Source organism: Hyaena hyaena, unplaced genomic scaffold, assembly GCF_003009895.1.
Source record: "Hyaena hyaena isolate Hyena2069 unplaced genomic scaffold, ASM300989v1 scaffold_547, whole genome shotgun sequence".
In the NCBI taxonomy this organism is placed as follows: domain Eukaryota; kingdom Metazoa; phylum Chordata; class Mammalia; order Carnivora; family Hyaenidae; genus Hyaena; species Hyaena hyaena.
The window spans coordinates 157,419-301,597 of record NW_024081177.1 but is presented as its reverse complement, the minus strand read 5'-3'; the positions used below and the strand labels follow the sequence as shown (position 1 = coordinate 301,597).

Genomic DNA, 144,179 nt, shown 5'->3' with positions numbered 1-144,179 from the left:
ATCATCCTGCACCTGATTTAAAGGCCTCTGCCTGAAGACAATCCAAAAAATATCCTCAGGCAGGTTGTCTTCACCACAAAGCTGAACTTGTCCACACTCCATTCAGAGTGTCAGGCGGAGAAGCTCAAAGAGAGTTGTTTGGGAAAGCATCGGACAGGAAGGTTGTCCTGGTCCTCACTGTCTCCTGAAGATAAGATCCCTACCTCCTTCTCTGCTTTCAGATGGCAATAAGCAGTAAACTTGTCTCTTTCTTATAGGATTTACTAAAGACCACAAAAAATAGCCGACATACCAATCAATATTCTGAATTTTCTCTGACACTATGCCCTCACGGGGCACGTACTTACTATTCCAACATTCTACTGAAAAGACTTAGTGTCAGTTAATGCATAGCACATACGGAGTCCAGCTTCCCAGCCTGGAAGGACAAGAATATTGATTCTGGCTGTCTGTAGCCACGCCTCCTCAACTCAACCATTCCTCCGTTGAGGGTGCCTCCATTTCCTCATACCAAATTCTGTTGCTCTGCCTTTTCTAACTCAATGCTTATCTCTCACAATAAGGGTGGTCTTGCACTTACCCCATGAGACATCAGCCTTGTCTGCATGCTGTCCCTTGGCTGTGCCATCTGACATGTGTCAGCCTCATCCTCAGGCTGGTAGAAAAACAGGTGTAGCATTTCCTAACGCCACATGCAGACATGATTACATCTTTCCTCTGTTTTTCTTTGGGGCCTGCCAACAAGCTCTCCTAATGCCTCATTGGTCATTCTGGGCTCTGTCACTGGTAAGGGCAATTGGGATCATCATGACAGCTTTCAAAGTGTGGTTGGGGTTTCCTAGGGTACCTCAGATCCTTTCAGGGGGCCATGAGGCCAAAACTGCTTTCATAACAGCATTGCCTTTCTCTGTCTTCGTCTCTCACAGTGGAGTTTTATGGAGACTCCATGCTATAGGATAATATGATGGACTGAGTGCAGAAGCAGATATGAGAATCCAGCGAGACAGTAAAAAGTGAATTGCAAAATGTGACACAATGCCACTCTATTTGTAAAACTATTTTGGTTTTGGAAAATAAAGTTCTTTTCATTAAAATATACTAATGAGGTTAACATATAATGGGCTCATTATTTTTATCTTTAATTCAAAATGTTTTCCAGAGTGCCTGGGTGGCTCAGTCAGTTGAGAGTCCAACTCTTGATTTCACAAAGCACACATCATGACCCCAGGGTTGTGGGATGGAGCCCCATGTCAGGCTCTGTGCTTAGCATGGAGCCTACTTAACATTGTCTCTCTCTCCCTGCTCATACTTTCTCTTCCTCTCTAAAATAAAATTTTTAAAAAAATTTTAGGGGTGCCTGAGTGGCTCAGTCAGTTAAATGTCTGACTTCAGCTCAGGTCATGATCTTGCAGTTTGTGAGTTCAAGCTCTGCATCAGGTTCTGTGTTAACAGCTCAGAGCCTGGAGCCAGCTTCAGATTCTGTCTCCCTCTCTCTCTGCCCCGCTCCTGCTCACACTCTATCTCTCTCTGTCTCTCAAAAAATGAATAAAATGTTTAAAAAATTGGGGCGCCTGGGTGGCTTAGTCGGTTAAGCGTCCGACTTTTGCTTAGGTCATGATCTCGCGGTTTGTGGGTTCGAGCCCCGCGTCGGGCTCTGTGCTGACTGCCAGCTCAGAGCCTGGAGCCTGTTTCAGAGTCTGTATCTTCCTCTCTCTCTGACCCTCCCCTGTTCACACTGTCTCTCTCTATCCTAGAAATAAATAAAAATATTAAAAAAAAGTTTAAAAAATTTGTTTAAGTTTAATGCTTGTTAAATCCCTCAGTATTGTGTCAGAAACAATAAATATTAATAGATGGTAGCTTCTTTGACATTGTAGATTATATATATAGTAAATATAAATTTATGAATAAATATAAATTAGAGATGAAATCAATAATTTTTAAGAGTGGAAAGGGGTCCTGAGACCAGAAAGCTTAAAAACCAGCATCTATTAAAGCTGGAATAGAGTCAGCATCCCCTGAAGCTCCAGAGGGGGATGTAAATGTGATAAATTCAGAGTTGTGTTAGAAAGGAGTAGAGGGGAAACAATTGCTGGGCAGGTAACCAACAGTATCCACTACAGTACACAATATTTTTTTCCCCTTTGCCTCCTGCCAGTCAGTACCTCTCCAGCAGTGACCATTTCTCTGATCTCTGTCGCCATAAGCTAGTTTTGCGTGATCTCATTTGTTCTGGCTTCTTTCAATCAACATGGGGTCTGGGAGATTCAAGCATGTCTCTGCAGGTACCGTAAGTTCATCTTTTCCATTGTTGGATAGTATTCCATTGAAATCTCAATTAAAAAAGAAGGTCTTGTCTACCCTTAATGGACATTTTGGGTTGTTTGTATTATTTGGCCAGAAAGCTACTATAAGTATTCTTCTATATATTTTTTTGGTGAATATAAACTATGGATTTGTTTTGGGTATGTAGTCACGAGGGAACTGCCAGGTCATAAGATAAATACCATAATGCATTGGTATCCACCACTAGCACACAATATTTTTGAACTGAACTAACAATAGCAACGGCTCACCTCAGTCACACACAAGTTCTTTGGAGTCAGAACATAAAACTAGGAGTTCTGACCACTAGTCAGAATTATTCAGACATCCATTGCTATGCTTTCTGCTAAGCCATGTTGCTTTGTTGCAAAAGGGCAGAAAAGTTCAGAAATCCTGGTGAGGTTAGAGCAAGGTGGTCAGGCTCATGAAATGCTGGTCCCTGTATAAATGGTGCAGCCTTTCCAGAGAGTGATTTGGCAATATGCATCAGAAGCTTTGACAGTGTTTATGCCCTTTAACCCAGTAATTCCACTTCTAGGAATCTACACAAAGGAAATTATCAGAAATGTGAATGGGATCTACGTGCAAGGATAGTCATCAAAATGTTATCTTTAATAATGGAAACAACCTGAATGTCCAACAAAATGGAAATAGTTAAGTAAATTCTGATAAAGCTGATGACTGTCAGTAGTGGTTTTTTCTTGAGGTCAGAATATTCATAAACATGAATGTTTTACAAGCATGTGTTACTTTGGTGACCATAAAAATAATACAGATAAAAAAATAATTGTGATTTTGAAAAACTTTTAATGACACCCAGTGCTTATCCCAACAAGTGCCCTCCTTAATACCCATTTCCATTTTAACCCATCCCCCAGCCCACACCCCTCCAGCAACCCTCAGTTAGCTCTCTGTATTTAAGAGCCTCTTATGGTTTGCCTCCCTTTCTGTTTCTCTTATTTTTTCTTCCCTTCCCCTATGTTCATCTGTTTTGTTTCTTAAATTCCACATATGAGTGAAGTCATATGATATTTGTCTTTCTCTGACTGACTTCTTTTACTTAGCATAATACACTCTAGTTTCATCCATGTTGTTGCAAATGGCAAGATTTCATACTTTTTTATTGCTAAGTAATATTCCATTGTATATATATACCACATCTTCTAAAAAGAATGCATTTTTTAATACCGGAAGGTGAACTAAGACCAGTGGAGTTCTCAACAGATTCTTATTTTCTATCTTTTGCTGACCCCAGAGCATTGTGGAGAAAGGCAAATAATTCTGTTCTGCTGAGTGCCCTCTCCTGATGTACATATCAGGGGGCATCATGATGTAGTATCCAAAACATAAGCACAAGGAATTACAGAAGGGACATTATTTAATGGAAACTTTCTAAAGAAACGTGCCAAGTAAACTCAAGTTGTTAGTTATTTGCTTAATTACTTCAGGCATTTGCTTCATGCATTGATGGCCAGATCTCCTAGGTCCCATTGCCCAGGCTGCCAGAGTGCACTGTGAAATCCAGACAAACCTGCGCTTAAACCCCTGTTCTGCATTTACTAGGTTTGTTTGACCTTGAGCTACTCATTCTCCTCTCTGAGCCTCAGCTTTCTCATCTGGGTAATGACATGGGTAATAATTTAAATGATTAAATGAAGTGATGAGATTAAGTATATAACATTCTTGCCTGGTTACTAGTCCAGAGTATAAAACTCTCTCCCTTTACTCCCCACCCCCGTCACCATGCTCAAAAAGATGTTAGTTCTCTTCTCTTAGGATAGTATTTTTAAATTATGATTCTGCCTCAGGATCCCTGTGATTCTTGTTTAAAATGCAGATTTGTAGACACCTCACCAGAATCAGACTCTTTGGTTGTAGAGCTTGAGAATTTGTATCTTTTAAGCTTGCTAGTTGATTTTTATGCTCACTGAAGACTGAGAACAATACCCTTGAGAAGAGTTCTTTAAACCCTCTTGCCTTTTCTATGGAATTATACATATTCCTTTTCACCTATGAGGAGTGTAAAGAATATGTTCATAGAATTCAGGGTATTCTTTGACATAGAATGTCATGAAGTTGAGCAAGATTGTTCTTCTGCGTATGCATCATTCCAATATAATAGCAATCAGAAACAAACTTTGTTTTCACTAGTTTTGTTAATGAGAGACCTGTGCTGATGAAGTCAAGGTCATACACTAACAGACTTGTGAACACACTTTCTTTCCTCTTATTTCAAGGCAACTGGCGGAAGCCTTAAATGTACCACCAAAGCTACTGTCTCGGTACAAGCCCATCTCCACTGCTGAATGAATTAAAACTCAAACTCTGTACAATGTGTTTCAAGAGCTTTAAGAATGCCCAGTGTTAAGCGCACCTGAGTGGCTTAGTCAGCTAAGTGTCTGACTTCAGCTCAGGTCATGATCTCCGGACTGGAGAGTTTAAACCCCACATCTGGCTCTCTGCTGTCAGCACACAGCCTGCTTCAGATCCTCTGTCCCTCTCTCTCTGCCTCTCCTCCACTTGTTCTCTCTCTCTCTTTCAAAAATAAGTAAACTTTCTTTTAAAAAAGAATGATTGCAATGTTAGAGATCAAAACTTTATATCCAAAGAATTATGTACAAAAATATTCATCAAATCCTTATTTATAATCCCAAAAACAAAATACTGTGTAGCCATTCCCCCAAAACTACATTTCCAAGAATATTTACAAGTTTGGGAAAAGATATATCATTAAGTTGTTAAAAAGCTTTTAAAACACACACATAACATATCTATTTATAGAGTTGTTTTGGTCATCTATTTTTAAATAACAAACTGTGAAACTTAGTGACTTAAAACAACAATCATTTATTATTTCTCACAATTCTGTATATCAGAAATTTGCATAGGCATCAGCTGGCTGGTTCTTCTACCCCAGGTGTCATCAGATGGGGTCATTTGCTTAGTTGCATATATCTGGCAACTGTGCTGAATTAGAAGGTCCAAGAAGGTTTTATTCACATGTCTGGCACCATGGTGCTCTTCCAAACTCCCTCTCTCTCCCTGTCTCTCACCACTTGGCTAGCTAAGGCTTCTTCACAGCATGGTGGTCTCTTTACATGATAGCTGGCTTCCAAGCTGAAGCCTTCCAAGAATGCAAAAACAGAAGCTTCATCTCTTGAGGGTAGGCCTTGGAAGTTACACAATGTCACTTCAGCCATAATCTGTTGACCAGAGCAAGTCATTGAACCAGCCCAAATTCAAGGGAAGAAGATATAGACTCTACCTCTGAATAAGAGGAATGACAAAGAATTTAACCCACATTTAACCCATGACAATAGCGTTAACCCAATTCTTATTTATTTATTTATTTATTTGATCTTGAACCTTGTGGGAGAAATGCTTTTTTTAAAATTTTTTAATTTTTTAAAATAGTTTATAAACCCAATTTTTAAAATATGTTTATATGCACTGAAAAACACCAGAAGATGAAATAACCCCAATACAAAACATGTAACCAAATCTTAGAAGGGAACGAAGAGTTAAGTAACAAAATCTACATAGATATTTCAAAACTATCCTCAGACTCATCTTCAAACCCAGTAGTTTGAACATTAGCTGAAGGTAATGTAGTTCAACATTAGCTGAAGGTAAAAAGAAAGGGCATGGAAATTAAGCAAACATACTATGGAAGTTGGAAGGAAGGAAGGAAGAAAGGAAGAAAGGGGAAAGGAATAGGGAAAAAAGCAAAATAAAAGCAGAAAAATAATCATAGCATGCAAATAAAGACAAAAACCCCAGTTTGAAATAAAATACAACACAAGGTAAAGAAGAAAATCCTTCACAAGTGTTTCACACTAAAAAACAATTAAAGAAAATGTGAACTCAATGAAAACAAGAACTTAAAGATGAGATGATTTTTTTCAATTGGCTAAAACTACAAAAAAAGAAGAGAAATTGTAGAGCTAAGAAAACAAATAGAGAAGCAAAGCAAGATCATTATAAAAGTAATAAATAGATAAGAAACAGAACAGATATACTACCTATGAGAAAATTTGTTACTGGAAAGGCTTGAGCTGGGTGTCAGTAATAAAGAAGACAAAAATAAGAACTAACAGCAATTAGACAGAAAATAAGAGATGTGAAGGAAGGTGAAAGACAACTCAACATAAGATTTTTGCTGTCCCTGACGTAGAGAAGGAAAGAAATGGAATCGAAATAATGAAGATATAATACAAGAATTTTCCCTGAAATGAAGAGTCAAACATGCAGATTGAAATAACACAATTGATTTCATGAAAAACTGACACACAAGCTTCAAAACCAAGATATGTCCTGTTCACTTATTAAACTTTAAGAATTCTCACACCACCTGAAAATGATATGAAGTGTTAAACTGATATAACACAAGCATCAAAAATAGGTAAATAGTTCCTGGAACTTGGGAAGTCCTTCTAAATAAAAAATCCAGGCATAAAAAAACAGTTCACCTGTAAGGAGGAAAAGTTGAGATGACTTCATACTTCCAAGAGCAATATTTAACACCAGAAAATTGTGGCTCTGTGTAGCAACATGGATGGACCTTGAGGGTGTTATGCTGAGCAAAATAAGTCAGGCAGAGAAGGACAAATATCATATGTTTGCATGTATAGGAGGATTAGGAGGAACTTAACTGAAGAACAAGGGGGAGAAGAAGGGGAGAAGGGGGAAATGGTGGGGGAAAGGGAGAGAGGCAAACCATGAGACACTCTTGAATGCTGACAAAAACTGAGGACTGATGGATGTGGGGGGGAGGGGGAATGGGCATGGAGGAGGACACTTGTGGGGATGAGCACTGGGTGTTATGTGGAAACTAATTTGACAATAAACTATTTGTAAAAAAATAAAAAATAAAAGGAAAAAGGAATTTAAATTAAAAAAAAAAAGAAAATTGTGGCTCGATATTTACAATGTTTTGAGGAAAAGAAAATTGTTTCCAAAATTATAATCACCAAGAAGTCACTTCACAAAGAGGTCAAAACTCATAATTTCTCCCACCTGAAAGAATTTAAGAAGACAAAAACTAGGAACTCCACTTGCAGCGGGCAGGGAGAGTGATGATGTTAATACAATAATTTGATTAATAAATATTAATCAAAATTAAAATTCAGGAAAGGAGAAACAGCTGAAAAAGTGCCGATGGTAAGCACTGAAACCATTAGATGCTGAACAAAGACTAAACAGTTGTAGAAATTATGATTACACAACAAATTTTGACAATGTAAACTTTGATACATTTTTGATAATTTTTGACAATTTAACAATATAATTAACAAAATTAGGGAGTGGTGAAGAGAAAGAGGATTCATAAGAAATACTACTAATTATTTTTTAATTTTTTATTTTGTTTTCTTATTTCTTGTTTTTCCTTATTTTCATAGCATTTACCCAATCAAAATTGCCTAATTTAAATCGGTACCCCCCTCCCAAAATATTTAGGCAATGATTCTAACCTCTTAATGTTTTTCATAATATTTTTATAATCTTTTGTTTATTTTTTTTAATGTTTTATTTGTTTTTGAGAGACAGAGAGAGACAGCACAAGTGGGGGAGTGTCAGAGAGAGAGGGAGACACAGAATCCAAAGAGAGGCTCCAGGCTCTGAACTAGCTGTCAGCACAGAGCCCGATGTGGGACTTGAACCCATGAACCATGAGATCATGGCCTGAGCCGAAGTCAGATGCTTAACCGACTGAGCCACCCAGGCGCCCCTAATCTATTTTCTCAAATACAGAAGGATTTTATCAAAACAATATCTTTTGTGCAAATGATACATTTAACTGAAGTTTACCAATATCTTCACCAGTTTCACCACCATCTCTTCTTTTTCTTCTGTTAAATCCAAGGAATATCTAATTAAAACATTTTGCTTAAAAATAGTATATATGGGTGCGCCTGGGTGGCTCAGTTCATTAAGCATCCAACTCTTCATTTTAGCTAAAGTCATGATCTCATGGTTTATGAGATCAAGCCCCATGTTTGGCTCTGCACTAACGGTTTGGAGCCTGCTTGGGATTCTCTCTCTCTCTCTCCATCTCCCCTGCTCACACATGTCCTCTCAAAATAAAATAAACTTTTAAAAATAGAATATATGGCATGATCCCATTTTTATAAAAGTACTTGTGCTAACATTTCCACCTACTCTTCTGTCATTAAAGATTCTTACAGATATGTCTGGAATAATGTTCATTGAAGGATGGATAGTTATAGGTGGTGGGGTTTTCTTTTACTTTGTTCTTTTTACTGTATTTTCTTAAATATTTTTGAGCAACTTTTTTTTTTCATGAAACAAAACAAAAAACATTCAAGAAAGAAAGATCGGAAGAAAGTACACCAAGCTGTAATTACATTCAGAGAGATTATGGATATTTTTTTAACTCCGTACTTTTCTATAGTTTCCAAGGTTGCTCATCTTCCAGATCACAGTATAGCCATCATCACTTCCTCCTGGTTACTCACTGACACTCCCCCACCCCATGTCTGAATGGGACCCGTTGCCAGCCCTTCTCATGGGTATGTGCTCTATGCCTATGGTAACACTTATCCCACTTTGATGATACTGTACTAATTAAATTATCTTTCTTCCCTGCTAATGCTAACCATTTGAGAGCAGAGGTCATGTCTATCACTTTTTTACTACCATAGTGTCACACATAGCCGCTCCACTCAATAAATATTTATTACATAAATTCACATGCTGAAGTTGTATCACAGAACAAATAACACAGCCTCATACAGCAACTGCTTTTTATATTCTAAGTTGACTCCTTTGCTTTTGCCAAACTTACCAAGCTGTAAGGTATGTGGACATTTTAATGAGGAAATCATTTTTTAAAGACTTTCTCTTCCTTAGAGCAATGTTAGTTTCACACCAAAATTGAAAAGAAGGTACAGAGATTGTCCATATATTGTTTGCATAGCTTTTCCCATGATCAATCTCCCCCACCAGAGCGGAACATTTGTTAGAACTGATGACTCTACATTGATACATCATAATCGCCCCAAGTCCATAGTTTACATTAGGGTTCACTCTTGGTGTTGTTACAGATGCCATGGGTTTGGACAAATGCATCAAATGACCTATATCTATCATTATAGTATCCTACAGAGTGTTTTCACTGCCCTAAAAATCCTCTGTGCTCTGCCTATTCATCCCTTTCCCCACCTTCTACCCCAACCTTGACAATCACTGATCTTTTTACCATCTCCATAATTTTGTGTTTTCCAGAATATCATACAGTATGTAGCTTTCAGATTGGTTTCTTTCACTTACTAATATATATTTAAAAGTTCCTTCATGTCTTTTCATGCCTTGATAGCACATTTCTTTTTAGCATTGGATAATAGCCCATTGTCTAGACATACTACAGTTTATTTATCCATTCATTTACTGAAGGACATCTTGGTTGCTTCCAAGTTTTGGCAATTATAAATAAAGCTGCTATAAACGTCCATGTGCAGGTTTTTGTGTGGACATATGCTTTCAACTCTTTTGGATAAATATTAAGGAGCATGATTCCAGGATCATATGGTAAGAGAATGTTTAGTTCCATAAGAAAATGCCAGTCTTCCAAAGTGGCTGTGCCATGTTGCATCCCCACCAGCATAAAATGAGAATTCCTGTTGCATCACATTCTCACCAGCACTGGGTGTTATCAGTATTCTGAACTTTGGTCATTCTAAGAGGTGTGTAGTGGCATCTCGCTGTTGTTTTAATTTGTATTTCCTTGATGAGAGGTGCTCTGGAGCATCTTTTCTTTATTTTTTAAATTGAAGTATAATGTATCTATCTATCTATCTATCTATCTATCTATCTATCTATATCTATCTACCTATCTATATGTTAGTTTATGTTAATTTCAGGTATACAGCATAATGATTTGATATTTGTATATAATACAAAATAATCACCACAATAATTCTAGTTAACATCTGTCACAGTACATTGAAAACAAAAATTGTTTTCATAGGGTGCCTTAGTAGCTAAGTCAGTTAAGCATCCAATTCTTGATGTCAGATCAGGCTTTGATCTCAGGTCATGAGTTTGAGCCCTGTTTGGGGCTCTATGCTAGGGCATGGAGACTAGTAAAAAATTTTTTTTCTTATGAAGAGAACTTTTACGGAACACCTTTTGAATGCTAATTTGCCATCATCTTTGGTGATGTGTATGTTCAGGTCTTATGCCCATTTTTTAAGTTGTTTATTTTTTTTATTAAAGAGTTTTAAGAGTTCTTTGTATATTTTGAGTTTTTAAAAAATTTTTTGATGTTTATTTTTGAGAGAGAAAGAGAGAGTCAGAGCATGAGCAGGGGAGGGGCAGAGAAAGAGGGAGACAGAATCTGAAGTGAAGCAGGCTCCAGGCTCTAAGCTGTCAGCACAGAGCCTGACGCTGGGCTCGAACCCACAAACTGTGAGATTATGACCTGAGCCGAAGTCCGATGCTTAACTGACTGACCCATCCAGGCGCCCGGGTATTTTGAATAATAGTTCTTTATCAGATGTGTCTTTGGCAAATATTTTCTCCCAGTTTGCAACTTGTCCTTGTCTTTCTCAGAACAAAAAGTTTTCATTTCAATGAAGTCCAGCTTATCAATTATTTCTTTTATGGATCATGCCTCTAGAGCTATATCTAAAAAGTCATCACATACCCAACATCATCTAAACTTTCTCCTGTGTTGTCTTCTAGTTGTATAGTTTTGCAGAGGAAATAACTTAAAAAAATTTTTTGAGTGTAAAAGATACACAATGTTACATTAGTTTCAGTGTACAACATGATGATTCAACTTCTCTATACATTATGCTGTGGTCACTATAAGCATAGCCACCATCTGTCACCATAAACCATTATAATATCCCTGACTGTATTCCCTATGCTGTGCCTTTTAATCCCATGACTTATTCATTCCATGCCTGGAAGCCTGTATCTCCAACTCTCCTTCAACCATTTTGCCCATCCCTCTACTTACCACCCCCCTAGCAAGCATCACTTTGTTCTCTGTATTTATAGGTCTTATTTTACCTTTTGTTTGTTTTTTTGTTTATTCATTTTTTTGGACTCCATATTTGAGTGAAATCATATGATATTTGTCACTCTGACTTATTTCACTTAGCATAATACCCTTTAAACCCACCCACATTGTCACAAATAGCATAATCTCATCTTTTTTAAGGCTGTGTAATATATATACACATACTACATCTTTTTTGTCCATCTGTCTACTGATGGACATTTAAGTTGCTTCAGGCAATAATTTTTAAGTTGAAAATGTAATCCCTGATTTTCCATTTTTCTGATTGGACAAGACAGTTACACATTAGCCATATAAGTCTTCCCAAAGCCGAAAACCTTATGATTGGAGCAAATGAGGATTGATGATGATACTCCTTCAAAATTCTTCTCTTTGTTATCTGATAAACACATTATTTTCCTTTTGAGTTTCTTAACTAATTAGCCAGGAATAACACCCTACATCCATTTCTATTATTGTCTCTCTGTACTTTAAAAATGTCCACATTTTCTATTTTTATTTCCTATTCTTGTACTATCCTCATTCCACATAATCTAGTCTCCAATTCTACTCCTTTGAAACAGCTCTTTGCAAAATCATGAAAGAAAAATGGCTAATTCTGGTCTCTTAGCTTATGTCTCCTCTCTGTAGCATTGGACATGGTTAATCATGTCCTCTTTCTGGAAATCTTGCTTCCTCTGGCCTCCTTAAGACCCCACTCTCCAGTTTTTCTTTCCCTATTCTTTTTTTTTTTTTTTAAATTTTTTTTTTATGTTTTTATTTATTTCTAGTAGAGAGAGAGAGACAGCGTGAGCAGGGGAGGGTCAGCGAGAGGGGGAGACACAGAATCCGAAGCTCCAGGCTCTGAGCTGGCAGTCAGCACAGAGCCCGATGCGGGGCTCGAACCCACGAACCGCGAGATCATGACCTAAGCGAAAGTCGGACGCTTAACCGACTAAGCCACCCAGGCGCCCCTCTTTCCCTATTCTTAATCATTAACACACTCTGATCTTGACAGGGAGCTTAGCACTTCCTCTTCACTCCACTCTTGGGAATGGAATCCTGGATATAACTCAATAACAAAATGGACTTCCTTGAGATATCACCTACACCTGTCAGAATGGTTAGAATAAAAAAGACAAGAAATAACAATACTGATGAAGATGTGGAGAAAAAGGAATACTCACACACACTGTTGGTGGAGATGTAAATTGGTGCAGCCACTGTGGAAAACCGTATGGAGTTTCCTCAAACAATTAAATATAAAAATAATCATATGATCCAGTAATTCCACGGCTGAGTATTTTCTGCTCCAAAATGAAAACACTAATTTGTGGGATGCCTGGGTGGCTCAGTCAGCTGAATGTCCAACTTCAGCTCAGGACATGATCTCACAGTACATGGGTTCGGGCCCTGCATCAGGCTCTGTGCTGACAGCTCAGAGCCTAGAGCCTGCTTCAGATTCTGTGTCTCCCTCTCTCTCTGTCCCTCCCCTGCTTGTACTGTCTCCCTCTCATAAATAAATAAACATTACAAAAAACACTAATTTGAAAGATATGTACACCCTTATGTTTATTACAACATTATTTATAATAGCCAAGGTATGGAAGCAACCCAAGGGTCCATACGTAGACGAATGAATAAAGAAGATATTACACACACACACACACACACACACACACACAATGTGTGTGTACACATTGGAATACTACTCAGCCATAAAAAAGAATGAGATCTTGCCATTTGCAACAATATGGATGAACCTAGAAGGTACTATGCTAAGTGAAATAAATCAGACAGAAAAAGATAAATGTCAGGTGATTTCACTTATATGTGGAATCTAAAAAACAAAACAAAGAAAAACAACTTTTTAATACAGAGAAAAAACTGGTGGTTGCTAGAGAGGAGGTAGATGGGGGAATAGGTGAAATAGACAAAGGGGATTAAAAGGTACAAACTTTCAGTTATAAAATAAATAAGTCACATGGTGACTACACTTATAGTGAGCACTGAGTAACGTATGGAATTATTGAATCAATATATTGTACACCTGAAACTAATATAACATGTTAATTATATTTCAAATACATAAATACATACATACCAAAAAAAGTGGACTCCTTCCTTTGAGGGGTATACATTGAGTTCCTGAGAACACTGTAACTTTTTAGTACTAGGAATAAATAAACTACACATGAAAACAGTAGGGGGTAAATCAAACCGTACTCACTGCACAACCACTAAGATACCTCTTATTCCTTCCTTCTCTCTTGGCTTCTTAGAAACCTAGCGAGTTCATGGTAGGGCTGGAGAGAGAAGAGACTAGATCAGCTCTGCTCCAGACTTTTGGAAAGCAGCCATCAATTCTTCCCTTTATTGAAATGCCTTTATTCATTTCCTCCTTTGGGAATTGGAGACATAATACCCCAAGGATCAAGAGCAAGATGGAAACTTAGAGGTAAGAGGCCAAGAAGAGGCTGTCTTGTCCATCTTCGGTCAAGATCTCAAGTTAAAGTTAGTGATGCCCTCTGGACTTATGTACTACCTGGAGCAGCTCACAGAAGTTCTGCCTCAGAATGAAGACAGTACATTTGCCTGTTGCATCTTTTGTACCTCCTCTGTTCAGAGTCCACTAGAACCAAAGCTAGTTCACCCAGGAATCAGACACTCAGGCTTCTCAGCTAAAGCCCTAGGAGTAACATTTATTGATCTTTGTGGGCTCCTCTTCCTCCACTTCTCTTCTCAGCTGTTGGTATTCCCTGGATACCCAGGGCCCTTCTTCGTTAGCCCATGTGTTCCCAGGGGATGATCCAACCCTAATACTGTTTCAACTATCACTATATCAGAACAACTCCCATTTCTCTACTACCACACTTGATCTTTCTCTCAACAGCCATACATATCCTGATGAACACAAACCCAACAAAATCAAACTCATCTCTCTTACCAAATATATTCCTTTGTGGTGTTTTCTTAGTCTGGTGATGGTGCCATCAGCCCCTGGAGGCACTCAACTCAGAAACTCTGGGATGATCCTTTACTCCTTCCTTTCTCTGACCCCCAAGTACAATCATTTATTTCTTTCAGTTCTTTCTAAATTTTTCATAACCCTATTTTTTCTAGCCCCAAATGGCCTTTGACTTGGTTCAGCCTATTACCACTTCTAATCTAGAATATTCTGAAAAATTTCTAACTGGTCTCCTTACATATAAGACTTGTTTCTCTCAAATCAGTTCATCTTACTGCTACCAGAATGATCATCCTGAAACACAGGTTTGACCATGATGATTCCCTGCCCAAAATTGCTGAAGTGTCCCCGTAGGCTGAAGTTATGCTCAGAATGCCTTAATGTGTCACAAAAGTCCATTTGTAATCCAACTGTGCCCCCCTCTTCCCCCTTCTTTATCAATACTTCACACCTTTTTGTTGTGGTCATTCCAATTCTCATAGCTCTCCAAGGGTGTTGTTTTTTTCATGATTCTGTCCTTCTAATGTGATTTCTCCTTTTAAAATAATCTCACTTTGGGGTACCTGGATGGCTCAGACAGTTGAGTGTCCGACTTCAGCTCAGGTCATGATCTCACAGTTTGTGGGTTCAAGTCCCATGTTGGGCTCTGTGCTGACAGCTCAGAGCCTGGAGACTACTTTGGATTCTCTGTCTCCCTCTCTCTCTGCCCCTCCTCCGCTCATTCTCCCTCCCTCCTTCTCTCTCTCTCTCTAAAAAATAAACATTAAAATTTTTTTTAAAATAGAGGCATGTGGGTGGCTCAGTCAGTTAAGCATCTGACTTCAGCTCAGGTCATGATCTCATGGTTCATGGGTTCGAACCCCGCATTGGGCTCTGTGCTAACAGCTAGCTCAGAGCCTGGAGCGTGTTTCAGATTCTGTGTCTCTCTCTGCTAGGAATTTACCCAAGGAATACAGGAGTGCTGATGCATAGGGGCACATATACCCCAATGTTCATAGCAGCACTCTCAACAATAGCCAAAACACGGAAAGGACCTAAGTGTCCAACAACTAATGAATGGATCAAGAAGATGTGGTATATGTATACAATGGAATACTATATGGCAATGAGAAAGAATGAAATCTGGCCATTTGTAGCAACATGGATGGAACTTGAGGGTGTTATGTTGAGCGAAATAAGTCAGGCAGAGAAGGACAAATACCATATATTTGCACATATAGGTGGATTAGGAGGAAGTTAATGGAGGACGATGTGGGAGAACAAGGGGGAAAATAGTTGGGGAGAGGGAGGGAGGCAAACCATGAGAAACTCTTGAATGCTGAGAACAAACTGAGGGCTGAGGGGGGAGAGGGGAGGGAAAGGGGGGTGATGAGCATGGAGGAGGGCACTTGTGGGGATGAGCACTGGGTGTTATATGTAAACCAACTTGACAATAAAGTATTTAAGAAAAAAAATTTAATAAATAAAATAAAATTTTTAAAAAGTAAAATAAAATCATCTCCATTCTAAGATACCTTGCCCACATGGCTAATTTTTATTCCTTCAAAACTTTGCTCTGCTGTTGTCCCTGCTGTGAAGCCCAACTTGACTTTCCCTGGCCAGTTTTAAGGATCTTCCTCCTGGCTCCCAGAGGCCTTTGAGCACACCTCTTTCATGACACAAATCACAGTAGCTTTCCCTCTAGCAGGTGCCTTTCTTCACTATACTGTAGGCTTCTTAAAGGCGAGGATAATATTTCTTCACCCATTTATCTCTGAATCTAGCACAATGTCCATATAATGCATTTACTATATATTCATTGAATAACTGGATAAATATTCAGTTCATTTCACCTTGAAATAGCTTCATGGGGTAGGAATAGAAATATAATGTGCACACACTTACCAGAGGCTGTTGGGTACTTTGAGGAAATACAAAGATTGAAGAGAACGTTGAGTACAAACTATGGGTCAAGTATGTTGTGTATAAGGTAGATAGTATGTCCCAATTTTACAGACATGTTAACTAAGCACAGAGAGTCCAAGTACTTATCCAAGATGGCAGCCAGTAACAGGGCAGGCAAAGATTGAAAACGTCATGTCTATAAGACATAAAGTCTGAGCTCTCATGCAACGTGGCCCATCAGAAGAACACCGGTAATACCAACTTGCCTTCAGGATTCACCACTATAACCCAAAGAAGACAGAAGAGCTGAGTACAGCTCATTGGCTGACAATGAGACTTTGAGTCAGTCAATTGTCTTTTTGAGGTCTCAAGTTTCTGAACATCTATAAAATGAAGGTAATAACCCATCTCTCCTCTCTCACAGAGCTGAGAGGGCTGAGATGAAGTTAAAGTGAGGTCATGTGGTCTTGTCTGAAAGACACCAACGAAGTGAGCATCACTCAATGGTTGCCTTAAAGTCATAACGAATGAATGAATTCCTCAAAAATATGAGAACAAGCCCAGAGAAAAAGGCTAGGTCCTAACCAATGCCTCTCTACAGGGAGTGTTGCAATGTTGCGTGGAATGGAGCCCTTGAGTTTGGACGAAGCTGGGAATGGCTTCCTTCATGAGGTGAGTTGCCCCAGATCTGAAAGAAAGGGAGCCTTCTCTCCCTTCCTGAGGGAGAGAAGGGAAAAGGAAGGGACAGACTATGACACAGCTAGGACAAACCTCGGCTCTGGGAACATGGTAATGTAAAAGGGAGTTAAGTAGAACAGATCTGTCTCCCTGGAGTGGGGAATCTGAAGTAACTGGAGACAAAGAATAATCTTTCTGGAGCTGCACAGCCTCTCGCTGCTTCTGAGGCCATGTTACAGCCCTTGCACGTCTGTCCCCACAGCCTTGGGAAGGAGACCGGCCAGGAGGCATTATCTCCACCTGAGAGGCTGGAGACGGGAGGATGTGGGGAATGAGTGTCCAAGGCTTAGCCAGTCAGGTCACAATGCTAGCCATGGGCTGAAGCTGGGATTTGAACCCAGGTTTTTTGTTTGATTTCTGTTTTCATCCCAAGGTCATTGTCAAGCTGAGGAGAAACTGGTTCCTTCTTTCAATAAACACTTGTTAAGCACCTAAAATATGCCGGACATCAGAAATAACAGTAACTCCGAAAGTTCCCTGTGAGGAATTCTGATACGAAGTGAGAGCCACGTAGGAGCTACCCGACGCTGTGGCAGGAGGCTGGGGTTTGGAAAAGAAACAATAAGGACAGTAAACATTTACCACGTTACCAAGCAGGGCTACGTGACCGCTTGATGAGAAATTATCGTATGTGTCATACGATTAAATCCTGTCAGCGATCTCATGAGGCAGGTACAAAGATTATCTCGTCTTTGCGTATGAGGACATGGAGGCCTCATGAAGCGCAGGAACAACAAAAACAGCAGGTCCAGTGTGGGGCATCGCTGGGCTCCTGCCCCCCCCCCCCCCCCCCGTCTAACCCAGGGTTTGCATTAGCTCCACGCCTCGCTGTCAGCAGGGGAAAGTCTGCGGCCGCCAGAAAACAGAGAGTAAGGGCTGGAGGTGTGAGGCTGCGCTCTCACTCACTCTTCCCTACACACCCAGCTCCTCCCAATCAGGCAGCAGGAGCATCCTGTCTGCCCCCCACCCCCACGTCTCAGCAACCATGACCTCCAGCAGGCTGGGGGGATGCCTGCCTCCGGAAACCCCGACATCCTGCATTCTGCTGAACCCACAGCGTGTCAGGCCGCTCGTCCCAGCTGCAGCGCACAGCCTGGCCTGACCTGACACGCTGGGGCTGAATTACAGCCCCTCCGCTAGAAATAGCCCTTTGAGAAGTTCATGGTGGCTACGTGTCCGCAGGGAGGGAAGGAGGCAGGTCAGGGGAGCCAAGGAGTCCCAGGATCCTGAGATAACACGGGTCCGGATGTGCAGAGTCTCAAACACGGTGGGCTGGCCTGGGTCACAGGCTCAAAAGAGGTGAGTGGGAACCAGGATGTCTGCTCCCCGACGTGGGCTGCGTGACAAGCCCCAGGCATCCTGCGAGGGTGGGCTGGGTTCCGCCAGGCAGCCTTTGAGCACCAATCAGATCAGGCAGACTGTGTGTGTGTGTGTGTGTGTGTGTGTGCACGCGCATGTGCACGCGACTGTGGGTGCGTGCAACAAATGTGCACACAGGCAGGCACACACACACACACACACACACACACACAGTTCCTCTGCGGTCCAAAGTTTCTATTGTCCCTTCCCTGGGCAGAATCCTCGCTTGAGAAGCATATCTGTCTTCCCTCTGGTTTTGATCAAAGTACAGAGTGGGATGACAGAGTGGGATGACAGACAGATGACACAGGTACAGAGTGGCAAAGCCTGGCAGGCAGAGTAACCAGGGGCTCTAGACGTTGTTCCTTCTTTCCTCACCTAGAAAAGAACAACTGTCTTCTGGTTGAATTCTTTTATTCAACGAAGAACAGAAACGAGGTCCATAAAGGTGAAGATGAGCTTGTCAGAGGCAAGCTTTCCCGACTCCTGCCTCCAAGGTCTGCTCTTCCCCTGAGTCAGTAAGGGTAACACCAGGGCTGGAGGCAAAATAATTGTGCAATGAATGATTCCAAAACCTTCACTGTTAACACTAAGAAGAATTAGTGTCCCTGAGCTGGGGGAAAGTGAAACTATGGGAAACCACACTCTCCCCTCACTGGGCCAGCATAGGGAAGCATGGATCCGTTTGCAAATGGCTCATCCAGTGCCCAAATGCAATTTTCTCTATTTCCACAGCATCCCACCCCCTGAGGGCACACACAGCCACCGCACCCTTCTCCACAGCACCCCGTGTGGCAAGTGGCATGGATGGAGCATGAGACATCTGTGCTGAGGAGATGAAAAGAGTCACCAGCTACTCATAAGGCAGCCTAGGAATCTAGGCTGGTCCCTTTCCAATGAATTTATTTCAATTAATAAATGTAGGTGTCCTGTGGTGGAAGAGAGTCTTGCTGAGAGGTTCAGAAGCCTGATACTAACACTGAGCTCCACCACTAACGCAGCTGTGTGACCTTGGGCAAGTCATCTCCAAGCCTCAGTTTTCCTCATTGTAGAAACAGGCCACAGTGACAATCTCCAAGGCTCCCAACATCTATTATGAAGTTCTATATTTCTATGACCCACATAAAGAGGAAAGCGGGGGAAACTGGTAAGGAAGGGGAAGAAAATGATGTGGAAAAAGAATAGACTGAGAAAACACAAAACAGACTCTGAAAACTCCAGATGGGCTTCTGTTTCAGAAAGACCTGAGGAGGAAACATGTGGGGATGCTCTGAGTGGGGAGAGCTCAGTCACTTGGGCAAGAACTTCACGACATGATGTCTGGCCAGCCTAAGGGAGACCTGCTTTCCTACTGACTTGTAGCAATAGACAAAGTAGATATTTCTGTGAGGGACAAGTCAGATACCCATTATAAAAATAGATTTGAAAAGGTTTAAAGTTCTATTTAAACGTAAAGTAAAAAAAAAGATTTTCTTGGAGGGTAAGGAGTGATAAAGAGAAAGGGAGTCAAGATGGCCCCTGGAAGTGTGAATATATACAGGAATTGGGGGTGGGAATAACAAATGGACAGGTTTTATGCCTAGAATCATTAATTCAAAAGCCGTGTCTCCCACGCTCCCCAGCTCCTCCGTCTGACCTAAGTCTTTGGCTCTGCTCTGAGTGGAACAAACATAACCCTGTGCTTATCACCCAAAGTGAACCTTTTCTGAAATCATTTCACACAGGCCGCGCCTCTCCCGGCCCAGGACACATGAGGTCTTATCTTCACAGTGGAGGTGGAGGCCAGGAGAGGTTTCCAGTAAGAAGAAGGGCGGTAGCGGAAAGGAGGAGGGGTGAGGAGTGGGGAGGGAAGGAAAAGGGGCTGGAAGCTGCAGCTCTGCACCTCTGTTCCCTGGGCTCAAGCTGTTCTCCGACCTCCAGTCACATGGGCTCCCTGGGGAAGGCACTTTCACCTCCCCTGATCTGTCACGTAAGCGTCTTGTTCCGGCACCAATGGCATGGTGGTGCGGCATGGATTCAGTGATCATACCGAAGGCATCTGTATTTCATTCCGGAACGTATAATGAGGATTCTATTTATATACTGGAATTTACATTTGAGTACAATGTATTACAGCTGAGACTGCTGTAATAGTGACCTATAGTATTAAGTTATAAAATACACATCATCATATACATGATATGAAATATTATATTAAAGGCATTTGTCTCCCCTGAATTTATCCCTAATCCAGCATGGACATGATAAGCAAAGCAGGCAGAAAGATACAAGTCCACTGGCAGAGAATTTAAACCCCTCCCATCCCCATCTGCAGGTGGATGATCAGGTGTAGCAGGCGACGGAGCAGACAATTTGGGAAGGGCTAGGGGCTGGAAGACAAGAACCTGTCCTCCTCCCGGGGAAACCCCCAAACATCCCACATCCCACTTCCCCAGTTTACAGCTGGAGAAACTTAGGTGCTGAGAGAGTAAGGGATGTCCCTAAGGCCATACAGATTTAAAAAGAAATGAGTTCCAGTTCTGATAGGGAAGCTTGCTCCATGTAACAGGGATGGCCTGTGACAGAGAGTTGCTTGTGTCTTATTTAAATGAATGAAAGGTAACTAACTAGCTGGACACAGTGAAATACTTGTTGTTTTAGCACATTTCATGAATGTGATCCTGGAATGAATCTTTAGTGTCTTTCATTGATCTGATCCTGGCATGACTCGTTCTAAGTAATGACTAAATTTTAACACCTGTGGAGGCAAACACCATCGCTGGTCATTTAAAATTTTTTCAATGTTTATTTATTTATTTTGAGGGACGGTGAAAGTGGAGAGAGAGAATCCCAAGCAGGCCCTGTGCTGTTAGCACAGAGCCTGAGGCCAGGCTCCATCTCATGAACCATGAGATCATGACCTGAACTGAAATCAAGAGTCAGAGGTTTAACCAACTGAGCCACACAGGTCATTTTTAAAAATATACTTTATTCTTTAGAGCAGTTAGTTATACGTTATAGGTTAACAAAAAAAATTGAGCAAGAAGCCCAGGGAGTTCCCCTATGCTTTCCTCTCCTCCCCCCTGTCCTGCACACAAATTTCCCTATCGTCAGCATCTGGCATTAGGGTGCTGGGTCTGTTACAGTTGATGAATCAATCCTGACACATGATTATAAACCAATGTCAGTAGTTTACATTAGGGTTCCTGCTCTTTATGTTTCACGTTCTATCAGTTTTGGCAAATGCATCATGTCCCGTGTCTGCCATCAGGGCATCATGCAGAGGAGTTTCACGGCCCTAAAGATCCTCTGTGCTCCATTTCTTTGCTTTGTGTGCCCTCCCAGTGCCCAGTTCCTCTGACTGTGCAGCGGCTCACACAGGGCACCACATGACTCCTACCCACACGACAGCACAGAGGCCCCATTACAGGTGGTCAGCTCTGGGCCCTTGCAGCCTACAGAGCCGCACTCATGGTGGGAAGCCTTGGCTCTTGAGGGATGCTCCTGGCTGTAATGGTCCTGACGCTTTCTTGCTTCCTCTCATCCCCAGTGTATCTTCCATCACTGTCACTGAGCTCTTTCTTCCAATTCTTCTCTAGAATTCTGATACTCGGTATGGCTGTTGTATACTCTTGAAAAGCTTCAAACTTCTAAGAAAACAAGTGCTCAGGTATGCTTAATGGGAGCATTTTGTAATTAGATATATGCTTATGTTTTCAATCAATACTCTCAAACATTTGCTATTCTTTTTTTTTAATGTTTTATTTATTTCTAGGAGAGAGAGAGAGAGAGAGAGACAGCGTGAGCAGGGGAGGGTCAGAGAGAGAGGTAGTCACAGACTGAAACAGGCTCCAGGCTCTGAGCTGGCAGTCAGCACAGAGCCCGATGCGGGGCTTGAACCCACGAACCGCGAGATCATGACCTAAGTGAAAGTCGGACGCTTAACCGACTAAGCCACCCAGGCGCCCCAACATTTGCTATTCTTATAAAAGGCTTTTATACTGGGGCACCCGGGTAGCTTGGTTGGTTGAGCACCTGACATAAGCTCAGGACATGATCCCTCATTCATGAGTTCAAGCCCCACATCGGGCTCTCTTCTGTCAGTGTACAGCCTGCTTCGGGTCCTCTGTCCTCTCTCTGCCCATCCCCCACTCATGCTCTATTTCTCAAAAATAAATAAAAATATCTTTTTGTAATTTTTTAACATTTATTCATTTTTGAGACATGGAGAGAGACAGAGCATGAGCAGGGGAGGGTCAGAGAAAGGGAGACACAGAATATGAAGCAGGCTCCAGGCTCTGAGCTGTCAGCACAGAGCCCAATGCGGGGCTTGAACTCACGAACCATGAGATCATGACCTGAGCCGAAGTCAGATGCCTAACCGACTGAGCCACCTAGACACCCCAATAAAAACATTTTTAAACCTTCTGTGTAATAAGTTCAAAATAGGTGGTGAAATTTAATGTCATGCATTTGAAAATTGAGGCTTATTTTCAAAAGGTTCACATAAATAGCACTCAGGCGCTATTTGCTATACTTCTCATCAACAGTCACTACCAAACCATCAGTAAATTTACAAGGTCACTGGAAGCTAGGGGATTTCTTTGGCAGGAGTGGCATAAGGGAAAGCCATTGCCAGCTGAAACTTTTAGAGAAGCACCTCAACATTTTCTATGGATTTGACCTCCTTTCCAGGCCTTGATGTTTCACTCTTGAGTTCTAGACTTGAATTATAGGCTCTCTTGGAAAAGGGCCTGCCCTGAAGACATGTCCCCCCAGGGGTCTTTGTTCTGGAAAGGCTACCATGACAAAAGTAAGCTGGAAATTTTGTCTTGGGAGGGGAAATTGAAATAAACCATTTGGAAGGGAAGAAGGGAAGGGGAGGGGATTGGCCCCATGAGTCAAACCGGTTCTGGACTGTCCTACAGTGACCTGCTGGCCCACCTCAGAGGACTGTCATGAGTATCAAATGAGACACTAGATGTGAATGTGTAGGCTGTAGGTTGTCAAGTGCTGGACAAATATGAACTACATTCTGCTCAGTGTGTTGTAAGCTCCTTGAAGGTCAGGATGGTACTTTTTCCATTCTTAGGCTCCCCTAAAGATTTTCTACAAAGTGCTAGCCATAAAATTGTCTTTCTGTAAACATTTATGTGTTGACTGAATGGATACATTAGAACAAGAGAGAATCTGCACCCTCTGGGTGCAAAGATTTATATAAGGCTCTCTCCTTGCTCTCTCAGTCTCCTAAGGAAGCTTCTAAGGAAGAACAAGATGTGGGAATGGTATTTTTTAGGAAGGCTGTGGCTCCTCCCCACACAATTTTGAGAAGAAACAACCATTTGTCCAGGATGACTTAGACATCCATCTGCCTGACCCAGGGAGCGAACAAGCAAGAAGATGGTGAAACCATTCCCACAATGATGGAGATGAAGTAATGAAGAGGCAGGAATGATGAGGGAGCGGTGGCCTATGGTCCTACCATCTGTAGAGGGAGCCTTTAGACAGATTATTAAAAAGAAGGGAAAACACTGAGCCACCCCTGAAATCACCCCCAGCTCCTGCTCTTCCTTAACCTGATTCCTTCAACATTTTTTCTTTATAGCCTAGCACAGTCAGGATAATGTTATTTTCTGAAAATTTTTGCCAAGTCTTCCCACTGAAAGAGATATGACCTTGGTGAGATACTCTTCTGTAGTGCCTTCTCAGAGGGCTCTGAGAAAAAGAAGTCAGGAGATGTGGAAATAGAATGAACTTGTGGAAAGTGGAAATAGAGTCCCCAATCCATATTTAAGCCTTTTCTTTTAAAGTTTATTTATTTATTTTGAGAAGGGGTAGGGGAGGGGCAGAAAGAGAGGAAGACAGAGAATCCCAAGCAGGCTCCGCTCTTTCAGTGCAGACCCCAGCTCAGGGCTTGATCCCATAAACCGCAAGATCATGACCAGAACCGAAATCAAAAGTTTCGTGCTTAACAGACTGAGCCATCCAGGCACCCCCGTATTAAAAGCCTTGATCCTATGATTGTGAATGCAGGGGCTGAGACAGAAGGCTCCACAAAGCCCTCGGGGAAAGTTCTACTGAAGCCAGAGCAGGGGCTTCCAGACCGAGCTGAAGAAGAGCAGGTGTGCCCCCACACCAAGGACAGTGATACTCAAAACCACAAAGCGCTGGCCTCCACCCTGAGCTCCCTGCTCCCATCCGGTATCAGTGCTTAACATTTGGGTCCTAAGGTCACAGTAGCTCCCAGATTCTCTGACCTGAGCTGAGTCCCCTTTAGGTGCAAAGAGCAGGAACCAACTTACTCTGGACTCTCCCCCTCACCCTCTGAAACTTCTAAGGAGATGCCACACATACCAGGCTCAGGAAAAAGGCTGCCCAGGGAGACAGCGTGCTGATGTAGTGTTCATGACTAAAATTCCCTAGAGAGACCCATTTACATCTCAGGCTGCAAAGTTAGGCTGGAAATCCTGAAAGGAAATGGAAATTGAGCAGGCCACTGAAGGGGGGCTTGGTCTCTGTGTCTAATTTCAGAGTATGGTTGGGACTCAAAGTAATACTTTGGATGCATCAAGTGTACCCAGATGTAATTCAGATTTCTGACATTATTGGACTCAAACGTGGCTTCCTAAATGTCAACTACTGAGTCCTATTATATCACCTTGAGCTCTGGAAACTGCCTGCTATTTGGAGAGAACTTTGGTCCCTCCTCTCATCTCCACTGAGCACCTGAAGAGCTGCGCCTGGCTGGCTTTGCATGTGCATGTATCTTGCTACAGCTTTCAGGACCTTTGATTCCACAAAGCAAGACCACAGCAAAATTATCCATGAATGCATTACAACAATAGGGCAAATCATTATTCCTATAAGAAGTTTCCTTTCATTGAACAGAGACAGTGATTACTCTGTACTGCATCTGCTTGCATTCTCTTGTATCCTGAGCATAGTTTTCCCACATTCTCCTAAAATAGAAGACCTTGTCGTTTTCAATATGCATCCCCCCTCCCACACCGCTGTCCCCTATATAGGTGCATGCAAAGGGACCCTCATTGGAATCATAGCCAATTGATCAATTGTTTGTGGACTGTGATCCAGTTTGTCACAAACCTAGTCTTTAAAATCATCCAGTAGTCTCACTGTAGCCTCATGTTGCCAAGGAGTTCCAAAGTAGCTCAATTTGCTACTGAGTGGAGCTTTCGGCTCCATAGACAGGAGTCACCAACTGACACCAAACTGGGTATCTGCAAAGCCCCTAGTAAATATGTTGGGGTGTTGGATGCATGGGTGCCTGGATTCGTGGATTGTTCATGCACTTGGTCAGACCCATCAAGGCAATATACCTGACAGTCTGTCTTTAATACATTTTTTCCTAAGAAGTTTTATAAGGCCAGAATATTAGAAGCTCAGAGTTGGAAAGAACCCCTGAGTTCATCTATTTTAATCCTCGGTCTGATACAGGAATCTTCTTGACAACCTCTTGTTTCTTGAAAAGTCCTTCAATGTCATTAACATCAAGGAGAGTGTTAGGACCTTCCAGGTAGCTTTGGGAAAAAGTGCAATAGTTGGGCTGCACATTCAGTAGGTCTAGTGCTGGGGTAGTTACAGTGATTCTAATGGGCAGGCAGGTTTGAAACAACACTGGTAGGGAATTCAGCCAGAAGCTGCCATGTGTGCACACTGATGGGCAAATCCTCTCCTCCACTCTCAATATTTCCATTAACTCAATGGAAAAGATTATTCTGAGATTCTTCTACCCTCCTTTGCTTTTGCCAAGTGGGGAATGCTTCTTCTTTCTGCACCCCGCCCCCATTCCCCTCAGAAGTCAACTTACCATCATGGGCCGTCTTTTCCCTTCAGATCCAGTTCAGGTGTTCAAGGTTTCTTCTTGGAGGGAAGTCTGGAAATGGATTAAGTTGTCCCATCAATTCTCTTTCCGAATAAGACAAGCTGAAACAACCAGGGAGGTGCAGCCTCTGAGCGCTGCAGGAACGGAGTGAATAACCGTGTACTCTTCCTGAGACACCTGCATTGCCTTCCCACCGTGCTCTGGCTGGTGCTGGCAAGCGCCCCTTCCCTGTCATCCTATCATCCCCTCAAGTTTCACTTCCCTCAAAGCCATCCTTGACCACAGCGTCCACCCACTGTGCTCTCACCCTTTGATGAATGTCATTAGCATTTCATTCACATCCTGGTAATTTAGCTCTTCTCCGACAGTGCTTTGTACTGAGCAAGGTTTTCCTCTACTCAGTTATATTGTAAGTCCTTTGAGGACGTTTGTTCTGTTTTGTCTTCCTGGAACTCCTTCCTTCCTTCTCTCTTGCACAGAGAAGGTTCTCAGTACCTGCTGATTGTTTCACAGGTACTTCCATTCTCTACCTCTTGCAACCAGGAAAGGAAATACGGGGTTATCAATTAGCAAACATTCCTGAGTGATCTGTATTTCAATTCTGAAAGCTTACTATTTCTTCAATTCACTAAGATTTGATACAATATTGACATCCAGATGGCCAACAGACACATGAAACGATGCTCAGCATCCCTCCTCATAGGGAAATACAAATCAAAACCACACTGAGATACCACCTCATGCCAGTCAGAGTGGCTAAAATGAGCAAATCAGAGAACTCTAGATGCTGGCGAGGATGTGGAGAAATGGTCACCCTCCTACACTGTTGGTGGGAATGTAAACTGGTTCAGCCCCTCTGGAAAACAGTGTGGAGGTTCCTCAGGAAAATAACAATAAAACTCCCCTATGACCCAGCAATAACACTGCTAGGAATTTACCCAAGGGATACAGGAGTGCTGATGCATAGGAGCACGTGTACCCCAATGTTCATAGCAGCACTCTCAACAATAGCTAAAACATGGAAAGAGCCTAAGTGTCCATCAACGGACGAATGGATCAAGAAGATGTGGTTTATCTATACCATGGAATACTACATGGCAATGAGAAAGAATGAAATCTGGCCATGTGTAGCAACTTGGATGGACCTTGAGGGTGTTATGCTTAGCGAAATAAGTCAGGCAGAGAAGGACAAATATCATATGTTTGCACGTATAGGAGGATTAGGAGGAACCTAACAGAGGACCATGGGGGAGAAGAAGGGGGGAAATGGTGGGGGAAAGGGAGAGAGGCAAACCATGAGAGACTCTTGAATGCTGAGAAACAAACTGAGGACTGATGGATGTGGGGGTGGGGATGGGCATGGAGGAGGACACTTGTGGGGATGAGCACTGGGTGTTCTGTGGAAACTAATTTGACAATAAACTATTTGTTTTTTTTTTTTTAATTTTTTTTAATGTTTTATTTATTTCTAGGAGAGAGAGAGACAGCGTGAGCAGGGGAGGGTCAGAGAGAGAGAGGGAGTGACAGACTGAAACAGGCTCCAGGCTCTGAGCTGGCAGTCAGCACAGAGCCCGACGCGGGGCTCGAACCCACAAACCGCGAGATCATGACCTAAGCGAAAGTCGGATGCTTAACCGACTAAGCCACCCAGGCGCCCCTGACAATAAACTATTTGTAAAAAAAAATTAAAAAAAAGATTTAGTACAATATTTATGAATCATTCTGTCACCATTATTAAAGAAGACTGTCTTATATGGCCTAGATCATCTACCTAACCTGGGGAGATAGCACCCTCTGATTGGTATCCTAGAGACACATCCTGGGTAAAGGCCTGTATTTACTAGAGAAATTGCTACTTGCATTTTCTTACCCAACTCCTGGCTCCCAGTCACCTTTGCTCTAATATGTTGTATGTGTTGTACATCTAGCAAAGTCCTTAGGAGGTCTGGGGTCAGACTTAACCAGATTCAAATCTAACAGCTTCCACATATTGGCTGTACATCTTATGCACATTACTCAAACCACATGCATGAGTTTCCTCATGTGTGTAAAGGAGGTAACAGCATCTCCTCAAAGGGTTATTATGAAGACAGAATGAGTTGCTACAAGTAAAGCCCTTAGTAAGCTCTCAAGATGTGTTGGTTGTCCCTGGAGAAAAAGCCTAGGGAAACACATGACCTTGACCTAGCTCTCCCATTTATCTGCTTTGTGACTTTAATTTTTTTAATGTTTATTTATTTTTGAGAGAGAGAGGGAGAGGGAGAGAGAGCATGAGCAGGGGAAGGGCAGAGAGAGAAGGAGACACAGAATCCGAAGCAGGCTCCAGGCTCTGAGCTGTCAGCACAGAGTCCAAAGCAGGGCTCAAAGTCATGGACCACAAGATCATGACCTGAGCCAAACTCGGATGCTCAACAGACTGAGCCACCCAGTCTGCTTACCTGCTTTGTTGTGACTTTGGATGTATGAACCCATGATTGCCATTTCTCCATCTATACAATCAAAATATTGATAATGCCTGCTGTGACTATCTCACAGGGTCGCAGTGAGATTCACATGAGCTAAGGCATGTCGGGGCGCCTGGGTGGCTTAGTCGGTTAAGTGTCCGACTTTCGCTTAGGTCATGATCTCGCGGTTCGTGGGTTCAAGCCCCACGTCGGGCTCTGTGCTGACTGCCGGCTCAGAGCCTGGAGCCTGTTTCAGTCTGTGACTCCCTCTCTCTCTGACCCTCCCCTGCTCACGCTGTCTCTCTCTCTCTCTCCTAGAAATAAATAAAACATTTAAAAAAAATGAGCTAAGGCATGTCAAAATGCTTTATAAACTATCAAAACTTAACAAATGTAGGTTAACAAATGGCATCTCTTTTGCCTGCACCTGTATGATTGTACATCCCATTATGTTTTGTATGATAATCACTTCTTGTTTCTGCCTCCTCCATTAGCTTGTGAACTCCCTGAGGCAGAGATCATACCTCGCTCTCTCATCTATCAACCATGATGTCCAGCCTAACGCCTGTATGCATTCAGTAAATTGAAGATGGAAGAGGAGCAGCCTCCTTGTGGGTTTATTTTTCTGGTATGCGTTCCAGAGGCTTGCTCCCCATTGGACTGAAGTGCTGTCACCATCACCCCACATCAAATGTAGCTTCCCAGAGGGCACCCCTGTGAGCAGGGTCTGCAGGGAAGTGTCTGGTGTCCGGGATCCGGGAACCCAGGAGACATTAACTGCAAGGACATCCTAGCCATTCTGCTCCTGGGATCTTTCTGGGTTCTGATCCCCTGTGCTCAGCTCCAGTCTTCCCAGCTTCATGAAGTCTCTGAATTAGTCTCTGTGCTGTTGGAGGGAACATAATACCAGTTTAGTTGCCCTTAGGTGGTCCAAACCAGGAAAACTGAGAAATCAAACCTCAGAATTTCATAAAGCACTGGTGACCCCAAGGCCTGGTTTCCTTTCTTCCTATTTTTAAATCTTCCCAAGGTGGCAACTTTGGGTTTTGCATCTCTGTTTCCAGCTCTTGTACCTTCATGAGGAGGGGTCTCAGAGGGTTCCCTCAGCCTACTGGTGTCCTGTATTATTTCTGTACCTTCAAAACACCCACCTGGTGCTGTGCACAGTGAAAGCCCTGGATACATAGCTGCTGATTGGAATTAAAAGGATGGAGAAAACCAAAATGAGTAGACTCAATGGGAGATTAATTGCATAGGAGTCTGTTGACTGCATAACTGAAGCTGAATTTTTTTCGGAACCGCTGACTGCCTTCACATTTCCTGGTGGAAGTGGGGCAGGTCAACAGACAACCCAGAGTCGTAGATAACTTTTGCCCACACATCATTCACTTCTTGGAGCGTTGGCTTGAAATTGAGGGGTGTGTGTGTGTCTGGAACAACGTGCCTTCCGTGAGCCTCCAAGGTCTCTGCCTTCTCTTCCAATGGGCTGGTTACAACACAGAGGATGTGGACAGTGGAGTTTTTCCTGTTTGATGTCACACAGCTACCCTTTAAAAGTCCGAGGGAAAAAAGGAGGGAATCCAGCCTAGGATCCTGAGGCCAGATACCCACAAAGGAGAGGAGAAAAAGGCCAGGGAGTCAGGGAGGCAGTGTCAGGTTTCAAACTCCAGCCAGCCACTCAGAGCTCCGCAATGTCAGGGACCCGCCTTGGGCTCCTGGTCTCTGTCCTGTGCTGGGTAGTCAGAGGCTATCCTAACACCTCCCCACTGCTGGGCTCCAGCTGGGGTGGCCTGACCCACCTGTACACGGCCACAGCCAGGAACAGCTACCACCTGCAGATCCACAAGGACGGCCACGTGGATGGCACACCCCATCAGACCATCTACAGTGAGTAGGGGCTTCACCTGTGCTGGGAAAAGGGGGAGTTCCTCTGTCCACCCCCCCCCCAAAGGGCCTGTGGAGTCTTGGGCAAGACCAGAGGGCTAATCCAGCCTCCTAGCTTCTTGCCTCGAATCTATTTATTTGTGTGTGTGTGTGTGTGTGTGTGTGTGTTTAAACACACATTCGATCTTCTTGCCTTTTATCTATTTATTTGTGTGTGTGTGTGTGTGTTTAAATATACATTCAAGCTTCTTGCCTCGAACCTATTTATGTGTGTGTGTGTGTGTGTGTGTGTTTAAACCTGCAGAGATGATTTTGTTACCTCCCCAATTAGTGTTTGTTTCTTCCAACATGAATAATTTGTCTTTTTTTTTTTTGAGAGAGAGAGAGAGAGAAAGTGCAAGTGAGCAAGAGGCAGGGCTGGGGGATGGGAGAAAATCCCAAAAAGGAGAGAGAGAGAGAGAGAAGGGAAGAGAGAGAAATGGGGCACATCCTCACCCAAAGTGGGACTCGAACTCACAACATGAGATCATGACCTGAGCCAAAGTCAGATGCTTAACCAACTGAGGTACCTAGGTGCCCATGAATAATTTGTCTTAACTACAATCCCTCTTCAAAGCTACTCTTGCTTTGTCCTACCCAAAGAGTCCAAAAATGTACAGAATGTACAGAATAGAATGTACAGAAAGGCAACAAAGTAGAGGGGGGAAAAGCCAGACAGGTCATTGACACTGAGTTTAGCTCATAAATTTTGGACAGGGCTAACAGAAGTTGTCAAGAAGATTCCTGTATCAGACCGAGGATTAAAATAGATGAACTCAGGGGTTCTTTCCAACTCTGAGCTTCTAATATTCTGGTCTTATAAAACTTCTTAGGAAAAAATGTATTAAAGACAGACTGTCAGGTATATTGCCTTGATGGGTCTGACCAAGTGCATGAACAATCCACGTATCCAGGCACCCATGCATCCATCTCCCCATCATATTTACTAGGGGCTTTGCAGTTACCCAGTTTGGTGTCAGTTGGTGACTCCTTTCTTTGGAGCTGAAAGTTCCACTCAGTAGCAAATTGAGCTACTTTGGAACTCCTTGGCAACATGAGGCTACAGTGAGGCTACTGGATGATTTTAAAGACTAGGTTTGTGACAAACTGGATCACAGTCCACAAACAATTGATCAATTGGCTATGATTCCAATGAGGGTCCCTTTGCATGCACCTATATAGGGGACAGCGGTGTGGGAGGGGGGATGCATATTGAAAACGACAAGGTCTTCTATTTTAGGAGAATGTGGGAAAACTATGCTCAGGATACAAGAGAATGCAAGCAGATGCAGTACAGAGTATCACTGTCTCTGTTCAATGAAAGGAAACTTCTTATAGGAATAATGATTTGCCCTATTATTGTAATGAATTCATGGATAATTTTGCTGTGGTCTTGCTTTGTGGAATCAAAGGCCCTGAAAGCTGTAGCAAGCAAAGGCAGCCAGGCACAGCTCTTCAGGTGCTCAGTGGAGATGAGAGGAGGGACCAAAGTTCTCTCCAAATAGCAAAGTTCTCTCCAATAGCAGAACTCAAGGGGATATTGTAGGACTCAGGAGTCGACATTTGGGAAGCCACGTTTGAGTCCAATGATGTCAGAAATCTGAACGAAATCTGGATATACTTGATGCATCCAAAGTGTTGCTCATTTTTTTCAACGGATACTTAACAGAACCTTTCACCAAAGGGAATCCCAAAGACATGTTCTTTGGAGCATGACATGGAGTAGACAGTGTTCACTGGTTGTAGTGAGCCGTGTGCAGTACAGCGCGTGGCACTCAGCCTACATTATGAAGCAGGCAGCCTGAGTTGTAGAATTTATCCCTCAAATATCTACCTACATCAGGGCCGGAGAAGGCACTGATACTAGCTGGGAGTGAATTAAAATGACGTGGAAGAAGCAAAATAAATGGAACTGATTTCAGATTAAAAAAAAAACAGAAATGGGTCTTGTTTTGCCAGATGTAGATGGTGGCCAGGCACGTGTCTCTAGAAACTGACACAAATCTGTGTGGGGTGGTGGGTCAGAGTGGTGGGAGGGAGACTTACTTTTCCCAGTTTATATAACCCTCTGTACTATTCAAATCAGTTACTGTGTGTATTATCAAAATAAATGTAAATACTAAGGTCAAAAGTAACTTAAATAGTTAAGAGGAAACACTGAGGCATGTAGATGAATAGCACAGGTAATTCACAGACTGGTGAAGGATTTGCTTTCATCCTGCTGGAAGGTGTGTGGTGTTTCCCCCCCTCCTAATTATTACATATTTCTGGTGAAATCTGGTTCATTTGATTATTGTGCTTTAGTAAATTCTTGATTAATAGTCGGGTGCCCAACCCATCTTTGAGCTGGTGGTCGTCGTGAAATTATCTGCCCTACAAGATTCTGTAACCTCCCTTGGGATTCCTAGCACTGCTGTCAGGAGGCCTCTCTGACCTCTGTGTCTTCTGTCCCACTAAGAAGTGGGCTACCTTCTTACTCCTCACCAACCTTACTTTGTAGAAACAGCAAAGGAGATGCTCAGTGCTCTGGTTAATATCACTCCGGGGATCCTGGCATGTTTCCTTCTTCCATTTTTCCCTCTGGCACTTTTCTTTACCCAAAGCTGAATTATCCTGTCTCTTTAATCTTGCAAACTATTCTCTTCCTTTTGGGGATCTCAAAGCACTTTACATCTGTCATCTCATTTATCATTTACTGGCTATGAGAATAGAATAGAGCAGATAATTTTCTACTTGTAGTGCAGAGTGGAGGCATGTGGCAAAAGTAAAATTACTAGCATTTAGAAAGTGTTCTTATTGTGGATAAGAATATTATCTCATGACATCCTCAAGATGACCAAACGAGGTAAATGAATTCCCTACATATGAAAAACTAAGGTTAAAGAACTACACTGGCTCAGGGTCACCTTGAGGACACCTTGACCCCAACCCCATGTTTCTTCCAGGGTCCATTGAGCCCATCTGGCTGCAACAGGTTGTGGTTCCAGCAGCCAGTGATTTGCGCCTTCCTTCTGCCAAATTCTGCTCTAGAATCTGAGCAGCCTGTGAAAACCTGCCTTCTGAACGAGCAAAGGGAAGGCGATCAGTCTCTGACATTTTCTGCACTTTCTCATTGGCTCATGTTGGTTTGATTCAAGTCTGTGCATCCTTTGTGGCAGCTTCTCTCTGTTCCCCTGCAGGCTGTTTTCTCCTAGGACCAGCCCTGGAGCTCAGGAGCACAGGCGGCATGCACGCTGCCCCCACGGCCCCCAGCATGAGGCCCACACGGCTGCCAGAGCTGTCGCGTGCTGTAAACGGCAGGCCAGCACATGCCACGTAATGCCTGCCATTTCCCAACACTTTCTGAAGAAAGTCACTTTTCCAACCATGTTTGCGTTTGTATCTAATCTGCCCCATAATGTAGGCAGGACCGCTACTATTATTCTCTTTACACAGCTGAGCAACCCAAGGCTAAAGCAATGATCTGCCCAAGGCTACAAAGTCAGCAAGTAGCATTGGTGGGACCAGAATCCAGGTACCCCAGTTCCTGGTCAGCACCCCTGCCCTGCCCTACTCGGGCACGGCATGACTTGAGGTTCCCATGGGTCACAGCATGTGTCTGCCACTTGATTTTGTCTTCTCAGGCTTGTGATGATTCCTGTTGGAGCTGCAGGGTCGTGGGAAGGGGATGTTAGAGTCACCATCCTGCATTCGAATCTTGCCTTAGTTCCCTTTTCACATAAATTGGGATGCTGCTATGATCCATGTTAATGCTAATAATATTAACAACATTACAGTTGTTTTGAGAATTTCAAATATGTAGAGTACCTAAAAAGCACAGCACTAAGTATACTTTTTTTCCCAAAGTGGGTCAGGGCAAAAACTTATTTTTTACACATTCCTTTTGTTTCCCTCAGGGCTTGCCATAGAGTTAGCCATATATTTGAGACACATAGGCAGACCTTGTTATGGAGCAATTTAAATATCCTTGGCACCTCCCATACTCCACCCCACTTCCAGAAACTTCCCTCAAGATTAACTCTTAGCCAAGCTTGGAAACAACATTTCTCCTCAGCCTTCTTACTTTCTCTTCCTTCTGAGCTTGCTCCCGCCCTCATTCCCTCTGTCCTACATCATTCCAATTTCAGTTCACGTGAGGCTCTATACTCAGCTAGCATCTAAGTATTGTCTGCTACTCTCCTCAGAGGTCTCTGTATTGAGCCAACACAGGGTAAGAGGGGGAGACACAGGTGTAAGTCACCCCATGAGGCTCGGCCACTTACTGGGCACAGGCGCTGGGCATTTACAATCTCTCTGGAAAGATTTTTGGAAAAGAATTTCTGGAAATTTCTGGAAAAGAATCTCAAACACCTGCCTGGGGGCTGTGAGGCCAAAGGAGAAACACATGGGAATTCTGTGGTAGGCAAATGCAAGTGATTCCAAAGACTTAAAGAAATGATTTCTAAGCAGAAAATGTCAGGTAATTAAAAAGCATATGGGGTGGAAGTCTTGTTGAATTGCACACTTGCCACAAAACAGAAAGCTTTAGGCTGCATTTAACCAGTCCTTGCCACAATGCACTGTAAATTGTTAAAATTGCAAGTCCCCATGAGGGTAGGCTGTCATCAGTTATTTGAAGCATAAGTAGTATATGTGGATGTCAGATCCCTGTTGGAGCCTGGTTGTTGAGCGGGGACATGGAAAGACCATGAGGGACAGCACTGGAGGGGACACCACCAAGCAAGACAAGGACACAGAACCGCAATGAAGATCCAAGAAGACATCACATGCACCTGTGGTATCTATTCGACATATAAAGATAAACTCTCTGCTCCTAAGGAGCTCGCTTAAGGGGAGGCACTTAGTAAACATAGCTATGGCAAGGTGAATGAAATGCATGTGGTAATAAAGGTGTGGGCATTAGTTCTGATACAGAGATTAGGAAAGTCTTCATAGAAAGGGACATCTGAGCCTGTCCTTGAAGGATGAATGATTTCGATAAGCAGAGAAGGGAGGGAAAGATCAGTTCTAATACAGTTCTTGACACATAATGGGTGCTGGGTGATGTGTCACTGACGATTGCATTGCACACTTACCTGGGTGGAGCCCAGGCTCTATAAGCAAGCTGGATCCTTGAAAGACGTCGCTGCATGGATTTAAAAATTGGAAAAGCCCAGAAGGCTTGGGGGAATGTGATGACCGCCACTAACATTAAGAGGTATTAGCCAGGCAGCAGGGAAAATAAAGACGGTGCAGGCAGAGAGAGAAACATGTGTCCAGGGCAGGAGCTCAGAGTGCTCTGTACAGACGAGAGGAGGAAGTAGGAGGCAAATAGTGGCAGGAGGCAAGGGAGGGGGTAGTTTGGAGGGGAGAATCCAAAGCAGTGGAGCTGAACAAGTAAGTACAAGAGGAGTAAAGTGAAGTGAAATCACCGCCCTTAGAATCAATCAAGGAAGGGGCACCTGGGTGGTTCAGTTGGTTGAGCATCTGGCTGTTGGTTTTGACTCAGGCCATGAGCTCCTGGTTCGTGAGTGCACTGAGCTCTGCACTCACCTCTCTCTCTCCTCTTCCTCATCACACACACACACACACACACACACACACACACACGCATGCATACGTGCTCTCTCTTTCAAAATAAATTTTTAAAAAAAATCAATCAAGGGAAGTTTCATGGAGGTGGGTTTTCAGGAAGTGCCCAGAGATAGGAATTGGATGTGCGGCCAGGTTTTGACCTGGATGGTTTTCTCCACAGGTGCCCTGATGATCAGATCGGAGGATGCTGGCTTTGTGGTGATAACAGGTGTGATGAGTCGGAGGTACCTCTGTATGGACTTCAGAGGCAACATCTTTGGATCAGTTAGTTTCTTTTTGTGCTGGTCACCATTTAGAGATAATTCATTTCTTCGCCAGAACATAAAATTTTATAGCTTAATGATTCCATTTGCAGCGCTTGGTGATGTTTCCACCAAGGGATGTAGTCAATCTAAGTAGGAGATGTTCAGGTTTATACACTGGGGTTTGAACCCAGGTGGTCTGATTCTGTAGGCCCGGCTCTTGGCCTCTAGTCTGACTGCCTGTTAGCACCCATTTTTGTATCTTCACCGCACCTTGTATGTAGGTCCCCCAGTGAGAAGCCATTGGTGTCTTCCCCATTCTTTTACTAGACCTTCTTGACCTTGGACTGGTACCCTCTCTTCTTAGAATGTCAGTTTCCTCATCTGGAAAAAGTGAAGTGGGATCTCCCTCCAGTTAAAGATCTCTCATGAACGATCTCTGTCTGCCGCAGCTGTGGTTGCTGGTGGATCAGATCGGCGAGCAAAGGATTTCCCAAACTACAGGTTACAGGCATATTCCAAAGGGTTTTGAGATCAGACAGTAATAGGACTGCTCATCTCCAGAGCCTCAACCACCAGACAGACCCACAAGAAATATACCCTGATGGCAATGACTTTCTGTTCTGTTCCCTGCTATGTCCCAGCACCTACAACACTCTCTGGCTGGAAATCGACAGCTCTCTGTGGAACAAATAGAGGCATGACTTAAAATATCTGCTGACCACATTTAGGCATATAGGTAGTCTTCATATGCAAAACACTGCATGGAGTTAGAGGATTCAGTGAAATATTATATGAACGCCCCAGCAGGCATTCAGTGAAGGCCGGTACTAAGTGAGTGGCAGAGCCGAGGTCTCAAACCTAGGGCATGTGTGGCCAGAGTTCACATCATCTTGGAATGCCCTCCCTTATGTTTGGCCCTATAAACTCCAACCCCACCTCCTTCGTCCAGGTAAGGGCGCAGGCCCAAGCCAACTTGCAGCAGAGAGAGGGTTGAGAGGGAGAGGCAGAAGGCAGGGGTGAGCCTGAAGTTGGCCCTCCCTCCGGAAACAGGGCCTCGAAGCGCTGGGGGCTGAGGCCAGTCGAGCCCCCCACCGTGCGGCCCCGTGTAGGCCCAGCAGGCAAGGGCCTCGGCTTCCCTCCAGGAGGGCGAGGGGTTCAAGACGCCTCCCCGGACCGAGCCCCCAGGGCCCGGGCCTCACCCCTCTGCTCATCCCTTCCAGCACCTCTTCAGCCCTGAGAGCTGCCGATTCCGACAGCGGACGCTGGAAAACGGCTACGACGTGTACCACTCCCCGCAGCACCGCTTCCTCGTCAGCCTGGGCCCCGCCAAGAGGGCCTTCCTGCCGGGCACCAACCCGCCGCCCTACTCCCAGTTCCTGTCGCGCAGGAACGAGATCCCCCTCATCCACTTCAACACCCCCCGGCCCAGGCGCCACACCCGCAGCGCCGAGGACGCGGAGCGCGACCCGCTGAACGTGCTGAAGCCCCGGCCCCGCATGACCCCCGCGCCGGCTTCCTGCTCGCAGGAGCTCCCAAGCGCCGAGGACAGCGGCGTGGTGGCCAGCGACCCGTTAGGGGTGCTCAGGGGCAACAGGGTGAACGCTCACGCGGGGGGCATGGGCGTGGAGAGGTGCCGCCCCTTCCCCAGGTTCGTCTAGGGGGGCTGGAAGGGAATCCGTGGCCGCGCTGTCCTGAAAGCTGCACTGGATCCGGGGGGAAGGCGGGGGTGAGGTGTGCGGGGGGGCTGTTTCATTCCCCTTCTACCAGGAGGGCCTCGGGAATGCGCCTTTGAGGCCTGGGTGGTGGCGGTTTCGCTGCCTTCCCCACCCCACCCACGCCACCTTTCTGAATTTAGAAGCCCAGAAAGATAAACTAAAAGTTTCGCCTTCATTAAGAAGAGAGGGATTCCCACCACCAGACCCAACCCCACCCGGAAGTTTCTCTCCCCTGTGCCTCCCTTCTTCGTCTAGCGTTACAAACCAAGCAATGGCTTAGTGAGCTCACCGCTGCCAAGGTGAAGGGAAGAGCCAGCACCACTAGCTTCTCCACTGCTCGTGCTACATTCACGTTACCTGCACGGGCCCTGTTGGCATTTGAGTTTGCAACGCTGACCTAGGGCATTAACAGCGGACCTGGGCAAACTGGTAACAATCCTCATCTCAGGCCTGCACCCTTCCCTAGAGCGTCTCTGGAAAAAAGCTGTCAAAAGGTTGATAACAGGCTGGTGAAAACTGAACTAGAATGTTTGGAGAACTGAGGCAAGAAATCAAACTAGAAAATTCAACCTCCCCACGGGGTGGGCACCCCTTGCTGGGTTCTTTCCCCCTCTGTGCAGCCAGAGCCAGAGGGCCCTGCCTGTTCCCAAGCGGTCCATGATACAGCCCTGCTTTGGCATAGGCTCCTGAAAATCTCCCCCGCTAGGAAGTGAAAATCAGTATTTTAAATGGAAATAAATGGAAACTCCCCTAAGAGGCATTTGATGAAGCCTACTTCCAAGCTGAGTAGTACCGCATTTGGGATGACTTACAAAAGTGTTAACAGGGAAGGGGCCTTGGGACAACGGGACTGCTCGGGGTTGGGTTTTCTGTGGACTGGTAGGCTGTGTCCTTATGTCTAAGGGAAATGGTATCAAGGGCTCAGGGGGAAGAAGTCCAATAATCAGGGGACCGATGTGTAGGAATTCCACAAAGACCAGGCTGCCAGTTCTTCACTATAGTTGCCTCACTGCTCTGCAGCAGTGGCTAGAGTTTAGCTAAAACTCCCCTGGGCTGGCAGAGGAGTCCACACTGGGTTGGTGTCCACTTGCAAATCCTGGGGGAGTGGGGGAGGGGGGGGTTGACTGAAGACAGTTTTCAGACCCAGGAAAAGCAAACCTCACTAGCCAGACGGCTGAGGCACCAGCCTGATACTTAGCCTCCCCCTACACAGCCTTACCACCTGCCTCCGAGTCTTTCTACAAGGGGGCCCCATGTTCCTACCTCTGCTCTACCCAACCTACCCAGCAGGAGGCTAACAAGCAGAGCAGACTTACAGCTTCTTCCCACTTTGTTTTTTTCCACTGCCATCATGCGCCCAGCCTTAGAAACTGATGTTCTTTTAATTATGAAACATTGGATCACTGTTTTCACCTGAACTTGAAGGACTAGTACCCATTCGGAAACACGAAAACTATGCATACTACTATATAGCAGTGCATGGCAAATATTGTCTCAATTTTCATTTCCTGTTGGAGAACTTATACTGTATAAAAGCTATTGGAAGCTCCCCGATACTGACAACTAGATGTAAAATCCCAAAAGGACTTTGGTAGAAAACTGGTTGTGATCTTCTAAACCCAATACCATTTATTAGGGATTTTTTTCCTTTGGCAGGAGCTGAGGCAGTCCCCACAAATTTCTACGTTCCTTAGCATGTGGCGATATTTATTTATTTATTTGGAAAATTTGCCTATCGCTTGATATTTATATTTATAAAAGTATAACCCCACCTTTCTTCTTTCTTCTGTTTAAAAGAAAAATAAAATTTATTTCAGCTTCTCTTAGCTTTTCTTTTCTGTATGACTAAATAAAAGCATGTCAGAATATGATAATGAAAGGGATTATAGGAGGGCAGCATTGTGAAAATCCAGAGAGAGTAATATTGAATTGAAAAAGAGTATCGGAGTTTTAAAATATTCAGTCCTTGCCATTCATAAATGGACTCAGCAGTTTGGGTTAATTCAGACAGAATTACTGGGAAAAAAAAAGGGAAATTTCCTACCAATATGGAATTTCTGATCACTCTAGCTCTAAAGTGTTTTCTTTAAGGAGAGAATTTTTCATTTGGAAAATACCAACAGATGTAACCACATCAATATCCCAGTGAACTAGATACTATGTACTTGACACAGACAGTGTTCCCGCCCTGTGAGACTTCATAGCAGGACGCCAAGACGTGGACTCTATGTCCTCTCTTTCTGCCACTGGTGTCCCCAGAATTTCTTCCTTAATCTCTGTCTGACCAACTACGCAAACAGAAAGCAAAGATAACAATTACACATTTATATCACAATTATATGCAAATACACATTTGTATTCAAATTTACATCACCTCAAAACTACAGTTAGTTTTTCACTGCCTGACTTTAGCCTCTCCCTTGTAACAGTTAATGTAGAACTTCGTGCAGTGTTCACTATTTTGACTGGTGTTCAAATGACCTTCTGACAAACCAGATTGTCTTCTGATTGCATCCAAGAGTCTGAGTACCAAAGCCCTCCATACGGCAGAGAAGGGTGATGGATAGGCATCAGGATAGATCCAGGGCTGGAGGTCAAATGCCTTATTTCTTTCATCACAGAAAACAGACTTGTCAAAGGCAGATTACTGTTTTACAAGTTCCTTCCTTTTTATTTTTATTTTTTAACATTGCCTCCATAGTATTTCTGAAATAAAAGGCAGAAGGGTTAAATGACTCTGTTTTATTTCTGGCCTGAAGGACTTTAAAATCTGATAACCCAACAGAATGGAACCAAAATAACCATTTTGTAATAAACAGGCCTTCATTCCATTATAGAAGGAGAATTGAACACTGTTGAGAAAAGATGTCCTGTGGACATTTCCTCTCCACAGGCTTGGAAGAGTTCTTTTCTGTGTCCATGAAAACATGGACACATGTTCCTTCTCCCTAAGGAAAAGAAAATTTAAAGCTTTTAATGCAACATAATTCGTGGAGTAAGGATAGGAGAAGGCAAGTGAAGAAATCTGTACCTATCACTTTTATGATACATTATATAATCTGGCTGCTAGAAGCTTCAGAGATCCAAACAGGCAGGATGCCCAGTATTTAAAGCCCGATCTTTATCTTGTCCACAGAATTATAAATCCTTGCAGGATAAAGATAGCATCATAACCCTCACACGTATTTATACAGATACTACTGTTTACACAGAACTTGCATACATCTTAGCTAATTTAACACTTGTAACCACGTAGCTGCCACTTTCAGCCATGACAGGGTAACTGGTGACAGATGTGCCGTCCTGACAAAACAACTATAAAACAAAACATGGGGCAATTGTTTTCACATATGGAGTGGCACGAGACTCCGATCTTTGGGAAAAAAGAAACAAGTCCCGTGATCATCCCCACTTTCTGTCCTGGGAACACGTGACAGGGAGACAGAACCCAGGCAGGGTGGTACTCGCACTCACAAGAGAGGGGTCTGCGTGAGCATACACTGCAGGTCTCTGGCCACGGATGGGGCTATACCTGAAGCAGAGGAAAATACAGCAAGACCCTACACAAAGACCACCTGCTACAGAACGGGGAGATGAGCAGTGAGTGATACTAAAGGCCATAAAATGCTGAGAAACATCAGAAATCCGACTAGGCCAGGGCACGGGGGCTCACTGGGCGCATCGGCATCTGAGCCGTAGAAAGGCCACATCTTAGAAGGCGTGAGCCCCAGAGAAAAGGACACACCCTAAAACTAAATTTAAAACCGAATGAAATAGGCCTGCTGTAACAGAGAATTACACCAAGCCTGACAAGGCCACAATGGTCTGCCGCTAATTTAAGTGTTTTCCTGAACAAATGAGATGCCATTTAAAGGCAGATGACATAAACCAGACTCCATGCATGGTCTCCTCCGTGCTCCTTGAGAAATAAGGAAAAATGGCCCACAGTCAAGAGGAAATGCAATCACTAGAAAGCACCCCAGATCTTGGAGTTCGTAGGCAAGAGCTTTAAAGAGCTATTACACATATGTTTAAGGGCTTTCAAGGAAAGTATATCAAGGAGTAAACAGATCAGGAATCTCAGGAAATTTTAAAAATCTAGAATTCAGGGGCGCCTGGGTGGCTGGGTCACTTAAGTATCCGACTCTTGATTTGGCTCAGGTCATGATCTCACAGTTCATGAGTTCAAGCCCTGCATTGGGCTCTGTGCTGACAGCATGAAATCTGCTTGGAATTCTCTCTCTCAACCGCTCGTACTCTCAAAATAAGTAAAATTAAATTTTTTTTTAAATATCAGAATTGAATAATAACTGAAGAGAAAAATGTGTTAAATGGGCTTCATAGCAGATTGGAGATCTAAGAATAAATACCCATTTAATATAAAAAATTAATATAAATTATCCAATCTGAACAAGAGAAAAAAGTTTTAAAAAATGTCCAGAGTTATAGTGATCTGTGGGATAGTATTAAACTGTCCAAAATATGTGTAAGTGGAGTCCCAGAAGGACCGTAGCAGAAAAAGTTGAAGAATATATATTTGAAGAAACATTTGAAGATACAATAGCTGAAAATTTCCCCCAAACTGGTGAAAAATGAATGTACTAATACAAGAAGCTTAGAAAACCTCAAGCAAAATAAATACAAAGAAAACCACACTCAGGTATCAGACTGCTGAAAAACAAAGATAAAATCTTGACAACTGTTGCAGAAATAGGGCTTTACAAATAGGTAATCAGCTAGAAGTATATATATCTATGTATATATATATATGTATGTATGTATGTGTATATATATATATATGTATGTATGTATATGTATATATGGTATACTTCTTTCCCTTGGTTTCTTTACTACTTAAAGCAAAAATTACAATGTGGTACTGTGGGGCTTATGATATAGGAAGGTGGATACATATGGCAAAATGATCACACTGGATGAGAAGATTAAACAAAACAAATGTTTGCAGGATAACACTATATGTGAAATCACCATACAGTATAACCTATATGGGGTAAGTTACAAATATTGCATACTGTAATTCCTAAAATAACCACAACAATAATAATGCAAACAAGTATTGGTAAAAAGCCAATGGACATATTAAAAGTGATTACTAAAAAGTATTCAATAATTTCAAAAGGCAGAGAAGAATAGAACAAAAATAAGATGGAACCAACGAAAAATGAGAGATTAAATCCACTCATATCAGTAATTACAGGATATATCAATGACATGCTACAACCAAAGGCAGGAATGGTTAGACTGGATTAAATAAAAATACCCAACTATAAGTTGTCTATAAAGGATGGATGGAAAGGTGCTGTTTTAGTTTGCTAGGGCAAAACTAACAAAATACCACAGATTGGAGTGGCTTTAAACAACAGAAATTTATTCTTCTCAGAGTTCTGGAGGTCTGGCTGGGCCTCTCACTTTGGCTTAGAAATGGTGGTCTTCTTGCATGTCTTCGCACAGTCCTCTCTCCATGCACAGGCAACCCTTAGTGTCTCTGTGTCCTCTTCATTTAAGGACACGAGTCAGACTGGCTTAGGTCCCACCCTGTTGGCCTCATTTTAACTTAATCACCTTTTTAAAAGGCTCCATGTCCAAATACAGTCACATTCTGAATTACTTGGGACTAGGGCTTCAATTTATGAATTTAGGGAGGAGGGGAGGGGGCACAATTCTCTTAGCGAGTAACAAAGAGGCAAAGAAATCAGTAAGGATAGAAATATCTGAGCAACACTATTAATGAACCTCATATAATTTACATCCAAAGGCACTAAACCTAACAACTACAGAGTATATACTCTTTCCAAGTATATATAAAATATCCATCAAGATACATGCTGAGCCAATAAACAAGTCTCAACTCAAAAATTCAAAATCTTACAGAAAAAGTAAAATGATTGAATAAATAAATGAAAAAGAGTCCAATCTCTCAGGCAGAGTTCCAAAAAAAATTATGTAGATACTCTGTCCTCAAGGAGGGAGGCATAAACCCCCACTATGCACACTGACTTTCTCCCAAAGGGTACAGTATGGAACTTCACCAAGGAGAATCTTCACAAGCACTATCTCAGCCAGGTGATCAAGCTCAACATCAAAATCAATCAACATCAATAATCAAATGAAATAAGTAATGTTTATAGTACGTACTCTTGATATGTGATAAAAATAATACTTTGCCTCTGTGTTCTTCTCTCAAAAAACTATAAGCCAACTCTAATCATGAGAAAAAAATCAAATTCCTGTAGAGATCTGACAAAACATCCAACTAGTGCTCCTCAAAGCTTCCAAGGTGGTCAAAAATCAAAGTCTGGGCACCTGGGTGGCTCAGCATCTGACTCTTGGTTTCGGCTCAGTTCACAAGCTCGTGGCTTCATGGGTTTGAGCCCCACATTGGCATTCTCTCTCTCCCTCTCTCTCTGCCCACTGATGCTGTCTCTGTCTTAAAATAAATAAACTTTTTAAAAAAATCACTATTTAAAAACAAAACACAAAATGAAAGTCTAATAAACTGTCACAACCAAGAAGGACCCCTGAGGAGACATGACAACTAAATTCAATGTGGTATGAAATGGGATTGGGAATTCTGGAACAAAAAGATACCACGTAAAGACTAAGGAAATCTATAATGCATCAATAGTGATTCATTAATTGCAACAAGTGTACCATATTAACATATATCAATAATAGAGGAAACTGAGCATAGGCTACATGGAAACTCTTGATAGTACCTTTAAACGTTTCTGCAAATCTAGGGGTGTCTGAGTGGCTTAGTTGGCTAATCATCCAAATTCGGCTCAGGTCATGATTTCACAGTTGGTAAGTTCGAGCCCACATCGGGCTCTATGCTGACAGCTCAGAGCCTGGAGCCTGCTTCAGATTCTGTGTCTCCCTCTCCCTCTCTCTCTCTCTGTGTCTCTCCCCTGCTTATGCTCTGTCTCTGTCTCACTCTCTCTCTCAAAAGTAAACATTAAAAAAATAAAAATAAGCTTTTGTAAATCTAAAAGTTACTTTAAAAACAAAGTCTATTACAAAATGTGTATGGATTGTGGGGATGAGCACTGGGTGTTATATGGAAACCAACTTGACAATAAACTATTTTTAAAAAATTAAAAAACAAAACAGAACAAATGTATATGGAAATGCAAAGGACCTGAAACAGCAAATAAAAGGACAATAAGGAATCTAAAAATTGACCCACATTTACATGGTCAATTGATTTTTAACAAAGGAGAGCCAAAGCGATTCAGGGAGACAGGAAAGTCTTCTCCAATGCTGACAGAATAACCGGATATTTGTGTCAAAAACCATGAACCTCAACCCCTTACACAAAACTTAATTCCAGATAGATCAAAGACCTGAACGTAAAAAAAACAATCTCCATAAACCAGGTTAGGCACGGATTTCTTAGAAAACAGGAAGCAATAATCATAAACACAATGGTAAATCAGTCTTACAAAAGTTAACAACTTCTCATTAAAAACACTATTTTGAAAAAACATTATATTATCAAATATAAAAACCAGAATATTATGTATACATCAAAGCATATGTACTCACACATGCACACCTTTAGCTGACAAAGAACTTGTATCTCTAAAATATATAAAGAGTTCAATAGCAAAACCACAATTTAAACAAAACAGACATTTCACAAAGGAAGTTACATAAATAGGTAATGAGTATGTGACAAAGTGCTCCAAATCATTAGTGAATAAGAAAATGAAAAATCACCACCTCTGCAAGATACTACTACATATCCACCATCATGGGTAAAATTGAAGACTGGGAATATCAAATGTTGGTAAGAATATGAAGCACCTAGAGCTCTCATACTTCATTGGTGAGCATTAAATGATACAACCACCCTGGAGAAAGGTCAAATTTTTTATATATTAAACATACACCCACAACTACCTTATTACCCAGCAACTATACTCTTAAATGGTTACCCAAGAGGAATGAAGACATATATCCACAAAAGGCATGTAAAAAAAAAAAAAAAAAAAGGTATTTCTAGCAGCTTTTTCATAATGGCCCCCAAACTAGAAGTAATCTATGTGCTCAACAACAGAAGAGAATGTGGTTTGTACACTAGAATTTAATGCAACAGTAACAAGGAAGACAAGATTAGCAATGAGCACACCCGGCATTCAGATTTTGGTTTCTAAATGCCACTTCCACTAAAAGGAACAAGGGTCTTTGGAGAAGTGGATTCCCAGGACTGGGGCTGGAAAAGAATAATCTGAGAGCATCCTGTTATGACAGAAAGTAAAGATGTGCTTAAAGAACAATGGGAATCAATCAACAGAACACAAGAAGCATCTTGAAACAGTTCGTACAGGACACATCCGAGACAATCATGAGCACAAAATAACAGTAAGACTGGATTCTGAGTCATTGAATACCCGAGTTTACAGTGATATAAATAAATAGGTAGGGAAGAAGGAAAAGTTTTTTTTTTTTAATGTTTTATTTATTTCTAGAGGAGAGAGGAGACAGCGTGAGCAAGGAAGGGCCAGAGAGAGAGGGAGACACAGCCTCCAAACAGGCTCCAGGCTCTGAGCTGGCAGTCGGCACACAGCCCGACGCGGGGCTTGAACCCATGAACCGCGAGATTATGACCTAAGCGAAAGTCGGACGCTTAACCGACTAAGCCACCCAGGTGCCCCGGGAAAGTTTTTTTTTTAACTTAAGATACCAACTAGTAAATACAGAATCAAAAACGGAGTTAGAAAATAATCAGTGAAGACTAACAGAGAAGGTAGAAACTCAGGAGGAATGACATAAATAGCAACTTTATGGTGGACGAACTTGGTGATACATCATCCTCTTCAGGGTAATTCCAACAAAAAACACAACCTGAATCTAATAATAAGTATCAGGAAAAACAATTTTTTTGTGTATACACACACACACACGGTGAATGACAAAGCAAATGTGGCAAAATGTAAGCAAGTGGGGAATCTTGGTAAAGGGTATACAGGAATTCCTTGTATTATTCTTGCCACTTTTCTGTAGGTTTGACATATCAAAACCAAAAGGCTACCAAAGCAGACACATATGTACATACATTACTACAGTTATTCTCCTTTTAGCATAAGGAAACAGCAGCTCAGGGGCATTAAGAGACTTGCTCAGTCACAAAACCACTATGAGCCAGGACTAGAACTTGCACACAGGTCTTCTAACCAGAGACTGTTCCTATGTCATTGACTGCTCCCCTCAGATATTAATCAATCAACAAATGCTCTCCATAATCCTTAGCATGGGCCACAGGGCCATACCACCTCCCCATTCCCTTAGTCTACCTCTGCCATGACTCTCCCAACTCCCCACTACAGGTCAAATACGCAAAGCAAGATCTCTCCTCAGGGTCTCTGCACTCTCAACTTCCTGCCTCGGGTGTTCTTCTCCCGGAGATGAGCAGAGCTCACTCACTCCCTTTACAACTTTTGTGAATGCCTTGGAAAGCCCCCTGGCACTTACCTTTAATAAAGCAGCATCCTCCCTCCCATCTCGATTCCCCTTACCTTGCTCAATTACTCTCTCCCACTGACCACACTCTGACTTGTTACATATTTACCTGTCTTCCTGACAGACTATACACTCCACAAGGATGGAGACTTTGTCTACTTTTTGTCCATTTCTATATATCTGCAGCTCTTATAACAGTTCTAATAGTTCTTCTAACACTTGGCACGTATGTGCTATGCTTGAAAAATAATGTATTGAGTGACGAGATAAATGAACAAATGCATGGGATTCCAAATAAACGTGCAACTGAATTTTTCTGGAAATCGATTCTTCCTATATGGAAGAATATAGGTGCAAAAATAGCTAGGACAACTATAAAAATGAAACAAGAAAAATGGCACAAAAATAGCCACATAGAGCAAAATGAAAGAACAGAGTCCAGAAATCAACCCATACATATGGTCAATTAATCTACGACAAAAGAGACAAGAACACGCAATGGGGAAAAGATGATCTCTTCACCAAACAGCGAGGGAAAACGGCACAGCCACGTGCTAAGGAATGAAAATTGGACCAGTTTCTTATGCCATACACAAAACTAAACCCCAAATGGACTGAGGACCTCAAAATGAGACCTGAAGCCATAAAACTCCTAGAAGAAAATATAGGCAGTAGTTTCTTTGACATAAGCCATAGAAACATTTTTCTACACATGTTTCCTCAGGCAAGAGAAACAAAAGCAAAATATAGTACTTTGCTGGACTATAGCAAAATAAAAGGTTTTTTTGCAAAGCAAAGAAACCACCAAAAAAACAAGGCAACCTACCAAGTGAGAGAAGATATCTGCAAATGATAATCTGATCAGGGGTTAATATATAAAGAATATATATATAAGAATATATTATATACATTATTAAACATGTAAAGAATACATACAAAATATATTAAGAATATACAAAATATATGGACTATAATATATATTATTAAATATATAAAGAATATATACCAAATATATTAAGAATATACAAAATATATAAAGAATATATATTTATATACAAAATATATAAAAAATATATACAACCCAGCATTTAGATAATAAATAATCTAATTAAGAATTGGGCAGAAAATCTGAAGAGACATTTTTTTTTTAAATTTTTTTAAATGTTTTATTTATTTCTGAGACAGAGAGAGAGACAGTGTGAGCAGGGGAGGGTCAGAGAGAGAGGGAGACACAGAATCTGAAACAGGCTCCATGCTCTGAGCTAGCTGTCAGCACAGAGCCCGACATGGGGCTCGAACCCACTAACTGAGATCATGACCTGAGCCGAAGTCGGACGCTTAACTGACTGAGCCACCCAGGTGCCCTCGAAGAGACATTTTTCTAAGAAGACATACAAATGGCCAACAGATACATGAAAAGATGTCCAACATCACTCATCATCAGGTAAATACACAATCAAAATCACACTGAGATACACCCTCACACCTGTCAGAATGGCTAAAATAAAAAACACAAGTAACAAGTGTTGGCAAGGATGTGGAGAAAAAGGAACCATTATTCACTGCTCATGGGAACGCAAACTGGGTACAGCCACTGTGGAAGACAGTATGGAAGTTTCTCAGAAAATTAAAAATATAATTACCATATGACCCAGTAATCCCACTACTGGGTATTTACTCAAAGAATATGAAAACACTTATTCAAAAAGATACCTGCACCCATATGTTCACTGCAGCATTATTTACAATAGCCAAGACATGGAAGCAACCCAAGTGTCCATCAATAGATGAAAGGATAAAGATGTGGTATATATATGCAATGGAATATTATTCAGCCATAAAAAAGAGATCTGCCCATTTGCAACAACATGGATGGAACTTATGCTAAGTGAAATAAGTCAGAGAAAGACAAATACCATATGATTTCACTCACGTAACAATTAAGAAGCAAAACAAGTGAACAAAGGGAAAAAGAGACAAAGAAACCAATTCTTAAATCCAGAGAGTGAACTCGTGGTTACCAGAGAGGCTGGGAGGTGGGGTGGGGAGTGGAAGAGAAGTGAAACAGGTAAAAGGAATTAAGGGCACACTTATCATGATGAGCACTGAGTAATGTACAGCATTGTTGAATCACTATATGGTACACCTGAAATGAATAAAACACTGTATTATACTTCAACTAAAAAAAAAAAAAAGAAATGAAACAAGGAGTTGCCCTACGAGAGATCCAGGTGCAAAGCCACAGTAACTAACTATGAGACTGTTATGGGAATACATACCTCACTAAGAACAAAGTCCACAGATAGACTCCAGCAAATATGGGCCCATGGAGGGATGAGAAGAGGTGGATCACAAACCATTTGGGAAGGAGAGACTTGTAATGATGATTCCGGGTAACTTTTTCACCACCCGGGAAAAAATACAAAACTGAATTCTTACCTTATTCTATACAAAAATAATGTCCAGATAATCTAAAGATTTGGCATTCAAAAGTCATCCAAAGCTATAAGAAAGCAGGAGGCCACTACATAACCTCCTGATAGGAAAAGCTTCTTAAAGACAAACCATAACAAAACAGGATACAGCAATCTGACTTAACAGAAAAACAGGGACATGAAATGCTTGATAAACATATGTAAAAGGCAAGTAAGTTGGAAGATGTTTACAATGTTACCTCTGCAGCTCACTAAGAAAAAGCCAACAACAACAAAAAACAAACAAAAAAAACAGGCAAAGAACATATACCAGTGATTCACTAGTGAGGGTATCCTGTAATTATACATGAGAGGGGCGCCAGGGTGGTTCAATCAGTTGAGCATCTGACTTCAGCTCAGGTCATGATCTCATGATTCGTGGGTTCGAGCCCCACATCGGGCTCTGTGCTGACAGCTAGCTCAAAGCCTGGAGCCTGTTTCGGATTCTGTGTCTCCCTCTCTCTCTGACCTTTCCTCACTTGTGCTCTATCTCTCTTGCTCTCAAAAATAAATAAAACATTAAAAAATACATGGAGAAAAAAACCCAACCAGACTCATTAGCAATCACACAAAAGCTCATGAAAATAGCGACATTATACTCTTCACACATCAAAGTTACAGGATTTCGTTAGACGGTATCACATGCTAACAGAAATGTGGAAAATAGGAACTTTCAAGTACTGCCAGTAAGACTGGAAACCAGGACAGCCATTTTGAAAACCCACTGGACTCCTGTCAAATTGGAGACGCACCATTTTTTATGAAACACTACAGAGAGAGACGCAGAAGGCTGTTGCTAGAAGGACATACTGATGACACCCAAATGTCCACTCACAGGAGACAAAATGAGCATGTGCCACATTTATTTAATAGAATACAGTGATAATAAGTGGATCCATACATACATAGAAACCCATGATATAATAAGTGAAAATACAGAATACAGACTGGTGATATTTATGTACATGTTAAAAACGAACTCTGCAGCAATACCACCTCCCTACAATCATAGGTAAAAACATAAAGGATGGATGCAGATACAGTCGCACTGTGGTGCTGGCTTCTGCAAGGTGCAAGGGGGCACAGCCCTGAGGGACCTGGTTAAAGAAGCTCACTTACATCTCAGTGTGTTGCTTCCTTAAAAAAAAAAAAGAAAAGAAAAACGGAAGAAGGGGGCAGTTATTATTTCTGGATGGTGAGAATGTGGACATTTATTATTGTTCGTCCTTTTCAAGTTTTCCCTTGTGGAGCGCTCCCCCTAGTGCTCATCCACATGCTCTCTGCAGGGAAGGCGCAGGGATGGGCGTGCTGAGAACACTAACACCAAACTTGATGAGCGACTTAAATGCTGTCCAAAGTAAATTTTGACCATATGTGATTTTAGCCTTAACTGGCAAACTTTAGTATTAATACTCTCGTACGTTGAGACTCACAGCATTCGTCAGCATGGTAAGTTAAAAGCAAACTACCTGTAAAAGACTTTAATTTAGGGAAGGACTTTTGAGGGGCCAATCTTATGTACAAAATTCTGTTAACCAAAATCCCTCTTCTCCAAGTGCCATCTGGTGGAAAAAAGAGGCAACTGTACCTTCCACAAAAACAATTATCAGAGCAAGAGCAACATTGTTTCCAAGGAAGAGTCTTTTCCTTCTGAGGTTACTGTGTACTACACTAGTAACCATGAACTCTTTTTAAAGCCTTCCTCAAACTACATTCTTCAGCCTATATAAGTTGGATGAGAAAGAGCTGTTCTTTTATCTTCTTTTGCTCAGAGATTCCTTCTTTAATGTGTCTTAGTCAATATGATGCTTTAAATTCTTCCTCATCAGACCAATCTGCAATCATAATCTGTATTCATCCACATTTCAAACCCTCCAAGAGTTAAAAATTCCAACAGTTGATTTCTAGATTAAAAATTTTAGTGTCATTTTGCTTTATATAAACTGAGGATGGTTAAGAATTTTTAATTTAGAGACTTTTAAAATACAGTGTGTTCTCACTATAAATATGCAGTGAGAATTATAAATAGTTCCTTCTTTCAAGCACTGAACGAGATAGTAGAAAACATACAGTATCTTACCAAGAGCCAATAAAACAGGCTAGATTTTTCAGATATTAAAAAAAATCAACATAAAATGGGGGAAAAAAAACCCATAGTCACAAGGTCATTAATACCTCAATTTGCAATACTGAATTCCTTGATCCATTTACAATCCAGAGATGTAACTGAACAGGGTGGTAAAATCACTTTGGAAAATGCCAACTGTACACAAGACAAAATAAGTCAGTCCTAAATGGTTTCCATTAGTGTTCTCTGTGGCCATGATTCCAGTCAAGCTTTATAACCTGCTGTACAAATCAGCACTAGCAGAGGATGGAAATAAAGCCAAAGGCACTCCCTCAGAGGTTCAAAACTGCTAGATTTTGATGTAGATTTAAACTTAGCAAGTTTCAGTCATTCCATTTAGATGATCCTGTAGGTACATGCAAACACACTGAACTGCTGGCTTCATTTCTTGTCCCTTCTCAAAGTTTATGATAAAGAGACTAATCCCTGTGTTGGGACTGACTGACATAAATTCAGATTTGTTCAGAGTTGTGGGTAAGGAACACTTAAGGTCAGTCAGAAAATAATTAAACAGGCTTTTCATGTAAGCGCCATGACTCACAACTAAGACGCTGGCGACTAATCCTGGAGCTCTGATGTCTGAATTAGATTCAGAGGGACAGGTTTTTCCTAAGGGAAATATCTCTGCCAGAGAAGTTTCCAGACAGCTGCTTGGAGCTCCTTGGGAAAACTGTTCATTTTCACCTGCTTCTTGCAGAATCAGTTGACAAAGAATATCAAAAAAGTCTTTTCCACGCATTTTCACCTACAAGAAAAGAAATACAAGTTAAATAAAGCACCACTAATGATAGTCTTAAAATATATACCTAAAACATAACTGATTGGATTTTCTAATATATCAATATAAGTGCAACATAAGCAGAGGAAATTCTGTTTCTATTCATTCAATCAGTAGACAATGCCCAGGTATTTCTGGAACTATGGAAGCACATCGAGGGACAAAAATGAATGAGATACCATTTCTACTTCTTTCCTTCAGAGCACTTACAGTCTAGTTGAGGAAATTTACAAGTAACAAGAAGCCCATGTAACACTGTTAAATAGGAAAAGACACCAAGAGCACATCGACGTGACAAGGACAGAAGATCTTGCCGTTACTAAACAGAAACTCTTTATGAGAAAATTATGAAAATAAAAAATAGGAATTTTAAAAGCAGAACACTTTAAGGAAATTCAAGCACAGTGATGATGTCACTTACAGAGCTAAAGTCGCAGGAGAGGCTTGAAGACTTTGAGACTTGACTTATTTTGCCTCAAGTGTCTTGCCTGCTGCTCTCCTTGAACAGCACCGCACTCACCTACCCTGTTGCCTGCTGGTGCCACCGCTTCATATTCAAAGAGTTTTCTTCAAGTATCATCTTAACACACATCCTTTTAAATCCATTACTGGCAATATCTGCCAACTTAACAGTAAATAAAAAGACAGCTTAAAAAGGAAAAACAAACACACCATGTAGAATTGGTTTACGAACCAAACAACTTTCAAACTGCTTCAATGAGATTTAGGGACCTCTCACTGATAAACCAAACTCGGTGTTAGGGACTCTGACGAGGCAAGTTCATCCACAGCCACGTGGCAGCATGCCCCAGGGCTACGTACCTGGTCTAATGTCTCTCCTCCGGGTGGCGTGAACACAGGGCATTCTTCCCCAGCTGCTTTGGCCATTGCCCTTAGCTCACTTAGTGCCCTGCCTTCTGCAACCCCGTATTTCTGCAATGATCCAATAGACAAAAGTGCCTCAAATCAATTTGCAATACAACAATTAAATACACGCTTATGACAAACTCAGAACAATCATTCTGGCAAGAAGCTTGGCTTCCTTCCACTTACTTTATTCTATCCTTTAAACCAATAATGAGAACATACTTAGTAGAGGGCTGTGAACACTAGGAAACACAGCGCATACCTTGAATTAGACACTGTGTCCAGATGCGTTATATGGAACAACACACTCAAGCAGACAGTGTGGGTTTATTGGACAAACAGGGAGATCTGCACAGATCCCAGGGCCAGAGATGAACATGTGCGGCGACCAAGTCGGCCACCTCACAATAACACACACTGAGATGGGCATTTTCACCACCATATTTATGAATGAAAGAGCAGAATTTCAGAGAGGTTAAGCAACTAGCCTATATTCCCATATCTAATAATCAGCAAAGTTGAAACTCAAAGCCACATCTGTGTGATTTCAAAGCTCATTAACTTTTTAGATTCGTAAAGAATGAGCCACAGCAAAGGACACAGAAGTCACAAAAAGACATACAAACGGCCAAGAAACTCCTCAGGAATCTATAATGTGGAAATTAAAACGGTACCTTTCAGAAGCTACTAAATTGGAAACCCAAAGAGACTACCCATAGCTACTGTTTATGTGAGAAAAATTCTCCTACATCATTCATCGAAGTACAAACTGGCACAACTTTTCTGGAAGGAAATTCTGCAATATGTATAATAGGCTTTTTAAAAAGTACACCCTTGTGGGTTCGAGCCCTGCATCAGGCTCTGTGCTGACAGCTCAGAGCCGGGAGTCTGCTTCAGATTCTGTGTCTCCCTCTCTCTCTGACCGTCCCCTGCTCGCTCGCTCGCTCTCTCTCAGAAGTAAATACAACATTAAAAAAAAAATTTTTTTTTAAAGTACATTCTCAACAATTTCATTTCTAGGAAATGTATTAGGCATGTATATAAAGAATCAACCACAAAAAAATGCTTATTTTAATATTATTTACAGGAGTGTAAAATCTAGTCACAACCTAGGCATCCACCAGTAGTAATAGCTATACAATATCCACTTATTGGAATAATATAGTCACTAATTAGGTGATCATATTCATGTGCATTTTGGGGCACTGATAACATAGGGAGAAAATCTGGTTAAAAAACAACACATAGAGAAGGGATACATTTAGAAAAGTACACACACAATCAGATAGACAAACAGACAGACTAACATGAAAAAAGCCAAGAGCACACATACCAAAATATTCACCATACTTGTGCATGGCAGAAATTTTAACCATATTTTTGCCCAAACTATTCCTAATTTTAATTGGCTGCAATGATAACTGATTTACATACAGAATAGAGATAAATCATTATTTATGGTTTATACTGATGATGCCCCCAAATCCTACCACTACCATCAGACAGAAATCCAACAATTAAATGTTATTTTATAGGAGCACTTGCACATTTGTCAGGTGCTCTTCCAATTCTTAAGTTCAAATTCTTTAAGTTCATGTTTTTCTTTCTTTTTCTTTTTTTACAAATAGTTTATTGTCGAGTTGGTTTCCATATAACACCCAGTGCTCATCCCCACAAGTGCCCTCCTCCGTGCCCATGCTCCCCATCCAACCCCACATCCATCAGTCCTCAGTTTTTGTCCACATTCAAGAGTGTCTCATGGTTTGCCTCTCTCCCTTTCCCCCACCATTTCCCCCCTTCTTCTCCCCCTTGTTCCTCAGTTAAGTTCCTCCTAATCCTCCTATATGTGCAAACATATGATATTCGTCCTCTGCCTGACTTATTTTGCTCAGCATAACACCCTCAAGGTCCATCCATGTTGCTACACAAGGCCAGATGTCATTCTTTCTCATTGCCATGTAGTATTCCATCGTATAGATAAACCACATCTTCTTGATCCATTCGTCCGTTGATGGACACTTAGGCTCTTTCCATGTTTTGGCTATTGTTGAGAGTGCTGCTATGAACATTGGGGTACCTGTGCTCCTATGCATCAGCATTTCTATATTCCTTGGGTAAATTCCTAGCAGTGCTATTGCTGGGTCATAGGGGAGTTCTATTGTTCATTTTTGGAGGAACCTCCACACTGTTTTCCAGAGGGGCTGCAACAGTTTACATTCCCATTCTTTAAGTTTATTTATTTTGAGAGAGAGAAGCAGCAGCAGCCGCCACCACAGTGGAGGGGCAGAGAGAGGGGAAGAGAATCCCAAGCAGGCTCCGGGCTGGCAGTGCAGTTGGACACTTAACTAAGCTACCCAGGTGCCCAATTCTTATATTCTTAATTATAACTGGAACAACCTTTGTTATAAAGGAGACTGTTAAAAATCATTAGCTCTATGACCATGGACTTGACCTCTGTGTGCCTTGGTTTCTGCAACTGTAAAAATGAGATTTTAAATCTTCACAACATCAGGGTATTGTGAAGATTAACAAACCTGCCGTGCAGAGAGCCTTGCCAGTGTGTGGTGGGCACTGTGCAAATGCTCACTAATACTATTAAGCCTGGGCAGTAAGCACAGGAAAGAAGGAAGCAGATGGAGGCAACAGATCATATCCTATGACATGCTGACAGCCAAGCTGGAGCTTGGACGGCCTCCGAGCATAAAAAAGAAACGGTGAACTGTATTATACAGGAGCACAGCAACCAAGTTTTCCAGAGATTACTCTGGCTGCAGTGTGGAGAGTAGGTCAGAAAGCAAGAGCAAGGCAGAAGGCAGGAGAATCACTGTTCTAGGTGATCCAGGTGACAGGGGACACTGGATGCAGCAGAATGGCAGCAGTGGGTTTGCAGAGGGACGAAGGGCTCAGGAACTATTACACAGTGGCCAAAGTGACAAGATGATGGGAGGATATGCACGTGGGAAGCAAGGAAGTTAAGAATGTGTAGTATGAGGGGCGCCTAGGTGGCTGAGTTGGTTAAGCGTCCAACTTCGGCTCAGGTCACGATCTCACAGTTCATGGGTTCGAGCCCTATGCTGGGCTCTGTGCTGACAGTTCAGAGCCTGGAGCCTGCTTCCGAATCTGTGTCTCCCTCTCTCTGCCCCTTCCCCATTCATGCTCTGTCTCAAAAATAAATAAAAATTAAAACATTAAAAAAAAGAATGCATAGTTTGAACGACTGGGTAAATAAAGCAGCAGCCACGTGGAGAAAAGATAGTGCACTCCACTGAGCTGAAAGTAGATGTGGGGCACACACACAGACATAAAAAGTAGGTAGCTTGATATATGAGCTCAGGCAAGAGATCTAGGCTAAAAATATATATTTGGAAATCAACTGAAATCACAGGAGAGGATGCAGTGACTGAGGGAGAGAACACACAGTGAGAAGAAGAGCCTGGCCACTGAGAAGGTCTCTCTACTGTGCAAGGGCAGGCCTCGTCCAGCGTTCCACTGAACTCGTAAGGCTTGTGTTAACACTGGAGCACTGATTCTCAGGCATAGAGTGAGTCTTTCCAAGCAGCACCTCTGTAGGAACTCTGGTATATATTTTGGACAAGAAAAGAGAACGCACGCAAGTTATGAAAAGCAATTCTCAAAGATGCCCTAGCCACTGACACTTCTATCTGGGCACAGAAGAAATCACAGGGCTGCCAGGCACATTACACAGTTCACAGTGAAGAGCAAAATTACTGCTCTGGGAGGATAATCTCAGATCTGAAATTGAGGCAGGGCCTTAGCTGAGTCACCATTTCAGCAAGATTCATTTCCAGTATATAAAATGGAAATAGGGGCACCTGGGGGTTAAGCGTCCGACTTCAGCTCAGGTCATGATCTCACAGTTCATGGGTTCGAGCCCCACATCGGACTCTGTGCTGGCAGCTCAGAGCCTGGAGCCTGCTTTGGATTCTGTGCCTCCCTCTCTCTCTGACCCTCCCCTGCTCACGCTCTCTCTCTCTCTCTCAGAAATAAATAAAACATTTAAAAAAATGTAATAAATAAATAAAATGGAAATAAAGTCTATTCAAGCCTTAAATTGGGAAGTAGGATGGGGAGGCTGAGAAGAGAACTTTACACCTTTACCTCATGCTCTTCTGTACTAGTTCTTATGAGACCTTCGGAATGCCTACCTCACACGAATTTCATAATTAAATATGATACTATCAGTGAGGGTACTTAACAGCCACTGTCATGTAGCAGGTTCTTAACATGTTAGCCGATTCCACATCCCTACCAGGGATGCGTCTGATAGACTGAGCTGGTTTACTGATGACTTATGATGAAGAACAGTATGTAAGTAAGTTACTTACTCTTTCTCGAAGCCTTGAATCATACTTTACTGTCAGATCTTTGCAAACTTTGCTCTTCTCCAAAATCCCATGCACAGTCTGAAAACGGAAAGACAATGGTTTCTCACAAAAAGAGTCATTCTAGCCAAAATGTCAAAATACATCGTAGTACATAAAAAAAGAACTAGAAATGATTTTCCTTTGTGAAAGCTGACTCTCTTCACACTGATCTGGGTATTTTCTTCTGAGCCATCGTCTAGTTTGCAGGTTAGCAAATTAGAGCCCAAATCCAGACCACAGCTTGTTGTTATAAATGAAGATTTATTAGAACAGCTATTTATGTATTGTTTGTGGCTGCTTTCACCATAAAACAGCAGAGCTGAACAGTTGTGACAGAGACCATGGAGCCCATAAAACTTAAAAAACATTTACTATCTGGCCCTTTACAGAAAAGGTTCTGGGTCATTAATTCTCCATTCAGGTATGCCCACACTGCTGTGAAATCCATCTACTGAGTCTTAATTTCAGTTATATTTTCAGTTCTAGAATTTGCACTTGGTTCTTGTGCATAATTTCCAGTTCTCTGTTGTAATTCCATATGTCATTTTTTAATCTGTGCTTTCAACAGTTATTTTAAAGTCTGTGTCTGGTAACCAGTTATCAAATAACTCCCGTGGCTTATTTCTGTTGTCTTTTGCTTGGGCTCATTTTTGTTCATATTTCCTTCTCTCCTGACGTGCCTGGTTATTTTTGATCAACAAGAAACACTGTATTTGCAAAATGAGAAAGAATTTAGTCCACAACCTGACTTGTTTATAATCCCCTCCCCACAAATTAAACATTATTATGGTTCTATATTGTCATTATTTGTTTATATTTACCCTTAATTTTACCAGTGTCATTGCTCACCAATCTTTTCTGAAACCCAGACCTCCCTGCTGGAATTATTTTCTTTCTTAAATTAACCTTTGAAAGTTCCTTTCCCCTACACCCTAGAAAATATTTTGCTGGGTATAAAACTCTAGGCTAGTCTTTATTATCTCTTCAGTCCATTGAAAAAAGTTATTACTGATACCGACAAATTTGTTGATAGTCTAATACTGGTCATTAGTGGATGACGTTTGTCCTTCATTTTGGGAGTTTTGCAATTTTGTTATTGTTAAGTGTAGATATAGGTTTCTTTTTATTTATCCCCACTGGGATCTGTCACACTTTCTGGATCTGATAATGTGTTATCTTTCAAAAGTTCTGTAAAATTATCAACTGTGACTTCTTTGACTCCTTTCCCATTGTAACATCTCCTTCTGAAAGACACCAGACCTCATCTCATGTTCTTCATTTCTTTTAAACTCTCAAATGTTTCGGGGCGCCTGGGTGGCTCAGTCGGTTAAGCGTCCGACTTCGGCTCAGGTCATGATCACACGGTTTGTGGGTTCGAGTCCGCATCGGGCTCTGTGCTGACAGCTAGCTCACAGCCTGGAGCCTGCTTCAGATTCCGTGTCTCCCTCTCTCTCTGACCCTCCCCTGCTCACACTGTCTCTCTCTCTCAGAAATTAACATTAAAAAAAAAAAAATTAAACTCTCAAATGTTTCATCTGTTTATCACATTGTGCTACATTTCAGTTACTATTTTACATTTACCTATGAGCTAATCATCATTTCTACTATGTGTAATCTGTAATTTAGTACATCCACTGAAGTTTTCATTTTTGGTTTATCAACTTGTTCTGTATTTTTAAATCAATTTCATTGAGGTATAATTCACACACAAAAATAACTATTTCTAAGTGTACAATTCATTGAGTTTTGAAAAATTTATAGGACTATCTACATACCACCAAAATCAAGATATGGAAGAATTCTATCACTCTGAATGATTCCTTTGTGTCCTTTTTAGTTAGTCCTTCTCAATCCTGGCTCAACAACAACAGATCTGCTCCATATAATGAAGATTAACTTTGTCCTTTCTAGAGTCTCATATAAATGGAACCATACAATATGTACTCTTTGTGTCTGGCTTCTTTTGTTCAGCATGTTGCATGTTTTTGAGATTCCTGTACACTGCTGCTGAGTTGTATTCCACAGCATGAATGAATCACAGTTCATTTATCCGTTCACCTACTGACAAACATGGGTGATTCTGCCCTTTGCCAATTATGAACAAAGCTGTTAAATAGCTGTGTACAAGTCTTTGTGTAAACATATGTTATTTCTCTGGATCAATTCTTAGGACTGAGATTGCTGGATCATATGATTAGTGTATGTCAAACTTTCACTGTTTTCCAAAGTAGTTGTTCCATTTTACAGTCTCACTAACAATGTAGGAGTCCTAGCTGTTCCACATTCCTGTGCACTTTCAAATGTTCCTGTAATAGAATCTCACTGTGGTTTTAATCTGCATTTCTGTCAAGATCAATTACACTAAACATCTTTTCATATGTTTATTGACCTTCCATATTCTCTTCTTTTGTGAACTGTCTGGTCAAATTCAAAATTTTTCCCCCATTTTAAACTGTTTTCTATTACTAAGCTGAAAAAAATTTATATATATGACTATATACATATTTATCTAGATAGATGTGTCAGATACACATATATATTATATATAAAATATAATCTGTATCTTATTTATGCCTTGCACTAAGACACCTTTATAAAGATTTTCTCCTGTTTCTTATTGAAGATATATAGATTTAGCTTTTAGATTTGTGCTGAGATCAACCAGAAGTTAATTTTTGTGTGTTATATGAGGTAAAGGTCAAAGTTCATGTTTTTCCATATGGACAGCCCATTGTTTCAGCAGCTTCTAGTGAAAAGAATACCTTTCAAGTGCTGCATTAGCTTGGCACCTTGGTCAAAATCCAAATGACAAAAAAGGATTCTGACTTCCAGGGAAGAGGATGGAGTAGGGCCCCAAGTTCACCTCCTCCCAGGAGAACTACGGGAGAACACTCACATCAGTGTCAATAACCCAGAAAATGGCCCCAAGACTGGCCGAACAAATTCCACAAGTACAGGTAGATAAGAGGCCAAGAGGAAGAGGGTAGGAAGGGCAAAGACACAAAGGGGAGTTAAACACACCTGCAAGCCATCCGCAGGAGCAGGGAGCAGAAGACCAGGAAAAGGAAGAGAAATACACACCACGAAGCCCATGTGGGGAAGACAAATCCCCATTACATTTGGCTTTGAAAACCAGAGGGGTTGAATTTTTCAAGTTCTAAGAATCAGCAGGATTTAAAACCAGGAATTTTAAAAATCAGTGGGCATGAGGGCCAGAGAAGTGGAGTCCAAGCTCTTAAAAGAGTCAGCACAACAAACAACCGAAGGAGACACAGCATAAAAGCAGCACTTTGAAAACTGCCTGGGGCACACAGGAGGGCAAGTTATTTGCGAATCTCAGAACAAGTCCAGAGGGGCAGCAGTCACAGGGACACTCCTCCAGGAAGAAAGAAGCTGGCTTGCAAGATTTCCTTCCCCTGCCCCATAGAGTACACACATGGCTAGCCGTGGGAACCAGTAAGAACCAGCGTGGCAGACATTCACTACCACACTTGCTAACACTGCCACCTACCCTCCAGCACCTTGCGAATCCACCCCATCCAATACACTCCTGGCCTGAGCTCATCCAGGGCAGTGCCACAAGCCTGGCAGTGTGCAAGTAGCTCCTACAGTGACCAGTACCACTTCAAGGTGACTCCAGCTCTGGGGAGGGGGAAAGATGATACCACCACCACCACCACCACACACACACACACACACACACACACACACGTGTCAGACTGTGGCCCTAGCAGTGGGCTGGAGGCAGACAACTAGTCTGACCGCAGGTCCTGCCCACAAATAAAAGCTTCTCAGGAGACAACATGGGGAAAGTGCCCTGCAGTTTGGTGCTACCACACCTCTGGCAAATGCCTGGTCTGACTCAACTCAGGCCCAACGCAGCCCCAGACTGGCCCACTGGCAACAAAGGGACGAAACCCTGCCCACAACAGACAGAGAACCTCTGCAGGTGACTGGACTGAAAACCAAAGTGGCTCAGCCTTAACAGGCAGGTGCACACAGCACACATGAGACACGCCTGCAGCACCAGGTTCTAATAAATAGCGGGCGCTGCACTGCAGGGCACTACAGGACCTCTTCTTCACAAGGCCACTTCCTTCAAGAACAGGAGACACAGCTGCTTTCCTAACACATAGAAACGAACACAAGTTACACACAAATGAGGAGTCAGAGAAATATGTCCCAAATAAAAGAAAAGGACATAAACACAGCAAGAGATCGAAACAAAATGGAGACAGTAGTATGCCTGGTAGAGAATTTAAAGTGATGCTCATAAAGATACTCACTGAATTTGAGAAAAGAGTGGAGGACATCAGTGGGACCCTTAACACAGAGATAAAAAGGAACCAATCCAAGATGAAGAATACAATAAATAAAATTTAAAATACACTAGATGGAATAATTAGTAGGCAAGAGGAAGCAGAAGAATGAATCAGTGACCTGAAGACAGAGTAATGGAAAACAATCAAGCTGAGTAGGTAAGAGATTTTATATACATACATATATATGTATATATATATATGCAAAATGAGAACAGATTTAGAGAAATCAAGTGTCATAACATTCATACTACATGGATCCCGAACATATGAAAAAAAAAGAGGGCAGAAAATTTATTTGAAGACATAACAGCTGAAAATTTCCTGAATCTGGGGAAGGAAACAGAAACCCAGATCCAGGAGGCAGAGATGCCCCAACAAAATCAACACAAGAGGTCCATTTCAAGAAACACAGTAATTAAAATGGCAAAAAGTAGTGAAAGAGAAATTTAAAAGCAGCAAAAGAAAGCAGTTACATACAAGGGAAATCCATTAAGGCTATCAGTTGATTTTTCAGCAGAAAGTATGCAGGCCAGAAGGAAGTGACATGATATATTCAAAGTGCTGAAAGGATAAAATCTACAACTGAAAACACTATCCAGCAAGGCTATCATTCATAATAGAAGGAGAGATAGAGTTTCCCAAACAAAAGTTAAAGGAATTCATGACCACTATACCAGCCCTACAAGAAATGGTGAAGGCAACTCAGAATGGAAAGGAAAGACCTTAAGTGAGGGTAAGAAAAGTGGGAAGTACAGCAGCAGTAAAAACAAGCATATCTATAAAAATCAGTCAAGCAACTCACAAATAAAAGGATGTAAAGCATGAACCATATACCTAAAACATGGGGAAGAGAAGAGTAAAGAATGGGTTCAATCTAAGTGACCATAAACATATTATGGACTGCTATATGCAGAAGATGTTATATACCAACCTAATGGTAACCACAAATCAAAAACCAGTAATAGATATGCAAAAAATAAAGAGAAAAGAATCCAAGTAAATCACTACAGAAAGCCCAAGAAGAAAGGAACAAAGAACTACAAAAACAAACATAGAATAAGTAACAAAATAGCAAATAAACACAATATTTCAATAATTACTTAGTGAAAGGACTAAATGCTCCAATCAAAAGAAACAGGATGACAGAAAGTATAAAAAACCAGACCCATCTATAAGCCACCTCAGAAAGACTCCTTTCAGACCTAAAGACACATGCACATTGAAAGAGAGGCAACAGGGAAACATTTATCATGCAAATAGATGTGAAAAGAAAGCTAGGGTTGCAATACTTATATTGGACAAAACAGACTTTGAAACAAAACTGTAACAAGGGACAAAGAAGGACACTACATAATAATAAAGGGGAAAATCCAACAAGAAAACACAACTAATGTAAATATTTATGCACCCCACATAGGAGTAACCAAATACATAAAGTAGCTAATAACAACATAAAGAAAGTAGTCGATAGTAATACAATAATAGCAGGGTACTTCAACACCTCACTTACATCAATGGACAGATCATCTGAAAAAAAAAAATTAACAAAGAAACAGTGGCTTTGAATGACACACTGGACCAGACAGCTTTACCAAATACAGTCACGAAATTTCATCCCAAAACAGTAGAATACACATCCTTTTCAAATGCACATGGAACATTTTCCAGAGCAGATCACATATTAGGTCACTAAACAAGTCTCAAGAAATTCAAAAATGATCAAAGTCCTACCAACCATCTTTTCTGACCACAATGCTATGAAGCTAGAAATCAACCACAAGAAAAAATCTGGGAAGAGCACAAATACATGAAGGTTGGATTACATGCTATTAAATAATGAGTGAGTCAACAAAGAAATCAAAGAGGAAACTAAAAAATACATGGAAACAAATTAAACTGAAAACACAACGGTCCAAAATCTTTGGGATGCAGCAAAAGCCGTTCTAAGAGGGAAGTTTATAGCAATACAGACCTACCTCAAGCAAGAAAAATCTCAAATAAACCACTAACCTTATGCCTAAAGGAGATAGAAAAAGAAAAACCAAAACTTAAAACCAGCAGAAGGAAGGAAATTATAATAAAGGGTAGAAATAAATAAAATAGAAACTAAAAAAAAGAATAGATCAATGAAATCAAGAGCTGATTCTTTGAAAAATCAACAAAACTGATAAACCTTTAGCCAAACTCATTTTTAAAAAATAATAATAGAGGGCTTAATAAGACCAATTGACCAAAATACCAAACCAATGAGAAAAACCAAAACCAAACAAACAAAAACAACCTGACCAGGTAAGTGTTTGTCTGTCTTAGACCCCTAAATTGAGACTCTTTTTTTAGTCTTCTTTTTTCCTTAATTTTGGAATGTTCTGTTTCTATAACTTCAAGGTCACTGCTCTTCTTCTATAGTGTCTAACCTGCTGATAAACCTCTCCTGTGAAATTTTCATTTCAGAATATTGTTTTTGATCTCTAAAAGATGAATTTCGTTCTTTTCATATCTTCTATTTATTTCCTCATTATGTTACTCAAGCACAGATCAGCTTCACTATTTTTTTTAATATTTATTTATTTTGAGAGAGACAGAGAGAGCGTGAGCAGCGGAGGGACAGAGAGAGAATTTCAAGCAGGCTCCACACTCAGCATGGAGCCTGATGTGGGGCTCAATCCCCTAAGTAGGAGATCATGACCTGAGACAAAATCAAGAGTTGGATGCTTAACCAACAGAGCCTCCCAGGCACTCCATTAATTAATTCATTTTTTTTTTTCCAAGTAAGCTCTATACCCAAATTGGGCTTCAACTCACAACCCAGAAATCAAGAGTTGCATGCTCTACTGACAGAGCCAGCCAGACACCCCAGCTTCACTATTAATGTGTGATCTTTCTGAAGTGTCCACTGTATGCCTGATATATTTAACAAAGTCTCTCCACTTTAGGTGGAAGGAACGCAAATGATTCCTAACCTGTGTGAACTCCTGAAATTGTCTGGCTTCTGGCAGCCTGGGGATTGTTCTCTCCCCAGCAATTATGTTTTACACCTGGCCTCATGCAGTCCCACCCATGCATGTGCAGGCTGTAATCTACCAAGGATTTAAGGGACTCCCTACAAGTACTTCTAGAGTTCTTTCTCTGTGCAGCTCCCTCTTCCAGCACTCTGCCCCACGATCTTTATTTAACCTCCCCACATTCCAAGCTTTGTCTCCTCAACTCACAGAGACCACTGGCTCTATCTGGCTTCTCCTACCAGCTTCGGGAAATTGCTTCAAGTGGAACACAAGGGCAATCCAAGGGCTGACGTCACTTGTTTGGCTTGATTTGGGGATCACGGGCCCACATTATCTGAAGTGCAAGGTCTATAAGGTTGTTTCACAAATTTTGTCCTGTTTCTCTAGTTGCTTTTGCAGGGAGACTATATCCCAACCTTGTTTTTCCCTTAAGGTTGACACAAAGTCCCCTTCCATTCTTTATACATTTATTTGCTTCCTTTTTAATTCCTTGAGGTCATTTTTATAGTAATCTGTTCCCTAAAGATATTTCAAACATGTCATTTATTTCTTTACAGTAACATAGTTCTTTTTTTTCTTCATCTAGATTCCATTATTTGATATCTTTGTGAGTTAAATTCTGCTATCTGGTGTTCCTGCTGGCTCTCTCTCCTAAACTTTGTCTTTTTAAAGATACTTTGTTAGGTATTTTCCCCAAGCTACTCTAATTTAAAAATCACCAAGGGGTGCCTGGGTAGCTCAGTCGGTTAAGCGTCCGACTTCAGCTCAGGTCATGATCTCAACAGTTCGTGGGTTTGAACCCTGAGTCAGGCTCTGTGCTGACAGCTCAGAGCCTAGAGCCTACTTTGGATTTTATGCCTCCCTCTCTCTCCTTTCCCTCCCCCACTCACACTCTGTCTCTCTCTCAAAAATAAATAAAAACATTTAAAAAAATTAAAAATAAAAATACAATTACCAAGTCAAAATAAAGTATAAAAGTAAAATGAAAAGAAAGAAGTTCCGTTGGTGGGGGAAGGAGAGGATTGGGGATGGTATCTCTGTGTGATTTAATTTCTTACAGATTCTGGCAGTGGTTTTCAAGGTCATGGCTGTTGATCCTCTTGATTCATCAGTCTAAACCTTGACTGTTAACTTACCTGCCTTGTCCTTGTGAGGTCACTGGAGAAAACATGAGTAAATTTCACATTATTAAGAAATACGCCAGCAGCAGCTGCTTGTTTAAATCCAGTTTCTGAAAGAGGCTCATCTACTCCTTGTCCTATAGTAGTAAGAGAAGGAACAATAACATTCAAATATATATGCATAAAGGATGCAAATAAAATCACATGTAGGAGAATATAATTTGTCTACACTTTATTTAAAAGATTTCCTTGAAATCTTGAAGGGGCAAGCGGGTGGCTCAGTCAGTTAGGCCTCTCACTTTGTGAAATTGAGCCCTGCGCTGGGATTCTCTCTCCCTTTCTCCCTGCCCCTCCCCTGCTTGCACTTGTGCTCGCCCACTCAAAATACATAAACATTAAAAAATATGTATTTCCTTGGTTATTTTTCTACACAACTTTTCAGAAAACTGGAAACAAGTAAATTTAAGCTATAATCCTATAAAAGACTCAGGTATTCAAATGTTTCCCAAAAAGAATGTCTGCCTAATGGGAATCAAATGATGAGCATTCAGTTGTCCCCAGCTCCCACCTCTCTCGTGCTTGCCCATCCCTTTGTGGGCAGCATTTTATTAATGCTGGCTCTGATCTTATGTCCTCCACCCAGGTGCTTCATTTGAATGATAGGATCATCATCTAAAAAGTTTCCCTTCTTTTTCTCCATTGCCTAAAATACCCAATACTGCATTACTGCTTCTCTTCCCCTTCCTTCTTTTTCCTTTAAAAAAAAGGTTGGAACTTCCAATTCCAGGAGAAAGCCTGATTAAACACTCTGAAGGGTCGTCCCATAACAAAAGAACTGAATATGTATGTAAGCACGTGCTTACAAGATATCTCCAAGAGGAGATGCAAAGCAACCAAAATACCCTGAGCTGAAAGCTAAATATTAATATTAGAAAACAGAGATGGCTTGATGCTCAGCACAAGCAAGGGGGCGGTCGGGGGAGGAGACTGCTGCATGGAACAGCAAGGTAGGAGAACTAAAACTCCACATTCCTGGAAGCCAGAGATCCTATAAGGAAGCTCATATAGTTTCAGGTCTGCAGTAAAATCAAATGCAAATTCTCTTAAAAGCAAATCTGACTCAATAAAGGCTAAGATGTTTTCTACTAATTTAGAGTAAATAATAATTTGGTCAATGGGGTGCCTGGGTGGCTCAGCCGGTTAAGCATCCGACTTTGGCTCAGGTCATGATCTCACAGTCCATGAATTCAAGTCTCACACTGGGCTCTGTCCTGACAGCTCAGAGCCTGGAACCTGCTTCGGATTCTGTGTCACCTCTCTCTCTCTGCCCCTCCCCTGCTCATGCTCATTCTCTTTCTCTCTCTCTCTCAAAAATAAACAAATGTTTTAAAAAATTTTAATAATTTGGTCAATGACTTAACATACAAGAAAACAATCCTCCATGAATGAAAGTCACCAGAAACAAATAGATTCAGAATTATTAATAGTTTAGACATTGAAGCAGCAAATACAGACTATAAACTGTGAGTAACACATAAAGAATCACAAAAATAAGAAAGTAACAAGAAGCCATCAAAAACAACCAAACAGCTTTCTAAAAGAACCAGACAGATCTTTCAATAATGAAAATCAGAACTGCTGAGGAGGGAAATAATCTTTCAGTAGATGAAGGGAGATTTAGTAACAGAAAGGCTTAATGAACTCAAAGACAAGACCGAGGTTTTTAGCCCAGATGCAGCATAGATAAGGAGATGAAACACATCTCAGATATATTAGAGACATGAAGGAGAGAATGATATTCCTTAACATACATACATCTGACTGGAATTCCAGAAAGAAGAAAATGGAGGAGAGGAAATATGAAAAGATAATGACTGAGAATTTTCCAGAAATGAGGGAAGATATAAGTCTACAGATACAGAAAACACCAAACAGGAAAATTAAAAAAAAAAAAAAAAAACAACCTCCTGGATATATTATAAGAAACTGCAGAACACCAAAATCAAATAAAAGATTTTAAAAGCAGTTACAAAGAAAGATTGCCTACCATGGAGCACGATTTGGCTGAGAGAAGAGTTAACAGGGGCAATGGGGGCCAAAAAAAAAAAAAAAAAAAACACAACCCAAACACACACAATAATATTTTCCAAGTGCTAAAAGTACTGTCAGTCTGTCAGTCTAAATTGTCTAGGCTAAAAAAGGTCAAATAAAATTAAAATAGAATTGTCTGGAATAGAAACAATTAAAACTATCTTTACCACCAACCAATCTGCACCACGGGAACTTTCAAAGAAGATACTTCATGAATGAAGGTCTGGATGCAAAAGAAATTATAAGGGGAGAAACCCGTAAGTATATATGTAAATCTAAACAAATATTGTCTAAATAACAAATTAAATAATAATGCCTAGGTCACGTGGTTAAAAAAGGATAGGACTAAGATACTAAGCAATAATCATGTAAGTCCTTTATATTTTGGGAGGAAAAGTAATATCGATATTATACTTAATTAGGTATGAATGGTAAAAATTTAAAGGTAACCACTGGAAGAATAGGCAGGGGTGAAGGGTGGGGAAGGAGAAAGGAGGAGGAAAATCAACCATGTAGGGTCTATGAAGTAACACGTAAGACATCACAGAATGGTAGAAAGGAAAGCAATGGAAAAACATATACCAGGCAATTCCCAACCCCAATACAGCTGGAGAAGCTATATTACACTCAGAAATGTAGGACTTTATGACCAAACGATTGTGAGGATTACTATAATCAATGATCTAACTCACTGGAAGATAGAACAATTTTTAAACTTGTATGTACCTACTAAAACAGTCTGTAACTATAAAGGACCAGAACACCTAAAGCATAAATTGATAGAATTTCTGGTATTAAAGGATAAATTGGCCATTACAGTGAGATATTCCACATCTCACCCATAAATTGACATCGGGGTCATGCAGGCAAATCCGTAAATTGGCAATGTTATTAGCAAAGCATAGAAGATCTGAACAAAAGAGAGGCTGATTATTCGACACCTAACTCCAAACCCAACAATTAGAAAACAGATTTTGGTCAAGCATACAATGGTAGACTTATAAACACTGACCATGTTAATTGATTTCAAAGAGGTATCATCAAATCAACCATCTTGTCAGAAAGAATACAAAATGTAATTGGAAGTCAACCAAAAAATGAACAGAAACAAAAACCTCAGCCATTTGGAAATGTAAAAGATAGTTCTAAACAATTCATGAATCACCGAAGACAATTTAAGACACCTGATGCTGATACTTACAAAATTACTATGTTATCAAAACTGTAGGTATGCAACAAAAGTGGTACTTGGGAATATATAAGCTTTGAATGCTGTAACTTAAATAAGCATCCAACTGACAAAGTTGGGGAAAGAACACAAAACAAATGTGGAAAACAGGTGTGACCACAAACTTTTATTCCTGCTTCATTGTCAGCATCTGATGAAATGAGACAAGTACTAAAGAACCAGGTGTTAAGTCCAAAGGCTAATTTGGGTGGGGCAAGTGTCACCAGAAAAAAAAGGCTCATTTAATTATCAGATGAGCTTTCAGAAGCGGGAGTCAGGCACACTGGGTATGAAAATCAGTTTCTGCAAACTCCAGATGTCCCTAACCAAAAAAAAAAAAAAAAATGAAATGCTTTTCTAATCACCGCACAGAAATAGCATGTCTGGCTGAGAGTTCATCCAAGATATACTTTGAAAGCTAGACTTGCTGGATCATAGGGAGATTAAGATCTGAACCCAAATTAGCAGAACAAGGGAGGAAGAATCTGTTCAGAATAAAGCAACAATCCCACGTGAGAACAGAAATTCGCTTTTTTAAACCTCTTCTTTGTTACTACTAAAAATAATATAACCACCTTAGCAGAAAAATACCATTAACATTAGCCAGCAAACTTCATGTTTCCAAATATGAAATCATTTTAAATCACAGCAGTTACATTTTAAGACCACTAGACCCAATATAACTCTCTAATCAGCTGACTAGCTGATTTGAAGCTTTGAAGCTACCCATAAACAACTTGGAATCCTGTTCTCTACGTCCAGTTCCCATAAGAGACTTATTCCTCATGGTTACCATCTGCTCTGATCTTATTTCTGTGACTATGACGATTTAATTCTTTACTACTGCTCACAATAGAGATGCCCCCAGTCCCCCCTCCCCCACCTACTCTGATTTGCTTATATAACACATTTAACACAGCTAAAATAAAGTATACTAACCTTGAATTATTTTCTCCTTGTTAAATCTTGTTTCTCCACTAAAATAGAGAGAGTGGGAGGGAAAAACTTTTATTACAAAATAGGTTATTTTTGAAATGAGAAAAAAAATCATTAATGAAAGGTAATAATATTCACAAAGGGAGCATATGAACCTTGCAGCATACTTTATAATCTAACCTGTAAACATAAAATTTGTTCTAAATTGATACTACTCTCATGTACTTTGTTGATTTGGGCTAAGAATTTCATATTGCCCCATATTAAAATGTATAAATCATGACTCAACCATAAGTAAATTGTTAAGTAGAATACTCTTAAAATATATATAATTTTATTAAAGAATCTTGTTAAAATAAATATGTTGACTAAAACTCCTTTCACAAGCAGCAGGAGGAAACTGTGAGAGTTGATCTGTTGCTGGACTGAATGAGCACGTGCAAGGGAACGTGAATGTGGTGGAAAACAAGTGTGCAACCTTTCAGATACCCTAGCTTCTCCTGGTTTGTAGATCTACAGCTTTTCTTTTTTGTCATGCTGACAACTATTCTTGGAGACCACACTGAAAAGGTTGGGGTACTATGCTTTTAACAATTAAAAAGTCAAACCAAACCAATTTCAAAGCAACCATAAGAGTGAAGGACTAGAAACTTTGTCACAAAATAACCATCAACTGAGGGGGAAAAAGGGTGGGGGGGTGCTATCTGGACAAGACCAGACAACAGGAAAAGCAATCAAATACATGAAAAGCTATCAAATACATGAAAAGCTATCAAGAATGGAGTTGAACGTTCTTTGAGGTATTTTTATGTGCTAAGTACAGTGATGGGCACTGAAAAACAGAGATGCAAAGGACCAGTGGCTGCCCAGAGAAAAAGGAGTTGGCTTCGGGGTGGACACTGGACACAGAATTGGAAATATTGGGTAAAAATAGTGAACAGGTTTCTTCGGATTAAGTTGTTTCCTCATTTGGTATCAAATGTCTACAACCCATATTTATATACTTCTGTGTCAACAAGAGATGAAAATTCTTTGAAGTAAATGTCAGTGCCATATAGCAGCCTAGGAACAAAACTGCTTTGGCTATATACTTAGGAACTCGGTTAAGCCTGAGTGCCTCTGTTCTCTGTCTGTAAAATGGGGATGATAATAGCCCCCATTTCACAGGACTCTTGGGGTAATTGAGTGAATATAGGTAAGATGTTTAAACACTGCTCAACTTCTAATAAGCACTCAATAGTTCTGTTTATAGGTCATTTTTGGACAAAGCTATACAGAAATCAAAGATTCAACTTAACGCATTTAAAATCTTGTAAGATTTATGAAATAAACAATGTAAACAAATAACATACCATAAATTAATACACTGGTGACCCCACCCAAGTTAACAGATCACCATTACCGGCCTCCTAGACCCAGTCTCTTTCCAATCACAATGTCTTTCCATCCCCAGTTGATCCACTACCTGGACATTTAGATGCTCATTTGCTTTGCCTTTCTTCATAGCTTTCCCACCCAAGTATAGCATAGGATTAGCTTGCCTGTTGTTGAACTTTATAATGAGTTGCTTCTTGCTGTATGCAGTCCTGTGCTGCTTCCATTCCTCAACATTGGGAGATTCATCAGTGTTGTGGAGGGTGGCACACTCCTTACATTCTCATTACTGGGTAATGCTCTCAAGAATTTCCTACAGTGTATTTATATGTTCTATTGTTGTTATTTACATTGTTTCCAGTTCAGAGCTAAGCTGCTGTGAATATGTTTGTACAGAGCACATCATATTCTCTAGGACAGCAGCTCGCAAAGTGTGGCCTCTGAACAAGCATCACTGACCACTGCCTGGGGCCTTTTGGAAATGCAAATTCTCAGGTCCCACCTCAGACTCCTGAATCAGAAGCTCAGAGGTTGTGGCCCACTTATTCTGTTTTAATAAGCCCACCAGGTGATTCTGATCCACATTCATGTTTGAGAACCACTCAAAGACTGGCACACGACTCTTTTAGCAGAGCTGTATTGGAATGCAGTCACACCCATTTGTTTATATGTTGTTTATGGCGACTTTCACACTATAATAATGGAACTGAGCGGTCCAGAGTGCATGGCTTGTAAAGCCTAAACTACTTCCTACCCCTTAATTAAAAGTTTGCTAAGCCATACCTAGTGATCCAGGCCTAGCATTAGAATTGCTGAGCCACAGAGTATGCAAACATTTAGCTTTATTAAATAATACTGAAATGGTCACAGCAATTTACATCCCTCAGCAGTGTTCCACATCCTCTCCAACATTTAGTAATGTCAGAGTTTCCCGTATGTGCCAATCTGGCACCAGAATAGTTCATCTCAGTTTTACTTGAATTTGTGTTTCCCTGATTACTGTGAAGGCTCATCACCCCTGCTTTGTTTTAAATAAAGCACTAGTTTAAAAAAAAAAAAAAAAGGCAAAACAAAAGCCTTCACGAGATTGACTTACACAGATCCAGAAAGGAACTCCATCAGACCCTAGTCAGAATCACAAACCCTTGTCCCTTGTCTACAAAACTAGGTGTCTGCCAACCTTTTGTCTGCCAACCTTTGCCTAGAACAGTGGTTCTCAGACTTGAAAGTGCATCTGAATCCCCTGGAGAGATCATTAAAACAGAGACTCTGGACCTGACCAGTATGTTCTCACTCTTGAAGACTCAATAGAGACAGCCAGCTCTGTGAGAAAGTATCCCTCCCAGACACCATTCCCCACCTACTTAGCCCATTTAAACACCCCCAGGCCATACTCCCATTTTACCCAGCTCCACTACCGTAAGTTACCACCTGTATGCTAATTCACCTTTTTAGTTGTTGGTCTAACCTGGCTCCAGCTCCTTAAAGGCACAACCAGAGGTTGCTTTGCCCTAACCAACTCATAGCCCGGAGAAAACCCAGGGAAATAACAGAACCTCAGTGTCTGTACTCTGCTGATGGAAGGTCATCTGGAACTATCAATCAAAATAATAAATCTGTTTGCCCTCGGATATAGCAACCATAATACTGGGTATACTTGCATTCAACCTTATTTAAAACAATATCTGCCACAATATTTTTTTCTAATAGCAAAGGCTGGAAAATAACCTAAATACCCATTAACAGAGAGCTGGTTACATTAACAAATAAAAAGTGGTGTATCTACATATTGAAATACTATGCAATTGTGTCCCCTAAAGAGAGAATGATTTATGTAAAGGTATGGAAAGAGAACCAAAATATATTAAGGAGCAAAAAGCAAAGTGCAGGGTAATCTAAAAAGAGTCCTCTCTTTTTAGAAAGGTGGGAAATAAACAAACAATTGGCCCTGAACGTGCATGTCCTCACTCACACACAAACACTGGAAAGATATATAAGAAACTAATAAATGTGATCACCTGAGGGATGAGAGAACAGGTAAGACTCGGGAGAACTGTTCTGACTTCTAAATATGTGGATGTAACTTTAAAAAAAATGTACGACAAATATATGAAGATTTTCAAAATTATTTACCACTGATTTGCCATTATTATCATTGTTGTAGTTAATATTAATAAAATGTCTTTTGCTCCAAAATTCATTTAGAATCATATGAAATGGATGTGAAAGAGTGTATTAATCTCTATCATTCAGACAGATAAAGTATCCAGGGTGATGACAGAGAAGCTGCCATTTTTTAAAAAAATTTTGTTTATTTGAGAGAGAGAGAGAGAAAGAGAGAGAACACAAGCAGGGGAGGGGCAGAGAGAGGGAAAGAGAGCATGAGCAGGGGAGAGGCAGAGAGAGAGAATCTGAAGCAGACAGAGCAGGAACCTAGAAAGGATTTTTCCCCCAAAACTTTCATAAATATTTAGTTTTACAGCTTTTATCAGCTTTATCAAGAGGTCTGTATAAATCCTTAAGGCAACTGTTTAAAGTCTGTTTTGGGAGTGGGAAAGAAAAGTAGGTGGCTAAAATAGTTTTACTATTAATCTATTTCCTGTAACCAAAGTTTGGGCTGTGATAGCAGCAGAGAAGGTAGAAGGAGCTGAAAGGTCAGGGGAATATATTTTAAAAGAGTCAGAAATAACACTACTCATTTTCAAAATCTGCAGTGTGATCCATTTCCAACACAGAACACCAGCCTCTGCAAGAATCCAAATGCTTATGCCAAGAAGCTAAGTCTTATGACCAGCCATTTATAGGCTCTACAAATACGCATCATTCATTTTATAGGTTATTACACCATTCTTCACTTTAAAAGATAGTTTATGTTGTTCTGGTTTACATTCTACGGCATTTCCTTAGAAGTCATTTAGAAAGCTTAATTTCCCAATCATAATCTTTTAAAGAATTCAAATTCAATAGACGAATTCGGTTTGCCACAAGACCAAGACAAATCAGGGGAAATTAGTAAAGATCTGGGGCATGTTTTCAAAGTAGATACACTTTGGGCGCCTGGGTGGCTCAGCCAGTTAAGCGACCGACTTCAGGTCAGGTCATGGGTTCAAGCCCCGCGTCAGGCTCTGTGCTGACAGCTAGCTCAGAGCCTGGAGCCTGTCTTCAGATTCTGTGTCTCCCACTTTCTCTGCCCCTCCCCCACTCACACTCTGTGTGTGTCTCTCTCTCAAAACTAAACATTAAAAAAATTTTTTTAATCAAAATACATATGTTTTAGTATACATGGAAATGTGCCTCACCTGATATTTAATCATGAATACAGTTTTATCCTAATTCCGCTCTACCAATTAATTCGTTTGAAAATATAGACGATTTCGAGGGCTAGTAACATGAAAATTTTCACTAGATGGTCTGGGGGGGAAAATGTAACATATCCAACTCATCTTTATGTTTTTGTTTCTATATGTTAGTCCTAGTTGCAAATGCTCTCCCAATTGATCAATCCTATTCTCAGAAGACCTAATACTTCTTTTGCTTGCTTTATTTATGACCGGAACAATTACTGGCATTCAACAAAAAGTAACTGTCAATAGGTGTAGTGTAAGAAAAGCAAATCAGTTTTGCTACCATTAACTTGACTAATTTATCATCTTTAAGTCATTAAAAGCAAATTAAATGAAGTTTGTAAAATTTTTTAGATTTTAAGAGCTGGTTAAAAATAGAAGCGAAACAGGATGGTTTTGCAGGCAACTAACTGCAAACAGACACAAATAATATTTCAAGGGAAGGGGTGCCTTCAGCGGGTTGTATAGGTGATGGAAGTCCCAATCTACATATATTGCGGTTTTCAACAATGCTATGCTAGATCAGAAGTTATAGTTTAATAATATTAAAAGACTTGAAGCTTGAAATCTTGGGTATTCTATTCCAAAATGATACTTGTGAGCACAAGCGTGATGGAGACAAACACACACAGGTAGTAACAGCACAAGCTTCATAAAGGATTTGGTTGAACTTACAGAAACTACACCTTAAAAGCTTTCTTGCATTATCTGAAACACACTGGTCACTAAAATTATCCATCTCTTTAAAAACACCCTTGCATATTTAACAATGGTGATTATTAACCAAGTCTGCAATCGTTTCTTTTTCTGAAAGTGTCATTAATTCTTAGCTTGGAGAACTCAGAAGGGGAAAGAGGGATAATCCAGGCAGGAGAGCAGCTAACCATAACCCTGTCAATTATTTCAAAACTGTAACTCCACTTTCCCACGAATTAAACAACAAGGCAAACTATTCCCAACACTCTACACAATTATATTGGCAGAAATAATAAGTAGCCACTAAAATGGCTGGTGATATTCAAGCTATCTACAAACACTAGGTTTTAACTCCATAAAATAGGAGGCAGAGAGTACAGTGATTGAGAGGATGGGCTGGGCTGTAGAGTCAAGCTTCTTTGGTTCAATCCCACCACTCCAACCAGCCACATGACTTCGAGCAAGTTACAGGTCCTCTGCATCTGTTTTCTCACCTGCAATTTGAGAAACAATCCTCACCTCACTGGATTGTTGTCAGAACTTAATTACAACAGTGCCTGGCACATAATAATGTATAAAGACTCATTTTTAAATTGATTCCTCAAAGGATTTCTATAAGGAATCAGTTTTTTAAATTGAGCCCTTTTTTAAGAAGCACAAAGGAAACAAGGGGCGCCTGGGTGGCTCAGCTGGAAGCATCTGACTTTGGCTCAGGTCCTGATCTCACGATGCTTAAGTTTGAGCCCCCTTCCCCGCCCCCCATGGGCTCTGTGCTGACAGCTCAGAGCCTGGAGCCTGCTTCAGATTCTATGTCTCCCTCCCTCTCTGCCCCTCCCCTGCCCACACTCTCTCTCTCTCAAAAATAAACGTTAAAATTTTTTTTTCTTGGGGCGCCTGGGTGGCTTAGTCGGTTAAGCGTCCGACTTTCACTTAGGTCATGATCTCGCGGTTCGTGGGTTCGAGCCCCGCGTCGGGCTCTGTGCTGACTGCCAGCTCAGAGCCTAGAGCCTGTTTCAGTCTGTGACTCCCTCTCTCTCTGACCCTCCCCTGCTCACGCTGTCTCTCTCTCTCTCTCTCTCCTAGAAATAAATAAAACATTAAAAAAAAAATTTTTTTTTTAATTTTTTTTTCTTAATTAAAAAAAAAAAGCAGGGAGGGGACAAAATCCAAATTCATGTAACTACTGTCCATAAGAATCTAAACAGAGATCACCTTACTATCAAGGGATGGTTCAATCCTGATTTCCTGCAACTTGAGAACTTCAATTATATGTCAGACAGTGCTGCTCAGTCAACAAAGCATCCAGAAAGTGCTCAAACACTGGAAAAACCAGGGCTCTACTTCCTGCTCTGCTACCAATGAGCTACATATGACCTTAAGTAGGTCATTAAATGGTCATAAAGCATTCTATAAAATGGAGGGGTGGGGGGAGAAGAGACAGAGAGGAACCTGTTTTCTAGTTTAGTCATCAAAATCCTGTGAGTCCTACAGAGATAATTCTGATGATTCCCAAGATTATCCTCCCAGGAAGAACAGGATAAAAAAAACAAAAAAGATACCAGTTAAAGTCCGCTTGACAAGGTTAAGTCCTATTAGTGTTCCTTGTGAACTCTGGAAGTCAAAAACGGTATCTTACTTACCTGTATAACCAGGCCACGGGTACCTAACACCTATTCAAAATGCGGGTCTGATAAAACTATACTTACATCCTGAGGACCAGCTACATTTTTATTACAGATGCTCTTACGGAATCGGAAGTTATTTAATTCTTGAGACACACCTCTTCCCCTCCGTTGCTCTATACACTGCCTCAGACCAGTGAGGCAGGTGGTATCACGACCCCCATTTTATGTGCTAGCAAACTGAGGTCGTCAGGATTACGTCTGTTAACGCAAGCCCGAGTTACAAGGTTCCTCCCAACCGGATTCCAACCTAGGTCTATCCTGCCTGAAAAATCTGTGCTCTGAACCGCCCTGAACTGTACTTCCTTCCTTTAACAGCCGGCAACTTCCTAAGCGTTAAGGAAAACGGTGAGAGACACGAAGACATAGCAGCCCAGTGACAAAAATATTTGTTGGGGGTGATGCGGCCGGCAGAGACGAGGGCCTCTGCCCGCTTCCACCACCAGCAGTGTGGGAATTAACTAACTCTCAGGTCTATGCCTGCGGCTGCCCTGGCAAGCGAGGGAGGTGGGGAGCGACAGCATAGACGGAGAGAGCGAGCAGAGGAAGGCGCACGAATACGGGCCTGGGACGAGCTCTCCGCAAATTCTTTAGAATCGTAGGAGGAGCACCCAGCGGCGCACGAGGAAGTCCGAAGCCAAGGCTGGCTTTCTTCGGCTTTAACTCCGCCAAGTGGCTGCGAACCTCGGCCGTTTACTCTTCCAGACCTCAGTGTACTCATCTGTAACGCGGATCTCCACATATTCACCACCCGCCTTCCAGGCTCAAGGTCGCCAGGGGAAGAGAGGTCCAACCCCACGAGGGTCGAGCAAGCAGGGGAAAGGAGGGGTGACAGGTACACGGACTCTTCACCCACTCCTCAACAACTGACGAGAAGGCGACAGGGGCACCCTGCGACAGCAATACTCACTGCCGGACAACGGTCAGCGCGAAGCGCGTCATCTTCCTAGCGCCCGGAGGGAGGGAAGTGGCGGCCCCAGCCCGGCTAGCGTTCCCAGCACCCTCCGGCGCGAGGCTTCTCCGCACTGCGGGACACCTCGCCCACACCACTTCCGCCAAGCCCGGCCGGCCGGCCGGCTCCACCGCCATAGGCCGAGGCGGCCTTTTACGTCATTCCTGGAAGGCCAATCAGGGCGGCGAGAGACCGACAGGGTGGCGGAGACTGGTGAGCAACGAGGCCCCGCCCAGGGCTGTGGCGCTTGCGCCCCTGCGCGCAGGCCTACGATTGGCGCGTGGCAGGTGCGTGCGGGGCCCGCCCCACAGTCCGCAGTGGAGGCGGTTCTTGCCGGGGCAAGTTTGGATCCTGGAGACTCGGGAGAGAGGAAGGAGCCAGCGCACGGATGTGGAGTTGATTTCATTTGAAGCTGGAATGCGGCTAGTACTCTTCCTTCCGAAGTGTACAGCGCCAGACACATTGGGTTGTACGGAGTTTTACTGTTTTTTTTAAATATTTTTTAAAAAATTTTATTTCTAGGAGAGAGAGAGAGACAGCGTGAGCAGGGGAGGGTCAGAGAGAGAGGGAGTCACAGACTGAAACAGGCTCCAGGCTCTGAGCTGGCAGTCAGCACAGAGCCCGACGCGGGGCTCGAACCCACGAACCGCGAGATCATGACCTAAGTAAAGTCGGACGTTCAACCGACTAAGCCACCCAGGCGCCCCTATGGAGTTTTACTGTTAACCTGTAACAGTGGGGCTGTAGGGTCAGCAAGGTCTGCGGACTTAGACCCACCTAGTTTCTCTCCCCGCCTGCGCCTCCACAGACGCACTCCTGCAGCAAACTTCAGATTTTTTTTTTTGAGCGCTTTTCTAGACTAGGCCTCATACTTGGCCTGCTGAGCCCGGTTTTACCAAAGGCTCCTGCGAAGCTGGTTTACCTCACCTTTAGTATCTACTCAAGCTCCTCTTCCTCCCACCTTGGTATTTAATGGAGATCCTCCTCCCCCTCAACCTTGATATCTAACCAGCTTCCTCTTAATAAGTTTCCATTCCCTCCCTCTCCAGGACCCTTGGCAATAAACCCTTATTGGTCCCTGTTGTACGTCGAGCTGAATTCAGGCTCTCTGCCACATTGCAATAGTCTTGACCCAAGTTAAAATGGTCTTAAGTTTACCCCATCCTTTTTTTTTTCTTTAATTTTTAAAATGTTTTATTTATTTTTGAGAGAGAGTACCAGCAGGGGAGGGGCAGCGAGCGAGCGAGAGAGAGACAGAATCCATGAAGCAGGCTCCATCCAGGCTCTGAGCTGTCAGCACAGAGCCCCACATGGGGCTCAAACCCACGAAATGTGAGATCATGACCTGAGCTGAAGTCGGGCACTTAAGCAACTGAGCCACCCAGATGCCCCTCCCTTGTTATTTTTTAAGAGCATCTGATGAATAATGTTTCTTTTACAGCTTTCGGGGTCTTGAAAGAGTTACTTAACCTCTCTCTCAGTTCCATGATAAATAAAGTGGGATAACAGGTAAAGCTTACTCATATGAGCTATACAATGACCAAGCGTAATGATGTTAACTTTTTACATTGTTTTCCATGCATTGTTACTTCTCATATATGATAATGCATTTCTCCCCAGTTATATATGAGAAGGTGAGTTTAGAGAACTTAAGTGATGCATGGGATTTATAGGCACACATTTCAAAAGTTTCACTTGTGTGATCACATTTGGCCCTCAGAAAAACTCTGAGGTAGACAAAGGTATCTTCACTTCAGATACAAGGAATCTGGCCTAGAGAGAAACTAAGCAATTATTCTAGGCTTACAGTTGGTCAGTGGTGACACAGGACTGGTTCAGATTCTCAAACCTACCTGCACATTGGAATCATCTAGCACCTTTTGAATGCCACACCCCAGAAAATTGAATCTGAACTTCTGCAGGAAGGATCCAGGCATCAGTAATTTTTTTCTTTTAATCCCCAGATGTTTCCACTGTCCAGCTAGCTTTGAAAACTAGAACTTTAAGGCAGTGCTTCTCAAACTTGAATGGGCATAAAAATCACCTGGGGATCTTCTTAAAATGAAGATTCTGATTTAGGAAATTGGAAATGGGGGCCAAATTCAGCATCCCTAACAAGCTCCCAGGGAAACAGGCATTTTTAGAATGAGAGGGGAGGGATAATTCAGAGAGTTCTAAAAGGGAGCCCAAATTATCATGGGGGTACACTGCCTACTCATAGTAGATAGTTCATATAAATGTTCTGAATCCCTGAATGAATGAAGTGGTCCAACAGATTCTCCTGGAAGTTTGAACTATAAAAAGGAAATTAATTAGGTAGTTATATGTGAGGGCTAAAGAGAAAGAAAGAATGAAGAGATACCATAAGATCAAGCTATGAGGGAGTATGTAGACTGAAGCTATGAAGAAACAGAAACCACAAATAATACAAGCTTGAGAACAGATTTACAGAGTAGGAGTAAGAACAAGCAAAGGTAATGGAAGAAAACTAAACACATAGACAGAAGTAGACACAAGTGTGTAATGCAGAGACTACCTGGTCCCTAGCCACACAGGTTGCCATAGTACCAGATACTTTGAAGGTTCTATTTTTACAATAAAACCTCTTTCTCTTTAAGGTAGTCTAAGTACATTTCTAAAGCTTGACTAAAAACAGCTTTCCACTTTATTTCATTTAACATTCTCAATAACTCTGCAAGGTATGAATTATTATTTTTATTTTATAGGTGAAGAAATTAAGGAACATAGAGGCTAACTAACTTCCCATCCATCAGGATCTCAAAACTGAGTTTGACCCCAGGTAAGTATGCTCCAGGTGGTATCAAAACTATACATCTGAAGGTAAGTACTGACTGTGTTTCTTTATCTCCCTGGCTCCTATCAAAATATTTAAAACACTATAGGGACTGAATTAAAATTTGCTAAATGAATGAATGATGTTTGTTATGATCAATTTATCAAACGAATCATACATCTAAAAAATTAGCTGATACGATGGAAGAGTAATAATTTAGGAGAAAGAAAATTATAAAGCACCAATATTAACCTAAAGAATTTTCCAAGAAATGTGCATAAAAAGAATGTTTCATAAACTAAGAATCAGAAAAAGAAAACAGTTGAGAGGTGAGGATCTTAGAAAGAATGGACATAATCTTGCATTATTCACTCAACAGTTCTGGAATTGCTCCTCAGCTTCTCAAATGAACAGGGAGCTTGTTTGAACTTTGTTTAGCTAGAAGTTTGAAATAACCTATCAAATTGCAGATGCCCTTTTTTTCAAATGAAAAATAGTGCTTTGTTATAGTATGGCATATGACAGAATTCTGAATTAGGATGTGCCAAGGTACACTGAGGTAACAAATTAACCCTGAGGTTTGCCATGGCTTAACACATAATAGTTTCTCTGTCATGTAACATGTCTAACATGGATCAGAAAGGGGCTTTGTTCTACATAGTCACTCAGGGATTATGGCTGACAGACATCAGTTTCAACACATAGATTCATGATTCCTGGGGTAGGAAAGGAGAACAAATGAAGGTCTTGAACCAGTCGAGATGTTTCCTCCATGCGTTGTCCAGAGCTATGGCCCTATTTAACTGCAAATGTGATGGGAAATGTGGGGAACACATAAATGCCTGCAAGCAGACAGTGCCATGAATACTGTGCATGTTGGCATATCCCAGGATTCTTCCCTTAGCTCTTTTTTCCTTAACTATGCAGTCTCCTAGGTGATCCTATCCAGTGTATAGATGTTATTTATATTTCAAGCCTACAAGTTCCCCCTGTCTCTACCTACATTTGTCCAGTTACCCACCCAGGATCTTCACTTGGATCTCCAACGGGCCTCTTGGGCTAACTTTGTCCACATAGCATCTTTAAGGTTTGTCTTCTAAGACTGCTCACTCCTCCTCAAGTTTTTCTTATCTCATGGAAACAACCAGTTGCCCATGTAATCCGTGATTCTTCACCTTAACCTAACATTTCCCATCAAATTCACCACAAATTCCTGTAGGCTCTGTAATGCAGGGAGTGCTGGACTTTTAGTCATGTTTTCAAATAAAGATTTAATTATAGTCTTCACTAAAGATGTGCCAAGTGTGAAAAGGCTTCATCTACTCAGAATGCAGGATCGGGGAGGAAAGAGAGCATGGGTTGGCATCAGTTCCCTGGGCACTTAAATACTTTCAACAATAGCATTAAGGGTGAAATTAATTATATTGGTACCCATTGCTGGCCTGTTGGTTAATAGGAGTCAGTGAAATTTCTATTCTTCTTGTTTATAAGTTTTTTGTCTTATTCTGAGAAGACTAAAAGTTATAGACTTAGATCTACAGTATTTCCAAGATCTTTTAAGATCTATGTCTTTGAAATTTGTGAAGACCCATTTTGTCAACTAGTCCATGGTCATTTTGTACAAATGTCCCATGTGTGCTCGGGAAAAATGTGGGTTCACTCATTATTGGATGCAAAGTTCTTTGCATGTCTAATTGAGTTTATTGTGTTGTTCACATCTTCATAAGTCAATACATAAAACTTAAAAAAAATTTTTTTTCTGTGGGCTTTATCACCAAGTTATGTGTTGAGTCCATCACTCTTCCCTCTTCAGCACAATTTAGGAACTTACGACATCCTGTGCTGAGCTTCGTCGTCTCTTGTCTGGATGACTGTGAGAGCCTGTTAACAAAGCTCTGCTGCCTGTGCTCCTGTACACCATACACCATCTCCTCCTCAGCTGCCAAAGTGATGTCTTTATAATCACATCGTGCCAGCCCCTTGCTGGAAAGTTCTCTAATGGAGTCATTGCCACTAGAATAAAGTCCCACCTCCTTACCCAACTCCCACAAGGCCAAAGTGACTTGGGCCCCTCTAGATCTCTAGACTCATTTCCCTGTTCACTCCCCCTCCTCACCGAGCCCCAGATATAATGCTTCTCTCTGTTCCTAGACCATGACGTGCTCACTCCTGTCTCAGGGTCTTTGCATTTTGTGTTCCTTCTGCTTACAAAGATCCTTCCCAAGGCATTTGAATGATTCCTTCTCAGCTTTCCAATCCTAACTCAAGTCACCTTATCAAGAGGGCTTCCCTCAAGCAAAGTAGCCTGCCTGTCACCATCTATCATCCTATTTTATCTGAAACTATTTCACTTATTTATTGTTTTTACAGGTTTATCGCCTGTCTCTGCTAAAACATAAATTCCTTGAGGCTCGGGACTATTGTGTTCTTTTTCATGTCTTCAGTGCCTAGAACAATGCCAGACACAGTTTAGGAACTCAGTCAATATTTGCCTGAATCATTGGAAATCATGTTCGTAAAAAATATCTAATAATATGGTAACATTCCCAATAGATGAATAGATGGGAGAAAACAAAGGGTAGGAAAGAAAACTATTCACTGTGAGCCTGATTTTATAAGAAAAAATACAGGCATTTAAAAAAAGACAAGAAAAAACATGTTATTCCTGTCAAAGGTTTCTCTAGGCAATATTTATAATGTTAAAAATGCTTGTGCTGTTTTATAACTAAAGGATTTTTTTTCCGTAAATAAACGTGAGAAGTCTTTCACAAAGAAAATTATTCAGAGGGTGGATGAAAGAGAATGTGTATATTGTTCTCATTATGTAGCCACTCACATGCTAAGGCAAGCCAACTTGTTATTATTACCATTTAATAGAGTAGAGCTGAATATTCAAAAAGAAATCTGAGTTGATGAGTATGTGCATTCTTGGTATTCATTCTGTTTACTTTTACAGACTTTGGCTCTGATTATGTCACTTTATGATTCTAAGATAAAGTTCTTTAAGACCAGAATAGAGAGAGACCAGAAAAATTTTAAGACTAAAAATGGACAAAACTGACACCAGATATCAGTAAAAACGGAGAGGCTCCGGGACCAACTGAGAATTGTGGTTTTGCAATTACCCAAGTTATTTCTAACAACACTACTTCGCTTTGTCCCACTATTGCTTTCAAGTTGGAAATTATGGTGGTTTATGCAAATTTAATAAAAGAGAAAGTCTTGGACTTTTACTGGCAGGGATTTCATTGCACCACCCACTGTCATAATTGATTACATGCTGTACCCTGATGGAAAAACAGAATTTCTAGGCCAACACAAAATCACAAATACATGGTAAACCATCTGCTTTGTCCAGCGACTGAGAAATAATAATGGGACCGATGATCCGAGTGAGAAGGGGCTGCCAGTCCAACTGTGCCCAGTCCTCCATCAGCTTGATGTCTGAAGGTGGAGGGAGATTTGTTTTGGCAGCCACTCTGCCAGCATCTGACATCTGTCACGCATAGTTCTCCATTATCGGTCGTTCCAAAAAAATCATATCTGTCAGTCAAATAGCTTTTCTACTGATGGACAGTCGAAGGATGCCTTCTCAGCCTGACGTGCTTGTGGGGAACTCCCCTTTATTTGAATACATGTATCCACTAATCCCTTTTCATGCCTTGCCTTTGAGCTTGTCACTTAGTGGGGAAAAGAACCCTCTCCACGCCCAAGTTCATTGCTGGTTGGAAGAATAACAGCAGCACGAAGTGGATACAGTGAAGGTTATAAATGCTTACCGTTTCGCTGCTATGGTATCAAGAGTAGTCTTCTCCACCAGGATCCACAGAAAAACAACATTCCCCCCTCCAATGCTGGCCTTTTGGGAAATTAACATTTGCATATATAACACCTTTAAAAACAATTCACACAGTATTGATGTGTTTGCATGTATCGGACTGGCCCATTCTTGTTCTTCCTGTGTAGTACACTTTACACAGACTGCCTCACTTAATCCTCTTAATCCAGCAGGGTCTCCTGTTTTATAAAGGAACAAGCAGTCTCAGAGCTCATACAGTGGTAGCCCTGGGATTCAAAGGCAGATCTTCCTGCTTAAGTGAGACTCTTTCCACTACAGCACCCTGACTCTCCCCGCCACAATACATCTGACAGTCATATGAAACATACAAATGTATGGTACAGTCAGTAACACTCCAGGCAGATAGGAAGTACCAGGGAGGTGGCAAGTGGTAAGACCAAGGCTCTTGCTTTTGCCACAGCCTGGACAGAATGCTAAGAAAAAGAGAAGACTTAGGACCCTAAAATCCTGATCTCCTGGCCCTAGTATCTGGAAAGATGTAGTATATGAAGTAAGTAAGGCAGGAGAAAATGCCATGTGAAAGCAAATTTTCCATAGTGTCTTCATTTTGATTTTACAGAGATGTGTGGAAAATGTAAGTTATGGTTGTTTTCTCTTTTCTTCCTTTTTAATAATCTCTGTGCCCAACATGGGGCTCAAACTCATGACCCCAAGATCGAGTCACATGCTCTTCCAACTGAACAAGCCAGGTGCTCCTGAATGATTGTTTACAGAATATCTCAGGCATTAAGACCTTCCAGGAAAGTATTAACCAAGATGCCCAGAGGATCATTGAACTGAGCCATGGATGGAAAGCTGCAGAAGCCCCAAATTCTTGGACCACTTCAATGCCTCCCCTGCTGGGTGACCCTAACCTAAGAGTGTCATGGACCCTTGCAGGGCCCCCAGCTCCTACATACCTGGTAGGATGATATTTTTTGAAACCGTACTCAGTGTTTTTCCTCCAGTATTTGTCCCCTGCGTTTTTTGGTACTTTATCCTGTGTCCCCTTTTTCAGGGAAGGGAAAGTGACAATGAAGAACCTAGGCAAAGAATCTCTCCCCTATAGGATAATGAAAGTAATCTTGACATAAATAAGGGTTTAAGCAAAGGTGATGAGAAGCCTCCCTGCCCTGAATGAGAAAGATTCTCCATATTGGTAGGTCCCTGAGATATAGGGACAAACTAGCTATGTGATTTTTTAAATTATTATTTTTTTTTAAATGTTTATTTATTTCTAGGAGACAGAGAGAGAGACAGCGTGAGCAGGGGAGGGTCAGAGAGAGAGGGAGTCACAGACTGAAACAGGCTCCAGGCTCTGAGCTGGCAGTCAGCACAGAGCCCGACGTGGGGCTCGAACCCACGAACCGCGAGATCATGACCCAAGCGAAAGTCGGACGCTTAACCAAGCCACCCAGGCACCCCTAAATTATTTTTAATTCTTTAATTTTTATTTATTTTTAAGAGAGCAAATTGGGAAGGGGGGGTGGGGCAGAAATGGGCTCTGCAATGATAGCAGCCAGCCCAAAGCAGGGCTTGAACTCACAAGCCGTGAGATCATGACCTGAGCCAAAGTCAGAGGCTTAGCCGACTGAGCCACCCAGACACCCCGTGGTGATGTGATTTTGCAAATGACATAAGTTTTGGGGCTTGAGAGGACAGGATCCCATGCTCCTTTCCCAGGAGGAGCTTCCCTGGTCTGGGGAGGAGACCCCCAGAGAAGTGGTGGCTGTGCAGTGCTCTGGACAGAGTCTCCAATAATCTTTTGGTTCTAAGCCCCAGCATCATGTGGGAACAGCAGAGTATGTCTTTTACATCCAAGAGCAGCAAAAAAGTCACCAAGAAAGGCCCAGTTGCAATGTTAGCAATCGTCTTGAAACATTACAGAATATGTGGCCTGTGTGGGTGATTCAGGTAAGCTATGACCCAGATGCCACGAGCATTCTGTCTTGGTTGGCTCCAGCTGCTGTAACAGAACACCGCTGATGTGGTGGCTTAAACAGCAGATGTTTATCTCTCACCATTCTGGAGGCTGGACGTCCTGGGCTGGGTGCTGGCATAGTCAGGTTATGGTGAGAGCCCTCTTCTGGGCAACAGACTGCCCACCTCTCTTTGTATCTGCACGAGGTAGAGAGAGAGCTAGCTAGCCCTGTGGCTTCTTCTTACAAGGGCCCTAATCCCATCCGTGACCCAATCACCTCCCAAAGGCCCCACCTGCAATACCATTACACTGGGGATTAAGAGTCAACATATGAATTTGGGGGTGGGGAGGACACAAACATTCAGTTCATAACACATCCTAATCACGGATGTACAATCCAGGGATGGTCCACAGGTATCCTTTTTTGTTTGTTTGTTTAATGTTCATTTATTTATTTTGGAGAGAGAGAGAGCAGGGCACGGGCAGACAAAGAGGGAGACAGAATCCCAAGCAGTCTCTGCACTCAGTACCAGAGCCCCATGTGTGGCTCGAACCCACAGACCATGAGATCATGACCTGAGCCAAAATCAAGAGTCAGACACTTAACTGAGCCACCAAGGTGCCCCTGGTTCACAGGTATCCTAATCAGGAGAGCCATAGTCCACAAGAACTTCAGTTATCTGAATCTTGACTGATAATGGATATGTTAATTAGTATCCTGAATTTCAGAAACAAGGTTGTACGGGTGAAAATAGCAGCCTGACAACTATAACAGTGCAAGTTACGGGCCTCACTGAAATCCAAATAGGTATATTCGCCTCCTGAAGACATCTCAGAGACACTCCTCACCTCTGAATAGACTAGGGATCTAGAGAGACTGACCTGAACCCTCATATGTTAAACAGCCTTCTGTTAGGATCGGGAGGCCTTCTAGTTCCTTTTGTTGATTCTAAAGGTAAGATAAACCTACCTTTGGAACATTTACCTAGAAGAATGAAACCTTCGTGCAAGGTAGTGGTAGAGACAGAGCCCTGTGCTGTTACAGCACTGGGGGACAGAAGGCATGAAGCATTTAGGCCTCTGTGTGTCTGCTAATTGTATGGATGTGCTGCAAAATTTAGTCCAAGGTTTGCTTTCATTGTAAGCGTATAACAAGGTGGCAAGGGAGTGGCCAATGCTCACACACTTAAAAATGTTTAATGGCTACAAATATCAACCAAGACTTTGAGAATTCACTTACCTCTGTATGCAAAATCATTGATCCCGAAGGGGCTCTGCAGGCTTCAACTGGAGGCCTCAGGATCAACTTCCACCCTGCCCCTCCACCGCACCCTGAGTGCTGGGGCTAGGCAAACCCAAACGAGAATGCAAACGTGGGAAGAGAGAGAGCACACTGAGAGTGGTGTGAGAGGCAGAGTCTTCCGGTCAAAACTAGTTTTAGGGAAAAACAGTCGCACTCCTGCTCCTGTGAGCTCCTCATTGGGGTTGACAATTGCAATGGCTGCACCTTTATAAACCGCGTGTACTGAGAGGAACCTGAACAGAATCACTGTGAAGAATAACCAAGAAGCAAGCCAAAATGCTGGGAAAGAAAATGCTACTTCCAGGGTATAAATCTACCAAAAATTTCTCCTCCGTAGACTGTCAGGCCCCTTTCTTCTTGGACCTTGTCTTCATTGAAGGTGACATTCCATCTGGTGATTTCAACAAGTGATATCATCCAACACCCCACCTCAGCCGAAAGCCTCACTCTCTCAGTTCAATCCTCAGTAAGCAAAATACAAATAAGTCAAGCAGCCCAGCGTGGCAGGAGAATGTGATATCTAAGTGAGCCACATCTGGGTTCTGGTCCTACTCTGATTCCTCACTGTGAGCTGTATGACCCCGAAGTCACTTAGCTACAATATGAAGTTTCAAATGCATACGTGTTATGAGGATTACACAGGATGCTGGTGAAAAGCTCTTAAAATCTCATGAGAAGCACTTAGATGCCAGTTACCTAAAAAGTCTCCCACATCTCGGTGCTTATGCTGTCTGTGTTGAGTAGCTAAACAATTGGTACCTGTCTGAAATTAAGTTTTCAAAAGACCAAATGAGGTGCCTGTCTCACGTGCCACTTTAACCTGAGGACTACTACCGTGCCTCAGGCTCTGGCTGTGCGCCAGGCATGTGGAAGTGCTCCAATGAGGTAACTCAGGAGGTACTGTTATTATTTCATCCCGTTTCACAGATGAGGGAACAGACTCATTGAGGGGATTAGTGTTGTGCCCAAGGCTACAAAGCTAGTGGGTGACCGATGGGGATTCCAGAGCAGGCAGCCCGCTAGAGCCCCATGTTCTTTGCCACGACGCTCAAGTAGCAGCCATTGTATGACTTATCTGTTTCTGCCATTAGGGCAGGGGCGTCGTTCCTGAAAAGCAGGTGCTGAAGAAACATCTGTTGAATGAAGTGTTTGGTGCAAAATACCTGGTATCTGACCAGCCCCACGCAGTCTCTTGTAGGAATGAGCAGTGTCCAGGAGCCCCACATGTGGAAGGAGGGGATAAAAAGTCATCATTTTAATGGACGGGATCACTGAAACAGCCATGGTATTTGTGTTTCCTTTTTTAAAAAAAAATTAATTTATTCGAGTAAATTTATTTATGCCCCACACCCAACATGGGGCTCAAACTCACAACTCCAAGATCAAGAGTCACATGCTCCTCTGATTGAGCCCCTGTCCTTTTTCAACAAATCTAAAAATCTTACAGGTGCATCTTCTCATAGGGTCACTGAGGTACCACTGCAATGAAAACAGACTACAAAAACAGAGAAAAAGCTTATCTTGAACCCTGTCCACCTGGCCCACCTGTAGCGCTTAGTGTGGACTGAGCACAGGGGTCTCAAAGGAATTTCAAAATCTGGCCCAGCCCCTGGTTATCTGAGAAGTAAAAATCCATAAAGAGAGAAAGGCGATTATGAAGGCTCATGAGGCATAGAGGTCTTTGGTGCAGAAAAGTGGACAAAGGATCCCAGGCCTGTTCCACCTGGGACTTACTGGGTCCTGCATCATAGCAGTGAGGTAAGACAGACACATTTTAGGCCGCGGAGCCACAAATGCAGTAGGGAACAAGCAGGTGACATCAATGAGTGTATCAGGCTCAGTGGGTCCTGGGGGACAGAAAAGGGGTTATACCATCATCAGCTGCAGCCCTTATTGTCCCTCAGGCCTGTGGTTGCCAGGAAGCGGATTTACCAAGAGCAGTTAAAATCCCAACTTTTATATGAAAGCTCTCATCTTGCATTGTCAAGCAAGTCCAAGGCAATTTAAATCATGGTGAGAGTCAAGCTAAATATGTCTGCAGGCTGCCAGTTTGCCCATCACTGAAAAGAGTCAGAAGTCATGAATCACACCAGCCCCTGCCAGATGGAGTCAGAAAGTAGTATTAGTAACTGAGGGAGAAGCAGGTGAGGGAATTGCTGATTCCTCTGGTGGCCAGACAGAGGGGTTCCTTCTGGGTAGTCATCCCACACCTGTCCACACAAGTGTCTTTTTCTAAGTTGTTCCTGTCTGTGGTATTAGTGCCACCTAGTGGATTTCCCAGGAAGCACTGCGTGTTTAGATCTGTATGTTGATTCCTACAAGGCCAGAGAGTAGTCAGGGATGGGGGTGACCAGTTAAAGCCAGAGGCAAAGCAAATCACCGCAAGCGAAATGGAAGCCATGTTTTGGATAAGCAGAAATGCAAGGCTCCAGTGGGATACTGAAGTGGGGTCAGAGGGGCCAGCGGAATTTTGTCTTGCTGTTTTTTCAGGCCACCCAGCTCTGCTGGACTGAGCCTAGGGTCAGAGCTGATAGACTCTGCCCCTTCTTTGTGTTGGGGGGTCCCCCAGAGCCCAGAGTGTGAAACCCTCCAGTCCGTCATCCTCAGAGTGCCAGCCTTAGTTCTTTAAGCCTGGGAGAAAATGGGTGGGTAGGACTCCCAAATCAGTATCTGTCACCGAGTTCATCCTGTTTCGTGAGGATATCTGTGTTTATGGCGTTTCAAATTCATTATATGTGTTAAGCTTTTTGAATATTTTCCCTTCATTTTTTGATGTGCATTACCCATTCACTTCCCATCCCTTTATTTTTTGGAAAAGGTCCAAAAGGTCCAACTGTCGTTTCTACTGTTTCCAGACTATGCTGCATCTTACCAAAAGTGTTTTCATAAGACTCATTTGTTTGAGGAAACCTGTCCCATCCCAGAAAGTGTCCCTTCCCACACTGGGGCATCAATTCACACCACAGGCCTTGGCCTTTGCTGTTAGAGCTCCATGCAATCTTATTGGCTGTGTATCTTGTTTCCTCCTTAACTGCAAGGCATGGGTTTTTTTCCTGCTTTTCCTTGAAGGTTCAGCGTAGGTCCTGCACATACGTGTTGGCTACTGATAGGCTGGACCTTCACGTTCACCATCCCTAGTGCTTTTGCCATCATTATTGCTGTAAGAGCAAGGGAGAAATAGTCTGGTGCAATATTCAGGGCTTTTTTTTTTTTTTTTATGTTTATTTTTGAGAGGGACAGAGACAGAGTGAGAGCAGGGGAGGGGCAGAGAGATGGAAACCAAGAATCCAAAGCAGGCTCCAGGCTCTGAGCTGTCAGCACAGAGCCCGACGCAGGGCTTGAACTCACAAACTGTAAGATCATGACCTGCGCCGAAGTCGGATGCTTAATCAACTGAGCCACCCAAGTGCCCCCATTCAGTTTTGAATATTCGCTTCATGACAGTGTGTTGAGAATATTCCTAAGCTAACTGGAACATTTTATTCTGATGTTAGTTATGTCCGTGTCCTGCATAAAAGTTCCAGATCTTTGGAGTGTCCTAAGAAATACAAAAGTAGTCACCAGAGCACAAAAGGCCTGGGATTTCTGGTTCTTCACTCCATCACGAACTTCCAATTTCAGAAAGGGCACTTCTGTTTTGGGTTAGACATTTTTCAAGCGGAGGATGAAATGGCTCTGGAAGAACCTGTAGAGGCGCCCTTGGATCTATCACTAGCCAGCTGTGTGGAATGTAGCGCCTGCCTTGTCTTCCTCCTTGCCACCCTCAGGCATCCACAGTTCTGAATGGGAGAAACCCTTGGTGTTACTGGAAGCCATTTGGAAGGAGTGGTGTTGTCCTGTAACAGACAGGCACCCACACTGCAGGGCAAACAGATGGGGGAGGGGTGGGAAGGAGGGACCTGGCTGTACAACAGGTCTTGCAGAGGAGAATTCCAAGGATGGTTAGGAGTGGCAACTGGGGTCCTTGGAAGCTCCCAAGAGGCCTTACAGACTCCACTACGCAGAAACCCAAGAAACAAGTTATCCCCGCTGGTCTCCAAGAACGGTGAATATCAGTGGAGGAATGGAGACAAAGGGAAATTTCTAGGGTCCTTGTAAGATTCGAAATCCTGTTAGGTGGAGTTAGTGCAGAATAACTGGCTGTATCTTAGTCTGGACTTTCCCAATGACCAGTTGCAACTCAGGTCAGAATTAAACTGGAAACAGCCTCCAGTCACTTTGAAAGAGTCAGGGATCTATAGAGTATGAGTGTTCATAGCAACATCAAAATGTCCACGAAGCCATCGCCTTTGGCATTACCCTCAGAAGCTGATCTGAGGAGCTGCAGTCCAGGAGCAGCTAGGACCAGAGCCTGGCAATTCAGAGTGCAGACGCTTTCACCCCCTTCCTAGGCTCTGCCTCACCACCCCTCCCTCCCCTACCCCAAGGGTAGCTATGGCCAGTCCTCCTGGGAGAGGGAATCAGGAATCAGTGGGGAGCCGCGAAGAGTAGCAGAATGGAGTCAAGAAAGCTACAGAGGTGGAGTTCTCCAGATAACCCCTAGAATCTGGAGACGGCACCCAGGGCCTCTGGCACTTCCTAAGGCAGGAGATGCTCACTCACATCAAGAGTGAATAGCTAGAAAAAATGAGGGATTAAGCCCAGTCGTGATAGCAGGGACTTGCCCGCCGTAGGAAAGGTAGGCTGAGGCTTCTAGTTTGTAAGATGGCTACACGGGGACCCCAAAAGGGAAAAAAAGGTCACCAATTCCTTGTATAGCGTTAACACAGACACATGTAGGTTTGTGTTTTATGCCACTACCAATTGTTGCCCCAGAGTTCTGACGTGAGAAAGCTATGTTCTATTCCAAGGACTGCTGGTCTATAAATAAGTCAAAGTGGCCAGACGATTTAGGTCAAGGTGAGTTTATTGTCCAAATAGCATAACCTAATTGCATCCAAAACCATTTGCAAATCCATCTTTAAGCTAGTCAAAATAACAGGCCATTATTTTTTAAAATCACTTAACACTGAACAGACAGGACCTCTTAAAAGGCAGCTGACTATACCATGTCACCATCATAACCAAGAAAACATTTTTTGCCACACTTTCTAAAAAACCTTTTGTTTATACTTATCATGCTACTTTAGCACTTGCTAGCATCCCGACCAAATAAGCACCCACACCTCTTATAGAGTACATTGTGAGAGAATAACATGGACTCGATATGGCATCACACTCATTTTAAAGCAAAAAAAAATTATAATAATAATAAAAGAAGTCCAAGACGAGAAACTGTAACTGAGAGAGAAAGAGATCTGAGGTACATGGTACAAGGGTAATGAACATAATGGAAAAAATCCAATGGCCCAGTGACTTGCTGGGGGATTTAAGAATCGGCCAATGGTAAGAACAAAACCCAATTAAAAGAAACAAACAAAACAAAACAAAAAATTTTTTTAAAGGACAGGCACCTGTCAAAATACATTGGACACTGTAATGGCTACAGTCAGTAAGGCACTTTTTTCCCCAAAGTAGGCTGCAGGCAGAGGAAGATGTACTGCAGCTACCGTGTGCACGGATACAGTTGCCGATGGCTTCTTGAAACCCGAGCCAAGAATCGGGTCTGATAGTCCAGCCAAGTTTAAAAGCAGAGACACACAAATATCTGGCTGAAAGGACTGTTCTGGGCTGTTTAGAATCCAGAATCGTGAAAAGCCACGTGGTACGAGAAAGTCATAAACACCCTCCTGAATCTTTCTGCCCTATTTTGTACAAATGGACGACAGCATGAGTGGCTCTTAAAAACTGCTCTGAGCCCACACCACTAGAAGCCTGCACTCATTCTATAGCTACAGTTTGTTGGCTTAAGGGGACTTTACCATCTCAGCACTAATTTCCCTTTTAAAGCTATACTCAGGGTTGGACTGTCTCAAAGATAAACAAAGAGGAATCCTTTTGGCTTAGAAGCCAACTGGCTTACTCAGACTTCCTCCCCATGCCTCCCTCCCATTCCCACGCTACCAATATTATCTTCTTGAACTAGCAAATCATTATTTACATGATATAAGGTGCAAGTCTATTTCTTCTCCCAGCCCTGCCCCCTGTGGCCCATGGAGAGAACATTCCCCCCGCCCTCTTTGAGAAAGTTATCCATTCCTGCCTAATGCTCTTTAACCTCATCCCCGAGCTCCTGGGGCAGTGTGGAAGGCCCCTAGGGTGCCAGACCGCAGGAAGGCTACAGCTCCCCCAGAGCCCATCCTGCTGGCGAAGGGACGGGTATGAGGGTTGCTTTACCTGACCCGCCTGGCAAGAGAAGCCGAACAGAGCCTCTTGTACAGAGCATATAGACCAAAGGGGATCTGGCTTTAAGACATGATGAATTCTTCAGTGGGGTCCCAGGGCAGTTCCAGAATAAAGCCTCCTCTAAGACAAGCCCCCTGCTCTGAGGAGCCCTCCTCTCAACACGGGAAGACATTCTACTGAGGGACCTGTCCCCAGCTTCCACCTTGCAGGGCTTCTTGGCTGTTACGAACCTGCATGGAATTGAATTATGCTTAGCATATATTTTTGGCATACTAGGATTACCCCCCCCCCGCCCCCCGGGGATTTAGCCAAACTAGGGGAGGGAATACAATTTGGCAGGCTAGGGGAACAACTCAGCCCCCAATGATGGAGAAAAACAGTAACAGTAATGACCAAAAGAACAAAAAACAAAAAAACCCCAAAGAACCAAAAACAGGAGGAAGAACGGGTAGACAACAAAGTAGAAAAAGACCAGAATAGGTTTGGAACCCCATTTGTGGGAGGTGAGAAAGAGGGGAAAAACAAATCCGTGGGCAGAGCTGAACTCCCTCACATAAAAACTCCTACCAAGGAAACCAAGACCTAAGGAGAGGGCATTGACTACTTTAACAAATCCAGGCTTCCTTCTTTTGTTTAAGGAGGGAGCAGGCAGAAAAGCCAAACAACCTAGCACCTTCCGAATCAGCCACACCACATCTCCCGTCACACCAGGCCCTGAAGGCAAGAAGGAGAAAAAAGATCAGAAGGCCCCAGTGGCACCCAGGGAAGTTACTGACTACAGGGAGTCTGTAGGCTAGTTCCCTTCCTTATTCATCAGGTTCTCTCCTTGCTGCTTCTGTTTGAACTTGGAACAGTCACTGTTAAGTGACTTCGAACCTCGCTTTCTTTAGGCTGTATGACTCCCAAGGACTTTAGGGACCACACATCCTTCCGTTCAGTGTTACTCCTCAGGGCCCCAAAGAGTGTCCTGTGCAAAATGAGCTCTTGACAAAACACTGGCTGCTCAGCTTTCCTCTCCAAAACTTCAGAATTCATGACCCACTGCCCTACCAGAAACTCCCTAGAATTTTAGGGTCATGCTAACTCACCAAATCCTGAACCCTTCCAAACATACTTCAAGAGAGACTGACTCATCGGGAATGGCATCTCTGCAGAGACACAGCCTCTCCACCTCCCTTCCACTACCAATCCAATACTTCTCTGACCTATTTTCCCAATCGTGCCAATTCAATGCAATTTACAACCTGAAGACCATTTAGTGCCACTCAGCAGAGGGGCTGGCTTTGCATCATGCCAGCCTGCCACAGTCCGAGACAGGTGGGAGAAAAGGAAGCCCCAAGATACCGCATGCTGCAGATTCACATGCCCACAGATTCAGATCTAGAAAAGCCTATTATCCTACAATGGGGATGTCCATGTCAGGGAAAGGGAAAGCTAGAGGAGAAGCTTTCAAGATGAGCTTTACAAAAGGGCCACAAAATGAGGATCTCCAAATAGCCTGCCGGAATTCTTTTCAATCTGTCTCCAGATACCTGGTACCTAAGTGCAAATTATGACTTCCTAGTTCACTGCATAAAGGTTTGTGCTGAATGTCTGTCTTGGGGGTGGTGAGAGGAAGGGAAATCCCTTGGTTCATTTGTATTTTTTCCATCATGATGAGGATACCGGAGTCAAAATGGAAGCCTGATGACCTTCATAACTGAAAAGGCCCCTGGGGGTGAGACCCAGGAGCCAAAACCACCCTATCCTCCACTGAGAGGGGCTTGCAGCCTCCTCCCCGACTTCTTTCCCCACACTAACGGCTCCCAAGCAGAAACTATGCGGCTGTGAGGTATTATGAAAACAAAAATGTGAATCATTTTCTTTTGTAGCTATTGATTTTGTCCAGTAAACCTGAGGTAAAGAATGTCTGTCTTTGAAGAATGTGATCAGAGAGAGAGAGAGAAAAAAAACCCAAATGGAAAAAAAAAAAAAAAAACCAAACCAAACCAAAACAAAAACCAACCATGAATACGCTACCAGAAGAAAATAAACTATGGAAGGGCGTTTCCAGTACAAAGAACTCCTATCTCAACCATCTACTTCAGGACTTGGGATTTAAGCAGTAAAATAATATATTATAAAAATGTTTATAAAATAGCAGCACACTCTGTGAAACATTACAGCTAGGTACTGTTAATGTGAATAAGGATGAATGATCTTAGCTTCTTAGCAGCGCAAAAAAAAAATAATAATAAAAAACTGAACACAATAAAATGAAAAATAAGAGACCCTTAGATTTTTCTCCATCTTCAACCCTCATACTACGAAACAAGGCAGAATCTGTGTATAAAATAATTCTTCAAAGCAGCCCTGTTCTGATTTTTCTTTTTTTTACTTAAAAAGGCAAATATTTTAATAGCTTCATTACCTGTCAATTATAATTGTGCAAAAAAAAAAAAAAGTTGTTGCTCCAACCTCTTTGCTAACTGAATGCCTCTAAGAAGTGGAGAGGAAAAAAAAATTCAAGTACGCTGAATACAACTTTGCAATGAAATTAACAAAAAACGGAAAAGGGAACACAATGCCACATTCTGATATTCATATTCAGCTGTCTGTCTGCACCAGCAATAACTTTTCTTTCCATGTCCAAAGGAGAAGTATATAGGTGGGAATTCAGATCCTTCTGTGCCATCAAAATGGTAACAGCTCTTTGTTTGTAGGCTTTATGGAGGAATGTTGTGACAGGGATGTCGGTGGAAAGGAGTGTCTCTTGAGTCCTGGTAGGGATACCAGAACTGTGTACCAGAGAATGTCGGATACCAGAAGTGAATAGTCACCTGACTGGGGGACAGAGGGGAAGGGGCACAGGACAAGGGAGGAGTCTATTCAGCATGATTTGCATAAACCATCCCATCTATCCCTCGGGAACAATTTTTCAAAGTGCTTTTCGAATGGAATGGTTTATAACAATGCTAAACTGTGGACCAGACATGCCAATCAGCACCAAAAATCAGTTTTTTTTTTAATAAAGGATGCCAAGGTCACATTACCCTCTTCAACACATTAAGAGAAAAGATTCCATTCCAGATCCCACCCTCGGTCTCCATCTGCCTCCATTTCATAGGAGTTTTGGTTATGGCCCAAAGCAAAATTGCCCCTTCTGATAAAAATACAGTGGTGTCTGCCACGAACCATGTTTGCAAGAAGAAGCATGATGTCAAAAAGACACGTGAAACCCAGGACCCAATCACCTGTGTCCGACTGGCAAAATAAAACCTCTCTTTTAGGTAGCAGCTACTGTAGACAGCAAGAGTTCGCAACTGGAGATTCAGCTATGCTCCTGACTTGGTGACAAACAGGTGGTTGAGAGCAAAGGTGCTTCCACATCCAAAATGGTTCGACCGCACTGACAGATTGTTTTGTCCTCCCTCCCTCATCGTGTCCCTTATTTCTAATTCTTTCTTGAGTTCATTGCTTCACAATCTAATGACGCCATAAATGGCACACACAGTTCCTTGAAATTATCCTAAAAGGGGTGCGTATGTGCTAGTTCATAACATGAAAAAAAAAAAAAGCCTCCTCTAATTTGTTCCCATATTTGCAGGCGTACATTTTCTATACCTACTCTGCAGGGTCTCCTGTAAGCATTTTACTATTACTTTTAATATAATCAAACAATAACTGTTCGCATATACAAGGGATTCCCTTCTGTTGTACTTCAAATAGGCACCAAATGCTTTTAGTTATATTCCATTTATATAGGACCTTTTTCTCTCACTTCTAAAAGATCTTTCAATATGAGCTAGGTGGGGGCAGAATTTTTCTTTTTTTTTTTTTTTTTTAAGTTTCATCCTAAAACATAAAGAACAAAACACAACCAGAGAGAAGGAGAGAGCAGATGTGAACATGTCTCTCCCATTCGGCCCGACTGCATCCTCACAGGTCAATATCCCGCACGTCTGTAGGGGTGCTGGCCTGGTCCAGTTCATCCTCCGACTTGGACCCATCGCCTTGGTCCTGACGGAACTGCTGCAGGCTGTTGAGCAGCACCACCTCAATCTGCTCCTGGCAGGCTTTGAGGCAGTCCTAAAAGGAGAATGGGTCAGACCAGAGCTGTTAGCAAGACTGACAATGTGCAGAGCATTTATGAAGACAGTCGACACAATTTAAGCCTCGCATATTGCATGCTTGTTTCCCAGTAGTAAGAAATGTGAAGTAAAGGAGATGTGTCCCCACAGCGCTGTGGGACCACACTGCCCCAAGGAGTGTCCCCAGCAGGCCACATTAGCACAACCTAGGGGCTCGTTGCAAATGCAGAATCGAAGCCCACTCCCGATCAACCTAAACAGAATCCATATTTTAGCAGGAGCCCAGGTGAGAATGTGCACATGAGAATCTGGCTAAGATGATGAGCCATTTACGGACACGCAGCACCTGGTAATCTAAGTGCGGCTGGGTGCTTTCTGCTTGTGGACACTGGGGGGTGACAGAGAAAGGGGAAGGCCAGCACCACAGATAGCTACAGAACTGGGCAAGAGTAGCACCGGAGGAATGGATAAGAAGAGAATGGACTGAAGTGTACTCACATAAACCAGGTCTAAGTTCTTAAAAAACCCCGTTTTCCTGCTTACTTACCATCCTCAATTCTCCTAAAAATACAACACAGAATGTTTACAAAACTTCGGACACTTAAACTGTCCAATTTGGGAATAAGTAAGAATTTGCAGCATTGTTTGATATTAGCTTATATCTGGTGGGGAAAATTCAGAGTGAGTTTGCCCCAGGCAGAAGCTTCTGTTAGAAGCCTTGGGGTGCGTTGGAATGCCAGGGCAACTCCCGGGTGCCACTAAGGAGGGACTGCTTCCTCCCAGCAAGGGGAGTGGGTGTGAGCTAAGGAAATCGTTCTTACCAGACATCTTCCCCCCTCTCCTCTGCAAGGCTGCTTTTCTGCACTCAAGCAGCATGTACATATGGAAAATACGTTAACTTGATTCTGCTTGGGCCTTTTCACAGCTTAATCTATGCTTCCCTTCTGTTTGTTTCGCTGTGCAAGTTTCACTGCCCGGAAGTCACTGTATGCCAAGCACAAAAGCATGGTCATTATTTTCCAAAGACCTAAAATATAGTGGGAACTAACTACTCAGGGACACGATTTCCATACCTCCCAAATTTTCCATTCCTATCTTGTCCATCCCACATTTCAAACTATAGTTTTTTACAAAAACGGAAGTTAGGAATAACAGCTAACTATCACCCAGAATGTAAGAAAAATGAAAAGAGGGTAATATCTGCAGCCACACACCGTACTTGCAGGCAGTGGCCACATTTCATTCTCTTGTAAAGTAAGGATCAAAAACACTCACAGGGTAAAGGTCAACTGAGATCATATACATAAGGTCCTAAATTCAATACATGATGACCATTTATTATGGAGTGAGGACCATTCCAGGCCCGGAGTCTGGAGGAATTCTTTAGACTTCTTTAAGATGTGGTACAGAGAAGCATCTGCTCCAGACTGGTGAAGGGAGCACCGTGCATCTGCCATGGGAGGAGTGTGCCACAAGACACACACAACCCGGCCACACAGGTCAGCGTGCCACCCTGAACAAGCCGAAGACTCAGGGACTGGCAAGCAAGTGCCCAGCAACATCTCTCAAACTTCTGTGGCATGGTCACATCCTCCACCCTGTCTGACCCCTCAAAACTACTGACTAGAAACCCTCCCTGGGCTCCTCCTCCAAGGCCCAGGCTCCAGGGGCTGTGCTCCCAGGTCACCCACCACTCGCCCAACATGCTAGCGGGTGAAGGCCAAAGGCATAATGTTTCCTAATTTTTTTAATGTTTGTTTGTTTTTGAGAGAGAGAGAGAGAGTAAGGGAGGGAAGGGCAGAGAGAAAGGGAGACACTGAATCCGAAGCAGGCTCTAGGCTCTGGGCTGTCAGCACAGAGCCCGAACCCACGAATTGTGAGATCGTGACATGAGCCAAGGTCAGATGCTTAACCAACTGAGCCACCCAGGTGCCCCTCAAGGCGTAATGTTTCTAAGGGCACTTCGGTTTCAGTAGAGGGTTTCTGAACACTGTAAAGCCTTATAATTTGAAGAAAACTGATCTTACATAAAGTCAAAGCTGGTGTGGGGAAAAACACGGCAAACAATGGCCATCAGCAAACCACTGTCTACGGCCCCTTGGGAAGGTCCTGCATCAGACATAGAGAGCAGGGGCCACTCTGTCACTGTTCCTTCCAAAGCTGGAATAGGTTTCTCTGTTTGCCATTTGAGCACCATCTGAAGGGGCTGACTTGTTCTAGGGGCCATGTTGGCATATCACCATCTTTATACACCCCGTTTCACAGCTCAGGCTCCTTCAGTCCCCTCCTCATTCAGAAATGCAGAATGCGGCAGAATTTAAATTAATACTATTTTCCTCTTTCTTTTTTCTTGCAGAGAAAAAGAAGTTGAATCCAGTCAGTTCTTATAGGAGGTCCCTCCACTACAGAGGTCCTTCAGGAGCTGTTAAAGGTTATGCTTAAAAGCTTTTTCCTGGGTGGCTCAGTTGGTTGAATGTCTGACTTTTGATTTCAGCTCAGGTCATGATCCCAAGGTCATGAGACCAAGACCCACATCAGGCTCCACGCTCAGGGGTTCTCTCTCTCTCTCCCCCCACCTGCCGCTTTCCTCTGCTCATGCTCTTTCTCTCTCTCTAAAAAAATAAATTAAGTTTTTTTCTAGGATGCACAGGGAATGAGTCAGAACCCCTCCACCCCTTCACCTCCATGGAAGACAAATCCTACCCAAAGCATATGGCATAAAGAGCTTTTTACTTATTTATTTTTATTTGAAGTATAATTAACATACAGTCATATTAGTTGCAGGTGTGGTGTAAAAAGCTTTTGTTATCCTCACTTCCTGGCCTTTCAGCGAAGATCAAGTGACGAGCTTTTGTTATCTAAAGAGGATGGCAGGATTCTCAGCTGACTGAGTAGAGGGAAGGGGCAGACAATAGCTCTGAACCATTAAATTAAAAAAGAAATGCCTGTCAGGTGTCAGGAATGAGGCCTCTTTAAAAAGAGGGCTTCCCATGGCACAGCCACTTGGTGAAGATTTCCTGATGTCCAGTTCTTGTAGAAAACTTTGCCCCCCGCCAGCCCCCCAAGGAAACCTCACGCCTCCTGGCCAATCTTGTCCATCATTCCTTCCTGAGAGGCTGTATTTTGGTGCCATAGGGAGGTAACCAGGGTCAGCACACCTTCCACCCCCAACATATGACCATCTCAGGCTTCCATGATCAGCACTGCATGCTTGGCCACACCAAGGATCCCTAAGATCGTCCTCCAAATGAGGGAGATAGAGCTCCAGAAAGGTAAAGAGCCTGATTTCGGGCCATACAGAGTCTTCTTCCCTTTTGGGTCACCAATGTTTCTACTGTTTCTGGTATTTAGTCTTCCCCTCCAGTGGCCGGAAACTGGAAAGAACAGTTCTGAACAAACCCTACAGGGAAGGCTGGGACATTTGACGGTCACTCCTACTGGACACTAGAGCCACAGGACTTCAAGATAGGAAGGGTCACATTTATGGAAGTTCCAGCCAAGAACACGTGTGTAGGCTTTCCTGAATAAACTGAGGACGCTTTCACATAAAACACTGTCTTCAACCCTGTTTTAATTTTAATCTAAGTTGTTACTGATGATGGCCAGCTCTTGACCTTTGATACCTCTTACTTGGGAAGAGCTAGGTAATGACTACAGCAGTTACCCCAGAAATGAGGGGTCCTGAACCTCATTCCCTGCTCTCTTCTAGATTCAGCTGGGACAGGGCAGGAAGCTACATCTCTCTGGGGTCACTCACGTTCCCCACTCCTGGAAAGCTTTCTGGGACCTCTGCCTAACCTGCTCCAGGTTCCCCTTCTTCACAACTTGGCAGTTACCAGTTTGAATGTGAACTGCAGATGGGCCCATCCTCATCTAGATGAAAAACCTCAGGGCAAGAGCCTCTCAGAGGAAAAATGACGTATAGTCTACTTTGTGATGGTGGGAACAGAGAAATCAACACCCCCCCCCTTCCCGGAGACAGAGCTCACTCTCCCTATTTTAATACCAGCCTTTGGCATGTTGTTGGGAGCCCTTCTTGGGCTTGCAAAGAGCATGAGGACTTTCTGTGAGCTGATGGAAAGGAAAATGTGCGGTGGCGCCACTACCTGCAGCCAGATGTGCCGACTCCACACAGCCCCATTCCTGCCCAAGCAGCCCCTGCTCTCCTGAGCAGAAGGGCAGGGCGGTGCATGGGCCTGGGGTAGAAGAAGCAGGAACCTGAAGGGAGGAGGTACCCTGCCTGCAGCAATTCCAGCAGGGCTGGAAGGTCAAGCCCAGAGAAGGAAACGAAAGGGGAGGCAAGTTAAAGGCCTGGAAAGAACAGAGGGCAAAGCCGGAGAAGAGCAGATATTTCCAAAGGGCGGAGGAACTGTGAGACAACACACGCACAGGCGATTACAGAATCGGGGAATTGGGGGGTCTGAAGGGCTTTTGGAGCTCAGACAGCCAAAATGCCCTCATTTTGCAGCTAGAGAACGGAACTGAAGCCTGCTTGTCCCCCAATGACATCCAGCTAACAGCTAAGCCTGGCTTTAAATGGGCAAGTCTCCAGCTTCAGAACTGCTTCCCCTGACACCCTGTGCTTCTTCCCAGCTCTAAGTAAAGACATATAGGGCAGAGACTCTCCAAAGGAGGGAGTCACAGCCCAAGTGGCCAAGGAGGAGGGGGACACGGTGGGGGGGGGGGGAACCAACAGAGCCTCCAGTGAAAAGATGCTACGTGCATGCAAAGTGCGGTGGCTCCGAGGACCTCTGCTTTCCGGCAGCCTCCGAAAGCTCCAGTCATTGTGTTAAGATGCCCCAAATTAAGCTGATTAAAAGGAAAGCCATAATGCTCGTCTGTCAGCCCGGACAGGTGGCACTCCACAGTGCTGGAGGTCGGGCAAACCTCCAACTTCGATGATGATAGGCCCCCTCCTTTGGCCCTGCACCCTCCGCCCCCCCGCCCCCCTCCAGCCCCGGAGCCCTGACAGCAGTGTTTGTGATCTCCGGCTCGTTACACGGGCCTCCGACTTCCTCTGCTTGCTGGCTCGGGCTCTGCGCCCTGCACCCTCCTCAGCCTCCATGAATGGGCTGACGGAACTCCTAGCATTAGCCCTCAGTGTAACTGCATCACTCCATTGTCACCACACACGCACTGCACTCAACAGGGGGACAAAGGGCTGAATGAGCCCCAGACCCGCGGCCAACTCAGGCAGAGACAACTTAGGAAACTATCTCATTCTTCCTTTCTTCACAGGCTGTTTGGCTATTTCCTTGCATACCAAATAAGGCCCGCAGAAAAAAATAAAGCAGGAGAGGGAAACATCAGTCTCCACTTCTATCCCGTCCCCCTCCCAAACCCCAGCCTCCCCTCCAGCCACTCTTCACAGGGTTCTTGAACACAGGCCCTGTCAAGTCTGCAGAGCCCCAGTCATACAGGGGCCTTTAGGAGGTGTGCTGTGGAGGGGTAGGTGCCTCTCACTAAGGAAAACAAAAAGACGATGCTGAGGACCCTGTGAAGAGCACGTAGCCAAAACTGAGACTTCTTCCACGGCATAGCTGATGGGTTTTTAATAGCTCACTGACAACCAAGATCCTAACATTCCAGGATGACCCTGAGCAAGGGATGTTCTAGAATCTTCTCAGGGTGATACTTAAGAATGCGACAGAGTTTCACTGTAACCCAGGTAGAAAAGGATGGCCTTAATGACCAGGTGACTAGCCTCTAGGTCTTATTCTGTTAAAGCTCTCTGGATAGCTTCACAGCATCATTATGGCCTGGGAGCCCAAGCTCTGCTCTTTCTATTAGGCAATTTGTAAAAATCATGTCACGCGAAGGTGACGTGATTTGCTCAGGACCCTGACATATAATTAGTGCTGAGAAATCTCGGGCTTTCCAAAAGACCTGGGGAGACCAAAGAATTAGGAACCCACTCGAAGCCCATCTGCCTGGCCTTTGTCCGCCGTTCCTTCCTTCCTGCTTCCCTCCCTCTCTTCAGCATCATTCCCAAGACTCTGCCAGGGGCTCTGGATAAAGAGCGCAGTAAAAGTTGGGTCCTGTTCAAGAGGCTCTATAGACAAGTGAACAGAGAGATAAACGCTGGCACAAAGTACGAGCGGAGCGCGGAGGGGACGGAAGAGGAGCCCGAAGTCTGCTGGGCGAAGCCGGGAAAGGTTCACCGGGGAAGCAGGACGCTCGGTCCCTCCTCTCGAACTCACCCCTGGCAACGGAAGGCCCGGTCGACATTCCCCCAAAGCCAGCCCTGCCTCGCTGGCTGGCGTCTGTTTTTAGCAACACTTATGACTGGAAGGAAAAAGTACTTAAAATATACCACCCTCTGAGACTTTTATTCCCTGTAAAACTGTCAGGCTTCTCACTCAGCTTTCTCTTTGGAATGAAGCGTTCCGGTTTATTTTGGCAACCAGAGGGAGCAACAAAGAGCAACTTTCTCAGAGCCGCACGGGTCCCTGCTATCGGAGCTCTCTGCCACCAGCCAGGGAGGCAGAGAAGCCTGCCTGGCTGTCTCGGATGCACTCTCAGCAGTCGGATCCCTGACAACGCATGGACGGAGAACACCATAAACTTGAAGACGTCACAAACAACAAGGTGCACGGGGCGAGCGCACAACTGCGCGGACTCCAGGGTGACAGGTCACATTTCCTGATTCTTGTCTGTCCTATCTCACCGGAGCCCGTGTAGCAAGACGTGGTGCTGTGTACCTGACTTCTCCGTGGGAGAGCTCAATCAACACAAACCTGTGGGCATCTCACAGTGTGGATCTGAGAGCACTGTGTGCGCGTGCGCATGTGTGTGTTTTAATTGTGGCAAAATAAGCTGAACGTGTAACAGTTACCATCGGAATCGATTTCGGGTATGCAGTAGCATTTAGTATGTTCACTTTGCTGTGCAACCACCTCCACTCTCCATTTCCAGAACTTTCTCATCATCCCAAAGTGAAACTCCATACCCATTAAATAACCTCTTCTTCCTCCCTCCCCCTGGGGCCCTGGTAACCTCTATTTTACTTTCGGTCTCTGTGAACTTGACTACCCTGGGTATCGCATAGAAGTGGACTCACAGATTTTTGTCTTTTTGGGTCTGGCTTACTTCACTGAGCATGTTTCCAAGGCTCATCCATGTTGTAGCCTGTGTCGGAATTTCACTTCCTTTGTAAGGTTGACTAATACTCCACTGCACTCACTAAGAAGAACACACCTAAGGAGAATACATACCACATTTTGTTTCTCCGTTCCAAGGACATTTTCTGTCGCCAAGTGGACTCTGCCAGGAGGCCTGTGTTTTACATTAGGCCTAGTGAGCTCCTTCCTCTGGGGTGATTTCCTACTGCATTTAGAGTTAACACTTTAGCATTCATTTCCTTATGATCTTAATTTGCTAGGATTTTGCATGTTTCACTCTTGATTTGCCATATGATCGCTAAGTTCCTTCAGGCCAGGAACATTATCTCTTATTCTCCATGCACGACCTGGCTGCCCCCATTTCTACCTCGGTTCCATCCAGGCCTTGCTCATAATGCAAGTGAGCCTTTAATAAACACTCCCAGAAATGAATGGAGAGTTAAGTGCTTGAAACACCCCACTTCTTGACTCATGAAATGGTAAAGGAGCTCAGGAAGCAAAACTTGCCTCCCTCCAAACGCTAATGCTTTCTAAATCCAGTCCGTTTATCTTCCTTCACTCGGAGCCTCAGCGCTTCAGAGGACAGACCCAGCAGAACTCATGGAGGTCTCAAGCTGTGAACTGAGAAAGTGCTATGGATTGTACATTCTCCTCTGCTCATGCTTGGTTGGGGGGGGCGGGGGGGTTGGTTATTTTGTTTTTAATTTTTATTTTATCTATTATTATTATTTAAGTTTAATTTTATTTTCGAGAGAGAGAGGGAAAGAGAGAGTGCTAGTGGGTGAGGGGCGGAGGATCCAAAGCTAGCTCTGTGCTGACAGCAGAGACCCTGATGCAGGGCTTGAACTCAGGAGCTGTGAGATCATGACATCAGCCAAAGTCGGAAGCTTAACCAACGAAGCCACCCAGGAGCCCCGATCCTTGGGTTTTAATATTAAAATATTTAACCGAGGGCCCACTGGTAAGAATGTGGCATGCGCCTGCACCTCCAGTGCAATCGCTGGGATTTCTAAGAGACCTCCAAGCGGGTTTGTATCCATTTAACCCAGTCTGACAGGTAACTTGGATGGCCTGGCTACATAGTATCTGAAAGGGGCAAGCACTTTCTCCAGTTTACCATGAGAAACTGGTTTGCGGTCTTGAAAAGCAGCGGGAGAGACTCAGTGGCACCTCAGGAGTGACCTCTATCCATCTGAAACCAGTAAGGGGTGACAAAGGGACGTGTGCAGAAGCTGGAGGACCAGTGGGGCAACTGGCCAATTAGAGCAGGTCTATAAATATCTGAAAGAGGTTACAGTGTCTGGGGGTCAAACTGTTGTCACGGACACTTCTGTCTCTGGGGGTCAAGGAAGGGCTTGTCTTAACCCGCTTGCTGCTCGGGACTCCTTTTTGTAAGGCAGCCTTAATGAGATACTCAGAAAAGGAAGGAAGCTTATCATTTCTATAAATGTTAGGTCCTGTCCAAGATTTGCCTCTGGAGGATTAGAAAAGCATTCTGCACACGAGGCTGCACTGGAGGGGGGTCTTTTCAATCTTTACATTTTGTAAACCATGTTTTTAAAAGCCTCTGTTTTGGACCTAGAATTTTAAAAGCCTAAGAATTGCTTCAGAATAGGCCCCTGGGTTCCCTGAGGCCCTTAAACACCTCCCTGCACTACTTCCTCGAGATGGTGATAAAGGCCAAAGCAAAATACAGACGGGTAGGTAAGAAAGCCAGCAAGCTGCAGCCTCACGCTCTCTGAGCTTCCATCTTCTGCTCAGCATCCCCAAAGGGGCATCAGCCACAGGCCCGCAAACCACACTGTCTCTTAATTCAACACACTCCCCCAGCCGGCATTCTGAATCTCCCGAGAGCATCCAGAGGGGGCGTCATGAAGCCTCTTCATGTTGACTCTCGAGGGCCTCTGAGCCGACAGGCCTCTCTGAGTTGGTTTGGAGCAGAGGCCTTTCTCAAACAAAGCTTCGGGGGCTACAAGGGTGGAGTGCAAAGTTCCCAGGCGGGGACGCGGAGTTCCCGGTTCCAGCCCCGGCTCTGCCAGTGCCCTCCTCCTTGCCCAGCTGCTTCCTTCGGCCCTCCGCACCTCCCATGGAAAAAGCCCCCACTGGAAGATGCAGGAACTGCCTTGCTGACCTCTCAGAACCACCCCGGCTCGGACCTTCTAAGGATTGCAATTTCCTCCCAGCTGAATCAGAGCCTCACTTGACCCTGGTCTCTCAAGACCTTTCTTCTAAAGAGGTTCAAATTCGGGCAAGCAGAACTGCAGCCTCTGGGCAGTCCGTGGGGCACACGGATGGAAAAATCTATAGCTAATAATAGTTCTTTGAATTACGATGGCTCTTTACTCTTTTAGAAGTCGTTTTTAATCCATTACCACATTAAATAAAAGGGAAGTGAGAGGCGGGTGGGGTTGAGAGGTGGGTCAAGGCCAGACACCGATCTCGAGGTGGGGCACCTCTTAGATCCCCACCGCCCCCGTGCAGCAGTCAGGCTCTAGTCCCCTCTCCACGCTGCATCTCCGCCTGAGTGGGTGTAAGAGAGCATGACGCTGTGGGGGAGAGGCAGCCTGAGGACATGTACATAAATGGAAATGAAGCAACAATTCAGACCCACGGGGAAGCCCACACCATTAAGAAAAATTAGTAAACAGCCCTCATCTCACCTTGTATCTGCTTGGTAGGTTCTTTTCTCTATTTTGTGGCACAAAGGCTTTCAAAATCTTAAGAGGAAACCTCCTCTAATAAATCGTGTACTACCTTGGATGTTGATCTTGGAAAACAGAAACCTCCACCACCAAAAAAAAAAAAAAAAAAAATCTCCAACACATCATCATCATCAAGCCAACTGTCTCTTTCCCTGAGCTGAGGAAAGAGATAGCTGGTTTTAACCAAGACGACGGTGTCCACCTACCACATCCGTGTTGGTGATCTTGGCCAGCAGATCTACCAGGGCGTCACCAGTGAGCGAGCTCACTTCCTCATCCTGCTGGAGCCCACAGATGGCGGCTCCCACACTTCCAGTTGCAATCATCGATGGCGGATACATGGCGAACTTAAAGTCTGTGAGGACAAGAGGCAGAAGGTCAAGGCACAGGAACAATCTGGATCCAGGGGCTCCCCAGCCTGAAGACAGTCAGAAATAGGATGGTGACAGGTCAGCTGCACAGGTGACCCCTTACGCTACAGACACATCGTCTCCTGAGTCTTCCTTCACAAGACACCCTTTATTTATTTGCCATCACTGTCATGGGTCCAGAGCTAAAATGGGGAGACCAAGGCAGGGAAGGTAGAGAGCCTATCTGAGCACACAGTGGAGTCTCAGAGGACTCAGGTCCTCCAGTCCCTCAGTCCACAGTCCTGTGAGGGCTTAGCATGGTGCAAGGGGCAGGAAAGTGAGTGAGACACAGTCTCCTCTGGGGGTCATGAAAGGAACAGAGCAGGGAGGTCTGAGATAAGTCCAGACAGGGAACTCGTGTGCCGTAAGTGAGACAGACCAGGTGATGGAGACACTGAAATGCGGGGAAAGTATAAGCAGGTAAAACTTTATGAACAATAATCCTGATGTGATCTTGCCATATTCTGTGGATAGTCAACAGGGATTAATGTGGCCCATAACAAAACAACAGATGATTTTATTTGAAAAAAGGGAAAAAGGAAGTGAGAGAGGCAGTAATGCAGGGGATGGGTGATGAGGGCCAAGTTTTACACAATCCCCAACTTCTAACCCAATGCCAAGGGCCCTCAGAACATTCGGAGAAAAAGCAGGCACCCAATATTAACCACTGCATCAGAGGGATGACTTGGTTTACATATTATGGCTCTTGGGCCCAAAGATCACATTTTCTTGCTGGAGAAAGAGTGGTTTGCTAAAGAGACGAACAACAGGAAGATCAATTCGAGGAGCTCAAACCCTCATCCACTTCCATTTCTCCACAAGCAAACAGAGGGGAGGCTCCTGTGACGGCTCAGCGTGGGAGACCAAACACCTCCTCTATTTCCTTCGAGTGCTCCCACAGGTTCTCAGTCTGGGGGACTGAGATCAGCCACTGCTCAGCCCTCAGGGGGAGATAAGGACACCCGTGCCTCTTATTCCTGTTGTTGCTGCTACTAACTGCTAACTACCCACGTGTGCAGTCCCTTCCAGGTTATGTCCCAACTAATCCACACATCCACCACATAAGGTGCGCACAATTGCCTAATGTTGTGGGTGTAAAAGGGCAGACTTCTGAGACCTTAAACTGCCCATTCCTGTGCCTTATGTTGCTATGTGAAAGAGGTTTCTTCCATTACTCACTGTAGTCAGTCCTGGAGTAGAGCAACCCCTCCACAGTGTGCTACCTCTGGGTCTGCATCAATCCAGAGAGTTTACTATATGTAGCGGTGCAAGAAGGGGGGTGGGACAGAGGGACGGAAAGGGGCCACGGGTCACACTTCTAATTACAGCATAAACATTAAGTTGGGATATAAGAAAAGTTCAACCTAATATTTTCCCCTTTCCAGTAAATGCCCGATTACAACAGCATATTCCATAAAAGCATTTTTATAGGTGACCCCATTGTCCAGCATCGAGTTGGTGGTGTTCTCAGAAACACTGCTGGAGCACTGAGCCACACACACACCTCCCATCTTGGCAGATTCCCATGAACAGAGCGAGCCTGGCTGCCTGTCAGTCTGTCTTTCCCCTTGGCTTTCTTCCTCTAGCTCGCTCACCATTTCTGCTTCTTGAGGGACGTAGATTACAGCGTTCTGCCCAAAGCCTGCTGTCCACTAGCCCGTTCAGTTCCTGCTCTAGCCCCACGGATGGTGCCAAAGTTGGCCTCCCTGCCTCCTGCTCTGCTGTAGGTCTCTTCCACATGGGCTCACAGGAGTGTTTCTCTGCCCAATAACCTCGTTAGCTTCCCCCTGTGACATTCATAATACAGAGGAGGCAGCCAGCCCATGGCCTTGGGCCCACAAAGGCCCTGGGTGGGAGCATCTGGCAGGGAAGGTCAGGAGCATGTCCCTGGCCCTCCCTTTCCTGTGTCCCAGCCCTCAGATCAGGAAGCACACCTCATACATGCCTGTCTTTGGTTGCCCTGCTGCACGCAAAACCGACTCCCAATTTTAGCAAACTAATTAACTTCTGGAAGCCAGGGGGTGTTTACAGCGTGGTCCTACGGTCCAGCAGGTGCTAAGGTTACGAGAAGGACCGTACCTCCCTTCTTGTTTTGCTAGAAAAATGCTCAAGGGCATCCTCCTAGGGATATGGGGCCCCTGCCTCCCGGAACTGGGGAGCACCCAGGATAAGAACACAGCTACCTCTCAGCAGCTCAGACTGGGGAGTGCTCCCGCGGCAAGAGAAGAGCGGCCTGAAACTGGGCCAGCCACAGTGGTAAACCAGGGTCTCCCTCTAGATCCCTGAGCACCTACCCAGCTCTCCTCTGGGGTAAGTCAAAAGGAGGTGACATTACAACTAAAAACCAGATCCAGACTGTGGGACCTTGGGTGAGTTACTTCCTCCTCCAGCCCCTGGCATTCCATTTGTCTAATAAAGGCTGGGGTTAGATCAGTGTTTTTTGACTTCCAGTTTCGGCTCATTGTTGGGTCATGAACCCCATTTGTGGCTTGTTTTTGTTGCTGTTTAACGGAACAGAACAGGATAGAAAGTATCAGGAAGTAATCATGTAGTAAGAGTAAATATCCTCTTGAGAAACTTTTGTATCGGTCTGATGTACGTTTATTATGTACATCCTGAGTTGTGTTATAAAATGTATTTTCTTTCTTCACAGCTTAGGTCAAAAATTTGGGAGACAGTAGGCTGGCTCATCTTCCAGGTGCCTTCCAGCTCTACTTGGCTCTTCCTTAAGGATCTAGAAGAACCACCCCCGAGAAAAGAACAAGCAAGAATCAATAGAACAGAGCATAGCTTCCATCAGCCAAGAGTCACGAGGCATCTCTCTCCACAGAAACCAGGGCTAGTTCCGCATGGCATCAGGGGCTGCCCCAGGACCAGGCTCAGGGACACCCCCTCTCTGCTGGTAGGGGAAACAGCAGAGGGAAGAAACACCAGAATAAAACATCTAAAGGGTTATGTCCTCATACTAGCTCTAGTTAGCTAACCTCCACACTCAACTATGGAAAGTTTCACCCAGCCCATTCAGCCTCTCCTGGAAACCTCCAACTTTGGCTTGAAAAGTGTTCACCATATCCACTCGGGCAGGGGGCTGGGCAGACAAAATCAAACATCATGGATGCATGCTGTGACCAAGAGTATAGCCACCCAGAAACATCTAAATAAAAAGTACATATACGTATACGGTGTGGTTGAAGTCAAAGGATTCACAGCAAACATTTGTAAACTTTCCCACTATTCGAAGGAAGTGATGTTAAGCAATTCTGTAATACTTTTTCTTAACATTATTCTATTTTAGCAAAAAGAAAATACCAAGTAAAAATCTCTTAGAAATCTCTACATCTCTTGGTCAAAACTACCAACAGGCTGTATCTTGGTGCAGAAGGCATATTCAGGGGTGAGAGTCTCTCTCTACCCTCAGTTGCCCACCCGAAAAGGTAAGAGGTAATGTCCTGAGCCTAACCCGCCCCCCCACCCCCGCCGCCCGCCTTCCTCTGCAGCAGAGTGAGAGGCAATTCATTCATCAGTGATCCATTCCGACAAAGCTATCACAAAGTGTTCCTCCCCGTTCCAGGCAGCATGGATTAACCCCCTGCCCCCAGTTGAAAAGCATAGTAATATAATATACCACGTTGCCTTCTAAATGGCTAAGTACATACTACATGGGTAACTTATTTAAAAAAAGCTTCTCAAAGAAAGGGGATGCTCAAGGGGACTGGAGCATGAAGACACTTAGGAGAACAGTCTCTGACGGCATGGGAAGGATTTGGGTCAAGCAGCTGCAAGAACTGGAAGATGGAGAATGTGGAGGCTGATGACCTACCACCCCCACCAGCCATGTGAAGATGGGCAAGTTACCTGAGCTCTCTGAGCCCCCATTTTCTCACTAGCAAATTAGGAGAATGATACCCACCTCAAAGGGTTGTTCTGAGGACTGAACTAAAATAATCCATGGTTTATAAAAGCACCGTGCTTGGCTCATGGTAAGCAATCAGTGTCATCACCACTACCATTCTGACCACAGGAACCTCCAATGGGACTGTGAAGTGGAATTCTGACTGTTGGACATTCTGTTTAGCATCGGCAGGGATGAGGAGAAAGGTGTCCAGCACCCTGGGCGACAGGTGGATGTGGACAGCAGGCCAACCGCGCCAAGACCACCAAGAAGGGGGGCTCTGTGCCACCTGGAGAATCCTTCCTCTGTCACTTGTGCTGTGTGTCCCAGAAATGACCTCATCGCATCCCCAAAGCCTCATGCTGGTTTGCCAGGAGAGGAAGAAACTGAGGTCCCCATATGATGAACGAAGATAGAAGCTGGCAAAGTGCTCCCCAGTGTGCCCCATATCCACTCAGCGGCAGTTTGACCAGAGCCAAGGAGCAATGCCCACATACCGGAAGCCTCTAACATGACGTCCCCCTCCCCCAGGGAGGGGAGGGGTGAAAGCAAGAGGCACACCTTGGGGGAACCCCACCTCTACTGGTTGCTTACTCATCCATGCAACAGTAGTGGTGAGGTATTAATAAAACCGTAAAACTCATCTGTTTCAAAACACTTCCTTTTACAAGTGAACCAATGAATGCTTGAGAGGTTAAATGACTTGTCTAATGTCCAGAGCTGGGCCTAGGGTTAAGGTCGGGACCTCTAGACTGTGGTCCCAGTACTCTTTATAACTTACCAGAATGTGAATAGGTCCTCAAGGCCACGCCTCCCACATCCCACTAAGGAACACAGGGTGATTTTCCTATCAGAAGTGGAAGGAAAGCCCCCCCAAAGCAAGCCCTGGCTCAGGAGTCAGAGAGCTACATTCTAGCCATGGCACCAGTGAGCTGTGTGGCCTGTACTTAACTTCCAAGACCACCAGAGGCATCCTGGGGGTCCCACTGGGCTCCTTAACCTGGGCAAGGGCAGAGAGGGCTCCATATTCATCAACTTGGTATCTGCCGGTCTTGGTAAAATTTCACTGAAGAAAGAGTTGTGAGCACACAGATCTAAAACCACAGATTAGATGGCCTGCATGTAAGTTTAGCACAGACTGTTTTGGCTACGCTGTGGAGGCCTTGAAGTAGAGGAGCGACTGCCTTGCTTCTGATCACCACTAGGGGGCGGGAGATACTTGGTCTCAGGCTGAAGACCAACAAGGAAGCCCCAGTTACCCATTTCCCCCATCTCCCCCTTCTTCCAACCTGAAGCAAGGTGGAAGGTAAAAAAGCCAGGATCCCAGATGCTCATTGGCCAGCAGTTGGTCACAGCACACAGCACACACCTCACCTACCACCCCTGGAATAGGTTCAGCACACCCTGTCCTAATGGGGAAGGACCATGGTGACGTCGAATGCTAATATAACTCCAAAGGCCTAGGTGGCGAGAGGAAGAGAGGAGATGGCTGGAGAAGAGCAAGCAGCCTGCTCCTCATTCATTTTCCAGCCAGAAGGGAAGTGAGATAACCCTGTCACACTGCCAGTCCCCACGGGGGGCAAGTGCAGAAGAACTGACACTACCGGTTGAACACACCACTTCCCCTCAGCTCCACACCCTGTCAGCTGTGGGGGCAGCAGAGACAGGAAGGTGGCTCAAATTCTTCCCACCTGGCAACCGGCCAGGACAAACCTCCTTTTTGGGATACGCGGCCAACCCACCTACCCTCTCTGGGCCCCGGCTATCATTCTACCTCATGATAGAAGGTCATGAAACACCTTTAGGTAAAGCCAAGGAAGACTGGAAACACAACGGTTATCATCGTCACTGGGGCTCCGAGGCTTGGGCTTTGGGGTGGGGAGCCTTGGGTGGGGCTACTCAAGTGCATGCTGCAAAGAGCTAATAAGCAAAGCATCTTGGGGTGGGGCCCGAGGCAAACAGAGGGAGTTGTAGGGTACCATGCATGGGTAGGGAGGTTAAGCACCTCCACTCACCCCCACACCAAGTTCAAACTCAATACCATTGGCTTTTCTAGACTAACTGGAATCATCTGTTGAGTGTGAGATCATGCATTAAGAATCTTCTAGTGCCAGAGTGGGATCCTGAGTCATCTTAAATGGTCCTTCTTTCATCATTTGCAGACGTGGGGGACTCCACCATCAGACCTACAACCTGGGCTCAGTCCTGCTTCCCCAGGATGAAAAGCTCCAGGAAAGAGAATGCCAGGGGCTGTTAGTTATGAAGGTCTCCTTCTCCCTCCAATGCCTTCACTGACCATGACTGGCCCAGAGAGGAACACCATTAAGGTGGAGGCAGTCTCTCCTGCCAGAAGCCATTTTGAGCTGAGTAGGGAGGGGACAAGAGGGGGAGGGAGGCAAGGGGGGAGGGGGGCATCTCTCTGCCTCGCCACCATCTTACCCTCTAGCCCATAAGGAACCCTGCAGCTTCGCTCCCCTTCCCAAGGCCTCTCTCTGCTCTCTCTTCCCCTTTCACACACACACATGCACTCCCTACACAGACTGAGGAACTACTGCCAGCTCTTTCACAACCAACTTATCCCATAAACTAGCCACACAGCCTCGAGGCTACCGTCTCCTCCAGACCCACTGTAAGCCTGCAAGACCCTGGCTACAGGTGCCCCTTAAGCTTCAAGGCAGAATATTCAGGACTGGGGGGCAAGAAAAGAGGCAAGAGGTGCCAGGAGCAGCCTGGACCTTCTCGGGGTCACCTACCTTTGGTTCTCAGTTACCTGTGCCTGCTACTTGCCGGGCAATCCTAGGCACTCAACCATCTGTCACACCCTGGCCCCCAAATGAGGAATCTCCTCAAACTGGAAGGTGTTTCCTCCAAGAAAAGCAGATCTGGGCTTTTATACTGTCAGGCCAACTGGTATAAAACTGCACATAGTGAGGATTCTATGTCACTTGGTCTCTCCTACAGACTCAGGCACAGATCAAGAAAGAAAAGCCTTGTGAGACAGATCCATCCTCCCGACTCAGGAAACTTCTGAGAAGCCCCCGCTGCTCTGACCAGCCCACACCTAAGGCTTAGTACTTGGCTTGTGGTTTCCATCTGGTTAGAGTTATTCCCTCTATCTTTCCTTACCCCCTGCCCAGAGCTGGTTCATGGCTCCCCCCAGAGGGCAGTCTTCGTGACTTCCTGTGCCACTCTTGGACCTCTGTCCTCAGTGCCCGAGTTCCAACTCCTTATTCTGGCCCCAAAGTTGGCAGCCACCCCAAGGATCTGGGCAAGAAGGCCAGAAGTGGGGGGTGGGGCCCCTAATTTTAGAGAATGGGCCTTTACAGAATCTGGGGATCTGCCTATGCCTGGGTAATTCCACCTACCATCCCTACCCCAATCAGAGATCAGAATGGAGGAATGGATGGACAGACCCCAAAAGATCTGTCAGTCAAGAGACAAGGTCAAAGCAGAACTCTGGCTAACAGCTGGGCAATGGGGGAGCTTGGGGTCAGGGGGTCAGCTGTCCTAGGGCCAGAGAAAAAAAGGACTGGTTGACCCCTCCCCCACAGTGAATCATGACAATGTAGAAGAAGGGACAGCCGGGCCTGGGAGACAAAATGACAAGTCAATGAGGGATTGACCTCTAGGGCCCCAGGCCAGACAGCAAGAGAAGCTAGGAAGCAAAAGAATGGCTAGTGTCTAAAAGGCAGCAAGGTATCCATGGGGGTTATGAAGAATGGCCCCCTCAGGGCTGCAGGAAGGACAGCTTACTCTCTCATAAAGGGGCACAGGATACATTAGCATGGCCATGAGCACGGTCTGGATCTGGAAGGGCAGGACTACAGAAAACCGAGGAGACAAAAATCTATGCCCTAGAATCAAATGTGAGTGGCTGGGAGCCCTACATTCAAGCCAGGGAAGGCGGAGGGCAAGGGGTCCTGCCGAACTGGATTAATTAAGGCAGTTGAAACAGTTAAAAATGGAGACTCTTGGTGGTGGCATTTTCACCAAGAGTACAACACACTATCTTGCACATTCCTTGGTTCCCAAAGTAGCTCTTTGCATATTGTCTCTTTCTGATTTTTGTTTTCCCAACCACCTTGAAAAGGCTGTAAGATCATGTATCAACAGGCGTGTTTTGCAGACGAAGAAGCTGAGGTTCAGAGAGGTTAGGGAGCCTGTCAAGGTCATCCAGTGATAAGTAGCAAAGCCTGACCTTTTGACTGAGAACACAGAGTATATACACTATTGCATATTGTGTGATCCATCTGTACATACTTACAAATAACATGTAACAAGACATTGAAAAAAGTTAACCTAGAGTCCCACCTCTAAATTTCAACAACTCTCAGCAAACTTGGGCTGAACCCTCTGGATACTCCCCACCAATGCCGCTCCCCCCCGCCCCCCGCACCCACCCTGCCCCCAAAACAAAAGATCTGCCCAGACAGTTCTTTACCTATGATGTCTCTCCCCTGGATGATTAAGGTTCCAGGGTCTCTCCCATGGCCACTACCAAGGAAAAACAATGGGAGAAACTGGCCAAGGTTCAGTTTAATCAGACAGTGTCAATGAACCACTGTCTCTAGTTTATTAGGGAAATACAAAGCAAACGGGCCAATATGAACTATGTATCAATTGTGCGATCAACCTGGGGGGCGGAAAGCTTTTAATATGAAAAAGCCACTTGCACTTGCTGGTAAAGGCTGCAACCAATTTCAAAACAGCAGCACTCCCTAAAGGGAGGGCATCAGAACTCAGTGCTCTGAAGGTGAGTCCTTGCTGAGAGCCAGCCAGGTTCACTCCCCCAACCAGCAGCGGGAACGGCTACCGTGCCCTACAGTAAAGAGAACTCCTTCGTCCTCCCTTACTGCTTATCAGGGCAGGCAACGTATTTATCTTGACAGTGTTCCTTTAACCTATATTTGCCCCCACCCCCCAAATTTCCTCTTGGCCTTATCTCCAAGCATCCTTTTCCTCAAAAGATTAAAGATTTAAACACAACCAGAGAGCAGTATATATAATCTTCAAAGAGCACTTTAGACATCATAAAGAATAGTTTAACAGGCACTATTTTTTTTTTTTTTTTGCTTACCACACCTGTCCTCATAAACCATTTATGGGTTTAGTAGAGAAAAAGAATATACCAGCTCAGATAATAAAGAACACACAGCCTGGGCATGAAAACCTTGTACTCCAGATTACTTTGGACCACCCCTGAAACCCTAAGCCCATGCCAGTTAGTTCCCCAGTCGGTCTCCCCCTGACCACCCCGTAAAGGACTCTTCAGCCTATGTCCCCCCCCCCCCCCCCCCCCCCCCCCCCCCCCCCCCCCCCCGCCCCGGCTCCAGTCTGCTCCTACCGGTAGCACACAGAGCAATGAAGGTCTGCGCATGCTTGCGGATCAGAGACAACTTCTCGCTGGGCTGGGGCAGCTTGCGAAGGATGTGCTCGATGAAGTCATGAGGAGTGACAGCTGCCAGGTTCCACTTCAACTTCCCCAGCACCACCAGCTCCCACTCCTGATGAGGGAGGGAGGGAGGGAGAGAAGAGTATAAAACCCAAAGGCTGACCTGGTGTCAGGGAGTGGGGGCTGGGGTCCGGACCAGTTCTAATGATGCTCAGGAGGATGCTGCTGGATCATGAGGTGCCGCCCCCCCCATTTGTCCAACCCCCAACCCCCAGCCTGGAAATCACTGGCATCTCTTCTACCTCGAATGTGAGACTCCACCAAAAACAAGAGCCCAGGTAGCTGTTGCCAAGATTCTTTCTCCTAGTTCCTTTCCTTTCCGGCTCCCCCACCCCCAGCCAACATGGACCTCCAGGCAGTGCTGTTGCCTGCCCACCCAGAAAGCTGACCTTACAAGACACTGCCAAAGTCAATGTGGCCCTTAGGTAGTAATTTATTGTATAGGTCTCTATTGCTGGATTAATAGTCTTTTTAATCCTCATGGGAAAATGATGCACACAGATAAAGCTCAAAATAAGGTTCCTTGGCAACCAATTAGCCTACTTGTAATTGGTGCCAATAAGTGCCATTTTTCTCGGCTTCAAAATGTTCCCCTCGACACATAATGCGTCAGTCTTGGGGAAATGACACTCAGCCCTTTCACCTACACGTTTTATAGACCTTTGTCATCGCCACTGGAGGACCCACAGGGACGGTGATCAGCAGCCCCATGTTGCAGCTGGAGGTGATCGGGGCAAAGTGAAGATGCTTGAGCAAGGTCACAGAACCCCTCAGTCCAAACGCTGAGGGGGGACAGTATGACCTGGTCTCTCATGGGCTTCTCGCCATCGGCCTACCTCGTGAAAATCTTCTTCTCTCCCTTACTGAGATGCATTTGGGGAACTGGGCTCAATGTCAAACAAGCCAAAAAGGAAACCCTAAAAATCTGTGCAGAGGGAAAATAAGCCTATCCATTAATCATCTTCAGGAGAAAGAGGCAGAGACCAGCGTGCCAGTGCACCTTGCTCCCCCAGTCACCCGAAGAACCCCCCGGCTCTCTTCTATTTGCTACACCAGCAACCAGAGCCCCAGTACCCACTCTTGTAGTACTAGGCGGCTGTGGGATCTGAGGGGATTCGCTTACCCCCCCAGAGCCTCAGCTTTCTCTTATGTACTTGGAGGACTCCTGTACATCCCAACTTGTGGGATCAAGAGACAGGGAACGGGGAAAAAGGAAGGGTGTTTGTGGAGCAACATGAATTAGCGTGGCTGGTCCTGGAAAAACTGGGGTGTCCCAAAGAACACCATGACCCCCCATCACGCTGAAACAAATGAGCCAAATGGAAGATTTATTTTCCTGGTTTCCCATTGAGAAAAACAAACTGGTGATGAATTCTAACGATTTTTCCTTTACGTGCTTTATAGTCCCTCCCTTGGCTTTTTTTCAGAGGATTCAGGTATTTTAAAAAAAAAAAAAAACCTGATAAAATTACTAAACAACCAGTGTCTTTTAAGATGGCTTGAAATTCCAGCTCTTTCTTCTTACAAGGGAATGTGAATATAAACCACTCGTCTTGTACTATTATTAAAGGAAGCAGATCTCCCAGAAGAAAGCACCTTTCTGGGCCTCCCGGACCAAACCAGAAGCAGCTGAAATCTGGCAGCGGTTCAAAGGTGAAGTCATTCATGCCCCTCTCTACATTCCCCGCAATTCCTCCCCCATCCTTGCACATGTCTGCCACTAGATGGCAGCACAGCCCCAGAAAGGAAGGTCTCTCACAAAGAGCTCCGTTCAAGGAGCCCTAGCCCTGTGGACTTTGTGCAGGCTTTCCCAGTAAGGAGGGGGAGGGGCGATGAGGAGGGGGCTTTTCCCAACAGTGAAAAGTGTGCAGACCATGGGAGGTGGACCTGGGAGCCACTCTACCATTCCACGCTGCTGCAACATGGACACCTTACGTGATGAGCTGCAGGGAAAATGAGTTAGATCGGGTGGGGAAAAGGTTTGCTGGCAGAAAACCTGAGACAGGACCCCTGTCACCATACTGAGGTCACGGCCACCTGCCCCACCCCCACCCCCCAGAGGAGCTAGGAACCCAGGCCTTAGATTCCTCGAATACAAGGCCAAATTCTGACTTGGCTCAAAAGTCAATGTGCTGATATTTAGTGAACAGCTACTATGTGCAGGTATCTTGAGAGTTTATAGAGAGATAAGACATTACCTTTGAACTCTGGATTCTTAGGAGACACACCGTAACACCCTCGCATCATGGAAACACACTTCCTACCATGTGAGAAGTTGAGCTATTTTCTCGGAATTCAGTGGTTGAAAATTTGGAATTTAATTAAAATGTGGTCACCATGTTCCAAGTCTCCCCTCTACACACACACACACACACACACACACACACACACGCAAGTGCTAATGAATTCCACCAACACAAACGTCGTGGGGATCTTATTTGTGGATGTAGCCTCAGTGCTTAGCACGGTGCCTGACACACAGTAGGAACACACAAAAAAAAAACTCCTATTAAAAGCAGTATCTCCTCTAAATGTGAAAATTCCAGCGATGTGTGGTAACTTGGGATCCTAAGGATTCCTTGAGGGAGCAGTGGGGAGAAGCTTATCAGGACAGGAGACAGCAAGGAGGGAAGGAAGAGCAGAAAGGGAGAAAAGGAGGAAGGTGGGGCATTACCAGCAGCTCCTGAGGCTTGATGGAGTTGTCGGTGTAAATGCACAACTTCTCTGCCGTCAGAGGGATGGTCTCTTTGAGCTTGGAGGCCAGGAACATGCAGACGGCACCCAGGAGCTGCAGATGGGTCTTAGGAGTTGGGACCCCAGCCAAGAAGCGGTCCAGGTAATTCATGGCCAAAGGGAAGACCTCTTCTTCACACTTCTGTTCCTCACAGACCTACAATGGGAGTGGGGAAGGGTTGGGGGGATTGAGGGAATAGTGTCAGGAAAAGATCCCCAAAAAATGAAAAGGCATAACCTATGGAAACGAGCAAAAATATTTCATTTTTGAGTGGGGAGGGGGAGGGGAGTAGACTATGTGATAAGAATACAGATGAGGAAAAAGGGGTAAATCTGAATAGTCCATCCATGCTGGGATATTCCCCAAGAAGGAAAAAAAAAAGGGGTGACTCGAAGACCCGAAGCCAGGAGGCAAACAGACGCGCAGGAGCCGCCGGCTCGGCGACGCTCCCTTTGGCTACTGACTTCTTTGCTCACTCTAACTCGCTCACACTCTCTTTTTTGGATTTCGTCATCTTTTCAAAAAATCAATAAAAATATTCTGGAGGCTCTAAGGGTCTTCTTCTTGGTCTCTTTCGGATCCGCGGACTCTGCTCTATCATTCCCGACAATTGGAAAAAATGTCCGGGGGGGTCCCTGCGGCCCAGGCGCCGCTATTGGGGGGGTGGGTGGGGAGAGGTGGGGAAGAGAGGGGGAGGGAGGAGAGGAGGAAGAGCCGCAGCCTCGGCGGCTGGACTCGGGAGCGTGGGGAGACGGTTTCAAAAAATAATTAAAAATCGAGGAAATATCCTAGAAAAGCCCTTTTGGCGTGAAAACCCCAAAGAGGATCCAGGCTTCCCGAAACGGAGGTTTCGGGTGCCGGAAAGGTCTGTATCTCGACCCCTGGGGCTTTGGATCCCGAGGGGAAACTTGGAGGGGTGAGCGCCGCGGCAGAGTGTCCGGCTGCGGCCCGCAAGGGCAGAAACTGGGGACCGTGGTGACGAGCTGGGGGAGAGGCGAGGAACGGGGAGCCGCCAGAGAGAGGCACGGGGGGCTCTGACCTCCCCTTCAGGGGTGCCCCGACATCCCCCCCCTGCACACACCTCCTCCCCCCTTCCTACCCCACCCAAATCTCCGCAGCGAGGAAACTGGAAAGCCAAACTGTAAGTAACCTTCGTGAGGTGGGGGTTGGGGAAAAGGGCACTATTACAAGTGGGGTGGCCGGGATAATGGGGTGCGAGGGGGGAGCGGGCGACGTTTTCCAGCCTTTCCAACCGGAGTTTGCAAAGCAACATGGCGAAACCACGGCAGGTCCAGAGCTGTGCATACGTGGGCACACGGCTTGCTCGGCAAAGATTTGGAGCAAGGGTAAAGAAGTGGTTCTTTTGGGTTCCCCTAAAACACACGTTTCTTCAATGCGACTTCCGGGGCTCCTGAATTCTCCCGTTCTCTCCTCCCTCCTCCCCCTCCCTCTTTCTCCCCCCCCCCCTTAAGTGCCAACGCGGAGTCGCGACCACATGCGGGGACCTGAGGCTAGAACGAATTTGCTCTGGCTTTGGGGGTGCTGTTTTTCTTTTCTTTTCTTTTTTTTTTTTTTACTTTTGGGTCTCGATTTCACGCTCCTACTCCCTTCTTCGCTGCAACGAAAGCAGCGGCGGTCTCGCAAAAGACAGGTCGAGATGGGGGTGGGAAGAAGCAGCAGCCACATGCAGGCACACGCGCGCGGGATGCTCCCCCACCCCCGCCCCAGGACAGCCTCGTTTATCCCAGATTTTCCTCTTCCTTCCCCCCTCCCCCTCCCCCAGTTAGTTCTGCATCCTTCAAGGAACAGAAATGAAGCCACGCGTCTCGCCCAAGGGCGCGGGGTAACCTCGCGCCCAGGAGCGGGGAGGCGAGCGCGGAGCCTGCCCTCTCCAAGTTTTAGGGTCCCTGCGCTGGGGTGGGGGGCGCAAGTGTCCTATCTGCAGACCTACCTCCAGCATCCAGGTGGCCACCATCCTACGCATGTAGGGCTGGATGTCCTTCTGCACACATTTGAAGTAGGAGCACTGGGGAAGGTAGCGCTCCTCGATGGTGAGCAAGTTCTGCAAAACGCGGTCATCGTAGAGCAGGTTGGTGTCCGGCACGGCCCTGCGGACCGGGTCCACCTCGCAGCACAGCAGCTCCATGGCCAGCCGGGTGCCCGCTCGCTCCCCTGCTTTCTCCGGACTGGAAAAGTTGGGGGGTTTTGGGAGGGGGGAGGGGAGAGGGTTCCCCTTACCTCCTTCCTTTGGCTAAATAGGGGGTTTTTGGAAGAGGAGTTATGGGGCAGAGGGAGAGAGGCTGGGGGAGAAGAGAGGGAAGGGACGGGCGGCGGGAGAGAGAGCCTCGGAGGCTGCTGACTCTGCCTGCCCTCCCCTTCAAACTTGTCTCGCTCTCCCCTGCTCGCTCGTCTCTGCTCTGCGAGGCAGTGACGCAAACTGGCTGAGCAGTTAGCTCTCCTCCCTCTCGCCTCGCTCCCCTCTCCGGTTCCTCCTCCCCTTCCCTCCCCTCCCGTTCCTCCCTCCTCCTTTCAATCTCTCCTCCCTCCCTCCCTCCTTTCCCCTCTTGTTATTAAGGAGAACAGCAGCTGGCCCGACCTAACTTCAAACGCGGTCCCCCGCCCCCCCACCCCTCTCCTTAGCTCTCCGAGGCCCTCTCCCTCTGTCCAGCCCGGCATGCCAGGGGCCCCGATAGGGGAACCCACAAAAAAAAAAATACACCGATTCCTCCTTAGTCCCTCCAATTTCGCATATTCTATAGGTTGTATCATGCCAAAATACGACCCTCCAACTTTGGCTTTTAAAAAATTGATCCCTACAGTCCTGCCCCAGTATGTGAGATCCGAGAATGACGGGGAGATTACTTGAAGATGGGGTGGGCTCCTGCAATTTTGAAACAGATCCCTTAAGTGAAAAATAAGGAGGGCGATTTTAGAAAATAGGAAGCTCGGATATCCAGAGATAAAGGTTATGTCCCGGACGTTTAAGTTCCTGATCACTGCTAGGCTGTTTCAAAAGCCCAATTAAAGGGACCAGAACAAGGTACCCCCCCCAGCCCCCACCTCCGCATTAGTGTGTGGAGACGCAGAAGAGGAAGGGGTGGGTGTGAGGAGGGAGGGGTGGCTTCTCCGACGTGATAGAATGTGACCCTGGAGCAGAAACCAGCCGGTTCATGGGGGCGCTACAGGCGCCTTGGGGAGCAGCGGAGAGGCGCCCAGGGCTGCCGCAGGCGGGGGGGGGGGGGCAGGGCTACCATTGGTTCCCCGGCGGCCAGCGGCCACGCAGGAAAAACCCGCTTCCTCGCCCCTGCATCTGCTGACAAGCTGCCCGAGGTGTCTGCGCCGAGCGTGGCCACACTGATACAGCTTTCTAGGAAATAGCCTGGGAGGGGGAGGGGAGGGGAGGGGGGCGAGGGAGGGATTAGGTTTGGCTCCCCCTTTCTCCCCCTGCGCAAACAACACCACCCCTTCCTTTCCTCGGAGGCCCAAGACTTCCACCCTGTGTCCTTCGCTTGCATCCTCGCGGACCCCTCGGGGTTCACGCGTCACCCGCCAGCCAGGGCTTTCTCCCCGGGAGCGGGATTGCGGTGGAGACGCTGCCAGCCTAGTCGACTTTGACATGTGCTCAAATGCATCCCCGGGTCAAGGCTGTTTTTACAGGGGATATAGTGGCGTTTCCTCACCTCCTTCCTCTCTCCACCCCTGCCCCCACGACTTTCAGTGTTATTTAACTTTGGGGGGAAGGGGAGGGAGCCCAGAGCCCCCAGCAAGTTGGCCGAACTGGCACGTGCAGCGAGCATGGCGTGGGTCAGGGTCCTAGAGACACCACGGTCTGCCGCGCACCTCCTTCAGCGAAAAAGGGGGCCCAAATTGGGGCGCGGAGAGCTAGCGGGGCGGTGGGGGGAGCTGGGTGAGCTGCTCACTGGATTCCCTGAAAGAAGGGGGAGAAGTGGAATAGAGAAGGCCGGCAGTGAATAAACCAGAGGTGCAAGCGATTTACTCAGGCCCCGAAGCGAGCCCCTTTAAACGAGGGTGGGGCGGAAGGGGAGGGGGGGGCCGAAGGGGGGCATATCTCTTTAAAGTGTGAGTAAGAGTTTGGGGCGCCGTCTCCCCTCCCTCTATTTGCATAGCCAATAGCTCTGGGGCTCCTGCTACTGCGCGCTGATTGTTACCGGGCAGATTACTTTTTTCTTTTTTTTTCTTTTTTTTTTTTTTTTTAGTAGGACGCGTTCCCCGCTACATCAAAAGGAAGCCAAGCGAGGGCGGAGGGAGAGCGGGGACTGGGGCTGGCGAGGGCTGGGGAGAGGCCGGGGCGCCTCCGACCTTATCAATAGCGGCGGGAATTAGTATCCAATCTACCGTAGGTAAAGAAAGGGGAGGGAAGGGGGCGGGCGAGGAAAATGTCTAATTGCTGTGGAAGCCATTAGCTTTCGGGAAGAAAAAAGCTCACTGAGAAACCCAAGTTGCAACTCAAAATGAAACAGTCCTGCGCAGCTGATGACACTCCGGCTGAGTACAGTGTTCCTCGGAATAGAGTCGGTCCCTAACAATTACCTATTGATTTTAGTCAACTTGTACTTCCCAACTCAAGCTTGAGTCACTGCGGATAAATATATTAACTTACATTTTAAGACCCCATAAAGGAATTACTCAAACTTCACCTCGGCCACCTATAAGCGGTTCAAAGAAAGCTGCTGGGGGGCGGGGGGGGCGGGTAGTGGGGGTGAGAGAGGTATTTTTAAAGTATAAATCTAGCCCGACAGGCAAGGACAGAAGTCGGCGAAGGCTTCCAGCCTCTTGACATCACTTGATAACTGACCGAGCACGGTCTTCTCTCCACCTCCCTGCAGGAAAGCATCCCCGGCTCTGGGGCTCCAGAAGTGGGGAGGAGGGGGGAGGGGAAGAGGCGGGTGGTCGTACTCCCGGCCTGGCCCACCCTGGGGGGGAGAGCCTGGGTGGCGACGTCTCGAGTCTCAAAAGCAAGCCGAGGGCCCTCTCGCCCCTTCCCTCCCCCATCCCCCTACCCCTACCCCCGGTCTGGCTTCTCGGAGAAATTCCGGCGGGGCGCGGGGCGCTGGGGCCGCGGAGGGGAGGGGCGCGGGCGGACGCCCCCTCTCCCGCCGGCCCCCGCATTCACCCAGCCCAGCGCGGGCGGACCCTTCCCGCGTGGCAGGCTCGCTTCTTCGAGTTCCCCCATTCACTTCCACTTCCTATTACGGACTGTTCCCGAACATGAACCTCGCTTCGACTCCGTCCCCCAGTCGGGTTTCAGTCTGCAGCGCCCGGGGTGGGGCGCGAGAGGGTGCGGAGGTTGGCAGGAATGTCTCCGGGAGGCTTGGACTGCAAACTGAGTTTTCCCTTTTGGTCGCCACTCCGACCATGTGTTAAAACCTTAATTTTGCTTGTTAAAAAGCACGGCGCCTAGCACGCGGGAAAAGGCACGTTGCCTTCTGGGCAAACGTGCGCACTTTCTTGGAGTATAGACTCGGGTTCAGAGAAAAGAAAAGAAAAAAAAAAAAAAAAAACCCAAGCGCCTGTGCTCTGCCTTTTAAGTCAAAGCTGGTCACTGTGGAAAAAGGGGAGAAATAATGTTGGTTCTTCCTCCATCCCCTTTTCACCCTCAAGGAAGAAAATCTCCTGTCCTTCATCGGATCAGTGATAAACTCCGGTGAACATAAGTTTTATTGGACTCTGATTCCCTTGCGTGCAGGCTCCCCACCCCCTAGTCCTCGCGTTTTGGAGTTTCGGTTGGAAAGTGTACAAACCCCTGTAGGTATGGGGCGCAGCAGGGTGTTGGGTGTTTATAGGCACATTTCTGCAGGAACCTGCAGACGCCGAGCACACGCACTCCCAGGCTCACCTGGCAGACGCGGGCGGGCCAGGTGCTCACGCCGTCGGCTCACGGCTTCCTGGCCGCGCGGGTTCGAGCCCCGCCGCTTGGGCGCAGGAGCGCTCAGGCCGGGTGGGGGGAGGGGACTGAGGTCAAGCTCCGGAAGGGGGACCATCGCCCTCCCCCGAGGTCCCTGAAAGAGCAGGGCTGTGTCTGCGTTTCTCCACTGAGGGATGATGAGACCATGAAAACCAAAAACCCGACGGTTACTGAAAAGGAGGTGGCAAGTGTCCTGGTCTCAGCTCCTAGCTCCGGGGACACCAGAAGAGAGCTGGAGAGGGCAGGGAAGGAGGAACCGGAGAGGAGGGGGGCGGTCACGGAAAGGGGGTGAGAGCAAACTGAACAAACGTGTGAAAGCAAAAAGACAGGTCGGGAACCCGAGGGCGCAGGGCGAGGAAGGTGGGAGGGACGAGCCGCAGGAGGGCTTCCCGAGCCTGGTCCCTGCAACTCCAGGTGTGGAGACGCTTGCGGGACCCCGTGCCGCGGCCCCCGCTCCCCGACCCCGGCCGCCGCCTCTCTGGGGCGCTCAGGGCCCGGCCTGGGCGTTCGCACGGCCCTTTCGGGGTTTCAGCTTGGACCGGGGCTGTGTGCCTGAGGCAGCAGATGCGATAGGCGTGGGTCTGGACGGCTTGCGCCTGCCGTCTGTTCACCCACCTAGCATCTCACTCCCCTCCCTTGGAGAAAAAAATAAAAAATAAAAAATAAAAAGATCCGAACTTCCCCCTCTTCCTGTCTGATTCAGCCGCAGGACACGCCTCGCGAGGCCGAAAATAGCTCTGGAAATGCATTAGCTTTATAAAAGTGAATTTTCCAATAAGATTTGGGGCGGGGGGCGCCTGGCTCGCGGCGTCGGCGGGGCCCTGCCTCCCCGGAGGAAAAGGAACCGGCCGTGTCTGCGCTTCGCCCTCCTCCCCCCTCCCCTCCCCGGCGCGCCCGGGAGGGGGCCGCTGGGCGGCGGAATCGCGCCTCCGCTCGGGGAGCCACCACGCGGCTTTTTCGCGGAATTTTGACGTCACCCACACGTGGGGGGAAGGGGCTGGGAGAGCGAGAGGAAGCGGCGGGGGAGGGGGCCCGCGGGCAGGGGAGCGGCGCGGGGCGGCGGCGGCGTGCCCGGCACCGCGCGGTGGGCGCGCGAGCGGCGGGGCAGGTCCGCCGCCCCCCGCCGGCCTGGCGGCGCGGGACAGGAGGTGCGGGCCTGCCCGCGAGCCGGGGCGGCGACCCCCCCTTCCGCGCCTTCCCCCCGCCCGCAGCCGCCCGCCACCCCCTCCGACTGTATTTTTTCACTTGGACGTCGGGAGCAGCTCTTGGCTGCAGGAAAAGCTCCTTGCTTGGGGTCGTGGTCCGGTTCCGCTCCGTATCGACACCACACTGAGTATCGCGACTCCGAAGTCGCGACGCCCCTCGGCTCGGCTTTCTAGCCTCTCTCCAGCGAGGGAGACGGGAATGTGCTTTTCTGCTCTTCGGGGCATGAGTTCTGCATTTGCTTTTACACCAGGAGTTTTTCACGCGCGACATATTCGTCCTTGCCCCTCCGTCCCACTCACCATTTAAACCCCGGCTGGGTTGGCCAATGCTCTGTCTCCCGAAGACGGACATGAGCGATAGTAGGTGAATTTTACTGTGTGAGGAGCAAATCCGTCCAGAAATGTGCTTGTCAAAAGAGTTCCACAAATAGACCGGCAAAAGTGCAGGGCGACTCCCCATCCACTCTCTGGGTACCCCTGGGTTGTCCGTACTCATAAAGAACCTTCTAGACTGCAGGGGCTGGAAACTCCCAACTACAGGCAGAGCCCATGCACCTTCAATTTCCGCTAAATTTGGGCAAAATCCTTTTAATCTTTCAGTCTGGGGGGTGAGATCTAAAATATGTCATTTTCTAAACCCACAGTGATAATCCTGATTTTATGCTGAAATTTACAAGGAACTGTAGTGGGATGTGTGGGAGAAAAATAGTAAATGTGAACTGGCTTTTACCTCAGTGAGGTAAAGACTGTTGAAAGACTCAGCTGCAGAAAGCTAGGGGCTTCTTTGAAAATGATTTGATTTGAGGTGAAATTATTTGTCTCAAATGTAAAGGACAAGTTTTCTGTCCCAATCAGCTATGAAGTGTGGAAGTGCTTCTTTTTTAAGATGACAGAGTTTGGTTGTGAGTATTACTTTATTCATTCGTTTTAATACATTCCCTCTATTTTTAACTTATTATTTATTTCTTTTTCGTTTAATGGTTGCTGGTCTGACCCAAGACACTTTGTTTCTTTTGGGCAAAAAAAAAAAAAAAAGTTAAAATTAGTGATAATATCAGTATTTGCTGTTGAAGCTCAGTCTGATTGAACTGTATTTAAGAGGGCTTGCTTTTGGATGCCTAATTTGATGGACATTTGGTTTGTTTATACAAAGGTAAAAAAAATAGAATAAATTATTGGAAAAAAAGAGGAAAGACCCAAAGGAAGTGTTTAAAAAAACTTAAAAGATAAATTCCCTTTAAATTTTCCTCCTGCTTAATTTCAGACACCTAAGCTGTGGAAGGTCAAGTTAAGCACTTTGTAGATCTAAATTCTTGGTAAAATGTCAAGACTACCCCCACCAGAATTTTTTTTTGAAGAATAGTGATTTTTATTTGTTTTCTGAACACTTCAGTTTTGTCCAAGTTCATTCATTCCCCTTTAAAATATCCACTTTCCAAGTGTGATTGAATATTCTTTTGATTTTATGGTTTCATTAGGCTGTGCATTAGTTACAAGCAAATTGAAGCAATATAAAATATTTCTAATAAATATTCCTTATTTCATATTTTATTTTGCAATCATTAAACACAAGGATTGCCAGCATCTGCTAGTACAGTTTATAACATACTGAATTCATATTCTCCAAACTTTTACAAACTAATTAATAAAAACTGGAGAAATAGTTTTCTTGTTGAGGCTTTTGGGGTTTGTTTGTTGCTGGTGGCAAATTTCAGGGGGTAGATTGAAAAATTTTCTAAAATTATTTTCTTGGTGGTCTTTTGGTGGTGTAAAAAGGATTGAGTTTTAAAGTGTGAAACAGGTTGTTTTTAAGATTTTATAATTTTCAAAATGTGCACCTCTGGAAAGATGTATTCTTTCTATTTTAGGATTGACCTGAAAGCAAGCAGTTTGTATAAGTGTGCTATACAATCCAAACTAGGTTGGATTCAGACTCTTAGGAGGAATGCACTTCCTCTTTGCTCAGCCTTAAGTAAGGGCATCTGCTCTTACATGAACTTGAAACAAAATCTGCGCCTGTGCATTGTGTAAACAACTTAGGAAAGCACAAACCCATAGCAGAGGGGTTTATGTGGAAGGTGAAATTAGAGCAAAAAGTCCTAACTTATTTCTGCTGTTAGCCATCTCCTACCACACTTTCATTGTGGTCCCTTTAACTATAAACCAAATACTTATTTCTTTGTGATATACATAGGTGAGTTCCTTCAAGCTCTATTTAGTGATGATGATGTTGATGATGATGAGAATTCCTCTGTCTCCTTTCAATGAGTGTGTGTGTGAGCCTTCACATTATTTTTCTCTCAAAATTGTCATCAAATTGTAAGAAAAAAAGTTATGAATACTAAGTGAAGTTTTTGTCCTGGGAAATAACACCAAAAGTATTCAGTTTTGCACTTTTGGAAATAAAGCGTCACCAAATTTTAGTATACCTATTGGTTAGGGGGAGAGAAAAACATACAAGATTAAAAAGGAGCCAGAAAATTCCTTTGCCTAACTTCCAAATCCTTTCCTTCATCGTGCCCACATATGTTTCCATTTTTAAGGGCAGCCAGTCAGTCCGTCAGACAAATGCAGACCCAGGACCAAAACTCTTTCCTGGTTTTAAAGAAGATGTCCTGAAGCAAATGGTTTAGGTTAGTTTACATAGGGTTTCGGATGAAATGTCTTACATCTGGCCACCAATTATTTCAGGATCATGAAACATTATTTTAAAAAAATATTTTGAGAGAAGGGAGTCTAGACCTGTACAGGCCATTTTGTGTGAGGATCTTCCTGAAATAACTTAAACTCAGGAAATTTAGTTGTATCAAGTAACAGTGTGCGAGACCGCTACTGTGTGATTCCAATTAACTGGGCTAATCGTAAGTTTTTCTACCCCCCAATTTGAATATATGTTTTCCTAATGCTTCTCTTTTTAAATAAGATGGTATATCTAGTTAAAAGTTTCCCTAACAAAATACTGACTAATGCTCAAATTTATTAGCCTTTGTATAAGAAAAGTTCATGTAAATACTCTTTGTAGTGTAATTACCAGCAATTTTTGTCATCTAGCAGATGATGTAAGCAAATCAGTAATGGAACTCCAGTGAAATTGGCTAAACTTGGGATGAAAATCATACGTACCTCAAGAAATAAAAATCTCACCTTCTATGTAGACACTTAAGACTCTACCTAGGCTGCCTGTATGTTTCACTGAATGGAAATCCCTCAGATTGAGGAAAGCCTTGTTCTCTACCATAGATTAGATGCAGTCTTGCTTAGAAACGGGAATGTAGTCTAGGACCTCATGACGTTTTGTCCAGTCACAGAATATGCCTCTGTGTCTAGGAGCCTGCAGTTGAAATTCTATATTGTATTCATGCTGAGCAATCACATATGTGTTAAACTGATAACATCATAGGTCTGTGCACAGATATATCAGAGCATGTCGGGGGCATGCTTCAGATTTGTAAGGTAGAATTTTAATGGTTTAAATGGAGGAGTCAAACATGCGGAAGTTTCTCTGCTTTGGTGAATGCCTTTAGCTTCTGTGATATATTCATTCATTTTTAAAAATAAAAACTGAGTCCTTACCGTGTGCCAAACACTGTGCTAGGCATTAGGAATGTAGTGGCATATAGTTAGACACTCAGTGAATGTTTCGGAAGGCAAGCAAGGGTGGGGGAAGAAAGAGTTGAAAGACACAGTCCCTAACCCTGAAAAGCACATTTTCAGTGGTTAAGCATGAGAAATTAGTGCTTTAAAAGTAATATTAATCATAGAGAAAAAGACATAGAATAAGATGCCATGTTTTATCCATCTTACACAACCTTTAAGCAAGGGACATGGAAATTTATCTTACCTTTAACACTCAGTCTAGTCAAGTAGTTATTACTTCAATTATATAGTGTTTTTTACAATGTTCTTGAATTATTCTTAAATTATGTTATTAATTTGTCTATACTGGAGCTAGTCGGTCGAATGTCTGGGTTACATGTTTGGGGTTTGGTTAGTCCTTTTAAAGTTGCCAAAGATTAGAGCTGATTTCTTGGTCCATCCTTCTGAGAGCATTCCTTTCTTTGAGTAGCTTTATTTCCCAGAGCATCTGTTTCTCGTCTGAATGAATCCTTGCTGAATCCAACAGGGTATTGATTAGTGTTTCACTCCTTTGGCTAAGAAGTTGAGGTCAGAGTAGCTCGTTTACTTGTCCATAGTCACCCAGACATTGACAGAGCAGAATATAGACCTCTAATTAGTAGCCTGGATGTCTTCTAAAATTGATGCATAAGATATTGTCCTCATGGTATCACATTGGTGAAATGGCACTAGGCTAGAATTCAGAATATTTGCACTCTGGTTCCTATTTTGCTACCAAGCAGCACTGTGATGTGCAGGTCCCTTAAATGTTTCTATATCCGAAGTTCCTCATCTACAAACGTAGCTAGCTGTAGTAAATGATCGTTAAGATACATTTCAGCTTAAAGTTTTTGTTATGTTCCCATGGCTTTATCATCACCACCACCACCAGCAGCAGCATCAAAATAGGAATTATATCTTATAGCATCTTTTATATATTTTCTATTTTATATAACAATTCTTTTTTTTAAAATGTTTTATTTATTTCTGAGAGAGAGAGGCAGCGTGAGCAGGGGAGGGTCAGAGAGAGAGGGAGACACAATCAGAAACAGGCTCCAGGCTCTGAGCTGGCTGTCAGCACAGAGCCCGACACGGGGCTAAAACCCACCAACCATGAGATCATGACCTGAGCCAAAGCCAGATGCTTAACCGACTGAGCCACCCAGGCGCCCCTTATATAACAATTCTTAAATTGTGAATTTATGCATAGTGTCACTCCCTAAGTATCTGGGAGACGTTAACTCACCACAGATTGGAACCTCTTAAATTCAGTTCCCTTTATAGGCGGGCACTTTGATGTGTCTTGTCAGTTGACAGAGAATACCATTTTCCTAATCCTAAATTAATAGAATAGGATGGCAGTCTTCAAACAATATTGGAATGTAAAAATATATGGGAGGTGTAAAGATATATGGAACATATATCTGTTCCAGAGTGCTTAAGGAAATCACGGCACATGGGTTAAACTAATCCAGTGCTTTATTCCTACAACTCAAGCCCAGTCCCCACTAGAACACATATAAACATATAGTTTTGAATGGACCCAAACTTGCAGGTCCTTCTAAGGTAGATAAGTGATGGCTCAGAACCTCATGGGCATCTTTAAATGAGATTTATTCTGAGCTATAGGGAATCTCGTGCATCAGGTGGCTTCTTTGGTGGAAGGGGAGTACAGCAAATTTCAAGAGTTGCCATCTTTACACAAGACATCCCTCCTTGCTTTCTGGAATGTCCTAATAATTAGGAATGAGCAAATAAAGCTTTCTGCTGTGCTCTACTTTTCTTCCTCACTTTTCATTGCTTTGAACATGTGAGAAACTTCATTCATTGGGATTCTTTGTACTCTAATGAAATCTACTTAGATTTAAATTATTGGGGCTCCTGGATGGCTCAGTCAGTTAAGCATCTGACTTTGGTTCAGGTCATGATCTTGTAGTTTGTGGGTTTGAGCCCCGCATCGGGCTCTGTGCTAACAGCTCAGAGCCTGGAGCCTGCTTCTAAGTGTGTCTCTCCCTCTGCCCCTACTCACCGCCCCCCCCTCAAAAATAAACGTTAAAATTTTTTTAAATAAAAAGATTTAAATTATCTGCTTTATAAAATTATGTGTTTGTAGACATGTTTCCTTCTTAACATGTGGCTACTGAAAAAGAGAAACTTGTAATGAATAAACAGATACACTTGGAATAGTTTCTAGACAGTGTTCTATATAATTTTTTTAATGTATGATATGTGGGGCTATGAAGAGAGTACTGGCCTTGGGGATGGAAAAGGTGAGTTCTGTCCCCATTGTGCCACAAACTATGTAAGTTAGGGCAAGGCTTATATGGGATGATATTTTAGGGTCAGAAGGGACTCCAGGGGTCTCCCAGTCCATACCCCATCTATCATAGAGGAACCTCTTTAGGGTATCCCTGAAAGATAAAGATAATGCCTTTGCTCAAACTTTTCTGTTGATGAGAACCTCATATCCTCTAAGGTATCCTTATTGTCTATTCTATGTTTACACATTGCTTTCTTAGGTTGGACAAAACACTTCATCAGAGTCTAAACTTAGCAGCATTGGTGTCTAGCTTACTATTGGTGGGCCTTGAACTAGGTCCTTTGCCTATAGGATCTTCCCAAGAACCATGTGCCATTATGATCCCAAGGATAACAAGTTATATGACTTGTTGAAGATCACAAAGCTAGTAAGGTGCCCAGAACTTTCCACTTTCTGGCAATTTCTGCCCACAAATGGTGTCTTTGACCACTCACACAAGGCAGATTGGCCATCTTCTTCATTTATGCTGACAGTTTGTCAGATATTTGAAAACGTCATCCCTTTATCTATCCTCCTGTAGGCTAGATTACCCTGTCTCTTCAGCTGGATGCTGGTCCCTTATTAGCAAGCTGTCCTCCTCTGGATCCCAACTAGTTCACTGATATCCATCTTACAGTGTGTATCTTTCTTAATGTGCGACTAATGAGAAGAGCAACATGGAACAGCTCCAGAAACCTGAAGACCATTAAACTGGTTACAATGAAACACACTAGGACCATGAGCCACGATCTGCCCCCCCCCCCCACTTTTCTGGTACCACTTTTCTGGCATCCCCAGTACTATTGAGGCATACTAGTCTAGACAGGAAACAGAAAATGGTTATCCTATCTTCTGGAGGCTGATTCTATAATGAAACCCACAATTGCACTCCATTTTCTCATCTGTAAATTGGGTGAATTAAACTACAGATGATCTTATGTTTTGTGGCCCCAGGAAACAAAACTAGTGTCTCTGATAAAACATCAAAAGGAGGAAGATTTCTGCTCATATAATGAGCTTTCTCTACAATACATTCCAACACAGCAAGGGTTACTTACCTCCCATGATTAAAGGACCTATAGTAACTCATTAGGGCTGTTACAAGAAGACTGAGGAGTCATTTATTTGCTCTGAGCCTACATTTCTTCATCTGTAAGATGGGGATAATACCCAGCAGAGTGATTGTAAACAGTAAAGGTAGTATGCTTAGCACAATGCCCTGGCATACAGTAAGTGCTGGGATCAAGCTAAGTCAAACTCCACCGTGTCATGTTCTCTTAGAGTCAGTTTGGCTCTAGTTACATGGGATTATTAATGTGTTTCATCTACTCCATGAAATCATGAACCTTTCTGTACCAGATCTCAGCCCTGGGGTATCTCCACCCACTTTTTACCACCACCATGGGTCAGTTACTCAGTGGCTGCTACCAACATGGCTTAATCACACACCGGTCTATAGTAAACTCCAAATTACCTTTTCCTCAGAGAGACACATACTAAGAGGTAACTTTCCAACCTGAATAGGAAGGACAGGGGAAAACCCGTCCTCACAATCACAGAAATGGAAAGAACCTTACACATCAAACCCATTGTTTATCAAAGTGAGGTGGTTGGTACCTGGAGGAGCATGATGTACTTTAATGGTTTGAGATTTATGTTAATGAGTATTAGGAGAAAATGTAACATACCAAACTGGTAATTTGGCAAATACTGTACTAGTGTTTAGAAAAGGAATCCATTTTTATTATTTATTTATTTATATTTCTAATGTTTATTTTTGAGAGAGAGAGACAATGCAAGTTGGGGGAGGGGCAGAGAGAGAGAGAGAGAGAGAGGGAGACACAGAATCTGAAGCAGGCTCCAGGCTCTGAGCTGTCAGAGCAGACAGAACCTGACAATGGGCTCAAACTCACGAATGGTGAGATGGTGACCTGAGCCAAAGTCAGACACTCAACCGACTAAGCCACCTAGGTGCCCTGAAATCAGTTTTTTAAAAAATTATACTTACAGGAGTCCCTGGGTGGCTCAGTTAGTTGAGTGTCTGACTTTGGCTCAGGACACATCTCATGGCTTGTGAGTTCAAGTCCTGCATCAGGCTTGCTGCTGTCAACATAGAGCCTGCTTCCTATCCTCTGCCCCCTCTTCTATCTGCCCCTCCTGTGCTCACACTCTCTTTCTCAAAAACGAATAAACATTTTTTTAAAAAGACTGTGAATGAAAATTAAATTGATAAAGTGGTATATAGATGGGGGGTTAAAATCAGGAAGGTTATATAGAAATAAAATTTGGGAGACAAACTCCAAACTCCAGTTCTTCTTTGGAAAACGAAGGGATAGCATCTCACTTACACTCACAATCATACAGCATGTTAGTGACAGTGCTGGGACTAAAGTAGCACCCCTCACTTTAAAAACTAAAGAGCTTAAGGGGCGCTTGGGTGGCTTAGTCTGTTAAATGTCAGACCCTTTGTTTCAGCTCAGGTCATGATATCACAGTTCATGAGTTCAAGCCCCATGTCGGGTTCTGTGCTGACTGCATAGAGCCTGCTTGGGATTTCTCTTCCCCTCTCTCTCTGCCCCTCCCTGGCACGCTCTCTCTCTCTCTCTCTCTCTCTCTCTTTCTCAAAAAATAAATAAATAAACATTAAAAAAATAAAACTGAAGTTAATACTTTGCATGGATCTTTTCATTTAAGCTATATCATTACAATTTCACCATTCTTCTTGTTTCTTCTGTAAGTATTTTATTATGTTTCACAAATTTATTCTGTTCTCTGAATGCCCGTAGATACTTTTTGCTCATTTTAATTTTAATAATTTTCCCAACTTTGAACTTTTGCACTGAGTACCTTGCTTTTTACCAGACCATAACTGCCTGTGACTTTTGCCTGTTCAAATAGGTTTTCCTTTTGTCCTGTCTCCTTTTCAAACTTCTCTGCCTTAAAGGCAGAGAAATGTCGTTATTTGACTTATTTAGCCGTTCTCTGGAAAAGCTGCGATCTCAGGGTTTGTCATTATCTGACCTGATTCAGAGCTTGCTCTTCTGTAACAGCCTTATTGTTTGTCCAAAACAATCAGTGGCAGTTATTTAACATTCCAGCTACCTGAGGTGGCAATACCACGGGGGTTAATAAGAGGCTGGCTAAAATAATTAAGGAACCCTGGAACATACACTGTCCTCAGGGGCTTTGAAAAGCTTTGATATGTTCTTGGGACTCTAAAAGGCCACGTTCATGTGCATGGCTTTGCATGTGCCCAGGAAAGACCTGAGAAAGCCCTAATTACTTGCTACCAGCCGATCTTGAGCATCTGTGCAAACAGAAAGTGATAGATAAGGTGGAGTTTTAAACTGCCTACTAGATTGTTGAAGGTACACATACACTAGAGCCCTTTGGCAAAGGCTAAGAGACATATTGGTTCAAGGTATTTAAGGAAATCTCTGTCCAAACATTATTTGACCAGGAAACAAGCTAAACAGACTTCCATGGTCAGGCATGACCAAGAATACAGATTTTACAGAATTAGTCAGGAAAGTCACTAGGCAAGCAAACAGCAACAAAACCAATAAACCTGGTAATGTGTGTGTGTGAGTGGTAGTGGGGGGGATCTGATTTACAGAGTTGCTACCTTATATTATTTCAAATGTCTAGTTTTCAATAAAAATTATAAGACACACAGAAAAACAGGAAAATATGACCAATGCACAGGATAAAAAATAATCGATAGAAGCCATTCCCGAAACACCCCAGATACCGCGTTTATTAGACAAAGATATTAAATTAGTTATTTAAAATATAAATATGTTCAAAGCACTAAAGGAAACTATCTCTAAAGAGTTCAAGTAAAAAAATTGAAAATATCAATAAAGATAAAAATTGTTTAAAAAAAACAAATTTAAATTCTGAAGTTGAAAACTATAAATTGAAAAATTAACTAAGTGGCTTCAACAACATATTTGAACTGACAGAAGAAAGAATTAGCTGAGATTACCCAGTCTGAGAAACAGAAAGAGGGATGAAGAAATGAGCAATCTCAAAGACCTGTGGGATACCATTAAGTATACGAATATACACACAATAGGAGTCCTAGAAAGGGAAAAGAAAAAGGGGCAGAAAAAAACATTTGAAGAAATAATAGCTAAACACTCCCCAAATTTATTTTAAAACATTGACCTGCACATCCAAGAAGCTCAACAAACTCTAGGTAGAATAAACTTAAGGATTAGTCACACCTACACACTTCATAGTCAAACTTTCAAAAGACAAAGAAAGAATTTTGAAAACCACAAGAAAAAAGCAACTCATCATACACAAGGGATCCTCAATAAATTTAACAGTTGACTACTTATCAGAAACCATGAAGGCCAGAAGCAATGGGATAACATGTTCGAAATGTTAAGACAAAGACTATTAACAGAAATTCTATACCTGGCAAAATTATCCTTCAAAAATAAAGGAACAGTTAAGACATTTTCAGATAAACAAAACTGAGAGAGTTTGCTGCTAGCAGACCTTCTCTACAAGAAATACTAAAGGGGTGCCTGGGTGTTAAGCGTTTGACTCTTGGTTTTGGCTCAGGTCATGATCCCACAGTTTGTGAGTCCTCAAAAACCCTATGGGGCTCCATGCTGACAGTACAGAGCCTGGTTGGGATTCTCTCTCTCCCTCTCACTCTGCCCCTCCCCTGCTCGTGCTCTCATTCTCTCTCTCTCTCTGAAAATAAACTTAAAAAGTACTAAAGGGAGGTCCTATGGTTTATTTTATGTATGTATGTATAGAGAGAATGAGCAGGGGAGTGGGGCAAAGGGGGAGAGAGAGAATTGTAAGCAGGCTCTGCACTTATCGTGGGGCCCAATGTGGAATTTGATCCCACAACCCTGAGCAAAAATCAAGAATTGGACACTCAACCAATTGAACCACCCAGGCACCCCTAAAGGGAGTTCTTGTGGTTTAAATGAAAGGACACTAGATAGTAACTCAAATCTACCAAATAAATAAAAAGCAGTGGTAAATGTAACCACATAGGTAAATACAAGAGGTAATAGAGATGTCATTTTTTTTCTTTTTGATAATAATTTTCTTCTACCTAACTTAAAAGCCAATTACATAAAACAATAATTATAAAACTGTGCTGCTGATAGGCTTATGATGTATAAAGATGTACTTTGTATGACAATAATAGCACAAAGGAGTGAAAGGGAACAGGACTATATTGGAGTAAAATTTTTGTGTACTATTGACATTTAGTTGATATTAATCCTAACCATATTGTTTTAAATTAAAATGTTAATTGTAATCCCCAAAACACCCACTAAGAAAAGAATTTTTTAAAAAAGAGATTGAAGGGCACCTGGGTGGCTCAATCAGTTGAGTGTCTGACTCTTGATTTCACGTGATCATGATCTCACAGTTTCATAGGTTCTAACCCTACATTGGGCTCTGCACTGACAGCGTGGAGCCTGCATGGGATTCTCTCTCTTTCTGCCCCCACCCTCACTCATGCTCTCTCTGTCTCTCTCAAAAAATGAACTTAAAAAAATTTTTTTAATGAAACAATAAAAAGGAGGGGCACCTGCATGGCTCAGTCAGTTAAGCGTCTGACTTCGGCTCAGGTCATGATCTCACAGTTCTTGAGTTTGAGCCCAGCGTCAGGCTGTGTGCTGACAGTTCAGAGACTGGAGCCCACTTGGGATTCTACCTCCTTCTCTTTCTGACCCTCCTCCCCCTGAAAAATAAACATTAAAAGTTTTTTAGAAATGAATATGAATAAATAATAAAAAGGAAATGAAACAAGAGAATTTAAATAGCACACTAAATAATACTATTTAACACAAAAGAAGACATCAATGAAAAAATAGAACAAAAAAGACAAAGACAAATAGCAAATGGCTGATGTAAATCCTATCTTAGCAGTAATATTAAATGTAAATGTCCTAAACACTCCAATCAAAAGGAAATGATTGGCAGAATAAAGACAATGTGATCCAATTATATGCTCTGTACAAGAGACAAACTTTAGCTGCAAAGACACAAATAAGTTAAAGTAAAAAGATAAAAAATATAGCAAACACTAACCAAAAGAGAGCTGAAGTGGCTATACTAATACCTGGCAAATTAGACTTTAAGACAAAAATTGTTACCAGAGACAAAAAAAAAAAAGACAAAAATCCTCCCAAAATTTGTAATGCTAAAGGGATCAAATCATCTGGAAGACCTAACAACTATAAATATATATGCACCCAATATAAAAGCCCTCAAAATGCATGTAAAAAAATCTGTTTGTATCGAGCAAAACCTACCCATATTGCTTTTTCTTGTTGGTCTTATTTCTGCTATCTAGAACCTCAAGCAAAGTAAATCTAATCCCTATGTGACTTGAGAATTTTTCAGATATTTGAAGACAACTCTCATGTTTTTTCTCACTTTTAACTCTTGTAATATGACCCTTGTCCTTTTTTTTATTTATCTATTTACAATTTGGTTATGTTCTTTAATAAAGAACGTTATTGTAGTCTTCAGAGTGGAACCTACTTTCATAGACTTTCAGAGTTGGAAGGAAACTAAGATTATTTTTTTTACCAACTTCTAATTTTATAGATGAGTAAATGGGAGCCCAAGCTGGTTAAATCATTGAACTGGTTAATGGCAGAACAATACCCATAATCTAGATTTCCAAACCTCTTCTAATGCTTATTCCAACATTTTCCTTGTATGATCCTTTCCCCCACTTTGGGTACCAAGAAGGGTTCCTGGCTCTGGATGAGTGAGCAGCATTATAACTTTTCTTTCTTCCTGCTTTCTTCAGTGGAATTTGGCATCCTTCATCTCAAATTTGGCACAGAAGAAAAAAAGCTAAGAGTAATGGAAGAAACTACACTGGGCATTAAGAGACATGGGTACTTATGTTTTTTTGGTCACTAACCAACTTCTGAGATCTTGATTAAGTCACTTCAAAAAAATAATAAGAATTATTATTGGGGTGCCTGGGTGGCTCAGTCGGTTAGGCATCTGACTCTTGATTTCAGCTCAGGTCATGATCTCACTGTTGGTGGTATCAAGCCCCATGTCAGACTCTGCACTGACAGCCCCAGTCCTGCTTGAGATTCTCTCACTCTCTCCCTCTGTACCCCAACACAGGTGCTCTCTCCCTCTCTCTCAAAAATAAACATTAAAAAGAAAAGAATTATTACCTATTCAGCACCTACTGTTTACCAGGCAGTAAACTTTACCCACAAGCCTCTATATTTGTGTTCAAATGTGTCTCTTTTCTTGTCTATAAAATAAACAGGATGTTTATCTATAAAATAAACAATAAACATGTTGTCCACTGTCTCATCCAGTTCCAGAATTGAGTGATTGTTAGGGGCTGTCTTTTTAAGGATATTCTTATAGTTCCGGAGGCTCCACCTTTATTCCCCCTTTCTTATTTCCTAGCTGGCAGTTTGAGGTTGCTGTTGAATAATTGCTCCAGACTTATCACTATGGTGATTCCATGGACTGTGGCTTCTCACCTTCTACCTTCCCAAAGGCCTTTCCATTTTCCGTAGGAATTGGCTTTACTCTTACTGGCCCATTTCAGAGTTTCCAGGATCGTATTCTCTGCCCTTTTCTCTCTTTAGATTCTCCTCATAGGCCTTTGATTCACTCTGATGGCTTCTTATTTCACCTGAGGACTGAGAAGTCAACTTGGAAAAGGTCACTCAGCTCATACCTAAGTAGCTGACTTGGCAGCTGCTGACGTCATTGCCTTTGTTATTTCTGCTATGATTCCTATCTCTAAAAGTTCACTTGTTCTAAGTTTTTCACACTTGCTTAAGACCTACCTCAAGCCCTGTCTCTTCCATCATCACCTTTGTCCAAGTGCTCTTCCCTCACAATTTACCCGGCACGTGTTGTCTGCACAACCATGCAGCGGGTTCCACCTTGGGACTTCTGCCTTGGGAGACTCTATGGTTTAGTGGTTATGAATGTGGGGCCCAGAGTCAGTGGGCCAAAGTATGAACCTTGGGAAAAATGACTTAACCTCTCTGGGGCTCAGTTTCCTCAACTGCAAACTGGAGATGCTAGTAGCACGTACCTCATAGGGTTTTTGTAAGGATATATGTGTAAAGACAAGTAGAATGGTGCCTAACCCAAGAAAGAAGTACCCAATAAATTGATTCCATCACCAGATCTGCGGATGAACCCTCATTAGCTTAAGCTCATCAACAGAATCCCATCTGTCTTGTCAAAGTGATTGAGTCAGGGATGGGTACATGAACTTGAATGGTCCATAGGAAATTTCAGGACTGTAGTTTGATGATGTGGTCTCAAAATTGAGAGCAGAACTGCCGGAGCCATTTTTTTCTGCTAGCAGGAAGCCAACTGGAGAACAAAGCGGACATGTATGTATGGCAGAGCTAAGAAAGCCAAAGAAGGGCATCTGGGTGGCTCAGTCGGCTAAGCATTTGACTTCCACTCAGGTCATGATCTCACAGTTCATGAGTCAAGCCTGTCGGGCTCTATGCTGACAATTCAGAGCCTGGAGCCTGCTTTGGATTCTGTGTCTCCCTCTCTCTCTGCTCCTCCCCCACTCATTCTCTGTCTCTCTCTCTAAAATAAATAAACATTAAAAATTTTAAAAAAATAAGCAAAGAGAACTGGAACCACAGCTCTGATATCCTGAGGTGCCTCAATCTTCTTGAATTTTCCATTGCTCCAGCCAATTAAAAAACTTAGTATTCAGGGGCACCTAGGGGGCTCAGTCGGTTGACTGTTTGACTTTGGCTCAGATCATAATCTCGCCCTTTGTGGGTTTAAGCCCCACATCAGGCTCTGTGCTGACAGCTTGGAGCCTGGAGCCTGCTTCAGATTCTGTGTCTTTCTCTCTTTCTCTGACCCCCACCCCCGCTTGTGCTTCATTTCTCTCTCTCAAAAATAAAATAAACATTAAAAAATTTAGTATTCAAGCTACTTTATTGGTTTTTTAAAAGTCATTTGCTACTAAAAATATCTTAGTTGATAGTCCATATTATTATTATTATTACCTTCCCATGTGTATTCAATCCTTTGTCATGATATTATAATATCCTTTGGAACAGAAACTAACTTACTAAGCACCATGTTGCCGTGCCACTGAACACAGTGCTGTCACATTTCAGGTTATTCATTTATGATTCATACCATGATATTTGCTCCCCCTGGTATTTCTGGACTTTGAGCATCTATGAGACAGTAAGAAAGGTGGCCAGAGTCCTCAGCAGAATGATTCCTTGTTGCTTCTTCATCTTCTTACTGCACTGTAAGAAGGTAAAATACTTCACAGATTAGCTAAACCTTACTACACTCCAGGCATTATATACACAGAATGATCTTTTTTCCTCTCAGTCACCTATGGCTACTCTATTCTTTTAAATTTTTAATTATTTTTGAGAGAGAGAGAGTGCGAGTAGGGGAGGGGCAGAGAGAGAGGGAGACACAGAATCTGAAGCAGGCTCCAGGTTCTGAGCTGTCAGCACAGAGCCTGACACCAGGATGGAACTCACAGTCTGTGAGATCATGACCTGAGCCGAAGTCAGATGCTTAACCCAGGTGCCCCCTGCCTTTTTTTTTTTTTTTTCCTAATTTTTTAAAATGTTTCACCTTTGGCTACTCTTATTATGTCCTGTGTCACAGATGAGAAACTGATGTTTGGAGAAGTTATTTAAGTCATGTAGCTCACACAGCTTCTACATATGATCATTTAGGATCC

The 144,179-nt window shown here is 43.8% G+C and overlaps 3 protein-coding genes and 1 long non-coding RNA gene across 4 annotated transcripts; 2 read left to right on the top strand and 2 right to left on the bottom strand.

Moving 5' to 3' along the window:
- Positions 1-30,165: 30,165 nt before the first annotated feature.
- FGF23 (fibroblast growth factor 23) lies at positions 30,166-39,791 on the top strand. The gene is made up of 3 exons (XM_039255757.1): positions 30,166-30,452; positions 36,223-36,326; positions 37,528-39,791. Exons 1-3 carry the CDS (start codon positions 30,257-30,259, stop codon positions 37,963-37,965), a joined length of 738 nt encoding a protein of 245 aa, XP_039111688.1. The 5' UTR covers positions 30,166-30,256; the 3' UTR covers positions 37,966-39,791.
- Positions 39,792-50,825: 11,034 nt separating this feature from the next.
- On the bottom strand, positions 50,826-78,969 carry TIGAR (TP53 induced glycolysis regulatory phosphatase). Its single transcript, XM_039255775.1, has 6 exons — positions 78,844-78,969; positions 70,841-70,878; positions 66,598-66,719; positions 58,099-58,176; positions 53,708-53,818; positions 50,826-52,852 (listed from the first exon to the last, which is right to left on the bottom strand). Exons 1-6 carry the CDS (start codon positions 78,873-78,875, stop codon positions 52,421-52,423), a joined length of 813 nt encoding a protein of 270 aa, XP_039111706.1. The 5' UTR covers positions 78,876-78,969; the 3' UTR covers positions 50,826-52,420.
- A 272-nt stretch (positions 78,970-79,241) lies between these two features.
- LOC120247733 lies at positions 79,242-90,029 on the top strand. Its single transcript, XR_005532396.1, has 4 exons — positions 79,242-79,354; positions 80,327-80,394; positions 81,612-81,685; positions 89,833-90,029. It is a non-coding gene; the product is annotated as an uncharacterized LOC120247733 (long non-coding RNA).
- A 3,600-nt stretch (positions 90,030-93,629) lies between these two features.
- CCND2 (cyclin D2) lies at positions 93,630-123,829 on the bottom strand. Its single transcript, XM_039255756.1, has 5 exons — positions 123,359-123,829; positions 121,348-121,563; positions 118,566-118,725; positions 109,126-109,274; positions 93,630-99,094 (listed from the first exon to the last, which is right to left on the bottom strand). Exons 1-5 carry the CDS (start codon positions 123,551-123,553, stop codon positions 98,945-98,947), a joined length of 870 nt encoding a protein of 289 aa, XP_039111687.1. The 5' UTR covers positions 123,554-123,829; the 3' UTR covers positions 93,630-98,944.
- Between the last annotated feature and the right edge of the window lie 20,350 nt (positions 123,830-144,179).

Bases quoted from the DNA above. Each gene is read 5' to 3' on its own strand.
- FGF23 (XM_039255757.1), top strand. From the start codon at position 30,257: ATGTCAGGGACCCGCCTTGGGCTCCTGGTCTCTGTCCTGTGCTGGGTA. The intron at 30,453-36,222 runs GTGAGTAGGGGC...TTTTCTCCACAG, and splicing joins ACCCCATCAGACCATCTACA to GTGCCCTGATGATCAGATCG. The intron at 36,327-37,527 runs GTTAGTTTCTTT...CATCCCTTCCAG, and splicing joins GAGGCAACATCTTTGGATCA to CACCTCTTCAGCCCTGAGAG.
- TIGAR (XM_039255775.1), bottom strand. From the start codon at position 78,875: ATGACGCGCTTCGCGCTGACCGTTGTCCGGCA. The intron at 53,819-58,098 runs GTAAGTAACTTA...GGATCATTGCAG, and splicing joins ATTCAAGGCTTCGAGAAAGA to AAATACGGGGTTGCAGAAGG. The intron at 52,853-53,707 runs GTACGTAGCCCT...CTTTTCTTGTAG, and splicing joins GAGGAGAGACATTAGACCAG to GTGAAAATGCGTGGAAAAGA.
- CCND2 (XM_039255756.1), bottom strand. From the start codon at position 123,553: ATGGAGCTGCTGTGCTGCGAGGTGGACCCGGTCCGCAGGGCCGTGCCG. The intron at 109,275-118,565 runs GTAGGAGCAGAC...TTGTCCTCACAG, and splicing joins CATTGCTCTGTGTGCTACCG to ACTTTAAGTTCGCCATGTAT. The intron at 99,095-109,125 runs GTAGGTGGACAC...TTCTCCTTTTAG, and splicing joins AGATCACCAACACGGATGTG to GACTGCCTCAAAGCCTGCCA.